Below are 144,179 nucleotides of genomic sequence, written 5' to 3' on the forward strand. Positions count from 1 at the left end.
CAATCATAACGGCTATCATATACATCTATATGGGCTATGAGTCCCGAATGATGAGAAGGATACGTCAAATTGTATCTAAGGAACCTCTAAACCGCGTTGAAGGACGTCTCCTACACTCTACTGACTAGAATTCCTTACAATTAAGTTGTTATGACATAAATACTTAAATCTAGGTCGCTATTCTAAAATACACATTAAAAGAAGAATTTATACTTTCACGTACCACATTTATTATACATTCATCTCATTCCATGAATTGGACATTGTTTCATTCTCCCTTGAATTATAATTGAAAACTTTGTAGGCTTCATCTAGGTATTATACTCATTCTCGATGGGATTAGTTTTAAATTCTTAAAAACATTTCACATTACCTTTCAGAATATCTGATGAAATGCCTAAATGTCCATTTAACCTCCTCTATTACAAGTAATTGGCCTAGAACACCTTTGCTTCTGGTATGAATGGAATTTAAGAAATGTCAGTATCGGACAAAAATGTTGGGTGAAGTTCACCACAGATGCTTAAGTGATTAATATGTCCGACCTCAATAGTGCCTACTGAAAAAGTTTCCATTAAAATTAAATTATTCATCAATAAGAATATTGAATCAGTAGTACATCAAATAATTGAGTCTTGAATGGTCGAAAAATTGATTGGATAAAATTAAGCAAAGATCACTAAGGTAAGTAAGATAAATAGTCAAATCGGATATTACTCAGTTAGGATTCTTAAATCAGAATTACATGATTATTATCATTAGATTAGCATTATTAGAAATATTAGATTAAAAATATTAGATTTAAAAATATTAAATTAAAAGTATTAGATGCATCTAACGAGAAAACAATATTTACAGTATAATACACTATACACAAAGTTGTAGATTGAGAGTGGTTTCAAATATGCAGGACGCAATTTCTATGTCTGGAATCAAATCTTATGAATTGGAATCAAAGTTTTCCTACTTTACATTGTGAAACCTTCGACTTAATTGTTCTCTTTCAGTTCAAGCTTATGTTGACCTACTGAAATATGATAATTCTCTTTTCTCTTCTTTTAGTTCACAGTGTTAGGGATGCACAATCAGATTAACTTGGGAGAATATTTTCATGGTATTATAACAAGTAGTTGACATTGTGTGGTGCGAATATTTATGCTTCTTTGTTTCACTGTGTGAGTACTGATAAGTCCCTTTTTAAGTTAATGTATACTTGCAATAAATGATTCAACATTGTATCTGTAATCTTAAGTACACTACTCTTAACTTGAACATATTTATTACTCTAAGTGAGTACTCGTACGATTGCATTATGTTTCCAAGTGGATACTATCCTAATTCCATATAAAACATATTGGCTTGTGTGGTCTACTCTGTGAAGATCCTATCGTAGGGTCATAACTCATATACCTACAGTCAGCCATCAGTGATATTGGATATAGCCTAAGAACTAACTCTACCGTTCCTTCCACCTGAGAATAATTTCAGAATCGGAAAATATCTGTGAAGATATGAACATACTCGAATTTACCCTCCTAGTCGGGAAATCATTGGTACTTTCGGGTATACTTGTCAACCAACAGGTGTCATTCCAATCATATACCAACCTATCTATGCTTGCTCGCAAGTGAATAATTAAAAGAGACACAACGAACTCACTAACATTCCGCAAAGCTCAACTTGGAAACAATTATGTCCACCACTACATAACCATGATCGTATTCATGAAGAAACGACAATTACTATTATTCCTATCCACCAACCTCATATCATCAATTCTTTAAACAGCCATTATTTCACACATTAAACATATAACACATTGCATTTACCTTACGTATTTCGTTGTCCTCTCACATAAAATATCTATCACTTCTACCGTGGCTTGTGGACTTATTCACTGCATTATAGTTTCGGTTCTGTCATAACCCTAAATTAATATAAGCACATGTATTTATCTGGCAAGCACTTCCTACGGATGGTCTCTAATTTACCATTTTTTATCACAACCATCATACACACATACTTTGAGTTCACCTTTGACATCGTATACCATTTACCAACACCTTAGAGAAAACAACTTTTCTCACACTACATTGAAAATATTTCGAACGTAGGCTTTAATCACTGACTACCTACATATGGATCTGGCATTTAGGATGTGAAGATTACCTGACCACCTTTAACCTAATTCGTAATCCACTATTTGCATCGTTTCATTATTTTCGCACAGCACAACTCAGTACGTTTCTAATAAGCAAAGAAATAAATATTATTCATTTAAACATTACTCTAAAAATAGACTTATCTCATTCCTCAGCTCTTGTAGTTGGTTTATGTCTGGGTGACAGGACATATGGATACGCCTCCTCTCATTTACCTATGTATTTTGGGAAGACTCGAGTACGTCTCCTCTGGGTTCGGTCATCTTACGGCTGGCAATGTCATCCTACAGCGCTCATTTGGGCAGTCTCGCCTTCCACCTTCTTAGAACATCTCGTACATATCTTGACTCGTTGGAACAGAATAACATCCAGTTTTAATTAGCATCGTCATCTTAGGAAAAGGTTGAGTTACTATCTGCTTATAGCGAATGGTTGTTCTTCTTGGAAGAGTTGATGTTATCGACAACTGGTAACCTGGGATAACATAATTGATTTAACGTTCGAAATGAATAGATTATGTTTATATATTCTTTCTAAAGATTACTGTTGGAATTCCACTCCTTTGATTCTTTAAGTCTGTTGGTATCAGATAATACGTCAGCAGATACTGTCGTGACGTATGCCTGTTGTAGTCTTTGTACTTGTGTTTTAGCGTATTTAAATTTCGCGGAGCGAAATAAAAGTCTTCTGCTAATAATCTATAGTGTAGTTGTCAATAAAGTAATCTTCTTGTTTCCGCTGGATGAATCTAATGTCGATACCTTCTTTTACGTAGTAGACGATGTCGCTTTTCGTATGTAATTAAGATGAAAAGTAGTTCTCTTCCAACTTGTTTTTTTTCATTAATTGTTCGTAACAATCCTCACACTTCGTTCCTTTTCACTGCCTTCTATACCTTAGTCCCTTTTACAAGCGCCTGATGAAAATACTGTCATCATAGCTCGTGGTATCGCCAGACGTTTTAATATTCACTATTCTCGGAGGTTTGGACTCCATCTTTGCTCTAGTTACGGACGGAACTTTATGTAACAGTGAAATGGCACGGTATGGGCCACACAGTGGTTATACGGCATGAACACTTAATTGTATCGATGTGACCGGGGACTATGTCGTGGATCGACATCTAACTTGGTGATTTACGTTAAAGTCATTGTGGATGATGACCGCAAGGAAAATGATGCTATAATGGCAGTTGGCCCTAATCTAAGTCACTGAGGTTGATGACCCCATGACATCCAAATTTCTAAGCTGAAGGCCGAACACAATTAAGTTACAGTGGATGATCATGACGAATCAGAAAATATATGAGCTGCTTCAACTTATCCTGCAAGGGAAAATAGAAGGAAAAAGATCTCCTGGGCTAAGATGAATTTCCTGGCTCGACAACCTTAAAACTTGTTTTCACAAAACATCTGAAGAACTGTTCCGAATTTCAATGGATAAATCCAGATTAGCCATGTTGATCGCCAACGTCCGAGGCGGACAGGCATGCTAAGAAGAAGAAGTTGATAATGACCAAGGTTTCCACATTAATAAATCAACAGCACATCTCAAGCTCAACAAACCAAATTAAAAGACAATAACAACAACAACAAAAACAAACGCACACAACACTTATGGCAGTAAAGTCCCTTTGTCAGCGGACATGTCCCCTTAATCGTTACGTTAATAAGTTGAGATTTCCCAGAACATAAATCTAAGATTTCCAGAATACATTTTCAAATTAGTCACTTGGTTTTAAGCTAATTCTCAAACACGATTTCACTGAAATAAATAAATTAATAAATGAAGTAATCTCATAACCTTAATTAACAACAAATTTTATCTACCGCGGACGAACGGTTTCTTTAAAATCCCTAATTATTTAATTACATTATTGTGTTACTCGGACCTGTCTATCAGAAACGAAATCTTGATCTAATATAGTTTTACGCTCATACTTTTCTTCACCGCCGCTGGAAACGGGATACAGTACTATTTATTTATTTCATGATGTCACTCAACGAGCTTTCATTATAGCACTAACAATTATTAATAAACTAGCTTGGGTAATCCTAACATTAAATCCTACAATCTGCATAAATTGATACACAACGAAGAATAAAACAACCCATGTCATATCGCTTATAACGCCTACGGTTATCCCTTGGACTAATTCCGGTATGTCTTTCGATATGGTTTCAGGACGATGAGACTGAAAAGTCGTTATACACCTCACCCAACTCTAGGGTGGGTGGACTACTGCACCACATGTTCTTCACAAGCATGACCTCATATCACAAGAACCTACATTTGTGCCTTGGAAACAAACAACAACACAACACAATCATCCATCACGGACTCTATGGATTGACAGTTATCATGACATTCGCACAAAACTTTGTACAACCCTCAATAACATCAAACAACATCACTGCCGATTCTCACATTTTGACTTCCCTGAAAATGGTTATTTCAACGCATCGTACCGTCGCATCGTATCATTTCCGCGGCTCCGGTAATAATTCAAGTTTCTACAAAAACGAGTCCCTTCTAAATAATGAAATCTAATTTCAAACATTTCACTACAATTGACAAATCTCAGTTACAGTTTCTTTTTAGCAGTAAGCTGGCTCGACTACCTAACATCTTGCTGGTATAACGGAAACAGGAGCTCTCCCCCGATATCTCTAAACAAAACACACATGTTATCTTAACTTTCATCAAATAAAATCCTCGCCTCGCTGGCAATTCTCATGAAATATAATTCTTGACCCACATAGATTATGCGAAGAGGTTTAATTTAAAACATCACTCAAATATTCGTATCCAACACGGTCCTACGGTTTCACGTGGAATCCTAAATATGGAATGGCCCTATTCCCATCCCATTAAATTACACAAAATAACTCCTCGGGTTTCCTACACTGAAAATCCCGGCATCAGCACTACAGGATTTCAACACCTGATGCACATTCCTTCATTCATTCCCATTTTCTCAAGGCTTGAAACACTTGTTGTTACAAATTCTCTGCACGACAATAATATGGAATATCTCTCTTGGGTGACCCACAATGCTGTTACATAAAACACTCTTTGACAATTAACCGTCTCTCCTCGTATATCTGAGATAATATTTCGAAACCGAAACTCACAACTTGACTTACAAAATTTTTACCGTTACTTTCTCTCATCAATTCCACACAGATTTTAACAGACTTTGGAACAGCAATCCCCTGTAACAAATTTTACCGGTCACGCCTCGTAACTTTCCTTTATAAAATTACATCACCGAACAAAACGGTGTACCTTCTGCACCAGGTGAAACTCCACCATTACCGCGCACTCTCTCTAAATGACAAACCACTGATTACGGTTACATGAATTTAATCCTTACACCGAACAGAATTTTATGACAAATTAATGTTTTAACTTTTTCAAACCACAAATATATAAAATAAACATACAGAAATGATACTTTTTTAAATATTATATTCGTTTCTAAACCATCAAAGCTACTACTATACAACACTTCAAACGCTAGTTTCGCGACTTTCTCGATTATCCAAGGAACATAAAAAATGACCTTTTGTCATATTCCTCTGACATTTTCACGAAATAAAAGGGTGACGAGAATCAGTCACAGATACATACACAAAAAGTAGTGACATCACGAAATAATTAAACGCACTTTATAAAAGTGGTAATTCACATTCCTGTAGTCGAACGTCGTCTCCCATCAGAACAGTCTGACCAGACTCTCTCGTTCTTTATTTAGCCATCTCGACAGACAGTGGCTTTACAACCGGGAGAGTTGGCCGTGCGGTTAGAGGCGAATCCCACTGTCGGCAGACCTGAAGATGGTTTTCCGTGTTTTCGCATGTTCACACCAGGAAAATGCTGGGGTTGTACCAGAATTAAGTCCACGGCCGCTGCCTTCCAAGTCCTAAGGCCTTTCATGTCCCATCGTCGCCATAACACCTATCTGTGTCGGTGCGACGTAATGCAACTAGCAAAAAAAAAGCAAAGTGAATGGAGTGAACGTTTCCCTTCTTTTTACAATCGGCTTTACGTCGCACCGACACAGGTAAATCTTATGGCGACGACGGGACAGAAAACGGCTACGAGTGAGAAGGAAGCAGCCGTGGCCCCGCATTTGCCTGGTGTGAAAATAGGAAACCACGGAAAACCATCTTCAGGGCTGCCGACAGTTGGAGACTGACAATTAACATCGTATACTGTATGCTGACGACACTGTCATTATGGACAACAGTGCAGAGAACCTGCAGCAAATCCTGTCGAAAGTGGTGGAAGCACGTAAAAACTTTGGTCTAAACTTGAACGTAAAATTACCAAACACGTAATTGTTAGCAAGGTCTCCGTCGTAGATCAAGATCTGTGAGTCAACTGTGTTCAGATACAGGGGTCGAGAAGATCACGGACCTAGGCAGCATCGCCATCAAGCAATGGGTCTATTCCCAAGAAACAAAGTATCGCAATGAGAAGGTCAGGGTAGCATTTACAAGCCCCTGTCAAGTTCTCTCTGTAGCGAAGAACTACTATTCCAGCTTCGGGTTAGGATCACACAGTGCTATGTGTTCTCCATCGTGGTGTACGGAGTCGAGTCCAGGACTATGGCAAAAGCCACCATAAGAAGATTAGATGCATTTGAAATGTGAGTCTACCGTCACATGCATAGTATCATCTTATTAGACAGAATACGGAATGAGGCGGTACTGACAAGAATGTGAAAGGAAGGAGAACTGTGTAGGGCTGTTAATGTCAAGAAGCTCGCCACAATCGAACGCGCCAGCTTGAGCTCAGAATGTCAGCGCTCTCCCATCTGAGCTATTCTGCCCGACAATGTTATTCTTCTTCGATCCCGGCTGAGTGTGGATCCACGTGTCGATAGATTTACTGAGACGTCAAAGAACTCCTGCGGCACAAATTTCCGTCACCTCATCGTCTCAGAAAACCGTAAAAGTACTTACTGGACGTTAAAAAATTATTATTATTATTATTATTATTATTATTATTATTATTATTATTATTATTATTATTATTATTATTATTAGTATACATCCGCCTCCGCAGTATAACTATTAGCGCCAGTAGCTGTCTTCCTCAATTTCCGGTACTGTCAGTGATTTGAGAATAGCAGAAAATCTGGTATGTGTTAAAATGGTACACGCAGCTCACCTGCATTGGGCGCATGCCCTGAGTGCAGCACCACATCGGCAAAAGGGCACAAATTGATATTACTTTATTAACCTTCGTTCTGTTTGAAATCGAAGTTTAATTTGAAAAGTACAAGGTCGCAACCTACTTTTAATGTTGAATTAACAGGTAGGATTTCCGTTCCTTTGTTCCATTCGATCTGTATGTTAGCTGATAACAAGTATACAAAGCACACTGTGTTATTCGCGTCACAGGCTCGTTTAATGAACATGAAAGACAATATAGAAATTGTATAATGTCTGACTGGCTCACTGTAACACATACTGACTGTAAAGGCAGTTGTACTGTACATTATATGTCGTTAATTAACATCATCCCTCACAAACGAGGTATCATCTGGGTATTAAATCAAAATCAATTATAAACCCGTTTATTGCTATTATGGTAAAAGTAATGAATGGTTCATGACTGCATTGCTATTAGATCTGTTCTATTTTATAAATGGCCTTAGAAACAATATTTATAAATCATTCAAAACGTAATTAAAAATTTCCCCTTATTGGTATCATGAATTCTGTTTTACGTTTTTCATATTAACATTTTTGCCAAGCTTTTATTTAAAATTCAATCGATTCAGTTGATGAATGTCATGTAGTCCATGGAAGCAATTTCGTCATTGTCCATACTAGAGGCACTTCTTCCTTGAGTATTTTCATTGACAGCTGCACTTTTACCAAGGCATTTGGTGTAGTCTACAGCGTTGGGATTCAGTGGGTATAGACCACATGCCCGAAAACCATTGGTTAGTGTTTCAGGCTTTGCGGCAGATGCTATTACCTCGCTCAAAAGGGGCGCAAATGCCTCTTTATACAGAATTTCACCTGGGTGCTCTGCGTATCAGTTCCTCACAGCTTACCGCCAACATATTTTGATTGGCCGGAACACAGCTACATCCGCCGGTTGCAGTATTCTTGTTGCATTTGGATATAGTGCTATTATTTCTATTTGTAATTCATTGCACAAAACACTCAACTGGTATGTAAGGTGGGATTTGTGACCATCAACAAACAAAACCACAGGAAATTTAACCCCCTGAGAAATCAGAAAAGGATGAAAAACATTAGCAATATATTCATAGAATACCTCGGACGTCATCCACCCTCTGTCACTACGAGCAATTCCCCATTCAGATGGGACTGAGTTGGAAATCCTCTCAGGAATTCTTTTGTACGGATACACAACCATTGGACAACAAGTTTTGCCTTGTGCTGAAAATGTAAACATCACGGTTATATTTTCCTTCGCAGGTCGCGCGTCAACAGAATATACATTTTTAGTCCCTTTCCCAGCTAAGACACGACCTGTTGATGGACATATCTGAAATCCAGTTTCGTCTCCATTATATACTCTAGACGGGTCACTCATGGCTTCTTCTAAATGTTTTTCTCTTATGTAGTCCTGGACTTTTTCAAACCACTTCCTTATATTCTCCTCAGCTACACATGAACTGGCTGCCGTTACTCCCTCACTTGTCCTTTCAACTATTTCAGGATGGCGCCGCAGAAAACCCTAGACACAGAAAAAAAGAAGCACATAACTGCTCATCATTCATTACGCATGAGAATAATCTATAACGAATCCTAAATACGTAAAAATTACACCTTAGTAATTTTTGACGCAAATAACGTACAGTTTATGAAAACATAGTAAAATGTATATTTTACCTTTAGCCACCCTTCTCCAGGACGATTATTTTTAAATGGATTCGGCCTAGGATGCGCTATCAGGAAATTTTGGACGCTCGATAAAATATATTTCTTCTTAGGGAAACCTTTCCGAGCCAATTCCAATATCCACCTTAAGTTAGAAGAACAAAAATATGTCTTGTTAGCTAAGTACAGAAATTGAAATAAACCATAAGCTGTAAAACAGTGAATTTCATCATCACTCTAACCTCACTAAATCCTCCTCTTCTTCCTGTGAAAGAATAGGTGATGGACCACAGGATTCCTTGTGTCCCGGGTTTTTCAGTTTAAACTGTAAACTTGTCCTTGGAACGCCATACTTCTTTGCTACTGCTCTCAATGAGACCTCTGGATTACTGCGCAGTTCTTGTATTGCTGCCTCCATTGAGGCAGGATCATAAACGGCTCGTTTAGGCATAGTTGTAGCCTACAACCTAAAATATGTGCGAGTACAATACGTGTAAGGTACAGTAATGGGCCACATATAATTCAGTTATTGGCCACCCGGCCAATAACTGTCTACACTAACTGTAGATTAAAATTGTCAAAACATCCTTCACCTATGAGCTAAAAGCGACCAGAAAGGTAGCAATCTACATGTTTTTCTACAACACAGTTATTGGCCAGGGTGGCCAATAACTAAAAACCGAAGTAAGTCAACATCCAGTTATTGGCCATGCATCATACAAGACTTGAAGAGGAATATAATTACTTTAATTTCCTTCCTTACTTGCACATGCTACTTGCCTATTAAATCACTCCCAGGCTGGAAACAATAATAGTACAGCTACCACTATATCTTTATGTAGGCATCAAACCTTATGAAAAACACAAGAAATACCACACAAGATTTACAGCGTTGTTAGACAGCAGCCATCTTAACTTCTCAGAGTAACTATGCTAGGCGAATGTTTGAAAGTAATGGAGGGAAAGTTCCCTCTGCCATCTGGTGGCAGAAAAAGGTAATAATAATAAAGCATTCTCTTATTCTTAGATTATCTGTGGAAGGTGGCCAATTACTGTCAGGTGGCCAATAACTGTATGGTCTCCCCTACCATATGACAGCGTTGTCAAAAACGTGGCTTTCGTACTCTTCTTGTCACGAGGCTCTGCTCATAGCTATTCGTGCCGGAAAAGCGAATGGAATTCATCTCGGCCCGTGAGTCGTAAGAGAGCAGTGAGTAGAGCTTGTTACTGCGTTTCAACCTGTAGGTTACATTCCATTTCATGCGCAAAAATTAGTTCCTCGCATATGTAATTATTAATAATTACATCAGGCTGTCTTGGGATAAGGGGCTGCCTGGCCGAGGCGGCAAAGACGTGCTCGGTTCGCCCGAAACGATGTGAGTTCGATTCCCCGTTAGGAAGTCGAAAAATTTAAGAAATGAGGCTTCCACTTCTGGAGGTGTACGTGACCCTGGGGTTCACTCAGCTTACACCAAAACCGAGTGCCTGGTAAATTCCTGGGGGCAAAGTCGGTCGAGCGCAAAGCTAACCACTCTACCCCACCAAGTGCCGAGGTTACGGATAGTGGAAGCTTTTACCTTCCACTAATCCAAGGGCCTGCATGATCTGTACAGAGATGACTTTGCTTTGATTTGCATCTAAGGACCACATGAAATTGTTTTCTTCTTCTTCTTCTTCTTGTATTCCCAAAACTTCTTCATCCTTTCTCGGTATTATTTTGTTTCTTCCGCCCATATACTGCCTGATTTATTCTCGAATTTCTCTGGCAATTTACCACCAAATATTACTTTCCTAAATTCTCTTCTAGTTTCAATTTGCTCTTTTTTTAATATTGAGTATTTCCAAATATTCTCGGCTTCTTTGAACAATGTTGGTTTAATTTCCTTATTTGTAAAGTGTTGAGAAACGTGTTTTCTTAATCTTTGTCCATTCTGTACAGGTGAACGAAAAATCTCAATCATCCTTCTCTGAAATCATGATGTACTTTTTCCTATGTTTTTTACAAATCTTGTTCTGGTCCCAGTTTGTTTATGCCATTTTCCCACATTCTCCCATAATTTTCCTTAGGATTCTCTTTCTGTTTTGCTTATTCTAATTATATTGCATTATAATAATATAACGTAGAATTAATCAGTATGTATTTTTGTTTTACGATTTCACGCACAAATGACGATGTCGTTTACGTACAATAATAATAATAATAATAATAATAATAATAATAATAATAATAATAATAATAATAATAATAATAATAATAATAATCTGATTAGATAGATTACACTCATGGACCAGAAATGATCAGTTGTGCCATGTTATGCTTTCTTATGCTAAAGGGAGTTCGGTATGATTTTTTATTATTATTATTATTATTATTATTATTATTATTATTATTATTATTATTATTATTATTATTATTATTATTATTATTATTATTATTATTATTATTATTTAATTTCAGCACATTCTTAAAGAGATTAAATACTAACTTTTGCCTTTCACTTTGTTATCCTATGATTACGATTATTGAATAAATACGCTCACTTTCAAATATCGCTAACATAAACCATACCTGTTGTACAAACAATATGCTCGATAAGCCCACTGATGTAGCTTCATCTGCTGTGAACTTGCACTCATTTCCAGTATGCGTTCAGGTGTCATTTGAACTTGCTTTAGAAGGTTGTGGTTTATTCCAGGGGCGGTTTTTAGGAGGAGGCATGGGAGGCCAGGCCTCCTTTACTGGTTTTTCAGAAGCATTCAGATTTCCCCGTGAAACAATTGAGTACATAATTTAATTCCTATCAGGAGTTCACGGCCAAATAGCATACCTTTCGTTTGGATTCCTCCCGCGTAGATAATATTTATAAATAGGTGTATGTGCCCGTATATTTCATCCTGAAGCCACAACTACCTACTGCAGACCACTGGTGTTTGTGTGCGGTTTGTAACCTCGAGTCTCCGATCGACCATTACATTGGTTGCGTGTCGGTAGTTGTGGTGGTGTGGGAGAGGTGGGGGTTGAAAGTGGCCGAATCTATATAAAAATAGACGCGCGCGTGCGCGTGTAGGTGTGGGTGTGTGTTCCATCTTGCAGCCACAATTACCCACCGCAGACCACTGGTGTTTGTGTGTGGTAGTAGCATCGAGTCTCCCATTGTGTATTATAGTGGTTGTGTATCGCTAGCTGTGGTGGTGTGGGTGATATGGGGGATGAAAGTATTCGATTTCGTCATTGAATGTATTAAAATGAGCGAGAATGTAATGAAAGATCGGAGTGAGAATGTACTCTAGACGGCTGTGATGTGAACTCCTCGGTTTTAGATACCATCTATGACTCATCCATCAGGAGTATGGTGATCTCAGAACCTTAACAGTTTACAGCTTAAGAACATCTGTGCGTATTTTCTGTAGTTCTCGAATATAAAGCAGATATTTACTGAGTGCAAGGCTCACCGAGGAAAATATAATTGAAGTTAATTATCCCGAACTCACATGCTCCAGATACAACTCTCTTCCAAGTAGCTCTAAAAGGAAGATAGGGTACATAAAAAGTGAAAAAATAGTGGATTCAGGTTAATTGGTTTAGAATTATTGATTACTACAGTGAAATTGGCATGTGTTTGTAAGCAGTGTAATAACAGCTGCTTAAAATGTATAGTACTGCCGATATTGCATTCAAGACCTCTGCCTCAAATTTCGTACTATGAGGGCAATGTAAGGCTGTGTTATAAATTACGGTGCATTGTTGTAGGAACGAAAGGGGTAATTTATTATGTGGTGTAATGATATTTTCGTAAAAATTGTATGGATAAAAGTAAAACGTGAAAAATTAAAAATTAGACAGTGAATAGTGAATTTTGAAAAGTGAAAATATAAAGAGAAAAAAGACAAAGTGGAAGAGAGAATTTTCACAATCCCGAATAGTATCGCAAAGAAAAAAAGACGCGGAGAAATGAAACCGAAGAAAAAAGAGGAGCACGTCTAGCATGCTACGAGGAAATTATCAACAAACCAAACAAGAACGCCATGAAAATGTTAGGGAAACAGATAAAATAAGACAATGAATGTGTATAAAAAAGGGAAACAGGCGTACAGGCGGATGAAAGAAATGAGCTGAATGGAGAGAGAATGAGGAACCTTTACTCCCGGCAGCTGTTCGAGGCGCAATTACTGGAAAAATCTGTACATGTTGTGTGCGAAAGGGGGCGAGAAATGTACAGTCCTGAACAGAAAGCGTTTCAGTATGACCAAACTAAAGTTTATAATGAACATCCAAGTGTTAATAGTTAAAATGTGCAATTTTTGTTAAGATAAACGGTTCACAGGAGAAACGCCAAGTGTATGCTGTTCAAATGGTAAAATTAGAATGCCAGCAATAAATTTGCCGCCACCCGAATTCTTTGAAAACACGATGGAGGGAGGGGGAACACGAAAATCGAAAGACTACTTTAAAAATTAGACGTAACAATGCATGCTTTAAAACGACAACTTTTGGAGCAACAGCAATATCAGAAAAGGAAGGATTTAATCCGGTTTTCTGGAATCGCGTTGTAAATATATCTTTAACAGAAAATATGCGTGCATTAATAATAGAAGACCCAAGAGTACAAGCATTTGCCGAAAATCTTTCAAAAATTGGAATGTAGCAATCCCTTGGATCAGCACTATGTTAAATTAATGTTAACAGATTTATGCAACGTGGTAGAAACGCAAGAACAATTTATTGATAAAGTACACTTAAGAAAATGGAAATTACAACACCATGAAGGCATTGCTCGTTTGTGTTGATTTTCAAGAAATGGAACGATGCCATGTAGGTATGTAAACGATCAAAGTTCCAGACCCATTGGATTGTTGCTACAGTTCTCCCCACGTGATTGGTCGCGGAGGAATCAACTACTGTCGCCGTTTGAGAGTGCTCGGATAATTGGGCTGTGTAAAGCTGGATTATCGCTAAGGACTGTCGCTGCACGTGTTGGCCGATAGGCATCTACGGTACAACGTGTATGGCAGCAGTGGTCAAATGAAGGTACCCACACTCATAGATCTGGCACAGGCCCAGCACGACGGACAACTGTGAGAGAGGATCGCTGGACCATTCGGATGGTCCGGATGGAACCCCATGCAACAGCAGCGCAAATTCGAGCAGCTGTGGCACCCCACGTTACACAACAAACAGTTGGTAATCGCCTGCGTACAGCTGGCTTTCGAGCCCGTGTCCCTGCAGAAGGTGTTCCATTGACCCCACAACAGCGACGTGTAAGGCTGGCCTGGTGTAGAGAAAGATCGACGTGGGTCGACGAATGGCATAGGGTCGTCTTTAGTGATGAATCGAGCTTCTGTCTTGCCCGCAGTGATCGCCGGAATCGTGTGCGCCGACGTACCAGGAAGAGGGGCCGCCGAGATCTTATTGTCGAGAGGCACACCGGACCAACACCAAGCATTATGGTCTGGGGAGCTATTCGCTTTAATGTGAAATCACAATTAGTGCTTGTTGAGGGCACTATGACTGCTCGACAGTACGTTAATAGGGTACTCAATCCAGTGGTTGTCCCTATGATGGCGAACATTGCTAATAGGATGTTTCAGCAGGACAATACCCGGGTTCACAGAGTACGCATCTCCAGAGAAGCTCTCCACGACATCACAACCTTAGAATGGCCCGCCAGATCCCCGGACCTCAGTCCTATTGAGCATGTTTGGGACATGATGGGTCGACAACTGGCCAACCGTCGTCAGCCACCCACAACTCTGGAACAACTGACCCGTGCAGTGCAGCAAGCATGGGCCACAATTCCTCAGGAAGCGATCCTGGGCCTTATTGACTCCATGCCTCGACGAATTCATCAATGTATTGCAGCTCGTTGTGGGCATATCCTGTATTGATTGTTGTCCAAAATTGGGGTCAGAGGGACCTGAAAATGTAATAATCGAATCACAACCGAACACTCATCCTGTATGTTCAATTGCAGTAGTGTAGCAGCACTCCTTCTGGATGTTGCAATTTCCATTTTCTTCAGTGTATATCCGTTTATAGAAAGTAACTACCTGAATATAGAACGGTTGTATGAAGGAGCTGTTTTAGCTACAAAGAATTGTATAGTATAACAAATAAGTGAGGGGATACAGAATAATATATGAAGAGAAAATGTATATATCGATTGGCAGAATGATGGATCAAGATAAAAGTGTGAACTTTGCAACATAATTTTTAATTCATTAAATACGTCTGGTATGCCTTCTCATGTATTGAAGCTAAAAATTGGATCGCCAATTATTCTAAAACGAAATTTTGATTCGCCGAAATTATGTAATGGCACACGATTACGCGTGAAAAAATCTCCTTGACAATATCATTGAGGTAGTAATCCTAACTGGCAAAGAAAAACAAATCTCGATTTTCATATCAAGAATTCCATTGATCTCAAATGATTTGTCATTTTGTCTCAAACTATTACAATTTCCAGTGATATTAGCTTATAGTATGGCTATCAATCATGCCTTTGCTGGCAGGACCTCGTGTTTACAGTGCTATATGTCTTCTGGTATAGTCTAGAGCAATATTGTTACTTTCGTAGATCTGTCTCTGTCTTATCTTTTGCTTTGACAATATGAAAGTGACTGAGGTATGAGCGATACTAGTAATGCCAATCCTTAAGCAGCCAGTCCCTGCTATGAATGGTGTGAAAATGTTGCTCATAGGATCAGTTGGTGCATGCATTTCAGTAGGCTTGGCAGACTGATATGTAATACCAACTCTGGCTCGGTGAGAAAAGCAACGGGAAACTACCTCACTCCTAATTTCCCTAGTACGCCTCTTCAGTGAAAACTAGGCCATCTATGACAGCTGATGGCAGAGCTGTTGAGGATCCCACCAGCGGAATCGCTGACGGACTGAACATACATACATACATGGCTATCAATACGGCTCAGAGTTCCACTGTTGGGGAGTTCATTTGAAAGATTCCTGTTTCTCACATGATCAGCTGTACGTTGCTTTCTCACGTGCCGGGAAAGCAGAAAATCTGTTTGTGCATGCGCCAGACAACAAGACATCAATTAATGAAATGTATAAACATGTACAGTATTTTAATTAAATTACTTTCTTTCTTTCTTTCTTTCTTTCTTTCTTTCTTTCTTTCTTTCTCTCTTTCTCCTTTTTCCTTAATCTGTTTACACTCCAGGGTTGGATTTTCCCTCTTACTCAGCGAGAGATCCCACCTCTACCGCCTCAAGGGCAGTGTCAGTGTGCTGGAGCGTGACACTTTGGGCTTGTGGGATACAACGGGGGAGGAGGACCAGTACCTCGCCCAGGCTGCCTCACCTGCTATGCTTAACAGGGCCCTCGTGGGGTATGGGAAGATTGGAAAGGATAGACAAGGAAGAGCAAAGGTAGCGGACGTGGCCTTAAGTTAGGTACCATCCCGTCATTTGCCTGGAGGAGAAGTGGGAAACCATGGAAAACCCGTTCGAGGATGGCTGAGGTGGAAATCGAACCCACTTCTACTCAGTTGAACTCCCAAGCCTTAGCGAACCCCGTTCCAACCCTCTTAACACTTTTCGTGGCAGAGCCGGGTATCGAATCCGGCCCTCCGGGAATGGCAGCTAATCACGCTAACCACTACACCACAGAGGCGGACATTAAATTACTTATGAAATGAAATATTTATGTATCGCAAAAAAGGAATAAAAGAAGAATCAGAAAAATAATTTTCTTTTAAAACAAGCCTTCTGTACTAAACAGAGAAAGCTGCACAGATGTAAAAAGAAAAAGTACAAGGAAACGGGTTGTCTTAAGCTAGTTAAGTAATAATTTCATATGCACAATTCGAGAGGTACGACAATGATTGGTATGGGAATTATTATTTGATAAAATTTAACGTAGTTTGTAGGCTGGTACGTACGCTGTTTAACGGTGCAAAGCCTGGTTTTTTAAACATTTTTTTTTACAATTTTGCTTTACGTTGCACTGACACAGAGAGGTCCTATGGCGACGATGGGATAGGAGGGCTATGAGTGGGAAGGAAGCGACCGTGGTCTAAGTTAAGGTACAGCCCCAGCATTTATCTGATGTTAGAAAGGGAAGCTACGCAAAGCCGATAGTGGGGATCGAACCCACTATGTCCCGAATGCAAGTTGGCAGTTACGTGGCCCAAACCACACGGCCATTTGCTCGATAGAACTCTCTAAAATTGAGACCAATTGACGGTGTACACGCGCGGCCGGGTAAGCCTCTCGAAACCATGCGCGTGACGTCATCGTTGCCATGGTAACCAGTAAACCACTAATGCTAGCAGTCAAATTCAGCAGAGGCCACGCTCATTCTGGCCTCACAGCCCATGTGAAGTAAGTGTGCTTTGAGCTGCTTGTATGGCTCCTTCAAAGCGTAAACGCGGAATTTTGTGCGGTAAATAGTGGCTTTATTATTAGTTGTTAGCATGCAGCTAAACTCTAATTTGGTACAACTAATACGTATGTAGATTTACTTTTATTAACACTAGCTTCCCCATCACATGAACATATGAGCCTCGACTGATTTTTACTAGCTGTGGAGTAAGATTCATTCCTTAGGTTGGGAGCATTATCATAATATGTATGGCAGTCCAGAGTTCGGTATTGGAACTGAAAATTAGGACCTGTTTGTATGCGTCCTAATATTAAATTACTTCGACCTCAGTTTCTAGACTTGGCTTTTCTAATGAAAATGACTCCTTTATCGAACAAACAATTCAGCCGAAAACATTGGAGCTTTCTGATATCTTATAAAGTCATGAGGAGAAATAAACGAGCCACTGCTTATTTCGAAAAACTAGCTTGATTTCTGACTTACACAAAGTTATTTAATACTAGCTGTTGCACCTATCATTAACAGGTTAGATTATTATTATTATTATTATTATTATTATTATTATTATTATTATTATTATTATTATTATTATTATTATTATTATTATTATTAATCATATATAGTCGTATCAGCACACTCTTTGTTTAAACATAACCGGTTTTCGTACACTAAAGTAAATTCAGTGTTAGAATTTAAATTTAATTCCACATTTTGTGTGTCCACAAAATTAGTTTAAAAAGTTTAAAATGTAGCCCTTTTGATATTAACTGTAAAAAAGAAAAAGAAAAAACAAGTGTAAAAGTGTACAAATAATATATATAAACTTAAAATGATGTTGTAAAAGGTATGGACACACCATAGGAAGGGCTAGCTTTTCCTTGTGCTCAGGCTGTTGGTCGAGTACTGACAGACGTTCAGCTTTAAGTATGGAACGGGGCTGCAAGCACATGATGTTACGTCACCTCAAGGTTACGTTGGAAGCACCTGATGTTATGTCAACTCAAGATTGTAAACGAAATGTTGCTTGCGACTATTTCATTTAAAGTTTTACCTGTATCCCTTGTCTGCGCCAAAAATTATCTGAATGTTTTCACTGGTATTTAATTCAAATCCATAATTACCCTTAAAAAATCAATTCCATGTCCTTTTCGATCCCTAAAAAGCTGTGGTTATTGTTGTAAATGTGTTCCGCAAAAGCTGAATATCTATTGTACTTTATTTCCTTTTTAATGTTCTTGATGTCTTTGATTTAAGGTTCGTCCAGTTCTTCCTATATAAAACATTTTACAGTAGTCACAAGTGAGCCTATATACTCCCGAATTTGAATATATATCTTTCTTTTTTCATTGATACTATGTGCACTATATATATATATATAATTTCTGATATTTTATTTCCAGTTCTAAATGCTGTTTCTAGATGAAGTTTCTTAAATATATTCGGGGTTTTTAAAAACTTGATTTCCAAAATACGTAAATATTACGAATTGACTACGTTCAGAGATGTTCTTTCTTTTATCATGTTTTTCTGTTTTTCTTTCTTTTCTTACGTATACTACTGTCTATAATTTCTGGGTTGTAGCCATTTCCTTTAGCAATTTGTTTTATTATTCTAATTTCTTTCAGTTTGTTTTCATTACTCATGGAAGTTTTAATAATCTGTTGATAGAGCTGTTGTAAGCTGCTTATTTGTGAGTTCCTGGGCGGTAGAAATTTTGTTGATGGTGGTGATGGACTGTGTGGGTTTCCTAAAAATATCGAAATATATCCTATTGTTGGTTTTTGTTAATGTGAGGTTCAAAAATTTGACTTTTTGTTGTTTTCTTTCTCCATAGTGAATTTGATGTTGCTGTCAAGCAAATTTAAACAACCCAGAAGTGTTTCGGGAGTAAAGTGGTGTCCATTTAAAATACTACCGTGTCGTCAACATAACGGACCCATAATTTCATTTCTTTCTGATATATGTCCAATATGGTTTTCTCAAAGTCATTTAAATAACTATTGGCTAATAAACCTGATAGTGGACCCTCCATTGGTAAACCTGTGTTTTCCTGGTAGTACTTCCCATTAAAAGTAAAGTAATTATTTTCTAATATTAGAGTTAATAAATTTATCGTTTCATTAATTTCTATGTGACTTACTATAGTCTGTCTTGTTTCTTTAAGTTTTCTTCTATTACGTCTATAGTCTCTGTGATAGGAATGTTATAATACATGTTGGTCACATCTTAAGATACCATTATAGTTTCTTCGTTCATTTTAGTTGATGCATTTTGGAAATTGCTTCCAAAGAATTCGATATTAAATTTCTGTTTTCTAATTTGATACAACTTACGACATACAATAAACTAGAATGGACATGTCTTACAACACACATTCACGAATTCATAAGAATTATACTTGAGAAAAAACGAAAAACAATTCAAAACAAATTAAGTAAAGTTAAGAATAAATGCATATGTAATAACTTTAATGATTTAGTTGAACACAAATTTTGTGAACCTTTTGTCAACATTTCGGGCACACCTTAAACCCAAAATGAAACCAACGTATTAAAACTAGTTCACAAACACAATCATAAACAAAACCTTAATAATGCCACCTTAAAACAACAAATAACAGAGACTGAATCAGATATGCAAAAAGGCCCTGAAAATAAAAAGGAAACTGTAAGACACTTAGTATCAAATGAAATTAAAAATATCAAAAACAAACCAAAGGAAACAAAGAAAGTAATACACACCAAAACTTATAACTAATCTAAAATCTAAAATCAAAAATAATAGCTTGATTTTAACTGAAGCAAATAAGGGCAACGTTACAGTTATCTTAAATAATGACGACTACATCCAAGAAAACAATTTATTTCATAGAAACAAACAACATAAAGTAAATAAAGAAGGACCTCCCCAGGAATTTAAACACAAAAATAAAAGAAAACCTGAAGGACACACAGTTCATAATAAACGAAAAAGACAAACAAAAATTAGTCCCGATGAACCCAAGATGTCCCAACTTTAAAGTCTCTCCCAAAAATCCACAAAGATAATTGCCCTGTTGGACCTATAATTAATTGTCGAAACAGCCCTACATTTCAACTATCTAAAGTTTTACTTACACCAACGTGTATTCTAACATTCCTATCAAAGAGACTATAGACTTAATAGAAGAAAAAGAATCAAGACCGACTAAGCCACAGAAATTAATGAAACGATAAATTTATTAACTCTAATATTAGAAAATAATTACTTTACTTTTAATGGAAAGTATTACCAGAAAAATACAGGTTTACCAATGTGGGGTCCACTTTCAGGTTTCTTAGCCAATATGTATTTAAATAACCTTGAGAGAACTATCTTGGACATATATTAGAAAGAAATAAAATTATGGGTCCGTTATGTTGACGACACGGTAGTATTTTTAAATGGAGACCTCTTTACTCCCGAAACACTTCTTGGTTGTTTAAATTTGCTTGACAGCAACATCAAATTCACTATCGAGAAAAAACAACAAAAAGTTAAATTTTTTGGACCTCACATTAACAAAAACTTACAATAGGATATATTTCGATATTTTAGGAAAACCGCACAGTCCATCACCACCATCAATAAAAACTCCAACCACCCAGGAACTCACAAACAAGCAGCTTACAACAGCTATATCAATAGATTATTATTATAACTTCCATGAGTAATGAAAACAAACTGAAATAAATAATAAAACAAGTTGCTAAAGCAAATGGCTACAACCCAGAAATGATAGACAACATTATACGTAAGAAATAAAAGGAAAAAAGAAAACCATGAGAAAAGAAAGAAAATCTCTGAACGTAGTCAATTCGTAACATTTACGTATTTTGGAAATCAAGTTTTTAAAATCGCGAATGTATTTAAGAAATTTCATTTCAAAACAGCATTTAGAACTAGAAATATAATATCAGAATATATGTATAATGTACATAGTATCAATAAAAAAGAAAGTTATATATACAAATTCGGAAGTATATGGGCTCACTTGTGACGACTGTAAAATGTTTTATATAGAGAGAACTGGGCGAATCTTAAATGAAAGATTTCAAGAACACTTCAAGGCAATGAAGTACAACAGTTATTCAGCTTTTGCGGAACACATTTATAACAATAACCACAGTTTTTTTAGGGATCGAAAAGGATGTGAAATTGATTTTTAAGGGTAATTATGGATTTGAATTAAATACCCGTGAAAACATTGTGATATTTTTGGCGCAGACAAGGGATCCAGATAAAATTTTAAATGAAACAGTCGCAAGCAACATTTTGTTTACAGTCTTGAGTTGAAGTAACATCAAGTGCTTCCACCGTAACCTTGAGGTGACGTAAGGGGCCGATGACCTCCGATGTTAGGCCCCTTAAAAAAACAAGCATCATCAAGCGAGGTGACGTAGCATCATGTGCTTGCAGCTCGTTTCCGTACTTAAAGCTGAACGTTTGTTAGTACTCGACCAACAGCCTGAGCTGTATTTGCATACTTTTACACTTGTTTCTTTCTTTTTCTTATTACACAGTTAATGTCAAAAGGGCTAGATTTTAAACTCATTTAAACAAATTTTGACGACACACTCATGTTGAATTAAAATCAAATTCTAACACTGATGATGGACTTTAATGTCCGAAAATCGGTTATGTTTTAAAAAAGAGTGTGCCGATACGACTGTATATGATTAATAATAATAATAATAATAATAATAATAATAATAAAATAACTGCATCAGCGCTGTTAATAAGAAATGGCTTTGATATTTTATAAAGGTTAGTTGTTGTTTTTTTTGGCTAGTTGCTTTACGTCGCACCGACACAGATAGGTCTTATGGCAAAGATGGGACAGGGAAGGGCTAGGAGTGGGAAGGAATCGGCCGTGGCCTTAATTAAGGTACAGCCCCAGCCTTTGCCTGGTATAAAAATGGGAAACCACGGAAAACCATTTTCAGGGCTGCCGACAGTGGGGTTCGAACCTACTATCTCCCGAATACTGGATACTGGCCGCACTTAAGCGACTGCAGCTATCGAGCTCGGTAAAGGTTAGTTTTGTACATTTATTGCAGCAATACTGACATCTCCAGAGCTGAGTGGCAGCAACCACATTTCAAGTAACAATATTCAATAAGAGTATGCATTTTTATTAGAGACTCTGGAGTGTGTAATTTCCTGGACAAACATTACATTTACAAAGAAAATGCACATCATCATTTTTAATTATAATGTTATTGGCGTTACGTCCTACTAACTACTTTTTTGGTTTTCGGAGACGCCGAGGTGCCGGAATCTAGTCCAGGTGGAGTTCCTTAACATGCCAGTAAATCTACCGACACGAGGGTGACGTATCTGAGCACCTTCAAATACCATCGAACTGAACGGGGATCGAATCTGCTAAGTTGGGATCAGAAAGCCAGCGCCTCAACTGTGTCTATCATCTTTTTATTAGTAGGAAGGGGGAAGGGGGCAAGTCGTTTTCTGCCCCCTCTCCAAAATGATCTTAAGGGGGCAGAGTGTCATTTGCCCCCCGCCCCCGAAGGACGTGGAGTTTGGTAGTCTTCGGAGGCTGCTAAGGCGTAAAATCTGGATAAGATGATTGATGTCTTTATATCAAGAAATGAGATTAGAAAGGGGGCATTCATTCAGAGAACTACATTTCTCAATGGTGACTGTTCAGGTGGTACATCTGGTGGCAGAGCTTTTCAAATTTCGTATCATGAAGTGCATAATATGCTCTAATAGAATATTTATGCCTATTTAGAAAATGCATTTCCGAAGCAAGCTCTAATTCTTTTAGTTGTGATTATTTTTATAGCTTCATACATAAAAACATTCCTTCAACACATTTATTTATTTATTTATGAATCAAGTTTTAATTTCCTGCTTACTTGTGAATATTATTGAGAACTCCGTACACAAGACTCGTTCAAAGATGTAGTTTATAAACAAGCTCTATTATTGTTCTGTTTTTTCTGTTTGTTTGTGAATATTTTATTATATAGGAATCTTTGCATTAATTGTTGTTCCTTATTTCACATACCTGTCTGCATGTTAATCATGCTCCCCCCCCCCCAACAAAAATTCTACAGCCTCTCACCCAGAGGTCATAGGTTTCACTTCCCATCCTACTCAGGGATTTTTAGCTGGATCCGAAGGCTGGTTCAAGATCCAGTCAGCCTACGTGGGATCATTTGATCAGCAATCTGATGCTGATTTGGCGGTCCGACCTAGAAAGTCAAGAATATCCGTCAAGACGATTTCTCGTGCATATCACGCGTCATCTCGTTATCTACAGGCTTTCAAACTGAGCAGCGGTTCCTCGGGGTAGGCCGAAGCCCATTAGGGATGTAGCAGCGTGAAGGAGCAGGGGGAAGACAAATCTTGTAAAAAATGTGACGCTGAGACTTATTGATCTTTATTCAGAAAGCCAACAGTACAGGAATCGACGGAATGCGTCAGCGGGAAGAAATAGCATTGTGGACTGGGCTGAATGGCTCAATTGATAGAAGTGAAACCAAATTTACGGGTTCGATCCAGGTTCAGTTCGGTGGTAATTGAAGGTGCTCAATGAAGCCAGCTTCATATCGAAAGATTTACTGGCACGCAAAGAGCTCCTGCCGGAAGAAATTCCGGCATATTGGAGTCTCCGAAAACCCTACACGTACTTGCCGATGGGATAGGCAAGGCCTAGGAGTAGAAAGGACCTGGCCATGGCCTTAATTAAGGTACAGCCACAGCATTTGCCTGGTGTGAAAATGGCAACACACGGAAAAAACCATCTTCAGAGCTGCCGACAGTGGTGCTCGAACCCACTATCTCCCGGATGCTAGCTCACAGCTGCGCGCCCATAACCGCACGGTCAACTCGCCCGGTGTACTATGATGATGATTATTATTAATGATATTTGCTTTACGTCGCACCGACACAGATAGGTCTTAGGGCGACGATGGGACAGGAAAGGCCTAGGAATGGGAAGGTTTTCCTCCATATTCTCTTATACTATTGATTTTATGTAAACTCCGTGGACCGTATGTGAAACGCATCTTTACTATAAACAACTTTCGTTATGTTCATAATTTACCTTACTCTTCAAATGACGGAGAAATTTACTATTTTCTGCGGGCATCATGCTCTGACCGACAGACCGACAACGAACCTACAGGTTACCATGGCAACGTCTCTGCATGCCGCAGGGAAGCAACGTATTTCCATTTTCCTTATCATGCCTTTAAAATCGTGGTTGTTCCTTGGGTAGAAGGCAAGAGAGGAGTCAATCGGCCATTCTGCGGAATATTGGCCGAATATCGTTGGAGGTTATAACCGTCCTCGAATAGCTCAAGTAATAACACCATTACTCATCTTCTTATCTGTTTACCTAAGAATCCCTGCACCTAAATTTCTCCTCTTTTACCGCTTTCTTATTTAAATATTTGTCTTCATCCGGCTATCCTCAGTTATAATCCATTTTCTATTAATATCAACTGTCTTAGATGTATTATTTTGCTTCCTTAATTACTCCGTATGTATGCGAGTGCTAATCCCGAAAGCTGGACACTCTTTTCTTTGAGGAAATATTCTAAGCTATGCAAATGTATAACTTTTGGCCCCGGAAAATATCGAAATATGGATGCAATTTTAACGACGGTGTAGACCTTCGTTTCGGGATAATCGGTGGCTGAACCGTAAGTCGTATCACAAAAGATCGCGTTTCAATTTCGAGAGATCTACAACTTTGAGCCTATGACATTTTGTCGTATCTCTATCCCTTATTCGTTAAATAGTACTGCATTTCTTGAGTTGAAGTTAATGTACTTTTTACACGTGTATCTTATTGTTTGGCACACGTATACGAAAGATGCAATCATGACAATGGGCAGGCACATTGACATGGCCAGTGGCCATATGTTCGCAAAATTTTATGATTCCAGGGTCACATGAGTATCAGAAAATAAAGTAGTATGTGAAAACTGTACCAAATTTCACCCCATTCAATGAATAACTGAATCTAATCCATAAATATGGGAGATACGGGAAAATGTCACAGGACCAACCATGTAGAACGCTGAACGAGTCGTCTGATGGTGAAGTCCGTTTGTAGGTGCAATTGAATATAGTCATACTCACTGCATTTACAGTAATTTACGGACAAATCCGTATACAATGTAGAATACCGTAGCGAAGCACGGGTACATTTGCTAGTTATACCCCATAATTCTGCAAGTATTGTTTCATTGCAGACGTGCTTGGAGGATAGTAACTTTCTTAGTAACATGATTATGGCATCTTTCTTCATTCTTAGTATATGTGAAGGAATCCTGGTTTTTGTTAGACTCTTTAGAAATTTTTGTGGATAAGCAAGTTGACATTCTCCATGATCACTGAAAAATATCTACATTTTTGTAGATTACGTTATCTCCAGGTAAACTTTGAAAGACATGAATGTTGATTCCAATTTTCACCTTCATTAGCAACAGTGAAATTCGTTCTTCTTGCAAGCTGTTTAGCAGTGAGAGTTGCATCGATCATGTATTTACGGATAGCATTTAGCAGATATTTAGTATTACATTCTCCTACTGCTAAAAAGCATGTTGAAAATTGTATCTCAGAATTCAGAGCACGATTGCCCCTAGAAAGTTTCAGTACATGAAATTGATTACAAAATTTGCGCCACTTCAAACAATGAGCGACAGGCAGAGAACGCGAATACTTCATTATTACAGGCATTATTAGACTCATGATAACGTTATTATGGGCTGGGCTGTTATGGTGTTGTAGGATAAAAATAGAGTACAACTAAGTAGCTTTGCAGTGTGGTAGTATATTAATTACCTCATTGTCGTGTCGTTGTGTACTATCATAGACAATATTTATTTTCTTTCATTTTTTGCGCTTAACAATTATTTTATTTTCCTTTTGTATTTCATTTTTCCGTAAAGAATGGCTAAGGAGTAGTGTCATGCAAAACACGCTCTCTCGGTTCATATTTATCGAGTACGGGCATGACGGAACTTGCTTCTCAGAGGCGAGGCGAGCTACGTTCACTCAAGCTTGCTCCGTCATACTCGCTCCTTCACGCGCTATCTCAGTCACAGGTAGAAGTCCTCGCTTCTCCCCGTCCTTGTTTAGCCGCACTCTGCTAAGTTTGCCTCGCGTACCTTTATCTCTTGACACATTCGCTTTTGCCTCAATGGTGGACTTATGACTGGGCATGACACTGTCAATAGTTAAACTCATATTTGTAGACTGCGTTTCTACATTATATTGAACTGAGGCTACCTCGTATGCAAGCAAAACTGGAAATAATTTAGTAAATATCACTCCTGTCGGAGAAATGGCTAATGAATTTTACGTGATGCCAAGTGTACTCCTCCTGGCTAGCGTATTTTCTGCTTTTATACGGAAACTAAATACACATTATTAATACATAAGCCATACATTTCACTACTAACCACACTAAAGACATTTTATATAAACTGTTCAAGTTAAGTATAACAAATTAATGTAAGACCAAACGCCAAAATCTGAAAAAGTTACTTTTTTCGTTTATTGACTTATGTTACAATTTGGATTTAACGAATATTGTGGTGTATCATTTATATAGAAATTCGCCTAGAAGTATTTTTAATTTTTTTTAAAAATTTACATCTACACTGCATGGATTTTTATTTCATGTTGCACCGATTGGTACAGTCATTGATATATCAGGAACTTCTTGACCTAGAAGGCTGTGGTTTGGCTCATGTCAAAGTTCCGGAAGTTGGCTGTTGCGCTCTAATATGTCTTCCTACTGTTGTTTACAAACAAATAATTGGCGATAAAGTTATATGTTTATTGAATCCTTGTTGTGATTTCACACTTCTTTCAGTTTTTAATAATATCATATGGACCAGGGTTTGTGGGATATAATACATTAGAGTTAGGGGGTCTCAGATGCTGTAATAACCTTAAATCATGGGAATTCAGGCAGACTTAAGGTTCTTGAAGAACTGGAAGTAAAATAGGAAAGCATACAGCATCTGGATTGAAATTGCTTGACGGCTTAAGGATGCAAAAAGCAGAATTTGCGGCAAATCTGGCAACAAATAAAGCAAGAAAGAAGAAAAAAGGAGCAGATTAGCCAGTTACGAGTCAGATATCTCTTTTCACTCTTCAACTTTTGAGTTGATTTTCTTGAAACTGAAAAAATCTCAATAAATGTTGCCTTTCCTTCAAAACTATACAATGTATAAGCATGAAATTATGACAGATACTTAATGTGTATACAATACAATACAATACAAGTAAAATAGGAAAGCATACAGCATCTGGATTGAAATTGCTTGACGGCTTAAGGATGCAAAAAGCAGAATTTGCGGCAAATCTGGCAACAAATAAAGCAAGAAAGAAGAAAAAAGGAGCAGATTAGCCAGTTACGAGTCAGATATCTCTTTTCACTCTTCAACTTTTGAGTTGATTTTCTTGAAACTGAAAAAATCTCAATAAATGTTGCCTTTCCTTCAAAACTATACAATGTATAAGCATGAAATTATGACAGATACTTAATGTGTATACAATACAGCTTAGGATCTACTATCAGGTCATTGCGACTAATACCTTGAGAGTTATGTCCCATTGTTCATGATCTTTTATTGGAATATATCTTTTCAATAAAAAAATATTTACTCCCACATTCATTGAACCACAGTTCCGATTGTAGATTCCAGCACTTAGTAAGAGTTGAGGTATATACTCTAAAAATGTCATGCTTTTATCTTTAGCAGTTTCTGAGAAGAAAGAACATAAATTATATAAAATTAACATTGGCGAGAAAGGGCATTCGGTCTTACCTTAAGTTAAATATAAACCTAAAAATTAATTTTAAAAGTCCTCTTTGTTCAAGGTTTTCTATGGCTAGTACACAAACTCTAGCTCTGAAATGAGAATTAACTTGGAAAATAATTACTTATTGTTCTGATTGTTATGAATTAATATCAAGTCACTGAATTGGTCTGGGTCTAGCTGACTCCTACGACCCGTTAAAATCATTCCAGATTTGTCAAAGTTTCTTTCGCTACTTTTACTGGTTGGTAGGATGCACAACGTACGTCTGACAATTACTACTGACAAAGTAGGCAGACTGGTTTCCTACTCCTTCCACCAACGCAGTAGGTCATCATCTTCACCAGCATTCGTATTGCAGTATATCCCTACGTTGTCACCAGCAGCTGAACTGTCGCTTATCCACTCACTGAATTTGTTCTTTTTCTTCGGAGGCTCTTGTAGACTGGTGGATGCATGCACAGTGCGACGTGAAGGATCTACAGAGAGAAAAAGATAAAAATTAGAAATAAAGTAACTTAACAAGGTGTTTCATGGACGTAATTCAATCACTTAAGTAATTACACACAGCAAATTATATTACGAACCTGAAATATATTATATGTTATACAGATACGTCTCACTTCGTCCATTATGCACTTCATTTTGTCTTCTAACATTTTCAGGTGGCGAAACTGAGGCCATAGAAGTGTGGCTATTTTGTGTACAGTTGTGACCTGTACCTTTTCAATTAAAAGCTTGTGATCTCTGATCTCTAACTTACGGATTTCCTGAAAGTAAAATCTATGTTCAACATAGTATTAATGTAATGACAATTTGCATATTACTTAAGTGACATAAACTGAAGAAGTCAATCATTAACAAATACCTCACAGTCTGATTCGCTGACAGAGCAGTGCTGTCGCAGTTTATGGAAACACTGAGTACTAAGTGAATTATTGGTGCTGGGCCATGTTCCTGATCATCTGTTGCCTCATTGAATGGTTTACTGAAAGCTACCATCTCTCCTGCAACCTCATAACCGAAGCCATCTAAATTTTTCAGGGCATTATGTTTTCGCAACAATGTAGAAATTTGATCATACTGCTTAAAAACCGAGTGTAACATCGTATAGAGACTATTCCACCTCTTAATTACTTCTTGCTGTACCGCCGTTTGAAGCTGGGCAGCAAGACCACTTTATTCAGATACCTCACTACTGCCTTTGCGGTGTTTATTATGTTTGCAGACACTGGAGCATCTTCCACAATAAATCTCGTCTCATAAAATACGTGCGTAAGTGCTGAATTTATGTAGTGAGCAGCACAAGGCAGACGTCTGTCCACACATCAACGGTAGCCGAGCGGCATTTTTCGTGCATGGCAGAAATAATAAACGGCATTATTTCGCTTCGTATTTCATCTGCCTTTGCTTGGACGTTTCTACTGATGGTGGAAGGATGTGGTAACACATCAAGAATATCTACACTGACTGACAGTGACAATGCAACACCAAGGAGGAGTGGTTCGGAAGGGATGAAAGTTGGGGAAAAAACAGAGACGGCACGGATGAATAATTGATGTTTATTTCAAACCGATATGCAGGTTACACAATGCGCACGGCATCGACTCAGTAGGATGTAGGACCACCGCGAGCGGCGATGCACGCAGAAACACGTCGAGGTACAGAGTCAATAAGAGTGCGGATGGTGTCCTGAGGGATGGTTCTCCATTCTCTGTCAACCATTTGCCACGGTTGGTCGTCCGTACGTGGCTGGGGCAGAGTTTGCAAACGGCGTCCAATGAGATCCCACACGTGTTCGATTGGTGAGAGATCCGGAGAGTACGCTGGCCACGGAAGCATCCGTACACCTCGTAGAGCCTGTTGGGAGATGCGAGCAGTGTGTGGGCGGGCATTATCCTGCTGAAACAGAGCATTGGGCAGCCCCTGAAGGTACGGGAGTGCCACCGGCCGCAGCACATGCTGCACGTAGCGGTGGGCATTTAACGTGCCTTGAATACGCACTAGAGGTGACGTGGAATCATACGCAATAGCGCCCCAAACCATGATGCCGCGTTGTCTAGCGGTAGGGCGCTCCACAGTTACTGCCGGATTTGACCTTTCTCCACGCCGACGCCACACTCGTCTGCGGTGACTATCACTGACAGAACAGAAGCGTGACTCATCGGAGAACACGACGTTCCGCCATTCCCTCATCCAAGTCGCTCTAGCCCGGCACCATGCCAGGCGTGCACGTCTATGCTGTGGAGTCAATGGTAGTCTTCTGAGCGGACGCCGGGAGTGCAGGCCTCCTTCAACCAATCGACGGGAAATTGTTCTGGTCGATATTGGAACAGCCAGGGTGTCTTGCACATGCTGAAGAATGGCGGTTGACGTGGCGTGCGGGGCTGCCACCGCTTGGCGGCGGATGCGCCGATCCTCGCATGCTGACGTCACTCGGGCTGCGCCTGGACCCCTCGCACGTGCCACATGTCCCTGCGCCAACCATCTTCGCCACAGGCGCTGCACCGTGGACACATCCCTATGGGTATCGGCTGCGATTTGACGAAGCGACCAACCTGCCCTTCTCAGCCCGATCACCATACCCCTCGTAAAGTCGTCTGTCTGCTGGAAATGCCTCCGTTGACGGCGGCCTGGCATTCTTAGCTATACACGTGTCCTGTGGCACACGACAACACGTTCTACAATGACTGTCGGCTGAGAAATCACGGTACGAAGTAGGCCATTCGCCAACGCCGTGTCCCATTTATCGTTCGCTACGTGCGCAGCACAGCGGCGCATTTCACATCATGAGCATACCTCAGTGACGTCAGTCTACCCTGCAATTGGCATAAAGTTCTGACCACTCCTTCTTGGTGTTGTATTTGCTCTGTCAGTCAGTGTACTTTTCTAAAATTAGCACCGATATTAATCAGTTCTTGCCCTAATATTTTAAGCATTCCCCGGAAACAGTGTTAAACGGTCGGAAATCTTTACCACACATGAAAACACGGGTGCTAGTTATGGTTTGCTTTCTGACGCCTACAAATAATTGGCGAGAAGAGCCGACATTAAATTTCAAACTTGTTTTCAATGAGTTTTACCGGATTTATATGTTATCAGTGCATTTCACGTTTCGCAGGAAAAATAACCTGTCTGCTGACTATCTGCAGTGACCACAATAAGGAACTTATTCCAAGCATCAGAACTGAGCCCATCTCTCTTGATTAGTTTATATTCATTGCTTTGAATTTTAGCCATAACGCTGTCCGTCGATTCACGTGGCATGGTGAACTTTAGCTCAAAACTAACGGTTAACTCAACCATTCCATCGCCCTTATATACTATACCTCCGAATTCCCGGGCTTTGCTCTTTGTAAACAAGGGTTTCTTCATTTCTGGATAAACCACATTGCTTGCAACGTCAGTAAAGCAAGCAAGGCCATCTTCCCTACAGTCAGCAAGATTCGCTTCGAACCTCCCCCTGTCGAATGAATTGTAGCAAACTCGGGCATTTTAGCTTACACGCTCTACTATTGCGTCTATTGCTCCGTCTTGGTTAACCGTCATAAGTTCGAGCAATGCTCTCCACTGCTAAGGAGTGCAGGTGTAGGAACTGTGGGTGTGGCCAGAAATTAAGGACTATGAGGGAGGAGTTGGAGAGTTTGAGGGAGATAATTAGGATTTTCTCAGAAGACAGAAAGGAAGGCAGGCCTTCCTCAAACACTGTACAGGATACAGTAGGTGTAAAAGAGGGAGGGGAAGGAAAAGGGGACCGTAGAAGGTATTCGATGACCACAGAAAATTTAGAAAAATATTTATTAATTGCGCTTCCAAATGAAAATTAGAAGTTGAATAACGTCTGCACATTAAACTTTTTTCGGTTTTGTTTCCTTTTCTATGTATAAGAATACATCAGATAAAGCTTACATCTTAATTGATATTTTTTATTTTTTACATATTTAACTACATATTATGTCAATTTTACCTACATATTGATGTACATATTTCTCATTTTATATTGCATATTATCCTGGCTCTAGTGATGAGTAAAGAGCACTGCTATGAACACGGAGGGAGGAGCAATCCACTCGGTATGTTCGTACCCTAACTGTCTGCCTTCCCTTATTGGGATGTTTATTTTACTACACGGCTTTCCGCAGCGAGCTGGGTCTTGCATAGCCCACACATTTTGATTTATGTTTTTAAGTTTTCATTCCTTAAGTGGAAGGTGTTGCCCTCTCTCTGTTCAGGAAATTTGCGACAGTGATTTGAAGTACGTGAGCGATGAGGAGGGATCGAGGAAACTGACTCGGCATATACCTGAAGTGGGAAAGAGAAATCACAGAAACCTATTCTCAGGACAGCCAACGATGGGGTCAGCACATTCGCCTCTACCGGACAAGTTGGCCGTGCGGTTAGGGGCGCGCAACTGTGAGCTTGCACCCACGAGATAGTGGGTTCGAACCCCACTGTCGCCAGCCCTAAAGATGGTTCTTCGTGGTTTCCCATTTTCACACCAGGCAAATGCTGGGGCTGTACCTTAATTAAGGCCACGGCTGCTTACTTCCAACTCATAGGCCTTTACTACCTCATCCTCGCCATAATACGGTGCATGTCGGTGCGACATAATGCCACTAGCAAAAAAAGACTTCCGCATAAGGAATTTAAAAATTTTAGCGAAGTTTGTTTGACTGTGATGATGTTTAATATAGTATGCTATTTGATATTACATAAGAGGGCCAAGACCTAGGCTAGGAAAAGGTTTTGTTGGGGACATTCCTTATATCTTTCGACCTTGTAAATAGAGGAAAACCGGGCGAGTTGGCCGTGCGCGTAGAGGCGCGCGGCTGTGAGCTTGCATCCGGGAGATAGTAGGTTCGAATCCTACTATCGGCAGCCCTGAAGATGGTTTTCCGTGGTTTCCCATTTTCACACCAGGCAAATGCTGGGGCTGTACCTTAATTAAGGCCACGGCCGCTTCCTTCCAACTCCTAGGCCTTTCCTATCCCATCGTCGCCATAAGACCTATTTGTGTCGGTGCGACGTAAAGCCCCTAGCAAAAAAAAAAATAGAGAAAACAACACTTTGATGCTATTCACAATCACTATGATGATGATAGTATGGAAATTCGGTTCCAGAAACAATAATTATCTCGGTATATTAACGCTAGCTATGGGTTTAAAATGCTTAAAAATAATCTCTTCTTGGCCTTGCCTACGCTCACGCACGGGTCTATTTCGAACATCAGGCTTGTATTCTATTACAGAACCCTTGAGCTGACGTTGCCACGGTTACGGCCGGTCGTTTCTTTGTGAGATTCCTACAGTGGGGTAGTATGTTGCCAATGTCTCGTAAAAGGTTGGTTTTAGGGTCGTTAAACGTGGTTTTATGGTGTCCCGAAGGGATAAACCGAGTATTTTCTTCACGTCTGGAGGCTTAAAATGAGCTTTATCTCGTCCTTGTACGACAAATTCGATATTTAAACTGTATTAGCCTATGCTAATGTGCCAAAGGTCCTAAATCTATGGAATGGAGGGGATTGTACAAATTTCTTGTAGACAGTTTTACCCGTAGGTTCCTAAGCTAAGTATTCAAAATGTGGTTCAAGTTAGTCAAACGGTGTAGATATGTATAAGGGACAGACATTCTGCTTTATATATAACAGCTATTATTTTCTAATGATTTTCAAATCACGTTCTTCGCCTTAAACAAATGCAATAAAAACTTTCCAGTCTGTCAAACACACAGCAATTACAATATAAAATAATTATAACACTATAAACATACCTGTAAAATACATACTAATATACAAAGAATGACATATTTCGTTCTACAAGAACATCCTCAGATTCTATCAAATCACTTAAAACATGCTCATATATGTACAGTATTGTTTACGTTGTGTAAACGTGTCGATGATAGAGAGTTTAGTGATAACATGAACCAGTAATGACAAAATTAAAATAAATATACAAGTATTAATATAATGGAAAACTTACGTACTTACCTAGACTGCCAATATTATATTGTACATTAGTGTGTATTTTACAGGTATGTTTATAGTGTTATAATTTATATTGTAATTGCTGTTTGTTTGACAGACTGGAAAGTATTTATTGCATTTAACTAAGTCGACACTGGAAAATATGGCTTCATTCTTAACAAAAAGGAAACAAGCGCCTTAAACAATTTTGCATTCAAGGTTTGTTTTCTTTGTCGAATTCATACTTTAGAAATCTCCTTTCACAGTTTTACTCTAAGGTTTTCAATTACATAATTTTTCAGCTTTGATCTTAATATCCGTACTTTTACTTTGCATTCACGTTTGTTTGATGCGTATTCAATACACTGTGCGTTAAATTAAATCTCTTTTCTGTGAACTCCTCGTTCACCACATTCTTCTGTGCCTGTTCTGCTCGCCTTTGTGACTAAGTCAACCTTTCTCTCTGATGACGAATGCTTTGTTTGATTATACTTGCTCCCAAAATCAAAATTGCCTCACAATCTGCCACACTAGCTGGAAAATTCAAATTAAACAAAATTATACATTTTAACCGGTAACGTACGGAAAACTTCCAAGACCTTTAAATTTTTCGCTTTCTATGCCGAAGAATACTGAAACATGGAGACAATTTAATGACGGTGCAGACCTTCGTTTCGAGGTATTTCACGGCTAAACCTTAAGTCTTATCACAAAACGGATGGCACAATCTCCGTTCAATTTGAAGTGATCTGCAACTTTGGTCCTGTGACATCTTTTGTCTCTCTCTCTCTCTCTCTCTCTCTCTCTCTCTCTCTCTCTCTCTCTCTCTCTCTCTCTCTCTCTCTCTCTCTCTCTCTCTCTCCCTTATAGCGTAGATTTGGCGGTATATTTCGATTGTTCGTAAATTTTGTGCTTTTTACACGTATGTTACTCAGGTTGACACACATATAGGAAAAATAGAGTTATCGAATTTGGCACGCACATTGACACGACCAATGACTATATGCGAACCAAATTTCATGATTCTAGCTTCCACATAAGTATGTGAAAAATAATGTAAAATGTTAAAAGTGTACCCAAACTTCACCCCATTCAAATATCGTAACTTAATCGAACCCATAAATATGCTAGATGCGAGAAAATATTTTAAGACCAAACATGAAGAGCGATAAAAGGGACGTTTGATGGTGCAAACCGTTTGTTGGTATGATCTGCCGTTTAGGAGCAGCAAATCTCGAAATGAAGGCTTGCACATACAAACGTGCCCATGCTTATCTGTCATTTATATAAATATAATCGTTATGACAGTGTGTCTGTACATTGACTATTTTGGCCGAATTCCCGTACAGTTATCCGTTTCAAGTGTAATAATGACCATCTTAGCTTTGGTGTCTGTCTGTTTGTCTGTTTGATTGTATGAGAGCTTATAACTTGAAAACTACTGAATATATTTCTACTAAACTTGATATTTAGAATCCACCTGTCCTTGAGTAGGTTTTAGGGCCAACATTATTTCTGTATTTCCTAAATTTGCGGGGGGTTATCCGAAATCGAAACCATTATTTTTCACTCCCTCAAAATATGCACATCCGAAATTAATGGAAATCAACAATCCTTAATGGAAATCCATTTCTAAAACTTTTTTTCTCATATGCATTTTTCGACAGGAGGATTAATAAGTGAGATATTATGAACGGTCGGTTTTGCAGGTTAAGTCCAGCGGACATAGATCAAAAGGTATTGTACGTGGAGCATATTCCTTATCTATCTATATAAATAAAATCGTAACGACTGTGTGTGCCTGTACATTGACTACCTTGGTGAAATTTCATGCAACTACCCGTCAAACGGGTAATAAAGACCATCTGCATATTTTTGGTGTAGTTTCAGGAAACTTCATTTTACCCCCCTCGCCAAAAAATCCAGATTGCGGCATAATCTGCCAGACAAGCAAGAACATTGAAATTTGGCAAAATTATACTTTTTAGCCTGTAAGGGACGGAAAATTTCCAAGACTTTTTATCCCCGAAGAATATCGTAATCTGGAGGCAATTTTAATGATGGTGCAGACCTTCGTTTCGAGGTATTTTGTAGGATAAACGGGAAGTCCTTTCACATAGCGCATGGTACAATCTCCGTTCAATTTGGAGTGATCTTCAACCTTGGTCTTATGACTTTTTGTCATATCTGTATCCCGATTCTTCTTTATTTCCCGATTTTAAATAAATTTGGGCTTTTTACATGCATAATTCATACTTTCATTCAATTACAGGAAAGTTAGAATCATCAAACTCTACACAAACATAGGCCCACCCAGTACCCATATGTGAGCCAAATGCAATGTCACATAATTATCCGAAAAGTAATGCAATGTAAGATAATCTTACACAAATTTCACCCTGTTCAAAGTTTCTAACTCAATCTGACCTATGAATAAATTAGATGCGAGAAAATATCATAGGACCAGCCATTTAGGCTACTAAATACTGCGTCTTGCGGTACAATCCTTTGTCGATACGACGTACCGTTTAGCAAAAGTTAATCTGTAAATGAAGGTCTACAATGTTGTAAACATGCATATACTTTCCTACCGGTATGTCGATCTGTATAATATTCATTGATGTCGATATGTAGCGATCGAAAAAAGATGTGTAATCAGTGCTCCCCACACCGACTATGACTGGCAGTTGGAATGGGGTCCTTCTCCAACTCCTGTGTAACAGGCATTAGTAAGGAGGGCCTAGCATTGTAATGAACAATTCACTTCCCCATTTGACTTGCAGAAGGCAAGGGAGCATGCAGTTTTGTTCAATATTCCCCTACTCGACATTGTTTGGCTGTAGGCCAGGGTGCCCGCCATTATAAACAAATGTACCCATCAAAAATGTGACTAGCATTAGGCATAGTGGCCTGCTATTTTAATGGAAACTCAGCAACTCTGTGTGACTGGCAGTAAGCTGGCTGGCAGGAGGAAAAATGTCCTATCATTCTAATGATAAGTGCACGACTCAATTTGACTGGTAGTAGGGAAGTTGCCTGCCATTATAATAAAAGCTCCTCAACTGTTTTCTTCCTGGAAGTAGTAAAGGGGACCTGCAATTGTAACGAAAACTCCCCAAATCGATTGTGACCGCACAGTAGGCAATGGGGCCTGCAATTATAGTGTAATATTCCCAACTCGATTGTGAATGGAGTAGGCCAGTGAGCCTGCCGTTATCATTACAACTCCGCAACCCACACTTTAAATTGGAAATAACGTATGGAGACCTCCCCATGCTATCACTCGGATAACGCTAAGAGACATGCAATTTTAATTCAATCTTATTTACTGTACGTACAGTATTTACTTCGATATCCTTATAAAATGTAGAATGCCGTAGCGAAGCACGGGTACATTTGCTAGTTTGATAATATTTCCCAAATCCAAAAAAGTAACCTTTGAGTAGCCTAGGATATTGCGCGACTCTACTACTGATATATGTTTCAGTTACCTTACCCCATGTTCACTTGTCTCCCTGTCCGACTCGTTGGCTGAATGGTCAGCGTACTGGCCTTCGGTTCAGAGGGTCCCGGGTTCGATTTCCAGCCGGGTCGGGGATTTTAACCTTCATTGGTTAATTCCAGTGGCCCGGGGGCTGGGTGTTTGTGATGTCCCCAACATCCCTGCAACTCACACACCACACATAACACTATCCTCCACCGCAATAACACGCAGTTACCTACACATGGCAGATGCCACCCACCCTCATCGGAGGGTTTGCCTTACAAGGGCTGCACTCGGCTAGAAATAGCCACACGAAATTATTATTATTATTATACTTGTCTCCCTCCCCTAACATAATCGAAATAATGCATGCACATTCGTCAATTGAGCTTCATAATACACTATAATTTGCTTCAGGCGTGTTTGGTTTTATGTGGCAGGTACAATTAATATTCTGTACTAATGGTATTTTGAAAATAGAATAAGTAGTTCATATTCCTGATAAATGTGTAGCTGCTATTCCAGTATAAACTACTGGGGGTAGTTCGATGCCTCTTTTCTCTAAGTATATGATGCAATGTTAAAAAAACAAAACACTTTTACATTACCTGCTGGTTCATGTCACACGAACTCTTGTTTAAATGTGTTTGGTTTTCCTACAGAGCATCAAAGACTGTATCAATAGCAATTCATTAGTCTCTATTAAGTTTCTGACTTTGGATGGTGGTCATGGCTTGGTGGTGGGGGGGGATGTTCCATTCGTAGATATTGTGCCCGAGGCTTCAGGCCTACATCTGGAAAATTAAGTTTCTTTAGAACTAACCCAGAAGAATTGATTTTTAGAAGCACATTTTGGGGACCACTTTATTGAGAGTATGTGTACGTAAAAACCTTCTTATGTGGTAAATCAAGGTTGGTTCTAAATTTTGGGAATATTTTATGACTCTCCGAAAACACAGACTATTGCAAATTTTGCAAGTAACCTGCTTCACGTTAAATATTAGTAGAGTGTCGTCTGTCTTTTAGAGACTTTGCTTCAGTTGCTTTCGCCAGGCGATCACAGTGAAGGAAAATTACTATTCCCATGTTAACTATAAAGGCAATGTGTCAATCTTCGGTATTTCTATGAAAGTACAACTATCTCTATTTTACGATCATTTCCGATTTAGCTGACGACCGTCATCATTTACGAAAGTAATTCTCTAATGGAAACAACATAGTTTATTCCTTGCTCCATGAATGTAATATACAAGAAATATTAATGTCCAGATAAAAAGCGAATATATCTTAAATGAATATATAAAACTGAATACTTTGGCTTTGAAACATCATTGGTGGAAGGGTCCTTCAACATTGCTATCCCGAGACAGTTACGGGGAGCAGAATTGTTTACGGAACCGTGATAAAAATGTTCAATATTTTTATTTCCCCTTAATAAACTAAGCAACAGTTATTTAAAAACAAAAATGAATTATTGGGCACTTAGAGGGTGTTTTAGTTGACGCACACAGTAGTAGAAAATACATTAGTAATAAATGTATAAGGAACTACCCAGGTTATCACTTCACACTATCTCATTAAATTCTCAACGTCGCCTATATTAATTTCTAATATTGCAGAGGCTAATAATGCGACAAGTTTCGAAGTTTTGTACCAACTTAGGTAGTAGGTGGTGTTTTATGTTTTTGTTTGTTTTATGTATCTCCAACGGTTGTGCTAAGTTGCCAAACGAGACGTCTAGCACGTCCAACCCACATATCACCAAATATAGTTTACATGGACGTTGACCAAAATGTGATGCTGCATTATCCTGCTGGCACCGCATTTCTCTTCTCACGCTGAGGAAAAAGTTTTCCAAGAGTGGGGGGTAATTACGGTTGACAAAATTAGAATATAAGTCGGCTGAAATTGTGCCTTCAAAGAAGTAAGGACTGATGACAAGCTTATCAAGAATCCCACACCAAAGCTTTAGTGACTATTGATGGTGGAAAAGCACAATTATTATCCAGTTGGTGTTTTAAGGTGGCCAACAACGCATATTATACTTATAAATAAGTCCAGTGTTCGAGAATGTTGCTTCATCTGAAAATAACATATTTCCCAACATGAACCATTCTCTGCAATACCGTTATATATTCCATTCACAAAAAACTAACACACTCTTTGTGTGGGTATTGGTGCAAACACATATGATGAAGATGGCAATGCTGCTGCTTTAGTATCATCTGTACAGAAGTGCGGATAATCCTATTCTCATTTACCAGTTCACGTTTATTTATCAGTGGATTTACTTCTACGGCAGCAAGAGTGATTCTACAGACGTGTGCAAATTATTAGAATAATGCCTGAATTTTGTGTTTCTTCCCTCATTTTGTACAAAAACCTCTATACATATGAATGTAAAAATATGTTTCAACCTGTTTATGTATTCTTTGGTTCATGCAGTCCACTGATGGCCCTTTGGGATATCTGAGGGACAATTATTTCCCTCTCTGTAGAGGTTTCTAACACTGTTTATCGAATCAGCTGATGTTGTGGCAATTGTTGAATGTGGTTTCCATAGCTTTTTCTAGTTGAGTGTTGAGTTCCTATGTCAGAATTGAAGCCTAGAAGTGTTTTATATTGTTTATACATGTCTTTGTAACCCAACTTTTGGATAAAGTTGGGTTTTGGATTTGTTTCCTAGTGAGTTTTTGAAGTGGTGCACTGAAGTTGCATCTTTTTGCAAAAGTGAGGTTATGGTTAAGAAAACAGATCTTTCTCCCCATAAATTGGCATTGACTGAATGTTTATTAAAGGAAGGTAGATATTCCCAACAAGATATTGCTAGGAAATTGCATCTTTCACAAGCATCAGTTAGTAGAATCAGCTCTGCATTGAAATCAGAGGAAAACCGTGCAGTCAAACGTAAGGGGAAATGTGGTCGAAAACCAATAATGGGCCCCCATATGCAACGAAAATTGATTCAAATGGCTAAGATGAATCGAAGAAGCACCAGTGAGGACTTGAGCAATCAAGTAAAGAACTATGGAGTTGACATATCTCCATCAATTGTCAGAAGCCGTCTTTGTGCTGCAGGACTTCCTGCAAGAAAGCCGAGAAATAAAGCGAAAATAACTCCTACCATGGCTAAGAAACGGCTGGAATGGGCAAAAACAATGCATAATGAGCTTAAGGACAATTGGAAAAAGGTAAGTAACATGATATATCTCATAATTTACTGTTTACTAAGAAGTAACTTCATCCTCATGGGTTAAGTGGATTTTTTTCAAAAATTCAGTCAGAGGTGTACTGATTTATTTTCTTATATTTTCAAAACATTCTGTTGAAAAAGTCATTCCAATAAGTGCTTAATATCTTGCAGGTAATCTTTTCTGATGAGTCCATATTTTCTGTGTCCGGGGAAAGCAGCCAATATGTGAGAAGGACCCCTGATGAGGCATTTTCTTCAAACTGTACCACACAGAAAGTTAAACATCCAACTTCAGTGATGGTATGGAGTTGCATGTCAGTTCATGGATGTGGCAGACTATACATTATTGAGGGCATGATGGAGCAGAATCAGTACAAGAAGGTGCTTCGAACCCACCTGCTGCCTCAGATCAGGGATTAGTTTCCTGATGGAGATTGCATTTTTATGCATGGCGGAGCACCATGCCATAAGGCCAAGTCTGTTAAGAAATTATTGGGAGGAAAACAGTATAAAGACATTGCCTTGGCCTTGTAATAGCCCATACTGCAACCCAATTGAAAATTTATGGGGAATTGTGAAGTCAAGACTGAGGAAAAGAACAATAACCAGAATTGGCTTCATTAAAAACATCATAGATATATGGCATCGAGATGAAGAAATTCAGAAAATGTGCAAGAACCTTGTGTCAATCATGTCAAAGAGGATCCAGATGGTTATAAAAAACAAGGGAATGCATACAAAGTACTAAAGAGGTCATTGTATATTGATAAATTATTATAATTATACTTTAAAAGTGAATTACTGTTAGTTTTATCATTTATTCTAATAATTTGCACACGTCTGTATTTTATCATTCACTTTTGATTTCATCTTTAAGCTATTCTTGTTCTTTACACACCCATACTTGCGAAGCCGTGTTTACAATCGTTTGAATTTCTTATGTGATATTTCCGTATCATAGTTTTCACTGAACACTGCCGATGTAATCCATCATCAATCCGTCACCAAAGATCTTTATTTACAGCAGTCTCCCACGTGGCAGATTCCCGTTCTGTTGTTTACACGCTATTTTCTTAAATAATGGCAAAGAAATTTATTCTCAACATCTCTCTTGGTAAATTATTCCAATCCCTAACTCTCTTCCTATAAACGAATATTTGCTACAATTTGTCCTCTTGAATTCCAAATTTATCTTCATATTGTAATCTTTCCTACTTTCAAAAGCACCACTCAAACTTATTCGTCTACTAATTCCCCTCACCTACTCTAATTCACTGAGTTATATTTTCTAGGAATATAGCCTCCCATTCAGTCACTCTTTTGTCTAGTCCAATTAAACTCATTTTTTCTTGTAGTCTCCCATGATCTACCATTTATCAAATGCTTTAAATAGGTCAATCGCGATACAGTCAGTTTGACCTCCTGAATCTAAGATATCTGATATATCTTGCTGGAAACCTAGAAGTTGAGCTTCAGTGGAATAACCTTTCTTGAAACCGAACTGTCTTCTGTCGAACCAGTCATCAATTTGACAAACATGACTAATATAATCAGAAATAATGCTTTTCCAATGCTTACATGCAACACATGTCAAAATGACTGGCCTGTTTATCCAACCATTAAGAATGAAATGTATGCCTTTCTAGCTTTTGAGAACGAAGCTAAGAAGAATGGTTAGAAGAACCGCAAAGAAACAAGTTCTTATTCCAAATTAAAGTAAGCTGCGCGGAAGAAAAGTTTCGCAATTTGATGGAAATAGACATGGGTTTGAAACTCAACTTATCAATATAGTGTATGTAGGAAGCTGAGTGTGGAGATTTGAAAGCCAATTTTACAAACAAACTACTAGAATCTTCTTGAAAATATGTAAATAACATGAAGGTACAATAAAATTGTGTGTTTTTCTCTCATCGAGAGTCCATCCATTTACAGGCTTCTGATGGGCATTAACATTTTGCATTTCCTTCAGCTAAAAACCCTATTATCCTATTTCGCGTACTGGAAAGGAGAGACAGGGATAGCTTCGCTAATAAAAGCCAGAGTAATGGAGGAGCAGAAGCCAGTGACTCATGGAAATTAAAAAGTCGGGTCACTCAATACTGATTAAATGGCGATTGAAGCTGAACTGCAATATGATAGAAACTTGGACATTTTTTCATCATGAGTGACATCGACAGAGATGCACTGGGCGTTAAAGACAAGCTGGCTAACACACTACTATGTATTATATTGAAGCGATTGTCAACATTTTATCGAGTACCGGTTTCATTTTGTTTCACTAATTCACCAACTGGAGAGCAGTGGCAAAATGAACATTAGATTCCACTGAAATAATCGAATAATGTGGTTTTCAAGTTCTTCGTATAGTAGTCGATAATTACCATGTTAATATTTCAATGTATAAAACATTATATGGGGGGGATGTGATACTTTGAGGCGTGAAATAATATATCCATTTGATAACGAAGGGTCACTATTTCTTAGTTATGATCCTAGTCATATAATAAATAATGTAACATCTCAGCATTTGAATAGGGATTTTGATATGGATGCAACACTATAACCAATGAACACGTCAAAATCTTGTACAATTTTCAGAAAACAATAATAATGAAGCAAGTTAGAAAATTAACAAGGAAAGTGGTCTATCCAAAGAATTTGTAAATGATTAATGAAAAAAAAATGTATTTTCCCAGGAAGTCCCGCTGTATTAAGGTGCATGGAAATTATAGGCCCGATAAAATTAAAGATAAAAATATTCATAAGGCATTAAATTTCTTGGACACGTTCAGAAAATAATTTGACATCCATGATATTTGTAATGCATCGCATGAAATACTTTCCAGGAACAGAAATTAATAGAAAGGAATTAATGACGTGAGACTCGATTAGTCATACTCTGCATGGAGGTAGGGATTTGAGTGGGTAGGCTTATGATAAATGGTACGTCCTGAAGAGCCGTCCGGTTTCTTTCTTACTAGGACTTCCATAAAAGGAAAGCATCCATTCGATTCCATCTCCATAGTGAATTTAATTGAAGGATCGCTATCTCTATCCAGATTCTGACCACCATCCACCACGAAAACAGGGCATTCTCACGACACTCACCACGAGGGCGGCACGAATTATTGAGCCATCAAATATCCAGGAGAGATGGACACACTTGAAGCCACGTACAAGGGTAATGGTTATAACAATGTACAGATTCATAGAGCCCTGCATACCAGAGAGGCAACGAAGCAAAGCTCATAGAAAGAAGAAGTGAAGGGAACGGCCTACGTGCCTTACATTCACAATACCACAGATCGGTACCATAACTAAATTTGCACACATATTAGCTAAAAGCACGTACAAATTGTCCCCACTATTACACCCTGGGCTGTACAAAATTCCCTGTACTTGCATTAAGGTATACATTGGCCAAATATGCCGGTCTATTGGTACTCGTGTCAAGGAACACCAAAGAAATATCCATCTAAATCAGCCAGAGAAGTCAGCAAAAGCTGAGCAGGCCCTGTCGTTGGGTCATGATGTCGTGTTCCAAGATGTTCGAACTCTTAACCACACTAAACACTACAGGTATAAGATTATACGGGAAGCTGTGGAAGTACGTGAAAGTCTTAACAATTTCAACAGGGACACTGGCTACCAGTTAAGTAGTACGTGGTAGCCAACCACTAAGGATTTGTGCAGGTAGCTCTCTTACCTATCTTTTCAGTATTCTTATATTGTTTCCAAATTAGTACGTTCCTCATCAACAGATGTTTTATTCCAGTCTACGCGTTAAGTGCCATAGTTTTATAACGTGTGTAGACCGGTTATGCTCCCCGTACACACACACACCGTCTCAGATTTTTATCATCCTCTGGTTTTCTCCATACAGTTTATCTCCATTCTTCAGCTCTGTTTAATTCTATCCTGGATGTCTTTCGTTTCACTTTATTTTATTACTTTCTATTTATTTCTTTTATCGGTCTTGTCCGTGATTCGTCTAATGACCTATCTGTTACTTCTTACGCACACACGGTTTCATGGAAACTTTTATTGGGGTTTAACAGTGTCGCCATCTCCCGTTTGGAATGCTAGCACTGTTCCAGCATACAGCAAGCCATCTCATTACTACTTACAGCGACCAACGGTTAGAATTCTTAAATCCAAACCCTCATTATTGTAGAAGTCTTCCTCGTGGACAGTCCAGATTTTCTTCTGAAGACGCGGAGCAATGTTCTATGCGAAAGATAAAGAGTTTAACCATGTTTTCATGAAACGGCATAAGCCCAAAAACCTATTTCACGTCCCCTATAGATATCCTTTCTGCAAATATCCGTCTCCTCCATGATAGAGATACGCTAGAAGATATATATGACTTCCTTCACCTTTCCGCTATAACTTCTGAAGCTCTCAATCAATCAATCAATCAATCAATCAATCAATCAATCAATCAATCAATCAATCAATCAATCAATCAATCAATCAATCAATCAATCGCTCAATCAATACTGATCTGCATTTAAGGCAGTCGCCCAGGTGGCAGATTCCCTATCTGTTATTTTCGTAGCCTTTTCTTAAATGATTTCAAGGAAATTGGAAATTTATTAAACATCCCCCTAGGTAATATATTCCAATCCCTAACTCCCCTTCCTATAAACGAATATTTGTCCCAAATTTTTCTCTTGAATTCCAACTTTATCTCCATACTGTGATCTTTCATACTTTTCAAGACATCACTCATCCGTCTACTGATGTCATTCAACGCCACCTCCCCACTGAAAACTTGGAACATACCACTTTCTCCCAAGTTTCCCAGCCCAAACTTTGCTATATTTTTGTTTTTCTTTGGATTTTTTCCAGTTCTTGAATCAAGTCATCCTGATGAGGGTCCCACACAATGGCACCTCTCTCTATTTGGAGTCTTACCAGAGACTTACATGACCTCTCCTTTACATCCTTATTGCAGCCCCTAAGCACCCTCATAACCATGTGCAGAGATCTGTACCCTTTATTTACAATCCCATTTATGTGATTATCCCAATGAAGATCTTTCCATATATTAACACCTAGGTACTTACAGTGATCCCCACAAGGAACTTTCAGCCCATCAATGCACTAATTAAACTTATGACCAGTTTATAGAGCTAAGTAGCAGCAATACAAACGAGTAGTGTTGGCTTGCACTGATTATACTGTCATGGGGTACTGAAATGTTAAAATGTATTGCCGTCATTTTGAGAGGACGTTGACAAATTAATTCTCTCTTTGAAAGTAGATTTCACACATTAAAATCATTTGTTATCCTTGATACTCACATTATGAACTATTTTATAATGTATCATTTGTCAGTTTGATAGGGAAGAGTACCCATTTAAGGAGAGCATATCGAATAGAACGCTCTTGTTTGCTCTATTGTGTTATTTATGTTTACGCAGTTGATCGGCTACAATGTACCAAACGAGCTGATATATTATAAACACATGCGGTGCTTCATCACATTCATTTACAGACTCAACACCGTTACGTGATTTATGTAAATCCTTTAATTCCATAACACATGAACATAATACAGATATGTCATGCATCATTCTTTTCGTGCATCAGTAGTTTAATTATTCACTTTTAACCGGTTTTTGTCCCCGAGGTCTCTTCGCATTTATTTCTGAAATCAACTTTAAATTGCGTATGTCCATCTTACCCATGTCATCGTAATAGAAGATGTACGTGGAACTAATATTTATTCCTGAAAACTGGGTGCTCTTAGTCTACATGATGCTTAAAATATAACCTCAGCACCTCAACAGGCGAGAGACAAGTTTTATCTGGCTAATCTTCTGCCTTCGGTAAACACAGGTGAAGTCTGGCAAGGCTTTAAAATATAAAATTTACTCATATGATATGTCCTAGGTCATATCTATCACCTTGGATCAAGTAATTTAATGCTTCCGTTGTTTTCAGTCTACACGATGAGGACTCAGTACATAGTGAGTTCTGCCTAGTGTCCTTTGTTTTAAATGCTTTAGTCAATAACATTGTGTGGCCTGTCTAACAATGTGTTCCATATGTGGAATAAGTGTTGATGATCGGCTTATAATCTTCTTCTTAATGAGGGAAATATATTAAACCAACCACAGTTTCAAGATCATTCACAAGAATTTCTTCTATCCAATATCGGGTTAAGCTATTGAGACACATTTTTGTCAAGGTAGAGAATATGGAACATTCTTTGTAGCGAGTCCTTATTGTGTTAGGAATTGACATGAGAAAGGACTTGGGGCAGACTGGCTTAGAGTTGCATGATAATCGGGTACAAAGAACACAGAGAGATCATTTATTTTAAATATAACTTGAAATTTATTAACGTCTCGTGTTTTAAATAATTCATTCATACACTGTTCGTTCATACCTATCCTATCAATATATACAACCGAGCTCGATAGCTGCAGTCGCTTAAGTGCGGCCAGTATCCAGTAATCGGGAGACAGTGGGTTCGAGCCACACTGTCGGCAGCCCTGAAGATGGTTTTCCGTGGTTTCCCATTTTCACACCAGGCAAATGCCGGGGCTGTACCTTAATTAAGGCCACGGCCGCTTCCTTCCCATTCCTAGGCCTTTCCTATCCCATCGTCGCCATAAGACCCATCTGCGTCGGTGCGACGTAAAAAGCATATAGCAATATATACACTTTTGACTCGTATAGTCAATGCTACTTAATTAAGATCTATTTCACTTAATTATCATTCTTTGAAGTGTAGGCCCTAGACATGTAGACTCGTTAAAAATATTATTGATTCGATCTTGGCTAATATAAAAATAATCCATAATTATTTCAAAATCATTAAAGGTTATAAATTAATTAATAGTTGTATTACATCAGATTTAGTAAATTCACTGTTCATTTGCTAGACTTGCTGGCTAAAATTAACATGGAAAAATCATATACTGTTTACATTTTTCACTCGTAAGATTATGAGCTACAATTAATCACTGTAATGTCAATTGTCTTGTTTGACTTTCAAGAATCCTGTAATTATCATAATGAAATTTCGATCAAATTAAGAAATATCAATACAGAAAGTCGTTCTGATCCCTTTACTCAAAATTAATTAATTAGCTAATTAAGTCTGATGTTCTACTTTCATGAAATCACACGCTCATGATTCAGTGCACTCCTTGTGTTGTTGTTGATTCTAATGGGTAAATAAATTGTTGTACACACTTTTGAATAACTAAATTATCAAACTTATTTAATCCTCGCGTCAATTTAAAAAGAATTAATTACCTTGTTAATTCATTATTAATTCTTGTGATCTGTAAATCACACGTATTGAGTCACAACTGTATGAAATAATTGTTTATCAAATGCACTTGAACGTGGACTCGTTCTCTTAATTAATAAAATAATTAACAACACTTTAAATAAATCCTATCTGGAGTTTCATAATCATGCTCAACCATAATCATACACTTCTTTACATAAACATTAAGATAATGACAATTTCCATGGTATTAAGGAATTGAATGGAATAGACTTACATATTGCATTTTTGTCACATGTCAGGTTTAGTTCAGAGTAATCGTTAACACCATCGGATCCTCTCAACATGGTACTTAGTGATTCATGGTGAAATGCAGTTAAGAAATTCCTGATATCCTCCATTTCTTCGGACCTTGTTTGTGGCTTGATTGGTACATTTCTCTTAAGATTATGAATAGAAATCCTCGTTCCATTGTCATCCAAGATCTCTTGAAATATTTACCCATTTCATGAAAACTCTTCTTCTGCACCACGTGGGTAGTCACTTTGCGATTATTCACGTTCGCAAATTGTGATCTCAGAATTATTATTCAAAAATCCATCTTGATTCAATTAACTAACAGTCTGAATATGAATGTCTTTTTCATAATAAAATACATGAAAATTAAAGATGTCATCCCAATAACTGGATAATTCCTGTTTGGTCGTAGCGGTGAGCAGATGCTGGGAAACTGGCAGCGAGCACATTGCATTTGCATATGGGTGTGACGTCACAGTCCACTATATTACCAGGTGGCTCACGGATGCCGTACTTTCTACTTATAAATGTCCCGCATGCATAAGTGATGTGTGGGGTGTCTACCAACTGATTTTAATAGGGGAACTACTGCCAGCGGGCAGGTTACGTCAGAATATGAAGAGATAAGAAACAGAGTCATACTCGCAGCATGTTACTCAGTGCTGCCGGTCGAATGCATCCCTTGTATTCGTAAACATCGTTTTCGACCGCATAGTTCTAGGCTGGTGTATGGTACAGCCGCACTATATTTGCTGTCTGCATATCAGCAATGGCTAGTGTGATCAGCAGCGGTGAATACATAGAGATTATTTTAAGCTGGACAACCTGATCGGAATGCAACAGAAGCTCCAAACAGTCGTACGCTTTCTGCACACATATTTCGCCGAATAGTATTCGTTTTTGTTCCATGCAATTATCTCTTTTATCGAGTTGAATGTCTACACGTGTCTAAATTAAAAAGTTACTAGATTTCATTTACTGCATCTTTGGCGTGTCTACAAACAGTAGCGGCGGTTAGGGGGTGGGGTGAGGAGGGACAGTCGCTCCCACCCGCACTTTGTAGAGTAAATATGACATTTACTCCATTTTAGCCAGCTTGAACTAGGAATTATTTTAAAAAAGCTATTTGTACAAGCCTTGTTGTCTTATACGCTAAATCTTTCCTTTATTGTATAGCGCTACCGCAAGTAGTGTAGATGTTGCATGTGCTGTGAGGAAGGGTAGTAGGGGTACACATTTTTGCCGAGGTCGTGGCCACGGAGTTATAATTCACCCGCTTGCCGAGCGCATTCGTCAGTCTGGCAGTCTCTTTATTGTCTGTTAGTTTCTTAGTGTGTATTCAAATACTAAATGATTATTAATTCCATAATCATGCCCGACATGTATGTAATTGTACAGGGCGATCTGGCCGTGGGGTTACAGGCGCGCAGTTGTGAGCTTGCACTCGGGAGATAGTGGTTTCGAATCCCATTGTCGACACCACTGAAGATGGTTTTCCGTGGTATCCCATTTTCATACCAAGCAAACGCTGAGGCTGTACCTTAATTAAGGCCACGGTTGCTTCCTTCCCATAAGTTCTATCTGTGTCGGTGTGAGATAAAGTCAATTGTAAAATCAGATATATTTAATTGTAATTGTAATTACAACGCGAGAGTATACCAACTTTACTTTCACCTGATTAAATTATTTCGTTTGTATTATGTTATTTTATATGTAAATGTAATTAATCTGCTCCGTGGATTATTCGTAATAATAGCCTTTTTGAGATTTTGATTTAATGCTGTATAATAAAATTTTCACCAGGTCTCACAAACATACTACGGGGCATTTACTTAATAAATAACATAACACAAAGAAATAACTTAGGAACGTTGGTATTAGCTCCTGTTGAAATACGATTACAACTATATATATATATATATATATATATATATATATATACAATTGGCTTTAAATCGCACCGACATAGATAGGATTTATGGCGACGATGAGACAGAAAAGGGCTACGCGTGGAAAGGAAGCGACCGTGGCCTTAAATAAGGTACAGCCCCAGCACTTGCCTGGTGTGAAAATGGGAAACCACGGACAACCATCTTCAGGGCTGCTGACAGTGGGATTCGAAACTACTATCTCCCGAGTGCAAACTCAGAGCTGCACGCCCGTAACTCCACCGCCACCTCGCCCGGTATAATTACATAGAAGTACGGCATGATTATGACATTAAAAATAATTTAGTATTTGAATACTCACTAAGAAACTAACACACACTAAAGAGACTGCAGACTGACGAATGCGAGTGGCAAGCGGGTGAATTATAACTCCGTGGCCACGACCTCAGCAGAAATTTGTACCCCTACTACCCTTCCTCACAGCACATGCAACATCTACACTACTTGCCGTAGCGCTAAGCAATAAAGGAAAGATTTAGCATATAAGACAACAAGGCTTGTACAAATAGCTTTCTTAAAATAATTCCTAGTTCCAGCTGGCTAAAATGGAATAAATGTCATATTTACTCTACAAAGTGCGGGTGGGAGCGACTGTCCCTCCTCACCCCATCCCCTAACCGCCGCTACTGTTTGTAGACACGCCAAAGATGCAGTAAATGGAATCTAATAACTTATTAATTTAGACACGTGTAGACATTCAACTCGATAAAAGAGATAATTGCATGGAACAAAAACGAATACTATTCGGCGAAATATGTGTGCAGAAAGCGTACGACTGTTTGGAGCTTCTGTTGCATTCCGATCAGGTTGTCCAGCTTAAAATAATCTCTATGTATCCACCGCTGCTGATCACACTAGCCATTGCCGATATGCAGACAGCAAATATAGTGCGGCTGTACCATACACCAGCCTAGAACTATGCGGTCGAAAACGATGTTTACGAATGCAAGGGATGCATTCGACCGGCAGCACTGAGTAACATGTTGCGAGTATGACTCTGTTTCTTATCTCTTCATATTCTGACGTAACCTGCCCGCTGGCAGTAGTTCCCCTGTTAAAATCAGTTGGTAGACACCCCACACATCACTTATGCATGCGGGACATTTATAAGTAGAAAGTACGGCATCCGTGAGCCACCTGGTATAGTGTACTGTATAGCTGTAGGTTACATGGTAGTTATTCTCAGTTAATGGAGCTTACTGCGGAAGGTAGTAGACGTAGACTATCAAATCTGAACCTAATCATGGTTTCATAATATTTTCCGCTAAAAACGTAACACCAAATATTGAAAAACTTGCTCATAAAAATGTAGTGAAAAAAGTATTCCTCTATTGACTGAAAATAATGGTGTCATAATAGCTCTTGCAGCCCTAAGAGTAACTTTCATTGTGAAAAATGTAATTCATGATGTCCCTTTTGCCAAGTTTCTCCTTAATCCATTAATTCTCATGACTCCCTTTTGGAGGCTCTTTCACTGCGTAACATCAGAAGCAATCCTTAGGTTAGCAGTCCCATTTGTTCTTCCCGTTCATATCCAGAACTTGTTCAAGCTTGTGCATTAATTGATTGGTGAACTCACGTGGTGCATCGGAAGGGCTATTTACAGCGCTGCAACTTCCATAGATGGATTTTATTCCCACTATTCGACAACAAATTCGTCGCAAATGGTCTACGGAATGGGAAACATCACAACTGCATAAAGGCAGAGCCTATGCTCTCGTACAACCCAACATCCCTCCTAAGCCATGGTATTATAAGTTTCATCGGTCACGAGGTCTAACGGTATCCGTCATCCGAATGCGGCTCTATCATGGATCATTCCCTTCACATCTCTATCGCATAGGAGTTTTGGCTTCACCACGCTGTCGATGTCAGTATGCGGAGGATGGCGATCTCAACCACATTTTGTTTAAGTGTGGCCTTTATGAAGCTTCTCGGAGCCGCTTTTTATCTGAACTATCTGGTCTACAAGTGCCGTTCCCGACCAGCGCTGCATTGGTGTTGCACGGTGAAAACAATTCAGTTCTCAATCCTGTGATGAACTTTTTGAGAACCGCGGAAATAAGAATTTGACTTTGTGCTCTTCGCATTGTTGCCAGAGTTGTTTAGTGTTTTGTGTTGAGTTTTGTTTTGTGTTTTGTTTGTTCTCCTCCTCTTCTTCCGGAAGAGAGATTAAGTGTCGTGTTCTCTACTTGAAGACTGTGACAATCTGATTTTCATTCTTGTATGTCCTTTACACTGACAATTTATTTTTTATATGTGTGCAGTGAGTGTTCCTTGTACATAGAGGATGACCAAATGTTGTACCAACAAAGGTAATTTAAAATATATTAAAAAAAGATTGGTGAACTCTATAAAACTTACCAGCTGTGTAGTGTTATTTGTATGAAGACAACTGGTTTCGCAAAGTTTTTTCATCTCAGTGTCTTTTAAAGTATGTAAGTCATAGTATTATAGATATAATCTATAATTCAATTCAATTGTTTTGTTTCTTATAGTTTATGGACTACATCTGATAGTATTCTGATTTCCCAACTGATTTCATGTTGTTATTGATTATTGATCTCCGTTTGGGGCTCGTAATAAAATATAGTAATTCAAAGTGTGTCGTTGGTGTTATTTTCTACACTACTATATGTCTTAAGAAAGGAATCAGTTTAAATTACAAGAAAAAATTGGAAGTTAATGGGTTAAGTGTTGAGTATATTATCTTGTTTAAAATACTTGTAATCTGTATATAGGGCTGCCCCTTATTGGGGAAAGTTATAAAATTGAAACCGTAAGTAATATTTTTTCTTGTATAAGATTAAGACCAGGTGAAGGAGTTTCTTGGAAGGTCTCTACATTAAGAGACTCCTCTAGTGCAGAATAGAAGAGAGCGTGGCGAAAACTCTTCAACCACACATGACATGCAACCACACCCTGCGAAGGATACATGGATATGAGAGAATAAGATTAAACTGAATTTATTATTATTTCAGATAACAGTTATTTACATTTGCGGTAAAATAGTAGGCTGTAAAACACCGCTTGGAAGGGAAACCTTCCGTGAACGTACGGGTTGTTATTGCCCGTCATCGCTAGCGCAAGGGCGTTGTCTGCTCGCGGGCTATTCTAGCGAAAATAGCCCGCACATGCTTGGTATACCGTATTAAAACGTAAACAAACACCCCGTTATTCAGCTAAATAGACCAGATGTAGCTAATATTCCCTGGCTAACCGTGAACCGAGCTCGAGGCCGGTTGAACCGGAGGCCATTACGCTGATCATTTTTGAAGTAGCATGAATGGTGGTACTCATATATTGAGGGGAAACATAAATTATATATTTTAATATAAAAGCGTACCAGCCTCGCTGTGTCTGCTTCATACTCAGTAGCACAGGGTTCAGTAATTCTGGGGAAATCGAGGTTATTATGTTTCTGGATTGAGGAGTTGTATAATATGAGAGTGCCCCGGTCACGAAAGCCAAGCAATACGACGAAGGATGTCGTCAGGCTACAGGCCATGTGGCCGAGCAGCAGACTAATGGCAGGCCAAGGCCTATAAGGAGCTGTTGTACCACAGGTTTACTTTTTTTTTGTAATATCTGTTCGTGTAAACACATGTATCTGTTCAACATCTGATTATTTAACTAATTAGTAACTGTGACGACATTTCAGTAGGCAATTGGTTGCATATTTCCGAGAGCTACATCTCAATTGGTTAAACGATCTGGTGACTGGCTGATTAATTCTAACCTTGGGAAGTCGTAAGTGTTCAGGTTCTGTGGCGATTGACTTCTAAGAGGAAACACACTGGACAACCATCCTCTCTTAATACAAATGAGGAAGGATGAATTGTGATGATTATCTAACAGGGAGCGTAACCAGGAAACATCCTAGGATGAGATTCCTTAAAGATCGCTGAATTCAAGTCAGGACAAGTGGAACTCCTTCACATGAAATAACCATTGACAATGGATTTCCCCAAGGATCAGCCTTCAGTGTCACATTATTCCTCGTTGCAACAAATGGCATTGTCTCCAACATTTACTTACCAGTAAAGGCTTGACTTTTTCCGATGATTTGACTATACTAACTGCAGGAAGAAATAAATTGACTACTGAACAGTTTCTTCAAGAATCAATTATTGATAATATCCAAAATGCGCTCAAGTTACAGGGTTCAAGTTTTCCAAAACTAAAACCAAATGCATATTCTTCTCCAAATGTAAACATACTGTACAAGACCCTGAGCTGTACATTGACAATTACAAAATTGAAACAGTAACAACTATGAAAATCTTAGGAGCTTTATTCGACACTACGTTAAGTTGGATACCTCAGCTGAAAAACCTAAAAGATGACTGCTTGTGAAGGCTGAACATAATGAAGATCCTGGCAGCAAAGAACTGGGGCGCAGACTACCATGTGCTAATGAACACGTACAAAACCACTTCTTCTTGTTAAGACGTCGTCTCCAAACGGAGGTAGACGATCCACCCGGCCAGCACCGATCTTGACGTTGCAGCCATGCCATGTGGATTTATTGGAATATCTCTCAGGATCTTTAATGGAATGGTTTCCCGTTGCCTTCTGCATCCTAATGCCGTTGACCAAACTGGTTCCTCCGCCTTTGGGAACAATTTCTTGTCCCGAGAACAATAGAGTGCCCTTACCCATACCCGCTCACCCACTCTCAAAGAGACTGTTGGCACTTGGTATAGGGGATCTCCTTATACCGGGAGATAATCGGTCCCTTCATTCGTTAAAATATTATTTTTACATGCAGTCGTTGGCCCCTCTCTACCGCGGGGAGGTGAATGTCAGGATTTCACCGTCATTGAAACAAGGACCAAATGGCATTTCCTTGTATCTCTGGTTCTTTAGAGAGGGCAAAGCCACTATTAAGGCTAAATTAGACTATGGCAGCATTGTATACAATTCCGCAAGAATTGATTCCATCCAGTCCACAGTTCTTCGAATTGCTCTAGGAGCCTTCCGTACCAGTCCAGTAGCCAGCATTCAAATAGAAGCAAATGAACCGCCACTCACAATTAGACGTAGACAACTAAGTTTGACTTACGCGCTCAAGGTAGCAACTATGAGTGAATCAAGAATTAAGTTGTATGCTATTCCTAACAAGAACCAAGGTACACAAATTAAATCAGGACCACAACCACAGCCCTTCATTGTCAGAATAGCCAAGTTCCTTGAAGAATTATATTTAAATATCCCTCCAATACTCCTCGCAGACACCTCTCTTAATGTCCCACCATGGACTATTACCCTTCCAACAATTGACTTTGAAATAAATTACAGTGTCAAAGATGAAATTGACAGATCTCAGTACCATCAATTATTTATTGAAATTTCTAATTAATACCCAAGGCACACTGCAATCTATACTGATGGATCAAAATGTGGGGAAAGAAATGGATGTGAGATTATATATCCTGAACTTACCATGCTATACCGATTGCCTGACTACTATACAGTCTTTTCTAAAGAGCTGTACGCAATAAAGCAGGCTATGCTACATATTTTGAAAACCAGCACCTGCAATAACTCCTTCATCATTTTTTCTGATTGAAAATATGCATTAAACGCAATAGAAAGTCCACCATCGAAACACATCCTTGTACAAGAAATACAACTAAACATGGAAGAAGGCAAACAAGTCATCCTTGTGTGGATACCCTCTCATAGAGGTATTCAAGGCAATGAATCTGCTGATCATGCAGCTAAGGATGCTTACTTACCTCCCGCTAGGCGACCTAACAATAGCTACCCCTCACACTGACCTTATTGCCTATGTTAAAACAAAATTATACCAAGAGTGGAAGATAAAATGGCTTCAAACTTCAAACAGCAAACTCCATGAACTAACAACGGAATCTACAGTACAACACTATCTTCACAATCTTCATAGGCAAGATCAAGTCCTAATATCTAGAATACGGATCGGCCACTCCAAGATAAGTCACAGCTACCTCCTTGAGAATAAACTGCCTCCCATCTGTACAGCATGCAATAGTGTGTTGACTGTGAAGCACATTATTACAGACTGTTCACTGTATGACAAATGGCGCCAGTACCACGGTATACCTAAGGATATTAAGGGGGCACACTCATCTCCTTCACTCTGCAAACAAATTATCAAGTTTTTCAAAGACACTGGTCTGTATTAAAAAATGTAACTCTTCAGTTTAAAATACCGAAATCTTTTATATTCCTCTCACTCTTCACTCTACTGTAATTTAATGTAAATTCTACGGTTAGAAGTCACGATAAGGCCTTAGGGTTAAAGTAAGTGATTCTAAATTAACTTAATAAAAAAGAATGAGATGTGATGATTACGGGTTTTTTTTCTTTTTTTTTTCTTTTTTTTTCTTTTTTGCTAGTGGCTTTACGTCGCACCGACACAGATAGGTCTTATGGCGATTACGGTTTAACAGGGACTGTAAATAGGAACCATCCACTGTTAACACCAATGAGAAAGGATGAGTTGTGATTATTATTGTCTAAGAGGGAGTAGGTTATAACAATGAACCATCCTCTCTTTGTGACAATGGTATAGAAAAGGACTAAATTTGGGAAGTAAGTGCCCATGGTCGTCATTAAGCTGCAGCCCCATTTGCTTGGTGTTAAAGTGGGAAACCACGGAAAACCATCTTCATAGTTGCTGATAGTGGAATCGGAACCCACCATCTCCCGAATGCAAGCTAACGGCTACACTGTGCGAACCGAGTATCCAACTGACTCTGTAAGAAAATAATTTTCTCCGGTATTTTCATCCACATAAACTCAAAAATTAAGAGTATATCCAATATGAGATCAGTCTCACCACCATGCTACGTGATATTGTAATGTCAGTCCAAAAAATCGCTATGTAAAAATTAAATGGTAGGCGTCTCTGTGAGAAATTTTTCATTTTTTTCACTCTTCCGCTTCCATATGGCTGAGTGGTGATTGTCTTGGCCCACGGTCCTCGAGACTCCGAGTTCGATTTCCGCACAGATTGAGGTTAACGGTTGATTTCCTTCGCTCGGAACTGGTTGCTGTACTGTCCTCGAAAATGTATGCAACTCATACAGCACACACAACACTCTCCTTCACTACAATAGCACGCAGTTTCCAGTACACAGAAGACGCCGCTCTCCCTCTTCGAAGGGTCTGCCTCTGAAGTGCTACATCAGGCTAGTAGGCTGTTGTGATTGTTATTTCTACATCATAGAACAAGTCACCGAGATTGCTTAGTTAAGGAAAGTTTCTTTGATAAGAAATAATGTTTTATATTTTTGTATCTTAGAATGTCCTAGTAAATTTTTTACTATCATTTGTTAACACTCATTCTTGTAATGTATTTTCAAAGTTTATAGTATTTTAGTTAAATAATATCAATTCCCTTTTTTCACACACTTATGTTTGAAACTGTACTGAAGTCTTTGTTTGTTTGAATTTGTAGTGAATACTTCATTTCCGCATACGAAATATTGTTGTAACACATATGACTGACTAGGGTGTGATACATGTTTTCGTTGTATGAATGTTCATAACGAATTAATTTGATGTTTTTATTATATTACAATATGCACCCAGGCTATATTATACAAAATAAAAAAGGCTAATATTCGAATATTCGCCAGTTTTGAAGGGAATCAAACGAAGCTACTTAACCAATATTGCAGCATAACGTCTATATTTAGCCTCAGTTGCCACTCACAAAAATTAAAATATATTTTGTTTGCCAAGCAGGTGATGGAGGCTCTAATTTTAAGCACAGTATGTTACCGAAATTTCATCTAACGTAAAGTTTAAAATATAACTAGTAAAAGTCAATGTTTGCAGTCTAATAGTACATATTCACTAGCCTCATATAAAACTAGAAAAAGTCAACGTTTGCAATATAATAGTACATATTCACTAGCCTCATATGAAACTAGAAAAATGCAATGTTTGTAAACTAATAGTACATATGCACTAGCTTCATATGAAACTAGAAAAGTCAATGTTTTCAGTCTAATAGTACATATTAACTAGCGTCATATGAAACTAGAAAAAGTCAATGTTTGTAATCTAATAGTACATATTCAAGGGTCCCATACAGTTGGGTCCAGCTGCTGCTTCCTCGCGCGTACCGTATTCAAAGATTAGACAGGTTGTGGACTTGAGAGCGTACTCGGTAATGCACTGGTTATTTTTCACAAGTTAAAGAACTTAATTATACTAAAATAAAGCCAGTATCACACAATATTTACAAATATATACAATGTACCAGTTGGTTGGTTGAAGTCCTTGAGTGTCGACGTCTGGACCACGATACACGAGCTCACAAAAGAACAGGAATGTCCCAGCAGTTCGTGTTTTAAGACAATATATTCTCCACTAGAGGGTTAACGCTCTGTTCTATTAACTACCTCAAATTAGAGATCCACTGTTCAAAACTCTCATTAAAACTGCACCTTAAAACTCATACCAAATAATGTCACACATGCAAACCTTGCATTTCTCAAAATCAAACAAGTGTTCAAAAAATTCCGTTCTTGGATTTCTCATGGCGAAAATATCGTTTTACTTTCGAACAGTTCACGGCAAGAGTCCCTCTTTATTCATATGCGGCATTGTATATTACGATGAAAGTCCCTCTAACTGTTAAATAACCCGGCAGATCCTTCTACCTAACCTCCCTTAAAATGCAGTGCAGCGCAAATTCCCGTCCTTACTCGCGAACTATTCACGGCGAACAGCCTCGATCTGATATCTTTCAGAATGTACTGCCAACTTCCGATCTTGCCTCTCTCAGAATATACGGCCAACACTTTGCATAATCACAATTCTCAATGGTACCGGGCCGGCTCGGGCTAATGAGGGATTCTAGCCCGTCGACTCATTGGGGCCTTGAGTGCTAAATAGGGATGTATTGTTTTTCTGTTTGTAAGGTATCGAGTAGATGGGAGCCGCAGAGCGAAAAAGACCCTTTTACTCACCTGTTTTCAAAGTTTACATGATGAGAGAAAAAAATCACTTGTTTACTACACTGGCGGTGGATAAATCACTCTGTCTTGCTGGTGTTGTGCAGGAGAACTGAAATCCCCTCATCGCTGGGTTAAGGAAACCGAATTTTTTAACTTTAATGAGTGTTGAAGTTGTAAATTCGAAAAGCCGAAAAGTAATTAATTTTAAAGGTACACGAGCCAAGGACCACGATATTTGAAACCTGTGTTGAGCTTCTTGGACCTGAGGACTTTTTCCAGTGGGGTGACGCTCTCATCGGGTGACTGGGTTAGAATGATCCGAGATTTCGTTAGACAAAAAACTGTTACTTAATGGGTGGAATATTGAGATCCCGGGGTATGTTTGGGTTGGACTTGTACCACACTGAACAGGTCATGCGCCATAGTACCTTGTTTTGAAACACCTGAAGTAACCGCATTGGCGTCTTAGGAATACAGCACCAGGCCTCACAGCCGTGAAGAAGAATTGGACGAATACGGGTGAGGTATAAAGACCTCCTAAGTGCATCGCTTCTATGCTTGTTGTGGAGCATGAGACGTAATGCTGCCACTCTAACGCTAGTTCATTGATATGCGTGGTCTATATTCCATCTCCCGGTTGTACATACGGTCAAGTTTCAGCCCAAGGTACTTAACCGGTTTCAACCATGGTAGGACCCTGTTGCATATTTTGAGCTGACAAAATCTCGGGTCCCTCCTACTAAAGAAGATAGCCTGTGTTTCCTCCGGGTTGATTTTCACTTTGTTCATGGTAGATCAGAACCCATTTTTTCTAACCAAGCCTGAAGTTTTGTAGTGGCATCACTATGTTTTTGCTGGGCGGTACAATATTTGATATCATCTGCAAACTCTTGAATTTAAATTTCCGCTACCTGTGGGAGATCATTCACGTACAGGGCGCATACAATTGCCGATAGGGCTCCACCGTGAGGCACGCCCGCTAGAAGTTGCCGAGTGGTTAATGATTCGCCTTCGCAAATAACAAAAAATGCCTGTAGCTTAGGTAGGATTGAACTATTTTGATCAAATTGGAGGGAATTTTGTATAATTCCAATAATGTATAATATTGTCGTGCCAAAAGGTGTCAAAGGCCTTTTGGATGTCAAAAACTATCGCTGAAACGTAACGCCAAAATTTTAAAGACTTCGTAACATATTGGACAAGGCATAAAACTGCATGTGGAGTTGATCGTTTGGACCCGAAAACAAACTGCTCCGGTCGCAATATAATATTTGAAGCAAGGTAAATATTGAATCATTTGAGAAAATGTCTCTCGAAAACCTTCGGGATATGTGAAAGCAAACTGATTGGGCGGTAATTCTGATTCAACAGCCTCTTTCCCCGAATTTGGAAGCACGTAGATCTTGGCGGTCTTCCAAGCCACTGGTATATGTCCCAGTGAGAGACGAACCGTGACGATGGCAGCAACAAACACCAGAGCACGGTAAGGGAGATATTTGAACTCCCGGCAGTAACCCCACTATTTCCGAGCGATTTATTCTAAGTCCTTTAATACAGCTGCGTACCTCCACAAGTGTGATGTCAGCCATTTCGTCTCATGGCGTCCTACATGGTCGGAAAGCTGTGGCCTTACGAACTATCAGTCGTTCTGTACCATCATCATCGTAGGGCGTGTCGAAAACTGCACATTGACTCACAATCGAATCACCAAAGGCCTCAGCTTTCTCCAAGGGGAAAAGACGAGTCCCCGACTGCCGTGAATTTCACGTCGGGGTTCTCATGCAGGAGTCAAATTACGAGTGGCCGACCAGAAGTGGCAGCCTGACTTCTTTTCAGCAAGAGTGTGACAACGTTGTTCTCAATTGTATCATTTCTCAACCATATATTCCATCTGTCGCTTGTGGATGGTCTGGGCGAGTTCCTTGTATTCTGTCTGGTCGCGTGGATCACCATAAAGTTGCCATCTCTCCCGACAGTGGCTTTTAATTTTGATCAAATCCTTGAGGAGATCAGATATTCCTTCGCCAGCTTGTAAACTATTGGCTTGAACAGAATTTCGTGTTGCCTCCTGGATGTGTCTCCTGGCATTGTGAGTCTTTCTAGTAAAATGCTCAACGGCCTTGTCAACGTCATCCAGGTTGCGAATTTTGAATATATGTACATTTTTACACAAATGAGAGCGGAATGTGTGATAGTTCAACTTCTCATGAAAGTCTGGACGAGATAGTTCGTTTAGGCGTCCCCAATAGGGATTGGAATTAATGGAGTCGTGCTCCGAATTTAGAGAATTGGACCCAACAAATTTTGTCAACCTGTTATAACATTTGAATATAGTCAGATTAATGATTCTGGTAAACTATTAAACTTATTAATTGTAAGCTCTGAGGAGCACATACCGGGATATAATTTTCTCATACGTGTATGATATAGTATTGACTACCCTAGAGTTCCAGTGAGGGGGCTAAGAATTGAGATCCCCGGCTACTATAGTGGGGACATGAAAGAAATTCACTTAAAGAGGACGCAGTTCTACAAGATGTAGGGGCGCTGAAGGCGGAAGGTAAGCGGTAAAATACCTATAGTTATAGTTGCAATGTCGGATTTCTGTGCCGTTGGTTTCTAGCACGGATTGAGTACGTGATTTGTAAGACTAGATTTCATCAGCTCGGCCACACTTCTGCTGGCACTGACTTTCCGGTATATAAACTACCACACTTTTTATTCTAAGTTATGTGGCATATGCTCCTTTAGCCACGTTTACAAAGTAGCATGATATCGATGTTATGTTCAGGAGATAAAAGCTTCAGGCTCTAACCTGTCAGCGAGAAAACCCATACAATTCCAAGCACAAGTCGTCAATTCCATAAACTTACTTAGCGTCAGTTGCGTCCTCTAAAGTTCTAAGGAGTGCTGCATAGCAGCATCAGTCAGGAACATGACGTTGTCCATTGTATTTGTACAAGATCTCAATTTAGTCACTGGTTCCCTTAACAGGGAAATGAGTCTACAAAAATGGATCTGCCACAGCAGATGAAGCATGTCGGTAAGACCACCGAGGTCAGGAACGGCTGTCTCATTGTTTGCTTATAGGGGAATTCACAGACTTGGTGGTTGCGGAGGGGGGCAGCATCGCCACCGAAAGCATTCGTAAACGTAAACCCTTCGGTGACGAGTCGAAAGGTTGGCAGAGCAGTGGTTTTATTTGAGCTTTTAAGCGCTCTGCTGTTTGCTTTTGCTCTGCGATCTTCTTGAAAATGTCGCACTCTCTCCATGATGCAATTTACACGCATTACCGCAGCCTCCAGTTGAAGAAGGCAATTTGCAACTAGGTCGTTTTCGCCGCATTTAACACAGCGAAGTGATGTTTTTCAGTAATTGTCTGTGTATCGCAGCCTTTGACATTTATAGCACTGGGAGGGTTCTTCCTTTCCCCAGTAGTCTACAGTACAGTATTTATCCAACTGCCATACAAGTAGCGCGGGGAATAAATAGTTTCTCAAAAAGTCCTCGTTAGGGAGGGTCACACTTATTGTGACGTTTTCTGTCGTAGCATCCCGCCGAATGAACTGTAAAATGTCCTTCGGTTGATGCCCGATTACAGTAAGTTCCTCTCTAATCCAGTCAAGATCTACTGTTGACACAATGTTCCGAATGATAACCTTGAGGAGGCGCTGGCTCGGCAACTGATGAGTATAGAATTTAGCGTTGTTTGTTCGAAATATTCTGTCAGCAGTTTATAATTAGACTCTGCATCAACGTCATACTTAATGGCATACCTTGTATTAATTACCGTGATACCGCTAGTGCGGCGTGGTTTCAAGTGTCGATAATGCTGCTGTTAGTGGTCCTTATCAAATACCACTAACGGTGAAAGTTATTTTTTCTTAGTTATAGGGGTGATCTCCATTTCCTTGATACCACCCTCCCAATCCCAGGAGCGTTGCTATTGGCAGACCCGTTCTAGTCAGACACAGACGGTGCTGACGTAGAACGGGAGGCACTCTCCGAGGGGCCAGGCGCAGTTTCGCTGTTGGTTTTCGCCTGTGTCAGCACTTGTGCCTCGGAACTTGTGCTGCCACTGGTAGGTAGTGTCAGAAGAGGCTCGAAAGAGCTTGAAGTTGGTACATAAGCATGAGTTCGCCCATAGTTTGGAAATCGTGTGGTTAATCGGAATTGAATATTACTGCGAGCTTTGCTCTTACCCTTCATGACTCGAAACCAAATTGCCTGATGCTGGTGAGGGACGACGAAAGATTTCAGGCTCGTAACCTGTTGTCCCAGGGGCTGCCTGGCCGAGGCGATAAAGGCGTGCTCGGTTCGCCCGGAAGGACGTGGGTTCGAATCCCCGTCAGGAAGTCGTAAAATTTAAGAAACGAGATTTCCACTTCCGGAGGTACATATTGTACCGGTAACGGCGGTACAAACTAAGTCCCCGTCATAGAAATTTTAAAACTTACGTGTTACGCTCCGGGCCGCTTACGAAGGACTGACTGGACGGCGAGCAGCAGCTGTGCGCGTGTGACGTAGTGAGCGGGTGACGTCACAGCATGCCTCGCCGCACTACAGAGCCTAGACTGATGTAGAATGTTCTTCGAGTTTCGACGGATAATAACTTTTCCCACGATAATAATTGAACAAATTGAACAACATCACCATATAACTTGATCCCTTAGCTATGTTCCTGCCGAATTTGACGTGAATCTGACTTGGGACGATAAAGTTATGGAACAAGGGGTGGAGGCCCGGATCAGATATAAATACGTACTGCTTCGCTCAGCAGACCAGTGTGTGTGTTCCAGCATGTTAGAGTGTGCTGCAGTGCGCTGCAGTGTGTTACAGCATGTTGCCAGAGTGTGATGCCAGTGTGTGACCGGAGTATCTATGTGCACGCTAGACTGTAGTGTTCGCACAGTCGGTTCCAGGGCACTGTGATCGAGCGTGAAGCCGCTATTGAGTTTCAAGTCCGTGGACTTTAACCTAATCGTGTTGAATATGGACTTATGCAGATTTCTTTATACTGTGACAACTTTTTACTCCGATAGGACGTGAGATGAATAGTGTATCGTCTGGACATTATCTATTGACTGTTACTCTATACGAGTGTCTAAGACTCGCAAACGTTTTCGAATGCTCGAAATTGAAGTTTTATGTTATGGACAGGACTTAGAACTGATTGCTCCTTACCGAGTACTAAATACTTCGAGTTATAAGACTGTGTTTGAATCCAAATTTAATTTACCATTCCATGAACTGTGTCAATATTTTAGGTCATGAACTGTGAACTGTGCATGTGTGAACAGTGCATTTCAATTCTAATAAACAGCACATTTCAATTCTGCGAACATTCAGTTTACGAACAGTCGACCAAGGACAGTCAATACTCGATTAATTTCGTCTTTTGATTTCATGTTATTTTCAATACGTGAATGAGTTCTAATTCACGAGTGGAACATCTTTATTTTCAATGAATTATGTTGAACAGTGCTTCAAAGAACTAAGTCATGCGGCATTACCTTGCGTTGCACCAAGTGCCCCAAACTTTAAGTGACTCTGTTAAACTCGACGATAAGTTTCGAGTGGACTTTTATTTTATGAGTATTAACTTACATGCTTATTCGAGTCTAGTGGCATTCTTTCACTTAACACGGGACAAAATTGAGTGACATTTCACCGTGTGATAAAGATACATTTTGTGTTTGAACTTTGTTAAAACCATTTATAAACGTTCCTCTCATCTGTGCAGAAGCAGCCTTTACATTAACTCGCCCCAGGGCTTAACGATGTTCATTCATGTTCACCATTCACAAGGACTACCTCAACGCCATTCATTAACGTCGCATGGATCTTCAAGACATCGAATGGATTTTCTAGAACTTCCATCGGGGGACGAATGGTGGTTCGCTGATATGGAAAATGGAGCTGCCGGAATCCAAGGACATCGCCAGCCATAGGACGAGGAACATTTTCTACTGTATCCGCTGTACAGAGGTGACATTACTTTCAATTTCTTAATAAACTCTGGGGAAAAAAATTAAGATTTATTTAAACAAAACCCTCTCCCTCTGTATGCACTTCAACGAATGGTACACGCCCTGCGTTTCATCTCTACCGAAGTACCACATTTACTGTTACAGAGGAGAGGGGGAGAAATTGGCGCCCAGCGTAGGGCCGATTTGGAGTGCAGTAGAATTAGAAATTAGCGCTTCAGCAATATCAGAACTTAATTATGAGTGCAGTAGAAATTAAATTGACACTTAACCATTCTAGGCTCAATTTTGAAGTACTAGTAATAAATTATGAAGTGCAGTGGTAGACAAAATCGCACTAAAATCGTGTGACTTAGTAATTTAATTCAGATACATTTCCAGTGCTTTGTGTGCAATAGCTATTAACACTCCAGTGAACTTTCTAACAAGATTTAACTTCTCTATTATAAGAAGTGTTATCAATGATATGGGATAATTATTTTGTGTTAAATGTCTTGGAGATTTTTCTTTTTGAAAATGTTTGAATGACTTTGAACATGAACTTTTAACCATTGGACAATAATGGTGATATCTGAATTCTTTTCAAGTGGTTTATGATTTTCTTGTTGCTTGGTTTAAATACATTACCATCAAAATGGAAAATATTTTAGCTGCTATTGAAGCTCTTAAGATTAGCTTAAATGAACGTATCACCAAATCGCATGCTCAAGTAGGTGCTGATTTACAAGCCCGTATTAACAAGGCCAATGCCGTAACTGCTCAATTAGGTACTACTTTAGAATCTCGTATTACTGAGATTAACACTCGTATTAATGAGATTAACACTCGTATTAATGAGACCAGTACCGCAACTACAGCCAACTTAGAAAGTTGTATCACACAAGTAACTAAAATAATTAATACCAAGTTTACCGAAGTTAATGCTAATTTGGAAAATAGGCTTACTAAAGCTGGTTCTGAGATTGAAAAACGATTCTCAGAAACTAATGCGAAGATTAATTCTAAGTTTACGGAAATAAACGAACGCCTCACCCGTGACTTAGAAACAGTAAAACAGGACCTTAAACTACAAATAGTTGAAGACTTAAAAGCTTCATTTCCCACCTCACATCAATTGATTAAGGAAGTTGAAAGCTTAAAGGCAGAATTTAAAGAATCTCATGGTCAGTTATCACAGACACAAGCAAAAATAGCCTCTATTCAGGATAACATCCATGAATCTTTTAAGACTAACTTTCAGAAAATAAGTAATGAGGTTAATTTACTTAAAACAAAGCAGGAGGAAACAGATAAGCATGTAAAAACCCAATTAGATAGCGCACATACTCAAATCATTCGCATAGGCAGCGACGTAAATGAAGTGAAGCAGGACCTCGAAAAGGAAGTCCAGAGCGTGGAAAACTCCATCCGTGGACAAGTTAAGACTATCAAGGTCGAATTGCAAGGAAAAATAGAGACGATTGATAATAGAATCTCTCAGGTGGAGAAGGAGGTGTCTACACACCAGTGTCAAGGGTCTAGCGGAGATACTTCTAGCATTTCCACAGTCTTAAAATTATCAGACGATAAACCTGCAAAAGTTTCCGGAAAGGAAGAATACACAGCGAAAGAATTCCTTCTCAACATTGAAGAGTACTTTCAAGAAAATAAAGTACGATCCGATCACCAATTGAGGATAGCTTCTAGATTATTGGAAGGGAAAGCACTAAATTGGTACACAGCATTTAAATTTAACATTAAAACCTATGATGAGTTCAAGGAAGCCTTTTTGAAGAGGTTTTGGAATTCAGAAATTCAACATTTGATTAAGCTACAGTTGTACTCCAGGAGATACAACACAGCTATTAATTCCTCCGATATTCTGATTTTCTCATTTCTCAATTAAAGAAGATGCAATTCTTTGATCCTCCTTTGCCAGAACAGGAGTTAATACAGGTAGTAACTTTACAATTTCCGGCGCATGTACAAGAAATTCTTGTGGCAGCCAATGTTCAAGACCTAGAACAACTTGATGATTTATTAAGGAAACTTGACACTGCCCATACACAAAATCCACCCAGGGTTACTAAGACGAAAGAGGTTGCAACCAACCATGTCGAAGTTAACAACCCGCCGAGATCGAATCCCGAACCCCGTGAGGAAGTGGAACCGCGGAGAGATTCGTTATCTCATTTCCGGCGGTTTAGGAGACGTCCATACGGGCAAAGTACGCCCTACAGATGTAATGAAACATAGAAGAAACCTATCGAGTCGCTTACTCGAGATGGAGATTCGCCGAGAGCCGAGATCGAAAGAAGATGGAGAGAAACTCGCGAATATATCCAGAATCGAAATCGGGATGAAGGATTACCTGGCGCTACCTCTTTAGAATACCAAGAGCATGCCAGAAGACAGAACACGACGCCTGCGACAAACCCCGAATTGACAGGTGCAATTAAAAAAAACTTCGACAACACAATAATAAGATTGCCTGAAAACCGTACTAGAGAGGAAATAATTTGTGTCACTAATATTAATTACTGGTACTTGGATGACTCAGATCTCTTGTATGAAGATCCCACTCCTACAACACCAAGGGTCCAACGAAGTCTTCCAGTTATTAATATTACTTTGGATACCCTTTACGTAAATGCCTTAATCGATTCTGGAGCTCAGGCTTCATTAATATCTGAGAGGTTAATTGAAATGTTGAAGGGGGGAGAAGACATGTTATTGATACCAGTCGCACAGATCAAAATTAAAGGAATAGTACCGGACAGGCATATCAAATGTAAATTTCAAGCTTTTGTTACATTTGACATTGAAGGTGTCCAGTTCGAGCATATATTCCTAGTCATTTCGCCGATGAAATTCAACGTCATCCTAGGGTCAGATTTCCTAGCCAAGTATGGGGGAATCATTGATTATCCTGCCAACGTCATACGATTTTTTAACATCGACTCTGTAGAGTTGCAGCTGGTAGACTGTAATAATTTGAAGTGCCAAGGTCTGGGTACCCCATTCATAGAAACCGGAGGCAAGATGAGCGATGCTCTGCCTGCCGATGAAATAGATTGCGAAGAGGGTGGACCCGGTCAAGAGGGACCCGTCGAGGGCCAGGAAGTGCCCATTATTGAGGATATGTTCGACGAAGGTCGTGATCACTTCATATTTCTCACCAATGTGCCTGAAAGCCCAGAGTTCGATTCCCGCGTGGCAGAAGCAACTCAACAAATATTTGAGAAATTCCCTGAGGTTTTTGATGACAAACCCGGCGTTATTAGAGATTTTGAGTACCAATTGAATGTTAAGGACAACTCTCCTTATAAAAAACGGCCCTATTCAGTTCCTGAGAAGTACCGAGAGGAAGCCAGGACTGTGATAAAGGAAATGGAAAATAATGGTATCATTTCTAAATGTGTCACTCTGTATCTAAACCCCCTGGCCATTGATAAGAAAACCAGCTGTTTCGCACCCCGAACTTCGCATTTATGCAAAGTTTTGCCCACTTTATGTAGGACCATGTAGAATTGCAAAGGTTCTCGAAAACGGGGCATACAAAATTAATAAACTGGATGGAAGCATCGAGGGCATTTACAATGCAGCCAACCTAAACAAATATTTCAGGAGAGAATATCATTAAAAGAAAATCCTATCGAATTTTCTTTTCCCCAGGAGGAGGGGGAGATGTACCGGTAACGGCGGTACAAACTAAGTCCCCGTCATAGAAATTTTAAAACTTACGTGTTACGCTCCGGGCCGCTTACGAAGGACTGACTGGACGGCGAGCAACAGCTGTGCGCGTGTGACGTAGTGAGCGGGTGACGTCACAGCATGCCTCGCCGCACTACAGAGCCTAGACTGATGTAGAATGTTCTTCGAGTTTCTACGGATAATAACTTTTCCCACGATAATAATTGAACAAATTGAACAACATCACCATATAACTTGATCCCTTAGCTATGTTCCTACCGAATTTCACGTGAATCTGACTTGGGACGATAAAGTTATGGAACAAGGGGTGGAGGCCCGGAACAGATATAAATACGTACTGCTTCACTCAGCAGACCAGTGTGTGTGTTCCAGCATGTTAGAGTGTGCTGCAGTGCCCTGCAGTGTGTTACAGCATGTTGCCAGAGTGTGATGCCAGTGTGTGGTCGGAGTATCTATGTGCACGCTAGACTGTAGTGTTCGCACAGTCGGTTCCAGGGCACCGTGATCGAGCGTAAAGCCGCTATTGAGTTTCAAGTCCGTGGACTTTAACCTAATCGTGTTGAATATGGACTTATGTAGATTTCTTTATACTGTGACAACTTTTTACTCCGATAGGACGTGAGATGAATTGTGTATCGTCTGGACATTTTCTATTGACTGTTACTCTATACGAGTGTCTAAGACTCGCAAACGTTTTCGAGTGCTCGAAATTGAAGTTTTATGTTATGGACAGGACTTAGAACTGATTGCTCCTTACCGAGTACTAAATACTTCGAGTTATAAGACTGTGTTTGAATCCAAATTTAATTTACCATTCCATGAACTGTGTCAATATTTTAGGTCATGAACTGTGAACTGTGCATGAGTGAACAGTGCATTTCAATTCTAATAAACAGCACATTTCAATTCTGCGAACATTCAGTTTACGAACCGTCGAACCAAGGACTGTCAATACTCGATTAATTTCGTCTTTTGATGTCATGTTATTTTCAATACGTGAATGAGTTCTAATTCACGAGTGGAACATCTTTATTTTCAATGAATTATGTTGAACAGTGCTTCAAAGAACTAAGTCATGCGGCATTACCTTGCGTTGCACCAAGTGCCCCAAACTTTAAGTGACTCTGTTAAACTCGACGATAAGTTTCGAGTGGACTTTTATTTTATGAGTATTAACTTACATGCTTATTCGAGTCTAGTGGCATTCTTTCACTTAACACGGGACAAAATTGAGTGACATTTCACCGTGTGATAAAGATACATTTTGTGTTTGAACTTTGTTAAAACCATTTATAAACGTTCCTCTCATCTGTGCAGAAGCAGCCTTTACATTAACTCGCCCCAGGGCTTAACGATGTTCATTCATGTTCACCATTCACAAGGACTACCTCAGCGCCATTCATTAACGTCGCATGGATCTTCAAGACATCGAATGGATTTTCTAGAACTTCCATCGGGGGACGAATGGTGGTTCGCTGATATGGAAAATGGAGCTGCCGGAATCCAAGGACATCGCCAGCCATAGGACGAGGAACATTTTCTACTGTATCCGCTGTACAGAGGTGACATTACTTTCAATTTCTTAATAAACTCTGGGGAAAAAAATTAAGATTTATTTAAACAAACCCTCTCCCTCTGTATGCACTTCAACGAATGGTACACGCACTGCGTTTCATCTCTACCGAAGAACCACATTTACTGTTACAATATGGCCCTGAGGATCACTTAGCCTACACCAAAAATGAATACCAGGTTAATTCCTGGGGGCAAAGGCGGCCGGGCGTAGAACTAATCCCCCTACACCATCACGTGCCGCGGTTAACAATGGTCGGAGCCTTTACATTCCACTCCTCCAAGGGCCTTCATGGCCTGTACGGAGGTGTCTTTGTCTTTGTCTTTGTCAACCTGTTGTTCCAGAGTCTCTCTTCGTGCAGTTGATGGATCCGTGAGACGGACACCTTACTGTGTTTCGGTTGTCAATCAGCAGTCCAAATCGATGTTGGTAATGGGAGTCGATGTTCTGGGTTGAGGGATGGTGCTTTGCGCCGGTTCGTTGGGAGGCGGGGGCTCCATCATATCCGTGAGACTTGGCAGGTTCGTCGTATTGAGTAATCCGGTCAGGGAACACACAAAAGCAGACACGAGCACAAAACATTCGCCAACAGTTTATACACCACCTCTGTGCTATAGCGAAAAACAATGACATTTTCTGGTCGCAGAATGGTTGCATTGCTGTTGGTAGTTTGTGGACTATTTATTTAGAGACGCACTGACCATGATATGGCCCGCACCCCTTAAGGGTTTGGTTTACAAAAGAATATCCTTAGGTCTTCCACACCGAATTAATTACCTATATTCCTGATCAGCGGATATCTACTCTCAGTGAGCACGTCATAAAATTTCGTAGCGTTTCTACGTATCCTGCGATGTATGGGATCCTGCTGATACTCATCATGCAAGTCGTCATTTTTACGTACTAGTTGGCACCTGTTAAGCGGCGCAGTGCATGGTTCTGAACGCGTTGTACCTTTAAGAGGTGCGACTTGGCTGCAGTGCCCCAAATAGGCCAATACTCAAGGATTGTAGGTTTGTAGAGCAGGAGACAGTTTTCTATCGTAAGCCCATTGTCGGCTCTAACCATTGGCATCATTTTAAATAAGCAAACATTTTCTTGCGCAGTGATACAAAAAATAGCATCACTGAACGTTATTCCTCTATATAGAGTGACACCTGGGTATTTGGTTCCCTTAGTCCACCTGATGACTTCGCCGAGAAATATCAGGGGCCCAGTGTTGGAACGGCGACATTTGTAAAGATCGTAGCGCTACTTTTCGAGACGTTTATATTATCTCCACTACTGTAACCAACCTAGGAAGAATTAAAATATGTACTTCAGGGTGTCCGAAGAATCAAAGAAGGTGTTGGTAAAGAATAGGATCTCCACCACCAGCGGGATCAAAAAATGAGGTATTTAAGTTTCGGTCAGTAAGTAGTATGGTGATAGCTCCTGCCAGTACAGGTAAAGAAAGGAAGAGAAGTAAAGAGGTAATTGCTACGGCTCAGGCAAATAAATGTGTTTCATCTTTCTTTTTTTTTTTTTTTTGCTATTTGCTTTACGTCGCACCGACACAGATAGGTCTTATGGTGACGATGGGACAGGAAATGTCTAGGAATGGGAAGGAAGCGGCCGTGGCCTTAATTAAGGTACAGCCCCAGCATTTGCCTGGTGTGAAAATAGGAAACCACGAAAACGTGTTTCATCTAGTTATATTCCAGGAGCTCGCATATTGATAGTTGTAGTAATAAAATTAACAGCACCCAAAATAGATGAAACCCCTGCTAAATGGAGGGAGAAAATCTAGTGTTCCCCCTCAGAAGATTAAGAATAGGACATAGGAAAATCAAAAAGAATATTATTCCGACGGTTATGGAAATAACAGACTACATGTTTGTACAATGATAATGAGAGTTATGGCAAGAGGGTGATTTTCTTGTATAAAAATTAGACCATTGAGAAGGCTGAAAACACGGATTCTTAAATTTATAATTCAGAGGGTTGTTGAAAGTTGTTTTTCAGTTTAGGTTCCTGCCACGATACAGATATCACCTTGTTATCCGCGTATAAATACAATTTCTCATGCGTTGGATTTGGCATGTTAGACATACTGTACATTGAAAATCGTGGGTGAGATAGCACTGCCCTGTGGGACACTGACCTCTATGGGGCGCGGGTCCGTTAGTACCTTGCAACCTGCACCTGAAATTTTATGTCTGCTTGGTAGCTCGTCAGTACTCGTAGTACGTAGGGTTGAGGGGGAGGGAAGCCTAAAATATTTAATTGAAAAATAAGTCATTTGTGCCAAACGTTATTGAACGTACGCTCAATGACGAGGAAACAGACTCCTGTGTACGGTCATTGTAATTCTTAGTACATTTGTGTGGCGGGTCAGCTGATGATTGGTGGAATGGTCTTGCCTAAATCTGAACTGTTTGTCGTTCTTTAAGTTACGGTCGTCTATAATTGTCTTCAGTAGGGTGAGGAAGAGGGCCTTAAAATGCTTGGAAATGATACAAGGAATATCGGGTGGTAGTTCTGTCTTGTCTTTTAAGGTCTTAGGGATCATAATTATTTTAGCAATTTTCCATCAGGTCGGGAAGTGTCCAAACCGGAAAACTGTATTAAAAAGTTCAGTCTGCATGTCAGCGTCTTTCTCGGCAGGTTTTTAAGAAAAGCCGCTGACACGCTGTCAGGATCAAATGATTTCCTGTTCTTGAGTCTCTCATTGGCGGCGAACAGTTCGGACGCCGTAATAAATTTAAAGTCAAGGGGGAGGGGTCGGAGAGGAGATTGGTTGCATCAGTCTCGTGAAGAGTCTCTTCGACTGATTATACGAAAATGTCATCGCAAGGCACGTCGTTTGGGGTACATGTAGATGTCCGCTAGGGCGTCGATCTTCTCTTTATGTGAATAGGGCATCCCATTCCTACCGTGATGAGTGGGTATGCCAGACCTATTATTCGTAAATTTAAGGGCCAGGCAGTTGAGGGTTCCATTAGCCACGTTCAGATCCGGGAGCCAAGACCGCCAGGCGTCTCTCCTGTGATTCCTTGTCAGAGTTTGTAGGTTCCGCTTGCACCGGTTCCAATTATTCTTCAAGTAGGGTATCACGTTTGCCGCCACAACCTCCGTGCTCTGTTCTTAATTTTAATATGGGTGATTATTTCTGAAGGAAGCGATTCCTTCTTGCGTTGGACTACGCTCTGTCTCACGGCGCCCATTTCTGCAGCTGTAACGACAGCAGAGGAGATCAGCTCCGCTAGGCTGTCAATCTTGAACGCGCTTTTCACGCTGGGATTGCCATTCAATTTGGAGAACATTTCGGGACTGCAGGAGTTCTAGCCTAACAATTGTTGTAGATGCGAATATGGGTAGGGATTAATACGAGAGAGGAGTCCACTGCCATAAAAATAGGCAAACAGGTCTCGTGTACGGAGTTCAATGAACTGGTTAAAACGTTTAGTTGTCTGGCCTCACGTTTGGACTACCTGAGTAGCAGGTGTGACAATCAGGGCCGAGTGTCGTGTGGTTGTTACGATCTTAATACCCCGCAAGCTGAATACTTCTAGCTGTAGTCTTAAGGCTATTTAGCACCGCTAGGACAGTCGGCACACCTTTATCAATGACTAGCAAATATACCCGTGCTTCGCTGTGGTATTCGGCATTGCATACGGTATTCTAATGAAATTACTGTAAACGCAGTGAGTATGTGTGATGTATGTTTAGTCTTCAGCCCTATGGCTGGTTGGATCCTCAACAGCTCTGCCATCAGCTGTCATAGATGGCCTAGGCATCACTGAAGAGGAGTACTAGAGAAATGAGGAGTGAGGTAGCTTCCCGTTGCTTTCCTCAAAGTGAGTAATATATTAAATTGCATGTCTCTTAGTGCTATCCGAGAAACAGAACGGGGAGGGCCCCACACGTTCTTTCCGATGTAAGATGCGTGTTACAGAATTTCAATTATAATAGCAAGCCACATTTCTTAATGCAATTAACAATCGAGTTCGGGAGTTTCTACTATAATGGCAGGCTCACTTGCCAACTGCAATTCATAATGGCGATGGGGAATTTTCATTACAAAGTCAGAAACCCCTTCTTAATGCCAGTTGCAATCGAGTTTTAGAGATATAACTATAATTGAGCATTCCAGCTCTAGCTAAGGTATAAGGAATCGAAATATTATAAAATGTCATAGGACCAACGTTGTAGATGTGTCTAAATTGAGCGGTGAAAGTGTTATCTCTTTTGTGATGTGATTTACCACTTAGCTATCAATTACCCCGAAACGAAGGTACGCACCGTCATTAAAATTGTCTCCATGTTTCAGTATTTTCTGGGCCCATAAAGTTATATATTTAAACATCTTGGAATTTTCCTCAAAGGAAAGAGTGTTCAAGTTTCGAGATTAGCACTCGCATATTCACGGATAAATTAAGGAAGAAAATACAGTTAAGAAAGTCGACATTAATTGAAACTATGTAGAATTATAACTGAGGATAGCCGGATCAGATATGTAAATACCAAGCGGATGTATTGGAAAATGAAATTGGGATGATATTAGTTACGTATTTAAGAAAGCGGTAAGACAGGAGAAATTTAGGCTCAGGTATTCGTAGGTAAACAGATAAGAAGATGAAAAATTGTGTTATTACTTAAGCGTAAAGATGAGGGACAGAGACAAGAAATTAAAGAAGAAAATAAAAGTTGAAAAGAAATACAGTAATAATTATAGCAAATGCCAGGAAACAAATGACGGTGTGAAATAATGGGCCACATTCCGCAATACTGATGAAATATTAACAACCCCCTTTAGTGCTATTCGATGACGATTGTAATCTCCAACGGTATTCTGTAAATGACCCACAGAATGGCAGCTTGACGTCGCTCTCTCTCACCTTCTACCAAAGGAAGTACCACGAGTATACAGGAATGTTGACGAACATGCTACTACGTTACTTCCCTCCTGGTTAGCATATTCAGACGTTGCCATGATAACCGGTAGGTTCGTTGTCGTTCTGTCGGTCACCCAATGCAGAGCATGACTCGCAGGAAACAGTCAATTTCTCCGTCATTTGAAGAGTAAACAAAATTACGTACTTAAAAAAGTTGTTTAAAATGAAGGTACGTTTCACATATAGTCCATACATTTTACAGAAAATCAATAGGATAAGAGAAAATAGAAGAAAACTGTTCTGGTGTTCCTATTAACCACCAATATATTGAGTGAATCTTAAATAATATGCATATCAAAACATTCCCGTAGATGAGTATACTCTAAATATGAAGTTGGTCGAGATCAGTCCAGCCGTTTAGGGAGCGATGGTGCAACAGACAAACAAAAACGGAAGCTAAAATCCACTGTTACGATCTTGAGTTGACGAAAAAGGACAAATATCTGAATAAATGGCAAAACAAACGAAATTACAGGCGGCGGCCCCTCCTACAACTTTATTTATATAGATCAGTATGGGCACGTTTATAAGTGCACACCTTAATTTCGAGATTCACTGATTTTAAACGGTACGTCATATACACACGTATTCCTCCAGAATCCTCTTTTAGTGTTCTACATGGTTGGTCTTGTGACATTTTCTCATATCCTCTATATTTATGAGAAAGATTGACTAAGAAACATTGAATAGAATGATATTTGGGTACAGTTTTCACACATTACATTACTTTTCGAATACTTATCTGGCAGCTGGAATCATAAAATTTGGCTAACATGTGGCCATTGGAGAGAGTGTCCAGGTTTCGGGATTAGCATTCGCATACGCGTGGAGAAATTAGGGAAGACAATAAGAAAGTTAAGAAAGTCAACATTCATTGAAAATGGGATTATAACTGAGGACAGCCGGATATGACAAGTATGTAAATACCATGAGAATGTATTGGAAAATTAAATTGATGATATGAGTTACGGATTTAAGAAAGCGGTAACAGGGGAGCAATTCAGGCGCAGGAATACTTAGGTAAACAAATAAGAAGATGACTTGTATTATTATTTAAGCCTAAAGGGGCAAGGCAGAGGCAGAAAACAGAATTAGAAGAGAACATACATACATACATACATACATACATACATACATACATACATACATACATACATACATACATACATACATACATACATACATACATACATACATACATACATACATACATACATACATACATACATACATACATAAACTGACTGAGCATATGTCATGGGATAGCGGAGCACTGATGCGCAGGTGTGTTGTCTGCGCACCACATGCCCCCCGTGCCAGCGGCAGCTGTATAGGAGATCTTGTGACCAGTGGCTGTACATAAGACAGGTGTAATATGGAACGTCGTCGTGAGCTGACACCGTTCGAACGGGGTATGGTGGTCGGTGCCCCACGTATGGAAAGTGCGATTTCGGAAGTGGTGCGGGAATTCGGCTTCACACGATCAACCGTGTCCAGGGTGTATCGTGAATGGTTGAATGCGGGTGTCACCGTCCACAACAGACGAACGACCGGCCGTTCAGCCACCCTCGATAACCGTGACCGGCGACATGTGAGACGGAGTGTCAGTAGTGACAGACGGGCAACCGTGCAACAAATCACGGCTCAATTCAACACAGGCCTTGCTAGAAACGTCTCCCAGTGGACAATTCGTAGGAACATGGGTTCTGTGGGGGTATGGGAGCCGGCGCCGCACACGGGTACCACTGTTAACCCAACGTCATCCGGCACAACGACGCGCATTTGTCGCCAGTCACCAGGGAAGGACACTGGAACAATGGCGTAACGTGATATGGTCGGACGAATCACGATTTCAACTGCACCATGCCGATGGGAGGTACCGTGTATGGCGCAGACCACATGAAGCGATGGATCCCGCCTGCCTCGAAGGTGTGGTCCAGGGCGCTGGTGTCTCTGTTATGGTCTGCGGTGCATTTTCCTGGTATTTAATGGGCCCTTATTTGTTCTGGAAGAGACTCTGAATGGTACGCGGTATGTTGAGCTGCTCGGAGACAATCTCCACCCATTTTTGGCCTTCCAGCGCGCAGACGGTTCTGCGGGGTTTCAAGATGATAACGCGCCGCCACATCGCTCCCACGTCGCCCGGGAATGGTTCTAGGAGCATGCATCGGAGGTCCAACGACTGCCATGGCCACCCAGGATCCCCGATATGAACCCTATCGAGCATATCTGGGATGTCCTGGATCGTAGGCACCGTGCCATGGATCCTGCACCCTCGAACAGACCAGCATTGGCGGCCGCTCTGCAAACGATTTGGTGTCAGCTGCGTCCAGAGGACTACCAGGGACTTGTCGACTCACTTCCACGGCGTCTCACTGCAGTTCGCAGGGCCAGAGGAGGCCCCACACGCTACTAGGTGACTATCCCATGACATTTGCTAAGTCAGTGTACATACATACATACATACATGCATGCATATGTTATCATTACAGACCGCTATGTCTTTCAGTGTTCAGTCTGTAAGCCTCTAGGTATTTACTAAACTCAGCCGTAATCCTCTATGTGTACCTAGTTCTGTGGCCACATTTGTCCTATAAATATTTTCTTTAAATTGTTCGAATCTCAGTCTAACCATCGTCTACTTGGTCTCCCTCTACGTTGAACCCATAATTCTACGATGATAAATAATTGCAGATATTTATTTCAGCTACAAATAACTTTTTTTAGAGTAGCCATGTTTTATTTCAAGAGTCTCGCTCTCTCGTGGGAACCGCACTCACCGTGACAAGCGAGCCACCATCTCGTGAAATGCCGGGACACTTCGCTTCATATCGAGTACTAACAAATTTAGCAATTTTGGAAAACCCTTCACAACGAGAGATTTTGGTGACATGGTTAATCCAGGAATAAAGGATCGAAAATATTAATAAACATTACATGAAGACAGAATCCACAGGGAAAGTCTGAGGAAAGTTGGCGTCCATACTAGCAGATTTGCGACATGTGCCGAGGTCATATCTGAAGAAAGCTCGCCAAGTTACATGTCAGAAATAAATTTATTGCGCCCGTTGTAAGTGTGGGAATATATAAAACAATACCATAGTGAATTATAATTCTGTCTGAATTTGTGGAATAAATTTCAGGAAGATTGATCCAGCGGATGTGGAATTAGAAGTTTGCACCACCAAGCTTCATAATCAGGGTAGCGTCTTCTCAGAGGGTATAAAAGGAATCTTTTCCACCTACATTTACACATTCTATCTGAAGGTCTGGGCGGTGAAACCCACGTCGCTCGTCTACAAGAAAGTGCGGGATTTGTGTCTTAGAAATAACTTATGTTATATATTCATGTGGATGGTTCAAGTAGAGTATTAAATTGAAGGTGATAAAAATTTTCCTGAGCTTCCGCCGACGATAATATATAAGAAGATGATGTATTCTGCAATCATGAGTGGCTGAATCCGAGGTCAGCTGGCTAAATTGTAGTCAGAATCTCCAAGATGATTACTTTGCAGGTCTGTCTATATTTTGTATTAATGTTGTAGATATAATTTGTTTGTCGCAATAAAATTTTCCAGTGCGTGTGTCGAATTAGTATTTAATAATGATCAGGCGAAAGTGTTATATTTCTGATCGTCGTGTGAAACTCTTCAGAGCAGTAAAATTCACGTTGAGAAACTGTGAAATGCGAAGTTTATATAATGTGCTAACATTTCCTTGAGATATTGTTCAAACTGATTAATGTTAGGAAGGTGATAGTGATCATATAGTCGTGGTGAATGCAATACTTTCGAATATCCTATGAGTTCAGGAAAAAATAAGTGAAGTAATAATAATAATAATAATAATAATAATAATAATAATAATAATAATAATAATAATAATAATAATGATAATAATATTTACAGCAGGATAAAATTTTTCTATGCTAAACATGTATTTAACAGAAATGTTGAGTAATATTTGCGTCCGTGTCGAAACCCAGTGAAGTCTGATATAGTTATATTTATTCGTGGGAAGTTAATTTTTGTGACACCGTGTTGGTGATAAAGGAAATCACGGTGTCTTATTTTGTCCTTGAAGTCCGAAAGTTGTAATGAAATGAATGAAAAGATTCATATAAAATTGTTCGACATTTGAGTATCAAGGTTTGAAAGGTTTTGAAACAGGAAGAAATGGATTGTGTCGAAATGATATGTTGAGAGAATAGTTGTGTAGATGTTGAAGACATAGGAAGCCTGTATTTCATGAGTAATACCGCCGTGATGATAGGCGATGTAGAAGAATTTTTGAGACAGGCTATATTTGTCGAGGCGAAGAATTTTTGTGACAGGCTGTATATTAAATGTGGTATTTCTGAGGCAGACTGTATATGAGGTTTCGTTAGCAATCCGAAACAGCTGACTGGTTGGATAATAGATTCGAACTGAGTGCGTTGTAACGCCCATTATGAGTTCAAGTCGAGAATTTCCCCATGATAAACAATTTCTGTAGAATATTGTAAGTCTTGGCAGTTAAGTCCAAATGACGATTTATGTAAAGCCACCATAGTGCATGTTATAGTAAGCGACCTCAAGAATAGAAGGGCATTCTGAAAAATACGGTTGGTGTTATTTAACTGTTGTAACAAATTACCATTCAGTATATTCTTTTTATTACGAGACGAGATTGTCATTAAATCGGAAAAATTGTGGGATGAGATATTGGACGTTATTAAAGTGATAGTTTGGCTGTGTAGACTCAATTATTTTCGCTTCACTGGATATTTCGCGGATAAAGATGTTTGGAACAGTGAGATGGTAGGCGATTTTTGGGCCTCACCCTAGAATTACAGTGTGGATTTTGCGATAGTGATGATCATTGTTTAGGCGATATTCACGTATATTTAGACGTGTGCTGAATTTATTATTATTTTTCCAAACTTCACTGTGTATGTTTGGATCGTGTCTGAGTCGTGGATTGAGCAGCCGCGCGTTATTAAATTTTCATTTCACGTTTTTTGACGAGATTGGACTTCGTTGTATTTCCACACTTGCGTTCATTCTGTGGCAAGCTTCGTTTCATTGTGTGCGAGTTTCGACAAGGTTTCAAGCTAAATATCAGTAATTATATTTGAAGTTACGATTTCGCCTGACATTTTAGAGGATGAGTAGACATCCCAGTTTCCGCTCGACAATAGATTTAGGACGTTACGCGTATCGTAGGAGCATACTGATGAGTAGACATCACCATTTACGCTCAACGATAGGTTTAGGATGCTGTGGGTGTGTGTGTGTGTGTTTGTGTGTAGATGTTTGTTAGGGTGTGTAGACACTATAGGCTCGAAGACAGGATATTCTTCTGCTAGTTGCTTTACGTCGCACCGACACAGATAGGTCTTATGGCGACGATGGGACAGGAAAGGGCGAGGAGTGGGAAGGAAGCGGCCGTGGCCTTAATTAAGGTACAGCCCCAGCATTTGCCTGGTGTGAAAATGGGAAACCACGGAAAACCATTTCAGTGTTGCCGACAGTGGGGTTCGAACCTGCTATCTCCGAATACTGGATACTGGGACGACAGGATTAGGGTGTCGTCTGTATATAGTCAAGTCTTAGGTTAGGTGTTTTGCGAAGTGAACGATGGTAGTGTCTGTCGTAGTGTATGTAATGAGAAGAGTGTTAACAAAGTAATATTGAGGCCATGTTTCGGCACAATCCTTACTAACTAGAAGGTGTTTACATAAGATTATGGAACCACTAGTGGCATAAACGCGAGGGTTGTCCACCATTGGATATTGAGCTAACGGAGATTGATTATTACTGCTGTTTGCCACGTGCGGTTTGAGTTCATTCAACTTCAGTTTTAATTTTATCTCTTGACTTAATTATTTTGTCGTTCAGACGTCCGATGGCTTTGATAATGTGCGTGTGGACACTTAGCTTATTTATGTGAGACTTGAGTTTCGAATGCGGTTCTTTCATTTTATATTTTATAGGTATGACTTCGGTCTATCAATAACTTGTAGTTAGTTTATTGGGACAAACATAAGTAGACGGATTTGTAATGGTAGTCATAACTTGTCGAATGGAGAGATTTCCGTACATTGTTTTGGTATTCTTGTATTTTATTTTATCATGTGGACTTGTAAGTTTATTAAACTTAACACAACCGTTTACAACCTGAAAGATGGTTTTATAAGAATATTTTTCAATGATTTGCCACTTTTTCTTTAACCTCAGTGTTTAGCATTTCTTCCAAATGCATGATGAATAAGTTTTTCCTGCATTTCTCAGTTTTGTTCCTTCAGTACGATGTAACGTAAGATCCTCTCGGATCGAGTTGTTGTTGGTTTCTTCTGAACAGCTTTATGGGTGATGCATGTTTCAGCATCGGTATTATTCCATAACTTAAGGGTGTCACGAGCTGACATTACTTGGTGGAATTTTATTTTTAATTATGACTGCTGCTGTTAACTTGTAGTGAGCACCATGCTTTCCAGTAGTATTTCGCAACCTACCCAAAGCAACTGAAAGTCGATTTGGTTCGATTAAGGGTCCATTCGGCGGGTGTTCCCATATCCGACAGGGTATTTGACTGGTGGATAACATTAATTAAATGTAAATCTGGAATTCTACTTTTTGAAGGTCAGATTTTCCACGGATCGTGTGGATTAATTCTCAGTTATCGTTTGGATCAAAAGGTGCCCGATTTGCAGGTTGTATTTTCGTTTTTCTAGTTTTCGCTGTCCACTAATTTGCGATAATTTCTACTTTCCTCCGAAGAAGGTTCTTCGATAAATGTAAAAGATAAAACTCACGCAATACAATGTGACTGCGTTGAAACGTTAAATAATTTTTAAAAATTTGATTAATGATTTTATAACATAATTGTTTGCATTTTGATAATTCAATAAAAGTAAGCACATATTTGCTTCTCATTTCAAGCAGTTAGGCTCTCTTCTGAACCCCATCGTTTGGTCAAGATCGTGATCGAAATATACCCACTACGACCCCAAGATTTAAGAGTTCGATATTGCTCTATTGCAGCACCTGTGGCTAACCAACGATGGAATGATAAGTTCAAGGGTTCAACCTATCTTACCCTCCATAACAGAGTCCATTATTCTCCTAAATAATCCTCCTCCATTTGCCTCACATGACTACCACCGAAGCTGGTTTATGCGTACAGCTTAATCCATCGAATTCGTTCTTAACTTCGCCTTTATCTCCTCATTCCGGGTTCCATCCTACTATTGTTCCTACCTGCTTGTACTTGCAATCAATCTCGCTACTTCAATGTCTGTTAATTCTAGCTTACGAAAAAGATATCCTGAGTCCACCTAGTTTTCACTCCCGTAAAGCAAGGTTGGTCTGAAAACAGACTGATGTAAATATAATTTCGTCCGGGAGGTGACTTCCTTCTTACAAAATACTGTTGATCGCAACTGCGAGCTCACTAAATTAGCTTGAATGCACCTTGATTCAATCTCACTTACCATCCTGGCAGAACACTCATCCTATGTACTTAAACTTATCTACCTGTTCCAGCTTTATATCGCCAATCTGACATTCAATTCTGTTGAACACCTTACCTACTGGAAAAATGTTGGTAATTTTCATACCATACACTCATTGCAAGATACTAAACTGGACAATCGGCACTTTCGGCACAATCTGCCATTAACAGCAAAACATCAGCATAGGCCAGACTGCTACTGCATTTCCGCCTAACGGAATTCCCCCTTCCCTGCAACATTATACCTTTCAACAGATGATCCATGTAAACTACAAACAACAAATGTGACAGATTACAACCTTGTCTAATCCCTGTAAGTACCCTGAACCAAGAACTCATTCTACCATCAATTCTCACTGCAGCTCATTTTTCAACATAAATGCCTTTGATTGATTTTAATAATCTACCTTTAATTCCATACTCCCCAGTACAGCGAACATCCTTTCCCTCGGTACCCTGTCATAAGCATTTCTGTAGATCTACGAAGCATAAACGGATTCCTCAAGTACCATTTTTCAATTACCTGTCGCATACTGAAATCGGTTCCTGGCAGCCCCTCTGTGGTCTGAAACCACACAGGTTTTCATACAACTGCTTCTCAGTCACTGATCGCACCCTCCCTTCCAAGATGCCAGTGAATACTTTGCCTAGTATACTAAGCAATGAGATCGATAGTTGTTGTAATCCTTCCTGTTCCTGTGCCTACAAATAGGTTCATTTACTGTCTTTGTCCAACCTGAAGGTACCTTACCAACACTACATGCTAATCTTATTACTCTATGAAGCCATTTCACTCCTGAATTCCCACTAAACTTCACCATTTCGGGTCAAATTTCATCTATTCCTGCCGCTTTGTGGCAATGGAGTTTATTTACCGTCCTTTCCACTTCCCCAAGCGTAATTCAACCATTATTTTCTTCCTCCCCATGTGCTTGGTTGTTCGTGACGTCACGAGGAAAGTTGAAAAAGTTTTCAAAATTTTCATTCCACATGTCCAGTGATTCCCTGGGATCTATAATGAGTTCACCTGAATTACCCAAAACACTATTCATTTCCTTTATTCGTCCCTTACTAAGATTCATTTTTACCATCCAGAAATGTTCCATTGCTGATTGACCTAGCCTTTCCAGATTATTACCAAAGTCTTCCCAATACTTCTTTTTGGATTCAACAACTATTTGTAGAAGAGAAATAGAGTTAACATTATAGCAAATGCCAGTAAACACCTAACGGCGAGGAATAATGGCCTACACTTCACAGTACTCTTGAAATATTAACAGCCCCCTTATAACTACTCGAAGACGTTGTAACCTCCAGCGGTATTCCGTAAATATCCCGCCGAATGGCAGCTTGACGTCTCTCTCACCTTCTACCCAAGGATGAATCACGTGTTTACAGGAATGATGACGAAAATAGCATTATGTTACTTCCCTGCTGATAAGCAGTTTGAGACGTTGCCATGGTAACTGGTAGGTCTGTTGTCGGTCTGTCGGTCACCCAATGCAAAGCAATGTATAGGCCACGGATTCTACAGAAAGTCAATAGTATAAACTGTTCTGGTTTTCCTGAAAATCCCCATTATATTCAGTGATTTTAAAATCATATCCATATTTAAGCATAATAAGGATAATCTTGTTGAGATGTGGTGGTGGCATTTGACTGTGCTAGAAAATCACTGCTTGTGAATGCAGGTGGAGGCGATGAGGGAACAGCTGGCTGGGGTGCAGCTGCGCTGTAAAGTTTTGCCGCTCAGGCAAACCTAACATTGTCTCAGAGTCTGAGGGCATGGGTGGGGGTGGGCCATTCTTCGAGGACGGAAGGCAGTTTTGCTGCTGGTGCAGCAGACGGTGGTAGGTGGTACAGCCCCGGAAGCTGGCCGTATGCTCTTCCCCGCAGTTCGCACATCGGGGTTTCTTGGTGCGCTCTCCCTTCCTTGAACACTGCTATGAACTGAGCACCTCGCCACAGATGACGCACTTCTGAACGCAGAAGTATCATCCTGAAGTGTGATCGAAACTTGGCACCGGAAGCACTGACTAGGGCGTGCCGAGCTGACGTATCGCTCGATCTGGACAGCGATATCCAGAATGCATCGCACATTGAAAATACTTCGCTCGTCCAATTTGGCACCACTGTATGTGACGAGTAATATAGGGAGATTGCGTCTACAGCGGGTAGACCTGAGTTGATCCACGGCTGCTATCTCGAAGCCCTTGGTTTCCAGTTCAGTGTGGATATCTTCCGGCCCTTGCGTGACGTGCAGCCCACTGATTACGACTTTGCGCAGGCGATTCTCGTGAAGAGGGCGGGTGTGAAATTGCCCATTACAATTTTGTATGAGACTTTTCAGTGTCTCCAAGCCGTCGATGGTCTTAGTTTGAACCCTCACTCCGTCAAAGAGAACTTTAATACAACCTGTGACAATAAAGTTCGGTGAATGTAGTCAGAACGTTCGATCCTGCAGCACTGGCAGCACACAACGCTGTACCTGCGTAGCAGCAGGTTTTAACCACCTGCTCCCAACATTGTTCAGTTGAACATCGTGTGTGTGCCGTGTAAGACCTGTTTGACACAGTGCGTGTTTAGTGCGTTGGTTCTGAACTGCGAACAGGAACATGAATGACCAAAAGATCAATGTACAGTTTTGTTTTAAGCTTGGCAAGAAAACCAAAAGAACCGCATGCGAAGTTGGTACGTTTATATGAAGATCAAGCACTGTCCTTGAAGTGTGTTTACGAGTGCTTCGCCCGTTTCCGAGGAGGCCGGGGAAGTGTTTCTGACAACCCCCGCAGCGGAAGACCGGCGACCGCCATCAGTGACGAAAACATTGAGAAGGTGAGGACATTCATCACGAACGATCGGCGATTAACTGTGCGCATGATAGCGGCTGAATTTCAGATTAACCGTGAATCCGTGCGACAAATCGATACCCAGAAGTTAGGGAAGAGGAAAACGTGTCCTCGTCTTGTGCCACATCACTTGACTGACGATCAGAAGCAGGCACGTTTAGAGGCTTCACAGGATTTTGTCGAAAGGGCGGATGCGACACCAAATTTCTTGAACTGTATCGTCGCTGAGGATGAAACATGGTGTCTCAGGTACGACGCTGAAACGAAACGGCAACGCATGGAATGGCGTTCTCCGGGATCCCCTCGCCGGAAAAAGGCCAGAGCCTATTCCCACTAATCAAACTCGCTTTGGAAGGAAAGAGATTTGACGATATTCCTGACACCCAACGAAACGTGACGAGGCTTTAGAACACCATCCCAAAGGAAGACTTCTTGCAAAGTTTCCAGGACATGTATCGCCGATCTCAGCATCGCATAGTTATGGGAGGGGACTATTTCGAAGGACAGTAAGGTCACTGTCGTGCATTGTTCATCTATGTTGATAATACAGGACTATTCACCGAACTTTATTGCCACAGGTTGTATTATAGTCAAACTGGTTCTCCCTGAGAGCAGTGATGAGTTCATTAATGTCCTTAACATCCCTGATGTAGTCAGGATTGAAGTTAAGGCGCTTTCTGGGGGTCTTGGGCTGCGCCTCTGGTTGCGTGCTTTGGCTGGTGGTGGTTGAAGAGGGGAAGTGGAGGTGCCGTCTGAGATGTGGTAGCGGTTGGTTTGGGCCGTCTCTTGGGTTTCGGCGAAGCGTCATGGCCGGTCTGGGTAGGGAGAGAGTTTCCATTTACAGGGATACTGTTAGATATGGAGTACTGGATTTAATGAACAGAGATCGTGGCTTTCATTGCCGGGGTCGTGGGCACCTTTTCTGCTGTCTTCCATTGGATGCTTGAAAAGTGCCTTCTTCCCCTGGTTGGGCTTCGTCCTCTGAGCCGGAGCTTGGGCAGGAGGACTCTGAGGGAGACACAGAGAGGTTTATCTCCAAGAGCATACATGTATCGTCATCCGTGTTAGGAGGTGGCGTCAGGGCTGTACTTGTTGGGACAGTTGGGGTCTTCGGTGGCTCGAAGGGTGGCTTGATAGTGGGGGGGGGGGGTGGACATTCAGGGCTCCCTTTTCACTGAGGCAGCTTAATTTCAATCCCCCTTATCCATGTGAAATATCGATTTTTTTTTATAGTTGTTTTACGTCGCACCGACACAGATAGGTCTTATGGCGACGATGGGACAGGGAAGGGCTAGGAGTGGAAAGGAAGCGGCCGTGGCCTTAATTAAGGTACAGCCCCAGCATTTGCCTGGTGTGAAAATGGGAAACCACGGAAAACCATTTTCAGGGCTGCCGACAGTGGGGTTCGAACCTACTATCTCCCGAATACTGGACACTGGCCGCACTTAAGCGACTGCAGCTATCGAGCTCGGTATGTGAAATATCTGAAATGAAAAGTCACGTCCCTGTAGTTCGCATCCACTTAAAACTGAATGTCATGTGCCCATGACTTGCATCATTACTGTCAATGAGCTACGTACAGCACACTAGATGAGATCTCGTTTCAATACAAGTGAATCAGTTATACTATGTCACGATTCCCTAGCATTGGTGTCACTTAAAAAGGAAGATACGGTAAGAATACAGGATTCCCTGTTTACAGTCTCCATGCCTTTGGCCTTCCTTGGACTACTAGCGTTTCAAGCCAAGTGTCATTACGTCGTACCGCATGACCATAGACTGCAGACTGCGACGTCGATAAATCGTCAATAACTTCACATAAATACAAAGTTCGTTTAAAATGGACACGTTCATTATTTAACGGCCAGCACCACTTTTCAACGTGTCAGTTCGTTTTATATTAGGTGCATTCAGGTCCAGGATTCCGCACCGTACAAGATAGAGGAGATTCGAGTTTCCACAGGGTTCCTCTTTATATTTCTGGTTATACATATTTTAGACAGGATGACTACTGCATTGCGAGCCACTGTTATTCGCCTTCTGATTTCCGTTTAGCAGTTGTCTCGACTAGAATTAATTCTCAGGGAGTTTTAGAAAATCCTGCTACTCTGCTGGTATCTGGTTCTGAAAATAACGTTGCAGCCTCTAATCACTTATACGAAGGAGAAATTTACTCGTATTTGGTATGGGTGATATAGTAACAAAGTTGTTCTTTTCTCCGTGGATTCTTCCTTGCGGATTGGAGCAAAGGTTGACCGTGTCTAGTCACATAGCCAGTTGCCCGAGTGACAAATTTTGGAGCAGTTTATAAATATTGTATCAACTCCATCACAACGCAGTGCTTAAGGACTTCGATACTGATGATATCAGTGCCGGGTGTTTTATTCGCTTTCAGGTACCACAGAATGAGTTCAAGATCCGATTTCAGTATGTGTGGTTCTTGATCATAATTCGAAACATTTACCATGTCCTCGTTCGCTATCTCATCGAGTTCCTCAGTACAGTATCCATTCAACATTTCCATGACCTTCCTCGCCTCCCAAGCAATGTGCTCATGTTTACCCGAGATTGAAATCTCTTGAGCTTCCATTTCTGTGTGATTATCTTTACCTTCTTGAAAAGTTTCCGAGTTTCATAATGATTCTGGTGTTCTCCATAAAAGCTTGTTCATTATAGTTATTCTGGTCTTGATGTCGTTTTCGGAGGGCAAGATATTCCACCAGAATTGCCGTTATACGATTGCCTAGAAGAAGGACAGGTTTTATGTTAATAGCCCATAATCCTAATACTCATTTTCTATTTACCAAAAATTGCACACCATAATTATATTTTCCCCAGCTATTTTATTCCCTTTGTTATTAAAGTTTCATGAAAATTCTAGTCTTCTAAATATACAAACATTGTTCTTTCTTTCTTTCTTTCTTTCTTTCTTTCTTTCTTTCTTTCTTTCTTTCTTTCTTTCTTCCTTTCTGTACTTATTTTCGGCTAAGACTTAGCTTCTACCTCTAACAAAGTGTATATTTCTACCTTCGGTTTTAGTTTTGTCTCTCATGGTAGTATCACGCCAATTCAGATGTTATTTGAGTTGAAGGCAAACTGGAAAGAATGATAATCAACATAAGGTTTTAGAAGGGGAATTCGTTTATTTATTATTTATTTATTCCTGACTTACATTTGTGGCGAAGTTAGGGTTATACTTAACCACTATAAAAATAAAATTTTAAAATGTAAACATAAAAGTAAGACATAGTAATTCTAAAAAATAATACTAAGACTAAGTTACAATTCAATACGGCAGTTAGTGTGAAAATAATAATAATAATAATAATAATAATAATAATAATAATAATAATAATATAAAGAGGAATAATAATAATAATAACAATAATTTAAATGCATGATAGACAAAAGAAAACTCATTCACTTAACATACACACAATGACTCAGACAACTCAGTCATACGTTCCCAGGAAAAAATTTTGGCAGACATATTCGAATTTTTTACAGGAAGTAACGTGCCGAATGTACATTGGGAGTGTATTCCAGAGTCTTGATGCAGTAACTAAAACGGAATGATTGTAGGAATTCGTTCGATTTAGTGGGATTCTTAAGAATTTATAGCGTATTAGCTGTTACCCGCGTCTTTGTTACCGTGTATTTAGTAATTTGATAAAAGTAATAATCCCTCTGTACTGCACTAAGACATCATCTGAAAATCCCTAAAGTATAAAGAATCTCCGATAAATTGAGTTTCATAGGACTGGAAAAGGAGTTGAATCCTTTAGGTGAGTCTTATATCTCAAAAAATGAACACGTTATATACGTGAAAATCGGTACTTGGAATCCCATTTAAAATAAAGAAACGCCTATTTGTGTTTTTCGAAAATCTAATTAACTGGGAGAAAAGAATTTAAAAAACAGGGTGAATTCTAAAAATGAAATTATCTACAACATATCTCAAAACCTTAACATGTTACAGGCGTGAAAATTGATATTTGGAATCTCCTTTAAAAATAAAGAAAAACTTATATTTTTTGTGTTCAGAAAGTCCATTTAAGGGGGTGGGGATGGAAAGAAGTGGAAAGGAATTTAATTAATTTTATGAGGATACATATATTTCAAAAACTGAAGATGTTACAGACGTGAAAATTTATGTTTAGAATCTCCTTTAAAAAGAGAAACACGTATTAGTCCAACTAAGGGGGTGAAAAGAATTGAAAACAAGAAATAACAAATTTTACGTTTCTAACATCTTAAGTTTTTGAGATACACTCATTTTAAAAATTCAACCCTTTTCACTTCTTTTCACGCACCCCACCCAAAGTGGATTTTCCGAATCAAACATACTTGTTTCTTTATTTTTAAAGGAGATTCCATGCACCTGTAATATCTTCAGTTCTTGAAATATAAGTATATATGTCCAACATTGGTCCTGTTCTTCTACGGGATCGGGTATGAAGTGAAAAGAATCTTCATAGCGAGTTTTTATGACCGGATGCCCTGCTTGACGTTGTCGTGAACGGGGTTCGCGACGCGCCTCTATATAAAGGAGTGAGCTAACGGACTCGAACGGGACTCGAATCCATTACCTCCAAGGTATAAAGACTGTGACATGAGAAATAGCAGGTATATAAAAATAATATAAAGGGAATTATAGGATAAATTATATAATTCATAAATAATAATACTGGGAATGAGTAATATCAAGAAAGAACATTTTAAAGAGAGGACTCGAATATTCTACACCGAGTTGGAATTTCTAGGCAAGCTCAGTATTGAGGCAATCTTACGAAAGACAAGAGTGTGCAAGCGAGATGCGTACTTCTTATGGCTCAAGGGCAAGTAAATAGTGGAGATGTCACGTACATCCGGTAAGGAACACGGAGAAAACTTCGAATATTTTCTAGAATGTCACGTATCATTCCAACGTGACGGGAGGGTTGAAGGTAACAATCAGAGAGCAGTGCTACTGTGACGTATACGGGTGATTGCGGTGAGTGGTAAGCGAGTGGATCGTTCTAGAAAGAATGGATAAAGGTATATAAACTGGTGTTTTTTAAACACAGGGGCCTTGTGATCTTCCGTGTATCAGCCGGAGGCTCTGCCAGTGTGCGAGCTGCTAGATATACAGCCAGGGAGGCCTATTAGGAATGCTGGTAGAGTTTAAATAGGGGATAAAAGTCAGGTTGTGAATTTCACAGATAGGAAAAGTCCTCTCAGTTTTAATTACTGCGTTGATGGGATGAAAGTTCCCTTTGGGGATCATTGTAAATACCTAGGTATTAACATAAGGAAAGATCTTCATTGGAGTAATCACATAAATTTGATTGTAAATAAAGGGTACAGATCTCTGAACATGGTTATGAGGGTATTTAAGGGTTGTAGTAAAGATGTAAAGGACCGGGAGAGTTGGCCGTGAGCGTAGAGGAGCGCGGCTGTGAGCTTGCATCCGGGAGATAGTAGGTTCGAATCCCACTATCGGCAGCCCTGAAAATGGTTTTCCGTGGTTTCCCATTTTCACACAAGGCAAATGCTGGGACTGTACCTTAATTAAAGCCTCGGCCGCTTCCTTCCAACTCCTAGGCCTTTCCTATCCCATCGTCGCCGTAAGAACTATCTGTGTCGGTGAAAATAAAGCCCTAGCAAAAAAAAAAAAGATATAAAGGAGAAAGCATATTTGTCTCCGGTGAGACCCCAACTAGAGTATGGTTCCAGTATATGGGACACTCACCAGGAGTACTTAATTCAGGAACTGGAAAAAGTCCAAAGAAAAGCAGCTCGATTTGTTCTGGGCGATTTCCGACAACAGAGTAGCGTTACAAAAATGTTGCAAAGTTTGGGCTGGGAAGACTTGGGAGAAAAGAGACGAGCTGCTCGACTAAGTGGTATGTTCCGAGCTGTCAGTGGAGAGATGGCGTGGGATGACATCAGTAGACGAATAAGTTTGAGTGGTGTATTTACAAGTAGGAAAGATCACAATATGAAGATAAATTTGGAATTCAAGAGGACGAATTGGGGCAAATATTCAGTTATAGCAAGGGAAGTTAGAGATTGGATTAACTTACCAAGGGAGATGTTCAATAAATTTCCAATTTCTTTGCAATCACTTAAGAGAAGGCTAGGAAAACAACAGATAGGGAATCTGCCACCTGGGCGACTGCTCTAAATGCAGATCAGTATTGATTGATTGATTGATTGATTGATTGATTGATTGATTGATTGATTGATTGATTGATTGATTGATTGATTGATTGATTGATTGATTGATTGATTGATTGATTGATTGATTGATTGATTGATTGATTGATTGATTGATTGATTGATTGATTGATTGATTGATTGATTGATTGATTGATTGATTGATTGATTGATTGATTGATTGATTGATTGATTGATTGATTGATTGATTGATTGATTGATTGATTGATTGATTGATTGATTGATTGATTGATTGATCTATAAGGGTGTTAGCCAAAAGTATTAGCAAGCCAGAGTTTTAATATTCTCTCGAACTAGGTATGACTTGTCAGTGAACAGTCACCGGGTTTTCCACACCAATATTGACTTAAGTGTTGGAAGTTAGTCAGTGTATAAACCACCATTTACTCATTCATTGGGGAAGTTCCGTCTCACCGCAGAAGTAGGACGACGCCAGCGCAGAAGAGAGAAGGAAAGAAGAACGAAGATCTGCTGTACGGAGATCTGCTTCGTCTCCAAGCTAAATACTAAACCACTGAAAAATACCTTTGTGTATATTGTAGACACTTGCAGGACTTTAAGAGAGATTTATTTTTTTTACAAGTTGCTTTACGTCACACTGACTCAGATAGGTCTTATGGCGACGATGGGACAGGAAAAGGCTAAGAATGGGAAGGAAGCGGCCGTGGCCTTAATTTAGGTACAGCCCTAGCATTTGCCTGGAGTGAAAATGGGAAACCACGGAAAACCATCTTCAGGGCTGCCGACAGTGGGGTTCGAACCCGCTATCTCCCGAATACTGGATACTGACCGCACTTAAGCGACTGCAGCTAACGAGCTCGGTAAGTGAGAGATTTAAAAGTTGAATGGTGTCAGAAGTGTTTATCTGTGTATAATTGTGTAAATCAAGGGTTTTGAATATAAGTAAGCTTTACCAGTCTGATTATTCAGCTCCCGAGTCCCAAACCTGCCCTGACTTCCAGTTCATGACAACGTCAACCCTAAGAGAGGAGTTAATGAGATAAAATGAAGGACGTGATATATGAGAGTAGGAATGGAGAGGGTGAAGCCCCGCGCCGGCAAATAGATTACTCTTGTCAAATAGCACCAAGGGGTCTCCTCACAGTTTAACGTCCCCATACGCCGGACGAATCACCATCAACAGCATAATATTCCCTCGATCAATATGAGTTTGGAGAGGTTTGGAATTTAATCCAGACTTTTGGCACGCAACATTGTGCCCTACTCTGCCGGCCAACATTCCGATAGTGAAAACGTTTTTGACCAACGGGACTCGAGCCGGCTAACCGCATTTTCGGTTCGTACAGACTTCAAAGCCTTAACGACCATGCAACCAGGAGGGCAGTCATTGAGATATAAGCATCCTCATAAAAAGGATTCAATCCCCTTTTTTCACTTATTTTAACCGCTTAATTGTCGTTGTTGTTTTTTTTTTTCAGAAAACAAAGTAAAATACGTGTTTCTTTTTAAAAGGAGATTCCAAATACCAGTTTTTACGTCTTTAAACTGTTAAGTTTTTGAGATGTAGATCTAGTTATTTTAAAAATCCACACTCTTTTCATCCCCTTACTGACGAAATCACCTACCATGTAATATAAAATTATCTGCAAAATTCCATTTCTTTATCTGCAGTAGTTTGTGTTCGGCGATGATAAATCGGTCAGTCAGGTATAGATAGATAGATAGATAGATAGATAGATAGATAGATAGATAGATAGATAGATAGATAGATAGATAGATAGATGGATAGATAGATAGATAGATAGATAGATAGATACGAGGATTGGGGCAAAAGTCATGGCAACTATTTTTTTCTTGTAGATATGTGAACGGATCACAAACGTATATGTGTCGTGTGCAAGTTCTTCAAGCATAGTGTGCATGCCGAACAACAGATGGCTCTGTGATAGCTGGTAGTAGCGCAGCGAGGGCTGTGAAGTCAGTCAATTGGTGAGTGTCGTGCCAGATGGAAGTAACCCGTGTTGAGCAGCGCGCTTACATCAAAATAGCCGTTCTCCGAGGGATAAATGCGATGGAATGTCACAGTGAAATAGTGGAAGCCCTTGGTAATAATGCCCTACCATACCATACAGTAGCATGATGGGTAGGAAAGTTTCAGCAAGGACATGTGTCAACCAGTGATGAGCAACGTTCGGAACGACCTGTCAGTGTGAGGACCGACGTGGCGCGTGCTGTCATCGAGCAGCTCCTGGATGAAGACAGACGATGGACGCTACTGGAGTTAGAGAGGGCAAGTGGCATCGAGAAACGCACCGTCCACACGATATTGCGTAATGAGCTACAACTGCGCAAAATCGCTTCGCGGTGGGTACCGCATGCACTGAGGGAAGTTGAAAGGTGGGTGCACTATGCAATATGCTCCGACCACCTTGCACGCTGGCAACAGGACGGCGATGAATTCTTGTCACGAATAATCGCCATTGATGAATTTTGGGCCAGGGCATACGAACCAGAACTGAGACGTCAGTCCGCGGAGTGGCGATATGCTGGATCACCAAGAAGGCAGAAGGTCCGTCAGAATCCTTCCCCAGTCAAATTGGTGGTGATCGTCGCGTATGACGTCAGGGGTGTCATTGTTTGCCACTTTTTTCCACATGGCAGAACAGTGACCGCACAGTACTACAGAGACTTCCTGGTGCGACAGGTACGACGTGGCGTTCGGGAGAAACGTCCGGGTCTTGTAGACAGTGCAATAATCCTGCACGACAATGCAAAACCACATAAAGCAGAGTGTGTAAGGCAGTTACTGCGACGTTGTGGTTGGGAAGAATGGGAGCACCCACCGTACTCTCCCGACATTTTGCCCTGTGACTTTGATCTCATTCGAAAGATTAAGGAGCCACTACGTGGCAGGCGGTTTGCAACACGAGAGGACATTGCTAATGCTGTGCGCCAACAGGTGACGCGATTCAAACATGGTGCGTCAAATGCTGAGGCAGATGGTATTCAGCGCCTTCCACATCGTTGGCAGCGTGTGGTGTCACTATCAGAGGACTACTTTGAGGGTCTTTAGGCCCAGGTTTGTCATGTCAACTTTATGTGTACTGTGTTGTCATTCTTTAGCACCGGGAAGGCCATATTACCCTGTATACTACCGTAATAAATTAGTGTGTTACGATATTTCAGTGCTATTCATTGTCCACACTTATAGTTAACACCTTGTCCTTCGTCTAAATATGTCACATGTTCCAACCGGACTGGTATCTTCAAGAAAAAAATAATTGCCTTGACTTTTTCCCCAACCATCGTAGATAGATAGATCGGATCTTTTCCCATCCTTCACGATCGTGCGACCCCTTTTGAAATGTTCAGTCCACTGGTAAACACTTCGCTGTGGCATAACGTTGTCCCCGTATTGTGCTGAAAGTCTTCTACGAATTTCCGCTTCTTCTACACCGTCAGAGCACAAATAACAAAACGGGTTACTGAAGGCTCTTCTTCCTTGGTGCAAACAGAGAGTGGTGTGGCCATCTTTACGTCGCAACGGCGCAATCTGTACTGATCTTATAACGCTGAAACCTATCACAGACGTAGACAACGGTGCCATCCACATACAGCCATAGAGCCAACCTAAAGACTATTACAGCAAAATTACAGATACTATTGACTTGCCTACGTATGATGCAAATAAGAAGTAACTAGCGAATGTACCCGTGCTTCGCTACGGTATTCTACATTGTATTCGAATATCGAAGTAAATAGTGTACATGCAGTAAATAAGATAGTTTTAAAATTGCATGTCTCTTAGCGTTATCCGAGAAAGAGCATGGGGAGGTCCCCGTACGTTTCCAATGTAAAGTGTTTGTTACGGATTTGTGATATAACGGCAGGCTCACTTGCCTACTGGCATTCACAATCAGGTTGGGAAGTTTACATTATAATTGCAGGCCCCATTGCCTACTATGCGGACAGAATCGATTTGGGGAGTTTTCGTTAAAATGGCAGCCCCCCTTTCCTACCTCCAGACAGATTACAGTTTTTATTATAATGGCAGGCAATTACCCTACTATCACTCGAAATTGAGTTGTGCAGTTATCATTATAATGACAGGCCCCTTTTCCTACTGCCAGCCAGCGTACTGCCAGTCACACCAAGTTGGTGAGTTTCCATCAAAATAGCAGGCCACTATGCCTAATGCCAGTCACATTTTAGATGAGTCACACAGAATTAGTGAGTTTCCATGAAAATAGCAGGCCACTATGCCTAATGCTAGTCAAATTTTAGATTGGAACATTTGTTTATAATGGCGGGCACCCTGGGCTAGAGCCAAACACAATAGAGTAGGGGACTTTCGAACAAAACTGCATGATCCCTTGCCTTCTGCAAGACAAATCGAAAAGTGAATTATTCATTAAAATGGTAGGCCCTCCTTACTAATGCCAGTTACACAGGAGTTGGAGAAGGACCCCATTCCTACTGCCAGCAGTCAAAGTCGGTGTAGGGAGTACTGATTACAATAGCAGACACATCCTTTCTCGATCGCTACAAATCAACATCAATGAATATATACAGATGGACATACGAAAGTATATGAATGTTTACAATATTGCAGACCTTCATTTACAGATTAACTGCTGCTAAACGGTACGTCATATCGACAAAGGATTGTACCGTAAGGCGCAGTATTTAGCGATCTAAATGACTGGTCCTATGATATTTTCTCGCATCTAATCTATTCATGGGTCAGATTGAATCAAAAACGTTGAATAGGTTGAAATTTGTGTAAGAATATCTTACATTGCATTACTTTTCGGATAATTATGTGACATAGCATTTGGCTCACATATGGGTACTGGGTGGGCCAATGTTCGTGTAGAGTTTGATCATACTATCTTTCCTGTAAGTGATTGAAATGATGCACATGAGAAGAAAAGGTTTAGAAATTAATTTCCATTAAGGCAGGTAGATTTCCATAAAGTTTGGTTGTGTGTATTTTGAGGGAGTGCAAAATCACGGTTTCGGTTTCGTATAAACCCCCAATTAGTTCAGGGATTTAGAAACAATATTTGCCCTAAAACCTCACCAAAGGACAGGTGGATTCTAAATATGAAGTTTGGTGGAAATATATCCAGTAGTTTTCAAGTTAGAGAAAGACAAACAGACCAACAAACAAACAAACAAACTAACTAACTAACTAACTAACAGACACCAAGGAAACCTACCCCTGGACAGATGGATGCTATATATAAAATTTGGTTCAAATATCTTGTTAGTTTTCAAGTTGTAAGAAGTACGCTTTAGACGCACCCGCTGGGATTTGTACCGAAAAACGGTCCGTTAATGATATCTCCCTTACTAAATCCTGTTATCGAAATGATGCACATGAGAAAAAAAAGGTTTAGAAATTCATTTTCATTAAGGCAGGTTGATTTCCATTAAGTTCGGTTGTGTATACTTTGAGGGAGTGCAAAATCACGGTTTCGGTTTCGTAAAAATCCCCACTCAGTTCAGGGATTTAGAAACGATATTTGCGCTAAAACCTACCCAAGGAGAGGTGGATTCTAAATATGAAGTTTGGTGGAAATATATCCAGTAGTTTTCAAGTTATAGAAGGACAGACAAACAGACAAACAGACAAACAAACAGACAAACGGACACCAAAGCTAAAAATGATGCAGATGGTCATAATTACACCTGAAACGGATAACTGTACGGAAATTTCGCCAAAATAATCAATGTACAGACACACGGTCGTTACGATTTTATTTTTTGCGCTAAAACCTACCCAAGGACAGGTGGATTATAAATATGAAGTTTGGTGGAAACATATCCAGTAGTTTTCAAGTTATAGAAGGACAGACAAACAGACAAACAAACAGACAAACAGACAAACAGACACCAAAGATAAAAATGATACAGATGGTCATTATTACACCTGAAACGGATAACTGTACGGAAATTTCGCCAAAATAATCAATGTACAGACACACGATCGTTACGATTTTATTTTTTGCGCTAAAACCTACCCAAGGACAAGTGGATTCTAAATATGAAGTTTGGTGGAAATATATCCAGTAGTTTTCAAGTTATAGAAGGACAGACAAAGAGACAAACAGACAAACAAACAGACAAACGGACACCAAAGCTAAAAATGATGCAGATGGTCATAATTACAGGTGAAACGGATAACTGTACGGAAATTTCGCCAAAATAATCAACGTACAGACACACGGTCGTTACGATTTTATTTATATAGATGACGGATAAGCATGAGCACGTTGAAAAGTGCAGACTTCCACTTCGAGATTCATATCTCCTAAACGGTTTATGATATTAAGAACCGGTTTGCGCCATCAGACGCCCCATTTATCGCTCTACATGTTTGTTTCTAAACCATTTCCTCGTATCTCCCATATTCAGGGGGTAAATTGAGATCAAATTTTGAATAGGGTGAAATTTGGGTGCATTTTTAACATTTTACATTACTTTTTGCCTACTTATGTATAAGCTAGAATCATGAAATTTGGTACACATATGTCCCTTAATCGTGCCAATGTGCGCACACAACGTGATGATCCTATCATTCTTATAAGTGTGTCAAACAATGAAATATACTTGTAAAAATCGCCAAATTTACGAACAATCCAGAAATACGGCCAAATTTAACGTATAAGGGAGAGAGATACGACAAAATGTCACAGGACCAAAGTTGTAGATCACTCCGAATTGAAGAGACATTGTGCCATCCGTTTTGTGATACGACTTACCGTTTAGCCAAAAAATAGCTCAAAAGGAATGTCTGCACAGTCATTAAAATTGCCTCCATATTTCGATATCTTTGGGGGGTAAAAAGTGAAAAATTTGAACATCTTGGAATTTTCCCGTCGGTTAGGGACCAAAAGCTATAATTTCACCAAATTTCAATTGTCTACTTCGTCTGGCAGGTTGTGCCGCCATTTTGATTTGGGGGGATAGGGGATAAAAATGAGGAAATTCTCGAAAATTTTTAAGCCCACGAAACCTATAGGTTATCGTTTTGGATATACTATACGACTGTGTTCTTATGCTGAGCCCAAAATTTGAGCCCCCCCAGCGTGCCCCCTTCAGGGCATTTTGAGAATTTCCGATTTTTCTAGGGATCTTGGGGGCATCAGTTTCCTCCGTACCAAGTTCCAAATTTCTGAGATTTCTGGATGTGCCTCATTAATTCACGTCTTTTTTTCATTTTTAAATATTTATATATACATCGCTCCAGCCCGACTTGCTTTTATATATATAGATGACAGATAAGCATGAGCACGTTGAAAAGTGCAGACTTCCACTTCGAGATTCATATCTCCTAAACGGTTTATGATATTAAGAAACGGTTTGCGCCATCAGACGCCTCATTTATCGCTCTACATGTTTGTTTCTAAACCATTTCCTCGTATCTCCCATATTAAGGGGGTAAATTGAGATCAAATTTTGAATAGGGTGAAATTTGGGTGCATTTTTAACATTTTACATTACTTTTTGCCTACTTATGTATAAGCTAAAATCATGAAATTTGGTACACATATGTCCCTTAATCGTGCCAATGTGCGCACACAACGTGATGATCCTATCATTCTTATAAGTGTGTCAAACAATGAAATATACTTGTAAAAATCACCAAATTTACGAACAATCCAGAAATACGGCCAAATTTAACGTATAAGGGAGAGAGATACGACAAAATGTCACAGGACCAAAGTTGTAGATCACTCCGAATTGAAGGGACATTGTGCCATCCGTTTTGTGATACGACTTACCGTTTAGCCAAAAAATAGCTCAAAAGGAATATCTGCACAGTCATTAAAATTGCCTCCATATTTCGATATCTTTGGGGGGTAAAAAGTGAAAAATTTGAACATCTTGGAATTTTCCCGTCGGTTAGGGACCAAAAGCTATAATTTCACCAAATTTCAATTGTCTACTTCGTCTGGCAGGTTGTGCCGCCATTTTGATTTGGGGGGATAGGGGATAAAAATGAGGAAATTCTCGAAAATTTTTAAGCCCACGAAACCTATAGGTTATCGTTTTGGATATACTATACGACTGTGTTCTTATGCTGAGCCCAAAATTTGAGCCCCCCAGCGTGCCCCCTTCAGGGAATTTTGAGAATTTCCGATTTTTCTAGGGATCTTGGGGGCATCAGTTTCCTCCGTACCAAGTTCCAAATTTCTGAGATTTCTGGATGTGCCTCATTAATTCACGTCTTTTTTCATTTTTAAATATTTATATATACATCGCTCCAGCCCGACTTGCTTTTATATATATAGATGACAGATAAGCATGAGCACGTTGAAAAGTGCAGACTTCCACTTCGAGATTCATATCTCCTAAACGGTTTATGATATTAAGAAACGGTTTGCGCCATCAGACGCCTCATTTATCGCTCTACATGTTTGTTTCTAAACCATTTCCTCGTATCTCCCATATTAAGGGGGTAAATTGAGATCAAATTTTGAATAGGGTGAAATTTGGGTGCATTTTTAACATTTTACATTACTTTTTGCCTACTTATGTATAAGAATTTGGTACACATATGTCCCTTAATCGTGCCAATGTGCGCACACAACGTGATGATCCTATCATTCTTATAAGTGTGTCAAACAATGAAATATACTTGTAAAAATCACCAAATTTACGAACAATCCAGAAATACGGCCAAATTTAACGTATAAGGGAGAGAGATACGACAAAATGTCACAGGACCAAAGTTGTAGATCACTCCGAATTGAAGAGACATTGTGCCATCCGTTTTGTGATACGACTTACCATTTAGCCAAAAAATAGCTCAAAAGGAATGTCTGCACAGTCATTAAAATTGCCTCCATATTTCGATATCTTTGGGGGGTAAAAAGTGAAAAATTTGAACATCTTGGAATTTTACCGTCGGTTAGGGACCAAAAGCTATAATTTCACCAAATTTCAATTGTCTACTTCGTCTGGCAGGTTGTGCCGCCATTTTGATTTGGGGGGATAGGGGATAAAAATGAGGAAATTCTCGAAAATTTTTAAGCCCACGAAACCTATAGGTTATCGTTTTGGATATACTATACGACTGTGTTCTTATGCTGAGCCCAAAATTTGAGCCCCCCCAGCGTGCCCCCTTCAGGGAATTTTGAGAATTTCCGATTTTTCTAGGGATCTTGGGGGCATCAGTTTCCTCCGTACCAAGTTCCAAATTTCTGAGATTTCTGGATGTGCCTCATTAATTCACGTCTTTTTTCATTTTTAAATATTTATATATACATCGCTCCAGCCCGACTTGCTTTTATATATATATATAGATGACAGATAAGCATGAGCACGTTGAAAAGTGCAGACTTCCACTTCGAGATTCATATCTCCTAAACGGTTTATGATATTAAGAAACGGTTTGCGCCATCAGACGCCTCATTTATCGCTCTACATGTTTGTTTCTAAACCATTTCCTCGTATCTCCCATATTAAGGGGGTAAATTGAGATCAAATTTTGAATAGGGTGAAATTTGGGTGCATTTTTAACATTTTACATTACTTTTTGCCTACTTATGTATAAGCTAAAATCATGAAATTTGGTACACATATGTCCCTTAATCGTGCCAATGTGCGCACACAACGTGATGATCCTATCATTCTTATAAGTGTGTCAAACAATGAAATATACTTGTAAAAATCACCAAATTTACGAACAATCCAGAAATACGGCCAAATTTAACGTATAAGGGAGAGAGATACGACAAAATGTCACAGGACCAAAGTTGTAGATCACTCCGAATTGAAGGGACATTGTGCCATCCGTTTTGTGATACGACTTACCGTTTAGCCAAAAAATAGCTCAAAAGGAATGTCTGCACAGTCATTAAAATTGCCTCCATATTTCGATATCTTTGGGGGGTAAAAAGTGAAAAATTTGAACATCTTGGAATTTTACCGTCGGTTAGGGACCAAAAGCTATAATTTCACCAAATTTCAATTGTCTACTTCGTCTGGCAGGTTGTGCCGCCATTTTGATTTGGGGGGATAGGGGATAAAAATGAGGAAATTCTCGAAAATTTTTAAGCCCACGAAACCTATAGGTTATCGTTTTGGATATACTATACGACTGTGTTCTTATGCTGAGCCCAAAATTTGAGCCCCCCCAGCGTGCCCCCTTCAGGGAATTTTGAGAATTTCCGATTTTTCTAGGGATCTTGGGGGCATCAGTTTCCTCCGTACCAAGTTCCAAATTTCTGAGATTTCTGGATGTGCCTCATTAATTCACGTCTTTTTTCATTTTTAAATATTTATATATACATCGCTCCAGCCCGACTTGCTTTTATATATATAGATAGATGACAGATAAGCATGAGCACGTTGAAAAGTGCAGACTTCCACCTCGAGATTCATATCTCCTAAACGGTTTATGATATTAAGAAACGGTTTGCGCCATCAGACGCCTCATTTATCGCTCTACATGTTTGTTTCTAAACCATTTCCTCGTATCTCCCATATTAAGGGGGTAAATTGAGATCAAATTTTGAATAGGGTGAAATTTGGGTGCATTTTTAACATTTTACATTACTTTTTGCCTACTTATGTATAAGCTAAAATCATGAAATTTGGTACACATATGTCCCTTAGTCGTGCCAATGTGCGCACACAACGTGATGATCCTATCATTCTTATAAGTGTGTCAAAAAATGAAATATACTTGTAAAAATCACCAAATTTACGAACAATCCAGAAATACGGCCAAATTTAACGTATAAGGGAGAGAGATACGACAAAATGTCACAGGACCAAAGTTGTAGATCACTCCGAATTGAAGAGACATTGTGCCATCCGTTTTGTGATACGACTTACCGTTTAGCCAAAAAATAGCTCAAAAGGAATGTCTGCACAGTCATTAAAATTGCCTCCATATTTCGATATCTTTGGGGGGTAAAAAGTGAAAAATTTGAACATCTTGGAATTTTCCCGTCGGTTAGGGACCAAAAGCTATAATTTCACCAAATTTCAATTGTCTACTTCGTCTGGCAGGTTGTGCCGCCATTTTGATTTGGGGGGATAGGGGATAAAAATGAGGAAATTCTCGAAAATTTTTAAGCCCACGAAACCTATAGGTTATCGTTTTGGATATACTATACGACTGTGTTCTTATGCTGAGCCCAAAATTTGAGCCCCCCCAGCGTGCCCCCTTCAGGGAATTTTGAGAATTTCCGATTTTTCTAGGGATCTTGGGGGCATCAGTTTCCTCCGTACCAAGTTCCAAATTTCTGAGATTTCTGGATGTGCCTCATTAATTCACGTCTTTTTTCATTTTTAAATATTTATATATACATCGCTCCAGCCCGACTTGCTTTTATATATATAGATGACAGATAAGCATGAGCACGTTGAAAAGTGCAGACTTCCACTTCGAGATTCATATCTCCTAAACGGTTTATGATATTAAGAAACGGTTTGCGCCATCAGACGCCTCATTTATCGCTCTACATGTTTGTTTCTAAACCATTTCCTCGTATCTCCCATATTAAGGGGGTAAATTGAGATCAAATTTTGAATAGGGTGAAATTTGGGTGCATTTTTAACATTTTACATTACTTTTTGCCTACTTATGTATAAGCTAAAATCATGAAATTTGGTACACAAATGTCCCTTAATCGTGCCAATGTGCGCACACAACGTGATAATCCTATCATTCTTATAAGTGTGTCAAACAATGAAATATACCTGTAAAAATCACCAAATTTACGAACAATCCAGAAATACGGCCAAATTTAACGTATAAGGGAGAGAGATACGACAAAATGTCACAGGACCAAAGTTGTAGATCACTCCGAATTGAAGGGACATTGTGCCATCCGTTTTGTGATACGACTTACCATTTAGCCAAAAAAATAGCTCAAAAGGAATGTCTGCACAGTCATTAAAATTGCCTCCATATTTCGATATCTTTGGGGGGTAAAAAGTGAAAAATTTGAACATCTTGGAATTTTCCCGTCGGTTAGGGACCAAAAGCTATAATTTCACCAAATTTCAATTGTCTACTTCGTCTGGCAGGTTGTGCCGCCATTTTGATTTGGGGGGATAGGGGATAAAAATGAGGAAATTCTCGAAAATTTTTAAGCCCACGAAACCTATAGGTTATCGTTTTGGATATACTATACGACTGTGTTCTTATGCTGAGCCCAAAATTTGAGCCCCCCCAGCGTGCCCCCTTCAGGGAATTTTGAGAATTTCCGATTTTTCTAGGGATCTTGGGGGCATCAGTTTCCTCCGTACCAAGTTCCAAATTTCTGAGATTTCTGGATGTGCCTCATTAATTCACGTCTTTTTTCATTTTTAAATATTTATATATACATCGCTCCAGCCCGACTTGCTTTTATATATATAGATGACAGATAAGCATGAGCACGTTGAAAAGTGCAGACTTCCACTTCGAGATTCATATCTCCTAAACGGTTTATGATATTAAGAAACGGTTTGCGCCATCAGACGCCTCATTTATCGCTCTACATGTTTGTTTCTAAACCATTTCCTCGTATCTCCCATATTAAGGGGGTAAATTGAGATCAAATTTTGAATAGGGTGAAATTTGGGTGCATTTTTAACATTTTACATTACTTTTTGCCTACTTATGTATAAGCTAAAATCATGAAATTTGGTACACAAATGTCCCTTAATCGTGCCAATGTGCGCACACAACGTGATGATCCTATCATTCTTATAAGTGTGTCAAACAATGAAATATACTTGTAAAAATCACCAAATTTACGAACAATCCAGAAATACGGCCAAATTTAACGTATAAGGGAGAGAGATACGACAAAATGTCACAGGACCAAAGTTGTAGATCACTCCGAATTGAAGAGACATTGTGCCATCCGTTTTGTGATACGACTTACCGTTTAGCCAAAAAAATAGCTCAAAAGGAATGTCTGCACAGTCATTAAAATTGCCTCCATATTTCGATATCTTTGGGGGGTAAAAAGTGAAAAATTTGAACATCTTGGAATTTTCCCGTCGGTTAGGGACCAAAAGCTATAATTTCACCAAATTTCAATTGTCTACTTCGTCTGGCAGGTTGTGCCGCCATTTTGATTTGGGGGGATAGGGGATAAAAATGAGGAAATTCTCGAAAATTTTTAAGCCCACGAAACCTATAGGTTATCGTTTTGGATATACTATACGACTGTGTTCTTATGCTGAGCCCAAAATTTGAGCCCCCCCAGCGTGCCCCCTTCAGGGAATTTTGAGAATTTCCGATTTTTCTAGGGATCTTGGGGGCATCAGTTTCCTCCGTACCAAGTTCCAAATTTCTGAGATTTCTGGATGTGCCTCATTAATTCACGTCTTTTTTCATTTTTAAATATTTATATATACATCGCTCCAGCCCGACTTGCTTTTATATATATAGATTGTAGTAGCACTCAGTGAATTCAGTTTCGAACGACGTAAAGAGAGTACATGTTTTACTATGGCCATCAGTTGTGCTGTTTGATCATTTTCAAGCCTTATCTGAACAGTTTTTATTTTTGTTCGTTTATTTTTCTGTTGTCTTTCTTTAATTTATTTCTTTCTTGTCGTGTATATCGACCTATCCAAGGGTCGAACCGGCGGACTGTCAGATAAGTGGTAGCCAGGACTCGACCCCAGGGTATCAAAGAGGAATAAGCCTGTATAAGAATATTAGTAATACGGGATACCTTGTCATGGCGTTATAATTGTATGATAATTCTATTATATATCAATAGTTGGAATGAAGGAGATATGTTTCAGTAAGTCAGAATTAAGGAAGAGCCTTAGCCAGGACGAGAGTTTCCTCACACGCCTGCAATAACAACATGTTTACGAGAGCGGATGTTTGTTATTGACAAAGCAGTGTCTAAGAAGACCGGACAAGTGCACTCTGTCTCGACCGACAAAGGGATCAAAGCTAGCATCCTCAGTGCAGTTACTTTACGATCTAGAAAGAGAAACGAAAGTGCACAGTAGGAGATGTTAGTATCCAGAGGGCACCACTTAGCAGGACAAGTGACTCAGAAACGCTCAGAGCCCAACCGCTAAGGTAGTGGGAAGGGATTGAACTTTGCTTGACTGAGGGTAGATAAAACCCGGATCCAAGACGGCAGAGGGGCACTCTCGAACAGTCACTCGGGCTCTCTTGTCAATGAATTAGACACAATTGTACGTAAAGTGCCAGAAGCCAGAGTTCGATCTGAGTGCAGAGTAGTAGGCTAGTGAGCAAGCTCCCATCAGACCAACAGAGTGAGAACTTGTATATACCTTCTATATAGTAGTTGTCGTCGTCCTGATTAATAAAGGACAGTAGCTTTTACTTAGTCTTCTCATTTCTGGAGTTTCGGGACCAAGTACTCACCTACTAATTACCTACCTACAGGACCGCTCGGCAGGAAAAGTAGTACGCTAACTTCAACGGCCGGTGACCAACCACACAGGACAGGTAGGTCACGACATTCTTTCTTAATCTGTTTACCCACCAGGGTTAGTTTTCCCTCGGACTCAGCGAGGTATCCCACCTTTACCGCCTCAAGGGCAGTGTCCCGGAGCGTGATACTTTGGGTTGGGGACAAAAGTGGGAATGAGGACCAGTACTTCGACCAGGCGGTCACACCTGCTATGTTGAACAGGGGACTCGTGAGGAAGATAGGGAGATTGGAAGGGTTAGACAAGGAAGTGGGAAGGAATCGGCGGTGGCCTTAAGTTAGGTACCATCCCGGCATCTGTCTGGAAGAGAAGTGGAAAACCACGGAAAACTACTTCGAGGATGGTTGAAGTTGGAGTTGAACCCACCTCTACTCAGTTGACCTCCCGAGGCTGGGTGGACCCCGTTGCAGCCCTCGTACCACTTTGCAAATTTAGTAGAAGAGCCGGGAATCGAACCCTGGCCTCCGGGGGTGGCAGCTACTCACGCTAACCACTACATCACAGAGGCGGACTTCCTGTGTTGTAATCGTATAAATTATTATAACTAGGACTATGGTATCGATTACACAGTAGAGTTGTGTACTTACTGTAGGCCTACGTATAATGAAACCAATTTTAAGAACGAACAGCTAAGTTGTGTATGTTTCAGTAGTTTAGCCGTTTAGCCACGGAGGCAGCAAAATAAAACATATGAGAATTATATGTTAATAATCTTGCAGTAATGAATAATCCCTTTGTGTAATTTGACTATATATTGCACACTATCTATCTGCTGAAAGTCAACTTATTTTAGTTTTCATAGATTTTACATTTTATTCGACCGGGCCCACATTTTAATTTTGGTAGGAGGGCGCGCATCACAGTCGTTACGTCCTTGAATTTCATCCCTTTCCCTGGGTGTGCTAGGGGTGTCTTACCCCGACAGTAATTTTTCCAGATAGTAAGTCGTATGTGTACCAATTTTGGTTGAAAGTTATGCCGGAACATACACACATACATCCGTAATCTCAGCCATTTTGGACATTTTCTTTTTCAACCGTTCCTAGCACATTCCAATGGAGGCTGACTTGGACTTAAACGACAACCGATGTATCGCTATTCATCTCAGTGATGCCGAAAGATATGTCTTGCGAGTTAGAAGCTAATAGAGATAGTTTTTAGTTATTTTTATATTTTGCCCCCTTCCATAGGGATTTTAGAGGTGTCTTGCACCTACAGTAATTTTTCATGTTAGTAAGTCACATTTGTACCAAGTTTGGTTGAGAGCTATGCTGTAACATACACACATACATCCATAATATTGGTCATTTTGAACATTTTCCTTTTTCACCCCTACTACTACCGGGCAGGTAAGTAAATAAATGAGCGCGAATAATACAGACTAGACTCACAGCAAAAGAAATTCACAGTTATAAAATAAAATCCACACATATTTACTTACAAGAAATACATGTATATATGGAAAATGAAACATTATCATAATTCCAGTGTACATTATTGCGTTGTAAGTAATACCATTCCGTCTTATCATACACTTAAATATTCATAATAACATAACATATTTACACATTGCACATCTACGACGTGTGTTTCTCCCTTCAGCTCCTCCTCCTTGGGTTTTTACAGTTCGATGATGACGGTAATATGTGGTGTTGGCTGATTCCTGGTCCAGAAGTCGAAATCTATGCCGGTCATGGGTGATAAAGTGTAGAATAATCCGGCGAAATATCCGTCGATAAATATGTGCGTAAATCACTAAAAACTAACATATTTCTTGAAAATAATTTAGCACTCAACTCCACAAAGGAACTCAATCACTTCTTAATCAGCTGTACAGTCGCACGACTAAAGTACGGATCTTTCATCGATCTCTCCGAAAACGGACAGCTCCAAACTGCGACAAATCACCGAGTACACTCCTCTTCATTTTTGTTCCCGACCGGGTCGCTCTACATCTTTAACACAGCTCCCCGCCGGACTCAATAAAGCATATAGCTGCGTCCACAAGTGGAAAGTCAGCTCCCCATCATGTCTATATCCAATTCCGCCGTTACAATCACCACCACTACCACCATCACCACCACCACCACATCTACAATTACCCTTACCCTTGTTCCTCTTACCGCTATATCTATGTCTCACCCTTCCCCAATTATATCACTGTCCCTCCTGATCTAGGAAACCCCTGAAAGACCCAGTTTTCTGTACATAACCCCCCCCCGCTACCTTGCACACCAGCGACCTGAAGAAGAAATCTCTGCCACGCCTGCCACTACCTCAACGGCCGCCGCACTATCACCGTCGACACCACAACGACCAACACCATCTCAAGCCATGTATAGCTGTGTCATCCGCGGCGTCAATCCCGCAATCTCCGACCGTGAAATACTCAGCGAACTCCACGCAGACGGCGTCCCTGTCCGGAGAGCATTCAGGATCCAGAACGTCTACGGTCCAACATACCTGGTCGGCCTCCATCTTCTTACAGAAGATGACGTCCAGCGCCTCATCAGCACGGGAGCGTATATCTACCGCCAGCTACATCAAGTTGAACCCTCTCGATCCTCTCCCCACCCTCTCCCTAGCCATCCTATCAACAATACACGTCGTCGCACCCGGCCAGCCCCTCCTCCATACCAAACTCGTCAACCCGTCCGACCACCACTTCCCCCCACCTAGCTTTTTCCAAACGACTCCAACCAGTGATATCCTGAGACTCCTCACTATATCTTTATGCAACATCACCGTGACCATCCACATCTTCACTCTTCATCTCAACAATATCACCCTTATATAAACCTCCACTCCTTCCACCCATCCCCCGTAATTTCCATCTCCGTTGTCACGAGGCCCCATCAATTCTCTTCCACTAAAGAATATCATCATTTTCCCACCTTTTTCCTTCAACACGTCTCCTCCCTTTTCACACTTCTCCCGGCCTGAGAGAAGGCGTCACCCTCTGAGAGGCCCACCCCGTCCTTCGGGCGGGGAATGAAAACTTATTCAACGATTACAGTATTCATCACACTCTCGAGCACACACGGGCACTCGCACTGGAGCACTGGCACCCTCTCGCAGCCAAGCGCTCGTACGGAGCACATCCAGGAAAACCAAGCACCGTCAGCCAAGAGTCTAGCACCCAGATCACTAGCCACAACGCCAACTACCAGTTCTTCGGTGAGCCCCTAGCTCACCAGACACCGGCTACCCGCTCAGCATTCGAGCGCCCGCCAGCGAGCCCCTGCAGCCAAGAACAGGCCACCTACACTACAGCCTGTTTAAATTCAACAATCGACAACTGCCTGCCAAGAATCCAGGCAGAAACAACAGCCGCCTGTAAACCCAGAAAATTGTAAGAACCCTCAGTGTGGTCATTGGCTCGGAACTTGTCCCGTTGCGACACGGCACTATTACACCTGTTCCGACCGTGCACGCTGAGTGAGCGTCTAATTACGCCGGTCCTCGTATAAGTTTGACCAGACCTAACCAGTGTTTCGCCTCCTCTAATTCACACCCTAATTCCCACACTAAACACGAACATAATAATGAATAACACAGATACTCCAACCTGGTTTTCAAATTTCGATCTCGGGATCACTAATCTCGACCAATTTATAAGCCCACTACCAGTCTCTTCTTCCCACAGAAGTGAATCCGATACCCCTACCTCTCCCCCACATATGGATAACCCCGGTGGATTGAGTAGCTGGGGCCCATACATTGACTTTTCCCAACCTCTAAATATCACCCTAAACCATGATTGCCGAGCTCGATAACTGCAGTCTCAGATCCCGAGAAAGTACGGTAAGTGAGAGAAATGCAGCTGCATTCATAATCAATGTGATAGACGAAACAGTGGCAACCAATGGTAATAATATACATAAAGAACATACAATAGACTATATTGAAGAATATGAATACGCAGAGGAAGACGTACCTGATTGCGAAAACATTATGGACTATCCAGAACCTGACTGTGAGGAAGAGTCGTTCATAAAAAGTGATGGAAGCCAGTTGTCTACGTATCTGTCAAGCCCACCGGAGAGGAAGAGGTGGGGTGCTGTATCTTTTGAAAAGGCAAAGGAGATAATTTCATTCCAAGATTGTGGGGAAAACCAAACGATTGAGCTTCAATACAGTAAAATTATATCGTATGGTGCAAGACGTACATCATATACGATATTTACGTCACGTAGTTGAAGAAGGGGAGCTAGCCCAGCGCTCATAACTTCCGCTGCTTGACGATGTAGCTGAAAAATTCATGGTGGCGAAAACTGTTCTAGGCGCTAATGTTCACGACAGGTATATTCGTGCTTGGGATTTAGAAAAGGCTCCAGAAATAGGACTGACTCGATTCACTGGATCTATCCATAGATGGGTTGCACGATTTAAACACCATCTTGGTTCACGGGCAATAACAAAAATATGTAACCACTAAAGCCTGGAATACAGATGGGGACGTGAAGGAACAATGTGACGAGTTTCACAAAGAGATAATGTCCTTAATAAATACCATGGAACGTATACAGATTTATAACACCGATAAAAGTGGTATACGAAACGAACTTCACTCATCGCGAACTCTGCATTACAAGGGAGAGAAGTCGGTAAGAAGTTCGGTGCGGAGTGATCACGCAACAACTTATTCTTACACCAACCAACCCGTTACTTCGGCAAGTGGATACGTGTTTCCCACGTTTCTAGTTATTTACCAGGAACCTAATGTTCAGTTTGGAGTACGAGTAGCACAACACATGCTGAAACCACAAAATCTGGTTCAAGTTGCTTCAAAGTCCGGCCTAATAACGAAACAAATCATGACGCAATTCTTTCAAGATGTCTACTTCCCATATGCAGTACAGGAGTCTCTTCTTCTGGTTGATTTCCTCGGGATATATCGTGGCAGAACGCATATCGATGCTTTCCGACCTCAAAACATGGTGTATACAGTCAATAGCATCCCCCCTGGGTGCACAACTTACATTCAGCCGCTTCATGTGCCATTCTTCCGACAGTTCAAGGTGGTGCTGAAGCGGATTGAAGATCACATTATCCTTAACGACTATCGGTTCACACCATCGTCGAGGGATTCCATTTCGTTGCTGATGTGCATTCTACACAAACAGTTCTCTTCTCCAGTCTTCGCTGACGTCGTTCGGTACTCCCTGACTGTAGCTGAATATGATGACTTCAGACCACAGAGGTTGCAGTCACCACCTGAACGTATTTTTGATGTTCAAAAGCCGTGTGGCTCGGAAGACTGCTTATTGCCAGCATTCATGAAGTGTTCCTTCTCTGATAAGCAACTCTGTTTTTGGCACTTTATACTCTGTGGACATGCTCATCCTCATAAACTTTCGCCAGGAGTTACCAACAATCCATATTTTGAACTCGTTGCCTGAACATGCGCATGATTGTAAAGTGCAATGTAATTGTCGATGGCACATATTGTGCGCATATTTGTAATGTACATGTAAAACACTTAAATAAAAACCAGAAAGGTTGTGCAATTGGAATCGCAAGTGGTGCTAACTCCCTTGTTAGTCACTCCCCGTAGAAATTCCTAAATCCGCAATATTCTTGAAGCACTGAAACCTACAATCATCCCCACCCCAATAATCATGAACCCACTCACGAACTCTACCAACCAGTAGGTGCAAATTGATCCCAAAGTTATAAACCAGCAGACCCAAACCACATCCCTCCCTCCCCCACCCCGGCCTACAAACCATAATGTTTCAATCCAAACTACTAAATATTCAAGCCATTCCCTTAACCACCGACTTCTGTGAACAAACCAACACCCCCTCCGAAAAAATCTACTCGCAAACTAACCCACTACCGCCCCCACTTCCGCCCACCTGTCATTCATAAATCAATTCAAAACAGGCAAAACACTACCTCCACCACCACATAGACTACCAAGACACAGGCTCCTAAGAAGAAAAACAAAACCCTCAACACGCAATTCAAGCCTCAGGAGCCAAACAACACCACTACACGTAACCACCGCCCCATCTCAGCCCACTCTCGCCCTCACTCATCCCACACTTACAATTATTTGTTATAACTGCCTAACATTGGACCACCATGCAGCGAGCTGCAAAAATAACACTCACTGCAACAGATGTGGCGGTCCCCACCGTCACACTGAATGCGAGGTGCGCGAATTGCGACAGCAATCATGCGGCCTCGTTCCCTGGTTGCCCACATTTTAAGAAGGCAGTAATTAGAAAATACAACACACACAAACACACCACACCAAACACTGTCAGTCACATCCCCACTCCTCTACTTCCCACACCACCACGAACACCGCTATTACCCACACCAAACCGCCCTCCACTTCTTCCCAATCCCCAACACATCGCAACCAAGTCAAGTAACAAACACCCTTCTTTCATTACTCCCTATTCTTCTATCAAACCAGAACTCACATTATCCACGAACACCTCGGTGGATTGAGTAGCCGAGACCCTGAGTACATCCCGCCAAGAACTCCCACCCTTCCCGCCATGAAACTATGAAAACTCACTTCCTACTCAAATTCTGCAGCCTTCCAAGTAAAAAAGCCTAGCATCTCCAGGTGAAGCTCTGTACCGGACCGCGGAACGGAGCGATGATAAATAGATCTTCCAGCAGTTAAGCAACATTGGGCGTGCTCACCCGCTTCGGGTCACCGCGTACCCACTTTATTGCTTATTAACACAACTGCATTCGCTTCCAATATATCACGCTGTTCTTTTCGAATAACATCTGCTAATAATTTACTACACAGTAAATTTGTGATAAATCGGTGGTATGGACCCAGCTTTAATAAAACAACAATGGGCGTGGTCGGTGCCTGTATGGGTGACCAATCATGTCTACCACATACCACCGGCCAAATACCATTAAAACTATGTCACGCATACGGTCGAACTCAGATGACTCTTCTATCCATTAAACATATCATTAATATTCTTAAAATCCCTAAAATATCAGATCTAAAGTATTTAACAGCATTAGTAATCTTCATTTCTCTCTCTCTCTACCTTAAGTCACTTCTTCATAAACACTCTTACCACTAACTTTTGCAACTGTATCATTCAAATTTTCACTACTATAACTTTACCATAAATTTTTGCAACTTTCTAAATTGACCGGGTGAGGGGCATTCTAATGCACCGGTACCGGTAATTAATTCAAAACTCCTGCGAGGGGAGGCTTAAATTTATTATGGATACAGTATTCATATGAAAAGATTATTCCTTATACCACTTGCTGAGGTAGGTAAGATTGTGGATCCTCCCACAATTTAATGAATTTCCATAGTCCAAATATGATCGTCCATCTTCTGGCGATCGTTTTACGCTAGTCTCAACTTCACTCAATGTCCATATTCCGTATTAGTAAGAATGGCCACAATCTCACGCTGAATATCACATCTACCTCGTGGTACAGCGACGAGAAAAACATTACTGATGCTAGTGATATCAATATGATTAACGATACTAATGAATGCATGATTGAGTGAGTGAGAATGAGGATCCGCCCTGCGTTGCTTTTATACCTTCCCGCGTAAATTTGGGAAGACATGTCATTTGATAATTCATTTCTGAAGATAATTAACTTTCCAAACAGGTGTTCAGGAAATACCGTCATGGAACCTTAAAAGCAGGGCTAATTAATGGTACAATATATTGTTACTATCAGTGCTTAGGATAACTGGTTGGTGGTTGGTACAAATACACTACCTGACAGACAAAATTGAAGGACCCAGGAAGGAAGCAGGAAACATAATGAAACTTTGCGTGTTGAGAGGGTATGTGATGTTATTTCAGTGATAAAAATCGAGTCAAATTTACAAAGAATTTTGCAGTGCGAGTTCACTTATCAGTATGACGTTGCACCCCACCTGGCCTTGATGAATGCACTGATTCGGTTTGAAGAGTGTTTTACAGTGGGTGTATCCTTTCTTGAAGCATGCTGGCCCACACTTGTTGTAACTGATCCTTGATATCCTGGATACCGGCACTGGAACGGAGTTGACGTCCGAGATGGTCGCACACATGTTCTATCGGGGACAAATATGGGGACTTTGCTGGCCACGGGAGTACCTCAATATCACGCAGGCAGTTCATAGCAACACATGTCGTGTGTGGACGAGCATTGTCCTGTTGAAAAATTACACTACGATACTGTTGCATGAGAGATAACACAAGAGGACGCAGGATGTACGTGACGTACCGTTGTTCCGTCAGAGTTCCCTCAATCACCACCAGCCGTGACCTGAAATCCTACTCGATGTCTCCCCACACCACGACGCCAGAAATAACACCGCTGTGCCTCTCCAAACCTTGGAAGAATGGGACCTCTCCCCAGATCTCCGCAATACTCGCAGATGGTGGTCATCCGGGTTAGTGCAGAACCACGATTCATCGCTGAACACAATGCGATGCCATTCGTCAATAGTGTATGCTTTCCGGTTGATGCACCACTCCAAACGCAGCCGCTTTTGTTGTGCTGTTAACAGCAGTTTACGCAGGGGACGGTAATTTCCTAGTCCGGCTGCTGCTAGTCTCCGACCAATGGTACGGGGTGCCACAGAATGTTGCAAGGAGTCCATTATACGTTCTCGGAAGGTGGGCACTGATATGGAGAAGTTACGATGTGTTTGTTGCAAAATATGGCGATCCTCTCTTGTGGTGGTCAGACGTGGTTGACGGGAACTTTGGCGGCGGGCATGCCTGCCGTCACGTTCGCATGCAGACCAACATCATGCCACTGGCACATCCCAATGCCGCACAAATCTGGATATTGCTCGATTTGACCAGCCAGTCAGATGGAGGCCCAAAATGAGGCCCCTTTCAAACTCTGTCAGGTGCTTATAAGGCTGTTGTCCTTCACAGTGATCAAACAACATTTGATGCTGCGTACGCACCTTATATACCCACCTAGGCCTGATAACAACACTAAACACGAACAACACTAATGCACTCTGGTGACCATTCTACCCTTCGTGAAAATGCTCCCCTTCCTTTCTCACCCACTCTACTGACCTTGTGCAGTGACACACCCTGGTCGCTTCCGGGAAACACGCATCCTCTTTCAACTAGAGACCTGCTACACGCCAGTGTCGTCGCACATGCAAATGGTCTTCACATAGCACACTTCTATGAACTGGAAGATATATTATTTGATTTAACCATCCTGTCTGAAAGCTGGCTCACCCAAATGACTTCTAAGGCGTTCATCAAACCAGGAGTCGCTCTTCTTCGCAATGACAGGACACTAAAATTGTGCAGTGGAGTGGTCGTTTTCTCATATAACCAGTGTAGTAAAGGACAAGAGTTTATGCTGTTTGAAATCACAGTAGCACACCAGAAATGCGCTCATTGCGCTGTTCGTCAGGATATTTGTCCCATTGCTGCTTAAAAATTACCCGTCACTGTTGTGTACAAACAGAAGTCAGTGACATCACCGACTATTTTGCCGTCATGGACAGGTACGTTCTTCTAGCAATATAAAATCATTTCAGATTGATTACGATCTACGAGGTAAAATACAAAATTAATGTGTGCAATTATTTTTTTCTGCCTTGGAGACAAGATGAGTAGTTAAATAGCAAGCAAAGGGATTCCACGTTTCTAATACTTGCAGCAAGCAAACATTCACAAACATATATCAAAAATTGAAATATATTTCATACTATGACGCAACTGCCTTTTTTCTATACTCAGAATAATGCGATAAATGACAGCAATTACCTTCCGCACTGTATTATCTCGCTCCTGCGACAACAACTCCGTGAGAAAGAATTCGGTGCCTGGTGTGCCTTACCACAAAAAGGTAAGGGTGTTATACTGTATAAGGAATACACTCCAGCCAATCAGTGGGTAAGAAAGCCCGAAGGTTTAACCAGCAGCGACTGGAGAAATGCCATAAAGCTGAGAGCAAATGTAGTTCCAGTTCGTGCATTACCTGGCAGGTCCCAAGACAATAACCACTGTCGGCGTTGCCACAGTGAGACTGAAACACTTGGTCACGTCTCGGGTTCCTGTCCATTTAGTGACGCCCTGCGCAATTCACGACATCATCGAATAAGATCTATGATTGCTGAAGCCCTGAGAGGCAAGCACTATACAGTCTACGAGGAGGCACATGGATTGCCTCAGACAGGGTCAAACCGGCGGATTGACATGATCGCTTATATCACCGGGCACAAGTAAAGGGTTCATAATAGACCCCACAATTAGAACCGAAGTATCATCCACTCAACCACATGATGTACACAAGGAGAAATGTGATATATATGAACCCACAATTCCATACTATGCCGAGAAATATCATCTGGACTCCATAGATGTGTTAGGGATGATTATAGGAGTAAGAGGCACCATTACTCACACATTCCACACCTTTTGTAAGAAATTTAATTTGCATAACCAATTCATTAAGACCCTGAAAGGACCGTTAGCAATAGTAAAAAATCATTTATACTCCTAGCTATATCTTTGTCCTATGAGGAATTTCTCATGGATTTCATAACTATTGACTGATACAATTCTTTATTATTTAGGCTTTACTGTAGTATACCTATAGTCAGGGAAACCTTTTTTCTCCGCCTGATTGAAGCACTGTGGTTCTGTACCCATCTACAGCAAAAATGACGTCTCTGAATTCCCAGCTCAAGTAATTTACCGCAATCAACATGTTGACTAATGTATAGATGAATCCATTTCCGACAGATATATATCGCATACATCATACAATTCGTAATACCGTCATTAATCCAGGGCAGGATGACCATGTTTACGACTCCGGTAGTTTAGTGGACCGTTCACTATTTCAAATAACATTACTGATTTATTACCACCTAACTCTATGTGCACACCTTTTATATCCTTCTTAGCAACATGCTCACAACAAAATAAGAAAATATCACTGTATGAGACAAAAATGGATCATTTGCCGTGTCACAATTGTGTATAATTAAATAATTAAATCAACATAGGTAAATTCGCCACTAAAGGGGTAAGTTTAAGGTACTCGTTTCGAAATTCCGCCCGAGGCTCAAATCACTCGTAATGTAAAAGATAATTTTCCGTGACAGTTGCGTAAACAACTATTATCCTAATAGCTGTTCTACCCACCGCTGATAAGTTACTTTTTTATATACTATCTTGCCGACATAAGTATCAGCAGCAGAGACAGAGCACACCTCAACTAACAACAGTGTTAGTGCTGACATATTTTATTGTGGCTTAGAACATTGCAGGGCATCGCCTTTAGTTTTCTTCCGGCTCGGTGATATTAGGGTTTGCGATATTAACCTTCCACTTTCCTCAATTAGCACTATCAATCACCACAGCTCTGCATTCAGGGCTGTCGCCCACGTGCCAGATTCCATCACGATTATCTACTTAGTCTATTCTTAAATAATTTCAAACAAGTTGGAAATTTACCGATCCTCTCCCTTGATAAATTATTGCAATCTCAGACTCTTAATATAAACGAGTGTTTGCCTCAATTTGCCTCCATTTTCTCGAATTACTTTCTCCGCGGTTTCTTTTTCATTTCGATGATCATCTTTATCATTTTGCTCCAATATGTATATTCAGGATCACATGGTTGTGAACCTTATACATGTAAAAACAATCACGACAACAACAACAACCATCGTTGACGGTTTACTCTTTATCATGATATTATTATTAGTATTTCGTATGGCTAAACAAGGATACATTATAAATACATATAAATACATATTTCTTAAATAAGTATGTAATTTACAGGCCAGCATTCAAAACTTAATGTCCAGACTTTTCAGCCAGTCCACTGCTTCTGTAGAGGCACTATGTAATTCTTGAACAGATCCGTTGAATCTTCTTTTTGGGCAGTCCATAGCAACGTGCTGGATGGTCTGAGGCACATTATCACAGTCGCAGAATGGGTCTTCAGATTTTCCCCACTTGTGAAGCCAGAATTTACACCTTCCATGGTTTGTCCTGTTTCTTGTTAGAAATGTCCATTCCCTTCTCGGTAAATTGAAACCAGGAGGAGCTCTACAAGGATGTTGGATTAAACCCAGGTGGTCAGGATTTGAGGAGGTCCATTCATCATGCCAGATCTCATCAGAATCAAAATGTGTTTCCAGGAGCTTCTCGCCTAACTTCCATGATGAGTTTCTGGACTTTAATCTTTTCGGTTTCTGAGTGTACCATTACGTTACATTAGCGGCCGTCAATGTAATGGATACAGTGGACAAAGATGGCGGACAATAACTTCAGGTGCAAGTACACAGAGTAGTGATCTAATAAATCGATATCGCCCGGCCGCAAGGGAAAAGAATCTCAAGAGTTAAATAATGACGGACGGAAAAATTTGAAAGAGAACGATTCTTGACTACTTTGTGAAGATAAAGCTACAAGTTGAAGGGAAGTTGCACGGCGTATAGAAAGAGTATAAAAAAGATCAAATCAACGTCAAATACGAAAATATTTGTATATTAACAGCGTAGAAGACTGTATCTGCAAGAATATAATACAGAAAAGACTAGATTTGAAAGAGATATTCGACACTGTGAAATCTGAATTCAGTAACGGAAAGGGAGCTTCAGCTGAATTACATGTTGCCGAAAATAGTACCATAGCGGCATAATTTATTGTTTCCAGGAGGGAGGCAATATCTGTTTAAGCAAAAGAAAGAACAAGGAATAGGCCAAATTAGAAAAAATTATAAATTTAAAGAAAAGAATATTTTCGTCTAACACGAGTTCTCAAAAACAAGTATTGCGAATTGAATTGCCTATTTTTCACCAGTATACTATGTATTCTACTATGTTTTTGTTCTTTTATGATTGCATGATGACTGGTGACAAGATGGACTCAGCTTAAACAGAAGGAATGCTTTTGCTCAAGACTGATTAGCTCAAGCCAAGACCCAAGATGAAGCCGCAGATGACATAGTCTTCGGATCGCAGTGGTTGCATACTCCTAGATGCCTTAGTCCAGCAGAGATCCAGCGGAAAAATCCCGTTGCGAGATAAGTATTACGAGTTGCATCATAATGAATTTCAAATCAATTAATGAAAAATATTTGTAGGTGTACAGGAGTGCTAGATATAAGAGATCAAGTGCCAATGAAAGGATATATGAATATAAATGCCAATTATTAGCGGATGAAATGTGCTATTTTATGCTATATAACTACAGTGCTAATGTGATAATTGTAAGGTTATTGGAAACTAGATCTGACTGAGTATTTATGCATGTTTTGTGCCAATTAATACGTATAGACCGTGAAGCGTTTAACCAGTTATGGATGTATAAATGTAAGCGAGATTTAAGACGTAACCTAGAACTTCAAGTCAATATGTATACCAATCATGGCCAGTATGATAATAATATGGTAAAGAAATGATTGAAATATTACGAAGTTGCAGTGTATAAGACAATAATCAGGTTATTGAATACTGCGTCCGTAACACAGAGGTTATTTTAGTGGAATTGAGTGATGATATATTTTAAATATGGAGGAATATATATATACAGAGGAAATGAAGTGTTAATGTGGCATGTTATAAGTAGAATGAGGAGATATGTTACTGTTCGTTATTTTAGAATGGGATAGATAACTGAAATGCGAGTTCCTGTGTTACATATTATATTTAGATTTGGGTTAGCACTGCAAGTAATGAATATAGACCATGTTGAGTTGAATGCATGTCTCGATCCATGCTGTTGGTGTTTTGTTGTAACTTTCGGAGGATGATATGGAGAGGTTACGTATTTGTTATGCATTACGTTATATATATTTGGGAATAGAATGAAATCTCGCACGTTTACGTATTTGTAGGACAGCACGTTAGCACTTATACGAAGTACGGTCTACTTTATCGAAACTATGGCACAGCGAAGAAATATTTGGGAGTGTGTAAATATTTTGGCACATGACTAGGACTGTATGGCACGATTTACGCAGATTAGAATGTAGGATCGACAAATCTATGGCACTCCGTACTAGATTTATTTAGTTCGTGTTGTACAGATGGTGATGTACTGATTTAATTTATTCGTTTGGGATATGATAGGAATATTGGTAACTGTATGGGTGTTTTGAACCCATAATTAAACATGCTAATGCTTATCTCGTAACGTGGTGAGTCACAAACAAGAATCTAAACAAGAAGCCAAACGTATATTTAAATAAAATTTTTGGTCAAATAGACCGAAAACCAAAATGAAACTTAACTTATGCCCCAATGAAAATCCCAAACAACATTAAATGAAAGATATTCCACTCCTCCTTGATTTAATAAAGTTCTGATCCCTATTTTTCCCCTTATATGAATTTAATCATGGAAGGTATGGTATAATTTGGTTATTAACAAAAATGTAAGCAAATATGTTGAAGATTTAAAGTTCTTTCAAATATGTTTATCCTGGAAACCAAGCACTTTGAGAATGATACTTATATTTCCACGATTTTCCTTTCCTTATTGCCAATGAATATATATTATTAAATTTCATTATAGATTAGCATGCTAATAAATTAGATTTAGATTTGATTTTGCATTTTTATTCTTTAAGTAGGTAGTAGTAGGATAGTATACGGAATTATTGAGTTAGTTTACGATGAATATTAGGTGTGGATCGGATAATTTCATTTAACTTCAGGATATGGTATGACTATTTCAACGGATGGCGACTCTTCAACGGAATCCGCGATTTATTTAAGGCGTATAGGAACAACGAAGTGAATTTTTACCCTGAGAAATGTTTATATGCCATATGTTGGAACTTATGTTCATAAATACTATTCCAGTTTGGAATCTTTGTATGACTTACGACCCGATACTTAGAATTTAGTGGCCAGAGCAATATTTAAATATGTGAATACTTAGGTAATAATCCAATAACATAAGACAGAGATGCTGGTAAAGGTCGCAAATCAAAAGTATGGCATATATAAAATTGCCGCCCATACGTGAGGCAAGTTGAAGAGTAAGGTACCGTGGTCGTCGTATACCACATGATATTGGCACTCAACAGTAAGTTGAAGAGTAAAGTACCGTAGCCGCCAAATATTATTCAATTGTTTGTCCCGATCGTGAGGCAAGTTTGAAGAGGTCGGATGATTAATTGAATTCTGGGTGTACAGAATTTTTTTTTGATTTGACCATGGAGCAGATATTGAGGACGAGATATGGATGATTGGATTGGACATGGGTTATATGATGCCGTAGCCTCAAGCAAGTTGAAAAGGGTACCTTGGCTGTTCTGTAATATTTTGAGCTTTTATTCGTGAAGTGAGCTGTTGAAAAAGGAATGAGGAGGAAAGTATATCGCGATAAAGGAATATTGAGAAGACAGATTATGGATGACATGAAGATATATGAGGTCAGATTATAGCGATGAAGAGAGATAATAGAAAAAAAGGATGGCAAACATAATATAGTATTCCCTGGTCAAGAAGAAAGCTGCACAATGAATTAGAATGTAATTATGAGGCTGTATGGAAGAATGAGATGAAGCATGATGGATTGCGCATGCAAATATGGCATGAGATGAAGGATGATTTCTTATATACTAGGAATAATGTAGGAAAAGGATTGAATATGCATTTATTTAGGTTGTTCCGAGAAAATTTCGTTAGATACTTAGGATAATGGAAATGTATTAATGCAATGTTAATTTTATTTATTGTATATGTAGGCTAAGTAAACAAGGGATAAACATAATTGAAAATGATTATTATTTTAAATGTTTGGATTCTTGTGTGACTTGGACAGGCTGGTTTGGGTTGAGCTAAAGTAGTCTTGGGTGAACATTCCTAATTAAGAAAGAATTTGTTGAAGTACTAGAAGTAGTAGAATATGTGTATAATTAAGTCTGTCAGACTGTGTTATAGTAATATTTTGAGATTGAATTAGTTGAATTTACGGATTCATAGAGAAAGTTAGGCTTATAGAGAATTTAACAGGCACATTAGAGAATTATAAACAATATAGAGATGTCGAATTTAGCCCAACTGAAATCCCAACTTGAGGGATACCAAAAGGTAACTGAGGAGGAAGTCAGGAAGAGAGATGAAGCGATACAGGAAGTTAGGGATAATCAAAAGGGGATTTTGGAAAAATTCCATGAAATAATTAGCAGGCAAAATGAGAAATTCCAAGAAATGATTAACAAAATGGAAGGAAGAGAAGAAGAAGCAAGAAAACGGAATGAGGAAGAAAGAAGAGAAAGACAGGAAGAGGCAAGAAGGCAAAATGAGAAATTACAGGAGATGATTAATGAGAGATTTCAAGAAATGATTATTAGGCAGGAGGAAAAGCAGCAAGAAGAGATTAACAGGCAAAATGAGAGGCAGCAAGAATTGAGGGAGGAAATGAGAGAGGTCATAAGAACGGAGATTGAAAAATTTGGAAGCGAAGTTACGCAAATTAAAACAGATATCGATGAGCTGCGTAGTCAGGTGACGGAGATTGTGGAAAACAGGAGTGAGGAAGTTAATAAAAAAATAAATGAGGTCAGCAAGGAATTGAAGGAAAGTAGAGAGGCTATACGAACTTTGAAGGAGAAGGAAATGAAAAGTTTGACGGAGAATTTGGAAAACTTGAAATTAAATTCCACGGAGAGATGGGAACAATATCAAGAGAGGATGAATAAGTTAGATGAGGTAATAGGAAATACAAATAAGTCAATAGAAGTAAATTTTATCTTGGCGAGAGAACAAGTATCGAATAAAATAGATATAATCCGAGAGGAAGTAGAGCGGAATAAGAATGAGGTTGACAGTAGAGTTAACAATACGGAAAGGGAGTTGCGGACTATCCGAAAAGAGATACAGGAATTAAGGGTACATGACCAAAACACAGGATCCAGTATGTTAGGGAATGTGGATATTCGAATGAACGAGAGAGAAACAACACCGACGATGACGACGGATTCCAACCAGGTTATCAACGGTGGAATAATTGGAAACGGGAATTGTAGCAGTGGAGGTCCAGCCGTAATAAATATTATTAAGACAGTTGATGATAGACCAAAACATTTTGATAATACTGCAAGTCTATCACCTAAGCAATTTCTTCGGGAAATGGAGGATTACTTTAGGGCTAATCAGATTCCGAATGAAAGAAAGCTAAAAATAGTTGAAAAACACTTAGATTCCAACCCTGGTATATGGTACCAAGCATTTAGGTACAGCTTTCATGATTATGAGGAATTTAAAACAGCATTTTTGCGAAGGTATTGGAGCTCAGAGGCATAATTACAGCTTAGGATGGAGCTATACTCCCGAAAATTCGCATTTAATGGGCAAACAAGATACTCAGACTATTTCGCGTTCCAATTTCAACGATTTCAAGATCTGGACGCCGCACCAAGCGAATTGGAAGCAATAAAAACAATCCAGAGACAATTTCCTCCCGAGGTGCAAAGGCACTTGGCAGTAGCAAATGTTCAGACTGCTATAGAAATGGAAGACCGGCTAAGACAGCTAGACATGGTAACTGCACATCCCACAACCAGGTTAATGAGGAATGCAGAGAATGAGGCATCGATAAATGTGATAACGCCGGAGAATGTGGAGAATAATAGATGGAGAGAACTTAAGAATGGTGTTAGAAACCGGAAAATGGATGGAAAGAAAGAAGCGAAGGAATGCCAATGCCAGAAAGGATATGTAAATCGACGGACATATCAAACGAGCGATAGATATGTACCATATTATAGGACGAATAATAGGTACTCAGGAAACGGAGCTCGGAATAGTTTTCGGAGAAGGCCAACATACGAAGGAAGGAGAGAACAAAGTTATAAAGGTAGAGAATTTGCCAAAAGAAAGTATATCCAAGAATTAAGGGAAAATACAAATAATAAGGAAAAATGGGAACAAGCAATTAAGGACAAAGAAGTGGTTGGTGATATAGAAGGTGCGGAGAGCTTAGAACTCCAGGAGTACAAGAAGATGGAGGCAGCAAAACGAAGATTGAATCCGAATGCACAAAATTTTAGTGCAGGGATAGATGTTTCCGAGAAGAAAAAGAAAACCATGGATTTTTAAGAATTAGTTATAATAAGTGCAATAAAGAGAGGAAATCGAATGACAAACTTTTGAGCAGGATTGATGCCAAATAATACTTTAGGAATAAAAACGATCAGGAATGATTATACGGAAGAAATTTAAAAAAAATCAAACATGAGAAGAGATACAGAGAATGAGGATAATGTAACGTAAAGGTCCATTATATAAGTATATGGAAGAGCGGATTAAATATGTTGTATCCAACATATTTAAAGTTAACGTGGAGGTGAAATGTACCATTACGTTACATTAGCGGCCGTCAATGTAATGGATACAGTGGACAAAGATGGCGGACAATAACTTCAGGTGCAAGTACACAGAGTAGTGATCTAATAAATCGATATCGCCCGGCCGCAAGGGAAAAGAATCTCAAGAGTTAAATAATGACGGACGGAAAAATTTGAAAGAGAACGATTCTTGACTACTTTGTGAAGATAAAGCTACAAGTTGAAGGGAAGTTGCACGGCGTATAGAAAGAGTATAAAAAAGATCAAATCAACGTCAAATACGAAAATATTTGTATATTAACAGCGTAGAAGACTGTATCTGCAAGAATATAATACAGAAAAGACTAGATTTGAAAGAGATATTCGACACTGTGAAATCTGAATTCAGAAACGGAAAGGGAGCTTCAGCTGAATTACATGTTGCCGAAAATAGTACCATAGCGGCATAATTTATTGTTTCCAGGAGGGAGGCAATATCTGTTTAAGCAAAAGAAAGAACAAGGAATAGGCCAAATTAGAAAAAATTATAAATTTAAAGAAAAGAATATTTTCGTCTAACACGAGTTCTCAAAAACAAGTATTGCGAATTGAATTGCCTATTTTTCACCAGTATACTATGTATTCTACTATGTTTTTGTTCTTTTATGATTGCATGATGACTGGTGACAAGATGGACTCAGCTTAAACAGAAGGAATGCTTTTGCTCAAGACTGATTAGCTCAAGCCAAGACCCAAGATGAAGCCGCAGATGACGTAGTCTTCGGATCGCAGTGGTTGCATACTCCTAGATGCCGTAGTCCAGCAGAGATCCAGCGGAAAAATCCCGTTGCGAGATAAGTATTACGAGTTGCATCATAATGAATTTCAAATCAATTAATGAAAAATATTTGTAGGTGTACAGGAGTGCTAGATATAAGAGATCAAGTGCCAATGAAAGGATATATGAATATAAATGCCAATTATTAGCCGATGATATGTGCTATTTTATGCTATATAACTACAGTGCTAATGTGATAATTGTAAGGTTATTGGAAACTAGATCTGACTGAGTATTTATGCATGTTTTGTGCCAATTAATACGTATAGACCGTGAAGCGTTTAACCAGTTATGGATGTATAAATGTAAGCGAGATTTAAGACGTAACCTAGAACTTCAAGTCAATATGTATACCAATCATGGCCAGTATGATAATAATATGGTAAAGAAATGATTGAAATATTACGGAGTTGCAGTGTATAAGACAATAATCAGGTTATTGAATACTGCGTCCGTAACACAGAGGTTATTTTAGTGGAATTGAGTGATGATATATTTTAAATATGGAGGAATATATATATACAGAGGAAATGAAGTGTTAATGTGGCATGTTATAAGTAGAATGAGGAGATATGTTACTGTTCGTTATTTTAGAATGGGATAGATAACTGAAATGCGAGTTCCTGTGTTACATATTATATTTAGATTTGGGTTAGCACTGCAAGTAATGAATATAGACCATGTTGAGTTGAATGCATGTCTCGATCCATGCTGTTGGTGTTTTGTTGTAACTTTCGGAGGATGATATGGAGAGGTTACGTATTTGTTATGCATTACGTTATATATATTTGGGAATAGAATGAAATCTCGCACGTTTACGTATTTGTAGGACAGCACGTTAGCACTTATACGAAGTACGGTCTACTTTATCGAAACTATGGCACAGCGAAGAAATATTTGGGAGTGTGTAAATATTTTGGCACATGACTAGGACTGTATGGCACGATTTACGCAGATTAGAATGTAGGATCGACAAATCTATGGCACTCCGTACTAGATTTATTTAGTTTGTGTTGTACAGATGGTGATGTACTGATTTAATTTATTCGTTTGGGTTATGATAGGAATATTGGTAACTGTATGGGTGTTTTGAACCCATAATTAAACATGCTAATGCTTATCTCGTAACGTGGTGAGTCACAAACAAGAATCTAAACAAGAAGCCAAACGTATATTTAAATAAAATTTTTGGTCAAATAGACCGAAAACCAAAATGAAACTTAACTTATGCCCCAATGAAAATCCCAAACAACATTAAATGAAAGATATTCCACTCCTCCTTGATTTAATAAAGTTCTGATCCCTATTTTTCCCCTTATATGAATTTAATCATGGAAGGTATGGTATAATTTGGTTATTAACAAAAATGTAAGCAAATATGTTGAAGATTTAAAGTTCTTTCAAATATGTTTATCCTGGAAACCAAGCACTTTGAGAATGATACTTATATTTCCACGATTTTCCTTTCCTTATTGCCAATGAATATATATTATTAAATTTCATTATAGATTAGCATGCTAATAAATTAGATTTAGATTTGATTTTGCATTTCTATTCTTTAAGTAGGTAGTAGTAGGATAGTATACGGAATTATTGAGTTAGTTTACGATGAATATTAGGTGTGGATCGGATAATTTCTTTTAACTTCAGGATATGGTATGACTATTTCAACGGATGACGACTCTTCAACGGAATCCGCGATTTATTTAAAGCGTATAGGAACAACGAAGTGAATTTTTACCCTGAGAAATGTTTATATGCCATATGTTGGAACTTATGTTCATAAATACTATTCCAGTTTGGAATCTTTGTATGACTTACGACCCGATACTTAGAATTTAGTGGCCGGAGCAATATTTAAATATGTGAATACTTAGGTAATAATCCAATAACATAAGACAGAGATGCTGGTAAAGGTCGCAAATCAAAAATATGGCATATATAAAATTGCCGCCTATACGTGAGGCAAGTTGAAGAGTAAGGTACCGTGGTCGTCGTATACCACATGATATTGGCACTCAACAGTAAGTTGAAGAGTAAAGTACCATAGCCGCCAAATATTATTCAATTTTGTCCCGATCGTGAGGCAAGTTTGAAGAGGTCGGATGATTAATTGAATTCTGGGTGTACAGAATTTTTTTTTGATTTGACCATGGAGCAGATATTGAGGATGAGATATGGATGATTGGATTGGACATGGGTTATATGATGCCGTAGCCTCAAGCAAGTTGAAAAGGGTACCTTGGCTGTTCTGTAATATTTTGAGCTTTTATTCGTGAAGTGAGCTGTTGAAAAAGGAATGAGGAGGAAAGTATATCGCGATAAAGGAATATTGAGAAGACAGATTATGGATGACATGAAGATATATGAGGTCAGATTATAGCGATGAAGAGAGATAATAGAAAAAAAGGATGGCAAACATAATATAGTATTCCCTGGTCAAGAAGAAAGCTGCACAATGAATTAGAATGTAATTATGAGGCTGTATGGAAGAATGAGATGAAGCATGATGGATTGCGGATGCAAATATGGCATGAGATGAAGGATGATTTCTTATATACTAGGAATAATGTAGGAAAAGGATTGAATATGCATTTATTTAGGTTGTTCCGAGAAAATTTCGTTAGATACTTAGGATAATGGAAATGTATTAATGCAATGTTAATTTTATTTATTGTATATGTAGGCTAAGTAAACAAGGGATAAACATAATTGAAAATGATTATTATTTTAAATGTTTGGATTCTTGTGTGACTTGGACAGGCTGGTTTGGGTTGAGCTAAAGTAGTCTTGGGTGAACATTCCTAATTAAGAAAGAATTTGTTGAAGTACTAGAAGTAGTAGAATAAGTGTATAATTAAGTCTGTCAGGCTGTGTTATAGTAATATTTTGAGATTGAATTAGTTGAATTTACGGATTCATAGAGAAAGTTAGGCTTATAGAGAATTTAACAGGCACATTAGAGAATTATAAACAATATAGAGATGTCGAATTTAGCCCAACTGAAATCCCAACTTGAGGGATACCAAAAGGTAACTGAGGAGGAAGTCAGGAAGAGAGATGAAGCGATACAGGAAGTTAGGGATAATCAAAAGGGGATTTTGGAAAAATTCCAAGAAATAATTAGCAGGCAAAATGAGAAATTCCAAGAAATGATTAACAAAATGGAAGGAAGAGAAGAAGAAGCAAGAAAACGGAATGAGGAAGAAAGAAGAGAAAGACAGGAAGAGGCAAGAAGGCAAAATGAGAAATTACAGGAGATGATTAATGAGAGATTTCAAGAAATGATTATTAGGCAGGAGGAAAAGCAGCAAGAAGAGATTAACAGGCAAAATGAGAGGCAGCAAGAATTGAGGGAAGAAATGAGAGAGGTCATAAGAACGGAGATTGAAAAATTTGGAAGCGAAGTTACGCAAATTATAACAGATATCGATGAGCTGCGTAGTCAGGTGACGGAGATTGTGGAAAACAGGAGTGAGGAAGTTAATAAAAAAATAAATGAGGTCAGCAAGGAATTGAAGGAAAGTAGAGAGGCTATACGAACTTTGAAGGAGAAGGAAATGAAAAGTTTGACGGAGAATTTGGAAAACTTGAAATTAAATTCCACGGAGAGATGGGAACAATATCAAGAGAGGATGAATAAGTTAGATGAGGTAATAGGAAATACAAATAAGTCAATAGAAGTAAATTTTATCTTGGCGAGAGAACAAGTATCGAATAAAATAGATATAATCCGAGAGTAAGTAGAGCGGAATAAGAATGAGGTTGACAGTAGAGTTAACAATACGGAAAGGGAGTTGCGGACTATCCGAAAAGAGATACAGGAATTAAGGGTACATGACCAAAACACAGGATCCAGTATGTTAGGGAATGTGGATATTCGAATGAACGAGAGAGAAACAACACCGACGATGACGACGGATTCCAACCAGGTTATCAACGGTGGAATAATTGGAAACGGGAATTGTAGCAGTGGAGGTCCAGCCGTAATAAATATTATTAAGACAGTTGATGATAGACCAAAACATTTTGATAATACTGCAAGTCTATCACCTAAGCAATTTCTTCGGGAAATGGAGGATTACTTTAGGGCTAATCAGATTCCGAATGAAAGAAAGCTAAAAATAGTTGAAAAACACTTAGATTCCAACCCTGGTATATGGTACCAAGCATTTAGGTACAGCTTTCATGATTATGAGGAATTTAAAACAGCATTTTTGCGAAGGTATTGGAGCTCAGAGGCATAATTACAGCTTAGGATGGAGCTATACTCCCGAAAATTCGCATTTAATGGGCAAACAAGATACTCAGACTATTTCGCGTTCCAATTTCAACGATTTCAAGATCTGGACGCCGCACCAAGCGAATTGGAAGCAATAAAAACAATCCAGAGACAATTTCCTCCCGAGGTGCAAAGGCACTTGGCAGTAGCAAATGTTCAGACTGCTATAGAAATGGAAGACCGGCTAAGACAGCTAGACATGGTAACTGCACATCCCACAACCAGGTTAATGAGGAATGCAGAGAATGAGGCATCGATAAATGTGATAACGCCGGAGAATGTGGAGAATAATAGATGGAGAGAACTTAAGAATGGTGTTAGAAACCGGAAAATGGATGGAAAGAAAGAAGCGAAGGAATGCCAATGCCAGAAAGGATATGTAAATCGACGGACATATCAAACGAGCGATAGATATGTACCATATTATAGGACGAATAATAGGTACTCAGGAAACGGAGCTCGGAATAGTTTTCGGAGAAGGCCAACATACGAAGGAAGGAGAGAACAAAGTTATAAAGGTAGAGAATTTGCCAAAAGAAAGTATATCCAAGAATTAAGGGAAAATACAAATAATAAGGAAAAATGGGAACAAGCAATTAAGGACAAAGAAGTGGTTGGTGATATAGAAGGTGCGGAGAGCTTAGAACTCCAGGAGTACAAGAAGATGGAGGCAGCAAAACGAAGATTGAATCCGAATGCACAAAATTTTAGTGCAGGGATAGATGTTTCCGAGAAGAAAAAGAAAACCATGGATTTTTAAGAATTAGTTATAATAAGTGCAATAAAGAGAGGAAATCGAATGACAAACTTTTGAGCAGGATTGATGCCAAATAATACTTTAGGAATAAAAACGATCAGGAATGATTATACGGAAGAAATTTTAAAAAAAATCAAACATGAGAAGAGATACAGAGAATGAGGATAATGTAACGTAAAGGTCCATTATATAAGTATATGGAAGAGCGGATTAAATATGTTGTATCCAACATATTTAAAGTTAACGTGGAGGTGAAATGTACCATTACGTTACATTAGCGGCCGTCAATGTAATGGATACAGTGGACAAAGATGGCGGACAATAACTTCAGGTGCAAGTACACAGAGTAGTGATCTAATAAATCGATATCGCCCGGCCGCAAGGGAAAAGAATCTCAAGAGTTAAATAATGACGGACGGAAAAATTTGAAAGAGAACGATTCTTGACTACTTTGTGAAGATAAAGCTACAAGTTGAAGGGAAGTTGCACGGCGTATAGAAAGAGTATAAAAAAGATCAAATCAACGTCAAATACGAAAATATTTGTATATTAACAGCGTAGAAGACTGTATCTGCAAGAATATAATACAGAAAAGACTAGATTTGAAAGAGATATTCGACACTGTGAAATCTGAATTCAGAAACGGAAAGGGAGCTTCAGCTGAATTACATGTTGCCGAAAATAGTACCATAGCGGCATAATTTATTGTTTCCAGGAGGGAGGCAATATCTGTTTAAGCAAAAGAAAGAACAAGGAATAGGCCAAATTAGAAAAAATTATAAATTTAAAGAAAAGAATATTTTCGTCTAACACGAGTTCTCAAAAACAAGTATTGCGAATTGAATTGCCTATTTTTCACCAGTATACTATGTATTCTACTATGTTTTTGTTCTTTTATGATTGCATGATGACTGGTGACAAGATGGACTCAGCTTAAACAGAAGGAATGCTTTTGCTCAAGACTGATTAGCTCAAGCCAAGACCCAAGATGAAGCCGCAGATGACGTAGTCTTCGGATCGCAGTGGTTGCATACTCCTAGATGCCGTAGTCCAGCAGAGATCCAGCGGAAAAATCCCGTTGCGAGATAAGTATTACGAGTTGCATCATAATGAATTTCAAATCAATTAATGAAAAATATTTGTAGGTGTACAGGAGTGCTAGATATAAGAGATCAAGTGCCAATGAAAGGATATATGAATATAAATGCCAATTATTAGCCGATGATATGTGCTATTTTATGCTATATAACTACAGTGCTAATGTGATAATTGTAAGGTTATTGGAAACTAGATCTGACTGAGTATTTATGCATGTTTTGTGCCAATTAATACGTATAGACCGTGAAGCGTTTAACCAGTTATGGATGTATAAATGTAAGCGAGATTTAAGACGTAACCTAGAACTTCAAGTCAATATGTATACCAATCATGGCCAGTATGATAATAATATGGTAAAGAAATGATTGAAATATTACGGAGTTGCAGTGTATAAGACAATAATCAGGTTATTGAATACTGCGTCCGTAACACAGAGGTTATTTTAGTGGAATTGAGTGATGATATATTTTAAATATGGAGGAATATATATATACAGAGGAAATGAAGTGTTAATGTGGCATGTTATAAGTAGAATGAGGAGATATGTTACTGTTCGTTATTTTAGAATGGGATAGATAACTGAAATGCGAGTTCCTGTGTTACATATTATATTTAGATTTGGGTTAGCACTGCAAGTAATGAATATAGACCATGTTGAGTTGAATGCATGTCTCGATCCATGCTGTTGGTGTTTTGTTGTAACTTTCGGAGGATGATATGGAGAGGTTACGTATTTGTTATGCATTACGTTATATATATTTGGGAATAGAATGAAATCTCGCACGTTTACGTATTTGTAGGACAGCACGTTAGCACTTATACGAAGTACGGTCTACTTTATCGAAACTATGGCACAGCGAAGAAATATTTGGGAGTGTGTAAATATTTTGGCACATGACTAGGACTGTATGGCACGATTTACGCAGATTAGAATGTAGGATCGACAAATCTATGGCACTCCGTACTAGATTTATTTAGTTCGTGTTGTACAGATGGTGATGTACTGATTTAATTTATTCGTTTGGGTTATGATAGGAATATTGGTAACTGTATGGGTGTTTTGAACCCATAATTAAACATGCTAATGCTTATCTCGTAACGTGGTGAGTCACAAACAAGAATCTAAACAAGAAGCCAAACGTATATTTAAATAAAATTTTTGGTCAAATAGACCGAAAACCAAAATGAAACTTAACTTATGCCCCAATGAAAATCCCAAACAACATTAAATGAAAGATATTCCACTCCTCCTTGATTTAATAAAGTTCTGATCCCTATTTTTCCCCTTATATGAATTTAATCATGGAAGGTATGGTATAATTTGGTTATTAACAAAAATGTAAGCAAATATGTTGAAGATTTAAAGTTCTTTCAAATATGTTTATCCTGGAAACCAAGCACTTTGAGAATGATACTTATATTTCCACGATTTTCCTTTCCTTATTGCCAATGAATATATATTATTAAATTTCATTATAGATTAGCATGCTAATAAATTAGATTTAGATTTGATTTTGCATTTCTATTCTTTAAGTAGGTAGTAGTAGGATAGTATACGGAATTATTGAGTTAGTTTACGATGAATATTAGGTGTGGATCGGATAATTTCTTTTAACTTCAGGATATGGTATGACTATTTCAACGGATGACGACTCTTCAACGGAATCCGCGATTTATTTAAAGCGTATAGGAACAACGAAGTGAATTTTTACCCTGAGAAATGTTTATATGCCATATGTTGGAACTTATGTTCATAAATACTATTCCAGTTTGGAATCTTTGTATGACTTACGACCCGATACTTAGAATTTAGTGGCCGGAGCAATATTTAAATATGTGAATACTTAGGTAATAATCCAATAACATAAGACAGAGATGCTGGTAAAGGTCGCAAATCAAAAATATGGCATATGAGGATTACAGTCCTGATGTAAGGGCAGTTTAGTATTACTGCGACATTTCTGCCATTCTCTTACGAGAGCCAGTTCTCTTCGTATGTGAGGGGGATGGATGTTGGATAAAACAGGTAACCATTTTAGGGGTGTCTATTTGATGGTGCCTGATATTGTCCTCATGGTATCATTCAGCTGTGTATCAACTTTTGAAGTATATACACTGTTAAGCCACACAGGGCAGCAGTATTCTGCAACTGGATAGATCAAGGCAAGAGCTGATGTCCGTAGTACCGTCGCGTTTGCTCCCCATCCTGTTCCACTGAGCTTGTGTAATATGTTGTTCCTTGTTTTTCTCTTGGCTGCAGTGTTAGAGAGGTGTTGTTTATATAAGTGTCCGATCCATTGTGATGCCCAGATATTTTGAATATGGGTTATACTTAAGTTTTTGGCCTTTGAATTCGACTTGAGGTACATAGTTGGAGATGATGAGTGCGTTTCCAATTTGAGACTTAAATTCTGCATCATGCTGTGAGTGTCAAAGGTAACTCCGTTCCGAAAGTTCACTCCGATATATTTGATGGACTAATCTTGCGATACTGCTTTTATAACTCCACCGAAAGCAGAAATTAGGCCATCTGTAAGCTGACCTTCAGACAATGATTTAGACTAATTGATGTTCAGATCTATCTCTCTGAATCTTCTCACTGCTTCTTGGGCGGAAGCTTTGTCTTTACGAACTATAAGACTGCCATTGATTAATCCCAGTACTATGAGAGCATTCAAACCTTCTAAAAGTGGAAACCCATATTCTTTAGCTAATGATCCCTCTGAGAGTTCATTCAAAATATGGTCCATTGTGATATTATAAAGCGTAGGTGACAATAGCCAACCTTACACAAAACTATTCCTTATTTGTATGCTCTCATTCCCCTAGTAGCTGGTCTAAATGTGGGTTGTATTGCCGTCTTGATGATGAGACAGGATTAACTCGACAAGCTTAGATGGACTGGCAGATCTTTCTATGACTCTTCTCACAAGGTCAGGGCCAAAGTTATCAAACGCCTTGTGGATGTTGAGGAAGACTATGGTTGCATCAGTTTTCTCGTTCTTTACCTTGGCCAAAACCAACTTCAACAACGAAGTGTTCGTTATTGTGCCGGGTGGAGCAGTGAAACCCCTATGATTATCGTTGAATGTCACGAATTATCTCAGCCTACGGTCTAGGACTCTCTCTATAACCCTGCGTAAAACTGAAAAGATTGAAATGGGCCTCATATCTGACGGAACAAGCTCCGCACTTTTAAATCAACACGTCTTTTTAAAACATGGAGCGACATGGAACGTTATCAATACTCTCGTTGCTATTATAGCAATGATATCACACACAGAATCATCTTTCACAACCCTCATTAAAAAATCTGGTCCTGGCGATATATCAGTAGTTCTACCTTTCACTGCGGAAATTTCCTCCTCCTTAGGGATGTTGAGTGGATAGGTGTCATCTAAAGTGATTTTTCTGATGCGTACAATGAACTTGGATAAACATTTCGTACGCATTCGTTGCTGGTTGAATAAAGAGAAGAGAAATTGATTCAACATTACGATTATAAATGTTGCACTGTTTTCAATTATTTCCTAGCACTGTAACGTACTGCTTTTCTTATCTCATTATAGTATTGAAACTGTGTTACCTGATAAGCATAGTCTAGATTGTCTTTCGGGAAGTAATGACTTATGCAAGCTGAAAATTCAAGTGAAATCAACTAATATTACGTATATAAATGCCTTTCTCTTATAACTAGTAAGACTGGGAGTACTGAGCATATATGGTCAAGTTAAGGAGCACGAAGGCCGTACATTTTAGTTTTTTACTACACCGTACTTTAATGACTCCACTTAATGATGTCGCTAAAGTGAAAGAACTGAATAGAAAACTCTGTTTCATTTGACGAGTGGAATACTAACATCATTTGTAACGAATAACCAGAGGTGGTGCTAATAGTAGTAGTTGTAGTGGAAGTAGCAGTAGTAGTAGATATTTAGACACCATCCCATATACTTTTATTACCAGAAGATCTTATTCCGAGTCGACAAAAATAGTAGATATCAAAAGTTGTGCTCTAAATTTGCTCGAGGCAAATATATCTATCACCACCTACCTATGAAGACTCAAGCGTCACAGTTCAAGTTGAAAGGAAAATGAAAACTGACAATTTTCCATAGGCAACCAAACATAATGTGTCACAACCAACAAATTCAGAAGTATTCTTCGCACATAAAGTATTAACTCGCAACATCTACTGGATAGTTAATTCACTTTCTATCGAAAGATAAGCTACAAGGCAACAAAATCGATACTAGCGCCCCTTTTCTTCGTTTGTTTCTGGCGCGCCCCAATATTTTTATATCGAGACAATGGCCTCGCTACTTAGAAAATATATTCACTACAATATGAATGAAAAGGTGCTATTCAGAAAAGCTTTATGACATGTCTCATTTCCATCTGAAAGAAAGTTTTGTAACTTCTGTCCTTTTGTGGTGCTAAATTTTATGACGATAGAATTATCGTGACCAGAAGTTAGTTACTTTGCATTATTTGTATTTATTTACTTATATCATTATTTTAAATGAAGATACAAAGGCAGGTTCAAGACATCCAGTGCATATATGCACAACACCGTCAGGGATTGAGAAACCCCCCGGTGAGTTGCCGACGTATGTACAGACGTAACAGCGGTCCGCACTATTTGTCACAGCTTTGATCATGTCCTTTGCCAGTCCATACTCTGCTGGTGACTGGTCTGCTGGTCGTATAAATTTCAAGGTAATTTACTGTAGTACAAAGCCTCAGAGTTTCTTTGACTGCCTGTTAATGTTAATGCACTGCTTTTCTGTAATGTTACAGTACTATGGTAGCCTATCACTTGTTGTAAAATTACAACACCTTATACTTCATCAATCAATGTCACACGAAGAGCAGTCGATCAAGAGCAAGAAAGTAAAAGTTGGTATTATAGATCGGTCTGAAATGCACGAACGTGCAATAGACAGCATATCTGCGCCAGGACCTTATACCACCAATTGTGCTGTGTACACGGAGAACTGCAGAGAACATGAACGAACAGTGAATATTGGTTGTCACAGAGGCTTTAAAACATATGACAAAAGAAGCGCTTGGAGTGTGTATTGGACATCAAACCAATGTCCCAGTTTGTTTCATGATCGTGCTGCGCAATGCTCGACATCCGTTGTCCATTTATTTTACCATTAATATCCCAGGTTGTCTAACACAGATTTTTCTTGCTATTTGCTTTACGTCGCACCGACACAGATAGGTCTTATGGCGACAATGGGATAGGAAAGGCCTAGTAATTGGAAGGAAGCAGCCGTGGCCTTAATTAAGGCACAACCTCGGCATTGGCCTGGTGTGAAAATGGGAAACCACGGAAAACCATCTTCAGGGCTGCCCACAGTGGGGCTCGAACCCACTATCTCCCGATTACTGCATACTGGCCGCACTTAAACGACTGCAGCAATCGAGCTCGGTCTAACACAGTTTACAAGAACAATTGTACAAGATACAGTTTCATCGAGACATACATTCAGGAAGTTCTAAAATTCTCAAACATACTTTTTATTTCTTATTTTTTCATCGTTAACATTTTCAACTATTGTACATGGTTTCAGCTTTATTTACCACTAAAAACGCGTCGTTCTCATTCAGGGATTATTCCATGTTCGAATTGTATGATAAATTTCTCTCGGACGCTACCAACTTGTTTATGGAGTGATGTCTAAACTTACTTTATTAAATTTACTAATAGCCTAATAACAATAAATAACATCGAGTGGCTTTTTCTAGGCAGGCGCAACTCTTCTAATACAGACCCTCCGACAAGGGTAGCCGGCTTCTGCCGTGTACGGGAAAACTGCGCGTTATTGGAGTAGATGATAGTGTTATGTGTGGTGATTTGCAGGGACGTTATGGACAAGTTATACACCAGGTTCCCGAGCTAAGGGACTTGATTATTTAACATTCCCAGCCAAAAATCGAACCTGAGGACCTTTAAACCGAAGACCACTACACTAAACGTTCCGCCAAAGAACCGGGCAATAAATTCACTCATTATGTAACAGCAGTACTTTGTTGCATGCCTAGACAGACTACAAATAATTTGAAGGAGAATAGATGCCAGTGGGGCCAGTGGCAATCAGGGATTTGGCATGTCCAGTTCTCATTGACAACGGACTCCGACGGTCAAAATTGCGTAAAGATTCGAAAACTCAGCCATTTGGAGACTTGGAAGAAATTCTTATGTATCATCGTTAGAAATTTTTAGCGTGCTGTTCAGCTATGCAGCCTAACCAGCGCGTTCGTTAATTTACTAACTGAAAAATTGCACCATTTACCCTCATCGCAGGTGAAATCAAATATGAGTCGTGTTTTTTAAGTAAGGGTCGTTTGAAAATAACTACAAAACGAAAGACGATTTTCAAACACCACATTTATTTACAGATTCTACATACTTTATTCTATTTTTCAACATAGCGCCAAGTTTGTTTAGACAGTTATCATACCTTACAATTAAGTTTTGAATACCCTCTTCATAGACACTTGCCGCCTGCTCCGATAACCAAGAGTTATAACCAAGCGCTGGGACAGAGTCTATTTGGCCTTCACCTTTACAGGCGAATCTTTTGTTTTTGTACAGATTTGAGTGTTCGATGACGTTTTTGACTCGTTATACCCAAGAAGGTGACGACATATTGAGTCAGATCGTAACGGGAGACGAAACATGGGTTTCGCATATCACGCCCGAATCGAAGCAATAGAGCATGGAATGGAGAGACAACACGTCACACGGCTGCGCCAATTGTGTATACTTAGGTGGAATTTATTTAAAAAGTGAAAAATTACACGTTGGCAAGCCTTCGTCAACTTGGAAAATTTTGTCGGATTTGCTTGACCACCCCAGGAGTCAACGAGCAAGAGAAAATATACTTCTTTGGCGTAATCTTATATTACTATTTTCAACAAAGCCTTGTAAAGAAACGTTGAGAGGTTACCGTACATCGATTAAGCCACCCTGCGTTATGATACGCTTCCAAGTATTCATTAACAGATTTTTGAACTCGTGGTCCAAACAATCCAGCGGTTACTTGCAAACACACGAACACTTTTGACGGGAGCTTCCCAGACAGGGTGACGGAATATTGGGCCGTGTACGAGTGAGTTACTTTATTCATGTCCTTGCTTGACAAGCAAGTCCTGTGATCCTCTTTCTCCAAGGCTCCGGTTCAGCATTGGCTGGTACTAGAATCCTGCAAATTAAAGAGCATAACATAAGTTAAACGTAAACCATACCTACCTATATTCCGTTTTTATGAGTTTCAACTTGACAGTTAACTGGAAGTCAGACTGTGGTGCCAAACTGCTTCGAATACAAACAGCTGATTTACGATACACAACACGAACGGAAATGTATATACTGGAATATGTCCATAATCAATATTATTCTTTGTAGCAACATACATAGTTCACGTAAGATGAACAACAATACACAACACATTTAGGGTAAGACTACAAGATAAACATATATCAATGCTCGGAAAGATAAAATGTGAGGAAATTAAATTTCTACTCACCATGTAGAAGAGCTCGGGTTGCTGTTAGATTCAATTTCCCCTGAGGAAGGAAATAATCCTACAAAGGGAATACACCACTCATTTCTGAGTCGCTATCGGTATTGTCATCGTCTGTTGAGGTTTCACTCTCACCTGACCCTAAAGAGATAATAAAATCTTCAACATAATCGCCTGTGAGCCTTTTTTCTCTCCCAAGCTTTAATCATCTCTGATTTCGTGTGTCCCACAACGTTGCTCCAGTCCTCCGCACTTATACGGCCTACGGCTTTGAAAATGTCTTTCAACTTCCGAAACTGTGAAGAGCCGGTTATTATCAGCTACATAATCCTTCACTTGGAACCAAATCAGTTCCATGACGTTAAAATGGCAATTGCAAACAATTTCACGGACCTGGCTCCTTAGTGGAGTACCGCGTCCGAACGGCTTTCTTCTCTTGGGAGCTTCATCCTTAGACGTAGGCGTCGACGTGACAGAATATGAAATTTACCTACGGGCCTAAAATTAACCTATAATATAACTACCGAACGAAATATTAAACTAAGCTACTATATAAACTAGATCACTGTTGTACATTGTTACACACTATTCACTACAATATAACGGGCTATACTGTTAAAAATACTAAACAATAAATCTATAAACTCTAGACTACGAAATATAAACGAGCAGCCTAGCACAAAGACACACAAAGACCACCAAAAGAACTGAGCACAATACAACACGCAGCTGATAGCACGTGGTTACAGTAAACAACAGATCGACAACACCGCTAAACGGAACTGGAAATTAACGCGCTCTGTCGGAGCGATCGGCTGCCTATGAATGGCAGTTGATTAATTCACTTACCCTCCACCAAAAGTCAGCGCTCAAACGTAAAGTCGAAACTCAGAATAACTGAACTGTAGTGTTCTCATTTCGTGTTTGTATTTAAGAAGTAATCATCATCATACCTCTTTGGTCAGAATTAAGGACAAAATCTTCATCAAAGCTTGGTATAAGAGCCGGTGCTAGCCACCGATTTTTGCGCAGATTCAAGAGTTTCAGCCAGTGTGCTCGTTTCGCACCCCAGCACCAATTTGGTCACCTTCCTCTGGATTGTTTTATGCCATTTCTTAAAATTGACTTCACAAACGTTAAAGTCAAGATAAGGGAATTGGTTTGCTGCGGACAACGTCAATTGTTGCAAATTTCTTGTTATAACTGGCTAATTTCTTGCTCTAGTCGGGCTCCATGGCTAAATGGTTAGGTTGCTGGACATTGTTGTTGTCCTGGGTTCGATTCCCGGCACGATCGGGAATTTTGACCATCAATGGTTAATTTAGCTGGCACGGAAACTGGGTGTGTGCGTCGTCTTCATCATCATTTCGTCCCCATCACGATGCGCAAATCGCCTACAGGAGTCAAATCAGAAGATCTGCACCTGGAGAGCCGAGCAAGTTCTCGGACACTCCCGGCACCAAAAGCTATACGCCATTTCATTTCATTTACTCACTCTCACCTCTTCAAATCGTTCAAAATTCCAATTATCAATTATGCCGTGCTCTGTGTTTGTCATTAATGCCATCCCATCGCATTTAACGAGTTCCTCGTAACGTTTAAATTGTAATCATTTTTTCATTATTTTTGACGAGATGCCGCTTTCTTTTGTAAAGTTTGCAAACTCCAATTGGATGCTCTTTTGCCCTGTTTACAACCATACTTTTTTCATTCAGTTGGACGTAATCTCACCTTTTCTTATTTATTTTTCAACCGGTTTGTAGTCTCTACCCGCCAATAGTTTTAAGCCACCAGCGCAGTAAGATACTACACTAGCGGTTAGCAAACAAACACCGGTCGGTACTACCTATAAACCGGTGTTAAATAAACAATGTTTATTAAACAAATTAAGGCAATCAGTCACAAGGATAGGAAAATTACATCCAACAGTTACTTACCCAGCAAGGCCCAAATAAAACTCCCAGAGGAAATGGATAAAAATTCCTTGTTCCGGCGCTGAACCACACAGATAATAAGAGGAGACACTGGTTTCAATCAAATAAACTTTTAATTAAAGAATGAAAACTTAACATGAAACCAAAAGAACATCGTCCTATCTGAGGGAATAAAAGTATTTTAAGTAGTTCAAAAAACAATTAGAGAATAATAGAAAATACACGGATGAAACGGAAAAACGTAGTCCTTTTCAGAAAATGATACTGATGGAAATCATTAGCTTAAAAACAGAAAGTTGTACTAATTAAAGACACTAAATCCATTACTAGAAATAGTACACTTTGATAACATTACCATAATAACAGAAAATAATTCGAATTAAAACTTAAATTGTTCACAGACGGTTTAAACGGGCCCCGTTTGTTAGAATTACTAAAATTATATTAAAACTAACGCATTAAACCTAGGGAAGGCCACTCAATTAACGAGTTTCATTGAACTTTCTTAATAAGAGGAGGCTTCGCAGGAGCATGGAACTCTAGCCCAATTAATAAACTACGAGGGGTCAAATAAGATTAGCGAACGGAAAACACACGCAGTTAAACAGGGGGAAAAGGAAGAAAACCGTAAGAGTTCAAGTGAGGAGCCAAGAAATCTTCCACAAAAATCGAAAATACTTAAGTAAACTCAGGCTCCACAATAAACGCGCAAAACCCATAGGCAACAATCACCATCCTGCCCCCAAAAGCAAATCGTTACCATAGCAACGAAAACATACGCCCGCAAACCAATCATGGTACAAGGCACAACAAAGGCAAGAAACAAAAATAAAATCAGGAAACACAAAAGTTTAAAATACCAGAAAAATAGAAGCAAGGGTTTTTTTTTAAACCGAGGAAACCAGAATTATATGCTTCTGCGGAACCTCACGCAGTATAAAGGGCACTAAGTGCCCGACACATTTTGATTTTACATGATCAATGAAGTTCATTAACGGGTGAAAATGATAGTTAATTTAAAAAGGATTTCCTTATTTTCGTAGTCTTTACATGCCAATAATTTTGATATATTTTTAGGCTTAACCACTCGTTCGTCCGCTTAGTAATTTCCAAAATAATTATTTTCACGAAATTCCACCTTGAAAGAGTTAATTTTCAAGACACAAATCACACGAATTTCCTTGCAGTTTCATAATCACAGGATATAACTTGCCAAATGATGAAGCCACTTACTTGGGTGAAGCTGACGCTCAGGCATGTTGAGCTAGTTCCTCACATACTTACAGATGCTTGCTGATCAGTTTGGTTTCCCCGGTCAGAATTAGTTGAAAAGTATCATAATAGGACGATGCAGGAAACAAAGTAATTTGGGTTTAAAACCCACATCTCAAGACCCTTAGCCGGGGTCTATACTCCAACATGACGCCAACATCTTAAAAATCCAATTAACACAACCGCATGCCATGACTTCCCAATGCGTACTGACCGGGGTCAAAATGGCGAGGTTTTCTCCATCAGGAAGTAGCCGCGCTCTGATAGGTAGAAGAGCGCTTGGGGAGGGGAAACTCATTGTGGGTGTCTGGCGGAAGATTGCAGCACTTATTAGAAGAGAAATGAAACAGTCCGTACAATTCAGAAATGCGATAATCCAAAGACGTTGCCATCAGTCCACAATAAGAATTATAAATAAGTTCGATGAGTATCACCAAAGCACGTAGTAGTACGAGGGAAACCATCCTCTTAGACATATAGAAAGATTAAGATTTTCTACGGCGATATTGCCAGTTCAAAATAGGTTCACAGGGTAGGGTAAATTGCGTTACACCGTAACAGCCCTCTCCCCCCGAAGCCTAGAGTATTCACTGATATAGCTTCCAGTTCAGTTTAGTGGTCAAGAAGTAAGCTAAATTTCCAATCAAGTCCACATTAGATAGAGACCACAAATGACGACTTCTTGTATGCATAACAATAACACACCAACCTTGAGTCATATTAATATCACAATCCTCACTTCAGTTCAAGTTTGTGGTGGCAAGAGTTTAGTAAAGACATCACGCTTCCCTCAAACAGGGTTCTATTTACCTAACGTTTAAAACAGCTAGGTTTAGCTGAATTTACACTCTTTAGGCAGTGCGCTTCTAGTAAAGCCTGTTACATATTACAATTCACCCGTTTAAAGAATATTAAGATTAAGTACTTTATTACAGGTTAGGAAATAAATATTCGCTAGGTTTCCAAGAAATGCAATATCTCGCCCATTTCCTTTTGACATAATACTCAATCATACAAGCAAAAGAAAAGGAAAAATCACAAGGAAGAAACAAGTCCGGTGATACATACAGTAAAGAAAATTTATAAAATCAATAATAAATCACACATAGCTTAACTTAGTAGAAGGCGGACTCAAGACTAAATCGTACCAATTGACCCACCAAACAAAATTACACAAGGAAACAAATTAGGTTAAACTAAGTAGGTACGAACCTAATAATCTACCAGCACCCCCAAAAAAATCACAAGATTACTACACATAATAGATAGACACAGGCAAGGGTAATTTTAACCCACCCTACTCCGAGGGTGGAACATAAATGTCAAGCTTACAGTACTTACCTCAAAGTACCAAATGGTTCAGTACACTAAACTTAAACGTAGGAGGTGAATGGGAACAATGGACGTGACATCCACAAAGATTTTCTACCTATACAGGGAGCCACAAGGAGAACAATCAATTCACGTGCTCCACCGGAGAAACCTTACCACAATAAGAAAAATCCCCAAAACCAGAAATATACCAAGATACAATCCCCCAAAACACAGCTTTACTTAAACACCCACAGACGGATAAGATGAGTAAGAACCCCTTCTTTTTTAAAAAAAAAAAAAAACAGACTGAGATCTACAGATCAGTGAGCCTCTGGTTCATTAATTTTTAAGAACCCACCATGACTCAACCCAAATAACTAATTAGATCATAAAGGATGGCAGATTTTAAATCAT

Source organism: Anabrus simplex, chromosome 1 (genome assembly GCF_040414725.1).
Source record: "Anabrus simplex isolate iqAnaSimp1 chromosome 1, ASM4041472v1, whole genome shotgun sequence".
NCBI classification, from domain to species: domain Eukaryota; kingdom Metazoa; phylum Arthropoda; class Insecta; order Orthoptera; family Tettigoniidae; genus Anabrus; species Anabrus simplex.